Source organism: Ranitomeya imitator, chromosome 1 (assembly GCF_032444005.1).
Source record: "Ranitomeya imitator isolate aRanImi1 chromosome 1, aRanImi1.pri, whole genome shotgun sequence".
Taxonomy (NCBI): Eukaryota; Metazoa; Chordata; class Amphibia; order Anura; family Dendrobatidae; genus Ranitomeya; species Ranitomeya imitator.
Genome location: NC_091282.1, coordinates 595327108 through 595471286, shown reverse-complemented (window position 1 = coordinate 595471286; position 144179 = coordinate 595327108). Strand labels below are relative to the sequence as shown.

Genomic DNA, 144179 nt, shown 5'->3' with positions numbered 1-144179 from the left:
GAATCCGGAGGCTGCCTGCCCTGCAGCCTGCTCTGCCTGCCACTCCATGTGTCGGGCGCCCGTCCTCCTGCAGCTCTATGGGTGTCTGCGTCTGCAGACACTGCTGTGCTCCCACCTGCAGCCGTCGCAGCTGCCTGCTGCCTTCTCACCGCCGCTGACCGGGCCGTGCGCTCCAGCGCCTCGCCGCTGCTACTGTGCTCTCTCCCAGCCAGCACTGATCCCCGGCGCGCTGGCGCAGGCCGGACTTCCGGTGCGGTCTGCATTTCCGGCGAAGCCTGCCTGGCCGCCATGCTCCTTTCCTCTGTGGTGCGACACCGTCCCGCGCCGGCAGGTCGGGAGCCAGGATTCCGGCCGGAGGTGGCGCCGGGCGGATCGGCCGCCGCTGCACTTCGCCTCCGCAGGGTCCTGTGTGGGGCTCCACGGCCTCCTCCTGCCACGCATCGCGATCTCCGGCGACAACCGCTCCGGGGGTCTGGTCCTCCGCGTCCTGCTGCCCCGTGGCTCCGCATTCCCAAGCAAGGAGGCCAGCTGCTCCTGCAGCCATCCGTCCCTCCGCGATCTCGCCATATCCCGCAGCCTGTCCATCATGCCCTCCACAGTATCCATGGTAAGTCTTCTTAAAGTAGGGGGGTTGAAAAGCTTTGTGCAGTGGGTCTCTCCTTGGGATTCTTTTCCCACTGTCTTCTTCCTCGTGACTGCCAATTCACCCGCACTTTTTCCCCCCTTGTCACTGATCCCCAGCTCCCAGCACCTCCCCCCTTTCCCCTATAGCCAATCCCCTCCAGTAGTTTGAAAAACAATATGGAAAAAACCCTCCCATGGCAACGCAGTCATGGGGGGTGTCCATCTAGCTCCGCCCATTCCAGCCCCCCTCTGGGGCCTCTGCCCTTGCCTTATCTCCTGAGTCAGCCCTCCATCTGTTCTCTTCCCCCACCCAGGAAAGAGGGGCGCTACTGTGCGCCGTAGTACACCAACCCATCAAGGCAACACAAACAAGGGTTAACAGAAAACTTCAGGCATACAAAATATGCACTCACATATAACAGAAGAATGCATTGGGGCATGGAGGTAAGGGAATAAACAAAAATAGAGACGGACAAGGAATTACCACACTTACAAACAAAGCAACAGTCACAGATATCTCCTCCAACTCTTTCTCATATGAACTCCTCTCCCTCCATTAGCTACGCAACAAATGATAGCTCTGACAAGGATTAGTAACAGAGCCCAGATTGAAAAGGGGAAGGGAGTGGCTAACTAAGCTCACCTGTGAACACAGGGATTTCCAACATGGTCGACTAACCCCTGTTCTGCCAGAAGAAATAAGCGCCATTAAAATGAAGAAGTGTTTCTTCTCAGTGCCAAAGAAGGAGCAATCATATGCTGCTGTCTTCTGGCTCCACATTGTCATGTCAACCCTGTGACAGTAATAATAATAATAATAATAATAATTTTTATTTATATAGTGCCAACATATTCCGCAGCGCTTTACAAATTATAGAGGGGACTTGTACAGACAATAGACATTACAGCATAACAGAAATACAGTTCAAAACAGATACCAGGAGGAATGAGGGCCCTGCTCGCAAGCTTACAAACTATGAGGAAAAGGGGAGACACGAGAGGTGGATGGTAACAATTGCTTTAGTTATTTGGACCAGCCATAGTGTAAGGCTCGGGTGTTCATGTAAAGCTGCATGAACCAGTTAACTGCCTAAGTATGTAGCAGTACAGACACAGAGGGCTATTAACTGCATAAAGTGAATGAGAACATAATGCGAGGAACCTGATTTTTTTATTTTTATTTTTTAAATAGGCCACACAGGGATCGTTAGGTTAATGCATTGAGGCAGTAGGCCAGTCTGAACAAATGCGTTTTTAGGGTACGCTTAAAGCTGTGGGGATTGGGGATTAATCGTATTAACCTAGGTAGTGCATTCCAAAGAATCGGCGCAGCACGTGTAAAGTCTTGGAGACGGGAGTGGGAGGTTCTGATTATTGAGGATGCTAACCTGAGGTCATTAGCGGAGCGGAGGGCACGGGTAGGGTGGTAGACTGAGACCAGAGAGGAGATGTAGGGTGGTGCTGAGCCATGGAGTGCTTTGTGGATGAGGGTAGTAGTTTTGTACTGGATTCTAGAGTGGATAGGTAGCCAGTGTAATGACTGGCACAAGGTAGAGGCATCGGTGTAATGGTTGGTGAGGAATATGATCCTGGCAGCAGCATTCAGGACAGATTGGAGCGGGGAAAGTTTGGTAAGAGGGAGGCCGATTAGTAGAGAGTTACAATAGTCCAGACGAGAATGAATAAGTGAAACAGTAAGAGTTTTTGCAGAGTCGAAAGTAAGAAAAGGGCGAATTCTAGAAATGTTTTTGAGATGCAGGTAAGAAGAGCGAGCCAGTGATCGGATGTGGGGGGTGAATGAAAGGTCAGAATCAAGGATGACCCCAAGGCAGCGGGCATGTTGCTTTGGAGTAATGGTGGAACCGCACACGGAGATGGCAATGTCAGGCAAAGGTAGGTTAGTAGAGGGAGAGAACACGAGGAGTTCAGTTTTTGACAGGTTTAGTTTCAGATAGAGGGAGGACATGATGTTAGAGACAGCGGTAAGACAATCACTGGTGTTTTCACCAGTTGTGAATTTGTCACGATTCCCCTGACCGCTGTCACCAATGGGTCAGGATTCACACCGTGACCGTCACCCCTACGTCACGGGTTGGGGTGACTTTAGGCCAACAGACGGCTATCACATGTGCAGGGGGCTTATCTTAGTTATCCCTCCACTCCACGATGTGATGAAAAACCACACACAAGGCTATTGACCTCTTAGTTTACAGCAGGGGCTTATTCTAGGTATCCCACTGCTTTTCTATATACCACGAACTGCAGGGATTTATGTATATCCCGCTTACAGTTCCACTTAACACTTGCAGCTCTCTGGCGCCCCCTTACTCTCAGGTCAGATTAGGTACTGCACCCTGGGTAATTAGTCGCCAGAAAGGCTGCCTGCTATGTACTGGCTATTGGGCTTGCTGCAGCGACGCGATAACTGCTCCCACTCAGGCAGGAACAATAATTATCAATGCCGCAGTCGCTTCAGCGTAACCCAAAAGTCAGCACACTCTCGCTGCCACCAGCTTCGATTAAACGGGTCCGAAGCTAACCCAACACAGTAGCGTAATTCTCTTCAAGAGACTTAGGGTACGGTTTAGAGCAGGAGAATGAACTAACATATAATAGTATATCCCATTAAAAAATTAGGCAGTGCTTTATCAAAAATATTTTTATAAAGATGTTACAAATGAGACAATTGCAAATATGTACAAGGGTAATTATAACATAAAGGGAATAAATGAGAAAAGATAACACTCACATGTTCAAAACATTGCAGGCAACCAGGCTAGTGGAGTTTTCCATATGTCCCAGCTCATTAGGACGTGCTGCTGGCTTCAGGAGAAGACAAGAAGTCCAGAAGAAGAAATCAAGCAGAGAGAGAGAGCTGGGAATGTGTGCAGACAGTTATAACTTCAAGGCTGTGACATCACAGAAAGGCTGGCTTATCCAGACCCTCCTCTCGCTACCTTCTGAGTAAACTTTAAACTATTTTCTCTGATTTCTATAACTTCACTAGAAAACATGTCAGAGTCCTAACAAACTCATAATTCATCTCGGATTAACGTGAGCATTCTAATGAGATCAAATATGTCCTATCTGGGATACATATTTACAGAGAAATCCCTACTTCTTTACCAGATGGAGTTAGAAGCCCGAGTTTCAAGGGATGGGTAGATACACCGAGTGTTCTACGTGGGACGTCCGGAACCTCAGGACCTGGACTATAGGCGTGTGCGACGTGAAAAGACTGCACCAGTCTGGCCCCATGAACATCAGATGCTGGTACCCACATCCTCTCCTCAGGACCATACCCACTCCAATGTACCAGATACTAAAGTGACCGACGAACAAGACGAGAATCCAAGATCTTCACAATCTCCCATGTTTCCATAAAAAGTGACAAGAGACAGTGGTAGAGGTGATGGTACTGAAGATGTAACGTATTTTTGAGAAGCCATCGATTAAATACATTATGAATCCTAAAGGTAGGCGGTAAATCCAACCGAAATGCTATGGCATTGACGATGGCCACAATCCTATAAGGACTAATAAACCTGGGACCCAGTTTCCAAGACAGAACCTTCAGTTTAATGTTCCTAGAGGGCAGCCACACCAAGTCACCAACACACAGGTCTGGACCCACCAAACATCTCCAATCAGCCACACTTGTATATATGAAGAAGGGTCTTCCTCAAATTATCCATAACCCCCTGCCATATGGTATTAATGGAAGATGAAAACTGTTCTTCCTCCGGTAATCCAGTAGGGCGATTACCATTAAATGAACTAAACTGAGGATGAAACCGGTGGAGATACGGAGGTCAGTGAGTGCTCTTGTCCGCTGGCCCGGCTGTCTTTAGCAAGACTGCATGGCCCAGGACTTGTACCACTGAACTCCCGCTGTCACAAATCCCACCATGCTGCCACCAATATGTCAGGGATCCCCACTACTCACCAATTTGTCACAAAACGGGGTTGTTTGGTTGCCCCTGGTTCCTTCTGAAGGGGATTTATCTATATCCCATTTCCCAGTTTCAATTTGGAACTTGCAGCTCTCAGGTCAGATCAGGTACTGCACCTAGGGTAATTAGACGCCAAAAAGGCTGCCTGCTATGTACTGGCTATTGGGCACGCTGCAGTGAGGGCGATATAAGGACTCAGGCGGGAACAATAATTATCAACACCGCCGGTCGCTACAGAGATTCCCAATCGCACAGAACAAAGTATGCTGCCACCAGCTCCGATTTCCTAAGGATTAACGGGTCCGGAGCCCAGGGCCATATTTGCCACTAGGCACTTGAGGGCATGTGCCTTGGGCTCCCGGATGCGGGGGGGGGGTGGCACCTGAGCAAGTTGTTGTTTGTTTTTTTTTATTCAAGTCCGGGGTCACCGCCCGCCCACCCGCCGCTCATGACTTTAATGAGCGGTACCACGTGACCGCTCACACAGGAAGAAGCTGCAGCGCCGGGACAGAGATGCAGGGACTTGGTGCGGAGGTGAAAGGTGAGTATAACAGGGGAGGGAGGATGGGGGGAGGACAGAGGGAGGACGGAGGGAGGATGGCGGAGGACGGAGGAGGATGGGGAGGACGGAGGAGGATGGGGGATGGATGGGGGAGCCATGCATACAAGATGGGAGGGGGAGCAGAGCCATACATACAAGATGGGATGGGGGAGCAGAGCCATACATACAAGATGGGAGGGGGGAGCAGAGCCATACATACAAGATGGGATGGGGGGAGCAGAGCCATACATACAAGATGGGAGGAGGGGGGAGCAGAGCCATGCATACAAGATGGGAGGGGGGAGCAGAGCCATACATACAAGATGGGACGGGGGAACAGAGCCATACATACAAGATGGGAGGGGGGAGCAGAGCCATACATACAAGATGGGATGGGGGGGAGCAGAGCCATACATACAAGATTGGAGGGGGGAACAGAGCCATACATACAAGATGGGACAGGGGGGAGCAGAGCCATACATACAAGATGGGAGGGAGGAGCAGAGCCATGCATACAAGATGGGAGGGGGGAACAGAGCCATACATACAAGATGGGTCAAGGGAGCAGAGCCATACATACAAGATGGGAGGGGGAGCAGAGCCATACATACAAGATGGGACAGGGGGAGCAGAGCCATGCATACAAGATGGGAGCGGGGGAGCCATGCATACAAGATGGGACTGGGGAGCAGAGCCATACATACAAGATGGGAGGGGGGAGCCAAACCATGCATACAAGATTGGGGGCATGTATGAAGAAACAATATGTGACAATGAGGTCATGTATGAGGAAACAGTACAGGGGAATGGGGGCATATCTCAGGAAACAGTATGGGGGAATGGGGTGCAGACACAGAGGAGCGAATGGGGGAATGTATGTGATGCGCCCACAGGACCGTGGGGTACTCAGCACCGGGTCCTGCGGTTCACAGGGGGATGTCACAGTGGCGACCCGGTCCTTGGCCCTGGGCATCAACATTAAAGGGAAAGGTCTTTAAAGGGAATAAAGTTTATGTTCGTAACGCCACCTGTGGTATTCGATCAGTGGGGACAGACGCTGCTTTAAGGGGTCCACTGGGGTGATGTTATGGCAGATGGTATACCTTCCCACAGGAGAAGTATATCCCCAGGGCTCCCGGTGTGTAGATGGTAGATGGTGAATGGAGCAGTAAAGAATGAGGACACAGGGTTGCAGTCTCTTTACCTTGTTTACTGTCGACTTCAGGCTGCCACAGTCCAGGGCACCAGATCACAGGGCAGAACGCCGGGACTTCGCTGAGAGAGAGGCTGCAGAACGCCAGGAGGAGAGAGCTTTCCAGCTTCAGATGGCTCAAATAGAGCGGGGTATCAGTCCTCAGCTAACGCCCTCCTGGGACATAAATCCAAGGAGACCACGTCTGGAAAACTTCCCTGTGATGGAGAAGGATACGGACTTAGATACTTTCCTTCGGGGGGGTGAAAAAACCTGCGGGCAATACCATCTACCCCGTGAACAGTGGGCGCAGTATCTAACCCCAGGGTTGAGAGGCAAAGCACTGGAAGTTTTTTTCTGACCTCCCACCAGAGCTAGATGGGAACTATGAGGCCATAAAAGAGCCCCTGATCAGGAAATACAACATAACACCAGAAGTGTATCGGAGAAAGTTCAGGAACCTACAACGTAGATCAACTGACAGCTATGCAGATGTTGTGAGCACCTTGAGGACCACGTTCCACCAATGGATCAGGGGACTTTCTGTTAACAGTTTTGAGGACTTAATGGATCTTATGGTCAAGGATCAATTTCTTCACACGTGCCCCACGGATGTACGACAATTTGTGTGTGATCGGGAGCCACAAACTGCGGATCAGGCTGCAAGGATTGCGGACTGCTATGTGGCTGACAGGATGCCTGAGGTGCGGAAGCCATCGGGATTCAGCTGGAAGGGAGGAAAGCCAAATGGGGACCCTTCTCCCTCTGCCGGCTGATCACCAGTGCTGTCCAAGCCCACCTTCTATGGGGCCCCGGGGAATAAACATTCTCTAGGCTATGCACGCCGATGCTTCTCCTTCAACCAAGTAGGACATGTTAGCGCTGTCTGCCCTGATATGGAGAAATGCCTAACCACAACCACAAAGCCGTCTGTGTCCCCAACATCTGTCCTCTTTGTGGCCGGCTCTAATGCGAGGGCTAATGAGAACTGTCAGTCTGTCACTATGGGAAATAAAGTCACCATTGGTCTCAGGGACACTGGGGCAGAGGTGACCCTGGTGCGTCCAGCCATGATAACCCCTGCTGATATCATTATAGGGAAGATTGGAGGGGTCAGCCCTGCCGTGCCCATGGCCCGTGTGTACCTGGACTGGGGAGCAGGGAAAGGACTGAGAGAAGTGGGAATATCGGAGGCTATTCCCACCAATCTGTTGCTAGGCATGGACCTGGGGAGGATGGTGTCCTACTATGTTCCTCCCCTGCAAGTAAATGATACAGAGGAGGTGGAAGAAAGTGGCCCACCTGAGATCCCGTGCAAGGAGGGAAAATGTCCCAATGCACACAACTGTAAATTTGTTGCAGCTTTAACCCGGAGTCAGGCTACGTCTCAGACTCAGGCCCAGAGATTAGAGGATGAGTCTCAGACAGAACTGCCAGGACAAGAGGCCCATACTGTGGTCCCGGAGCCTCCTTACATGGCAGACCCAACAAGGTCCCTGATAACAGACACTGGAGACTCAGCTTCAGACCAGCGCCTTGCAGTCACACTAGGCCAGGGACTGCAAGCTGACAGTCAGAGCTTCCAGGAGGCCCTGCGGACAGATGTCAGTCTGTAAGAGCTCAGATGTCTTGCAGACCAACCCCCTGCTGCTTCTGGCAAAGAAAGAATATACTGGGACCAGGGCAGACTGTATAAAGAGACACTCCAGATACTACAGAATCCAAGGACTATGAAAGGCGGCTGATCGTCCCTTATCCATTTAAGAAACAATTATTGAGAATTGCCCATGAAATTCCTTTGGCTGGAAACCTTGGAATACAAAAGACTTAAGGTACCTTCACACATAACGATATAGTTAAGGATATCGTTGCAACGTCACGCTTTTTGTGACTAGCAACGATCCTGCTAACGATCTCGTTATTGTGTGACAGCGACCAACGATCAGGCCCCTGCTGGGAGATTGTTGGTCGTGGAGAATGATCAGGACCTTTTTTTTGTTTGCTGATCACCCGCTGTCATCGCTGGATCTAGCGATGTGTTCACTTGCAACCAGGGTAAATATCGGGTTACTAAGCGCAGGGCCGTGCTTAGTAACCCGATATTTACCCTGGTTACCATTGTAAAAGTAAAAAAAAAAAACAGTACATACTCACATTCTGATGTCTGTCACGTCCCCCGGTGTCCACAGGGTTTAAACTGCTTTCGGCAGGAGCGCTGCTATGCATTGTCGTGCCATGCTATGTCAGTGCCGGCAGTAAAGCAGAGCACAGCGGTGACGTCACCGCTGTGCTCTGCTTTATGGCCGGTCAGTGCAGGGAAGCTGTCGGCCGGAGCGCTTGCATTAGCAGCGCTCCTGCCGAAAGCAGTTTTAACCCTGTGGACGCCGGGGGACGTGACAGACATTAGAATGTGAGTATGTACTGTTTTTTTTTTTTTTACTTTTACAATGGTAACCAGAATAAATATCGGGTTACTAAGCGCGGCCCTGCAATTAGTAACCCGATATTTACCCTGGTTACCCGGGTGCTGCAGGGGGACTTCGGCATCGTTGAAGACAGTTTCAACGATGCCGAAGTCTTTCCCCTGATCGTTGGTCGCTGGAGAGAGCTGTCTGTGTGACAGCTCCCCAGTGACCACACAACGACTTACCAACGATCACGGCCAGGTCGTATCGCTCGTCGTGATCGTTGGTAAATTGTTTAGTGTAACGGTACCTTAAAGCTCGACTGACACATAACTTCTATTGGCCCAAGATGGGGACAGATATTGCCAATTACTGTCTATCATGTAAAAAGGAGGACATAGAGTTTGCTAAACATACAAATTTTATTTTAATCAAAAAATTACATTAGTAAAAATGGATATCATAAATCAAGTACATAGTAACATGTGAACCATACCAAGTGTAGTAACTTGACAAGAGGTTCCCACTTTAAACCGGAAGAGTAGGCATTTGTTATATACAGAAAAACACCAAAAAAGGACACATTCAAGAAAAAACACCACATACAGATTATTTTATCTTAGTGCATTAGTGTACCACACAGCCAAACCCTTATTGAAGGCTGGCTGTTTCATTAGGTATTGCACCTGTGCACTTGCTATTTTGTTTGGGTCCGCTGCACCCTGCTTGTGCATTTGTATTGAGGCCTATTTAGACAGGTAAGCATCTTTGCCTGTTTTTTGGTGTTTTTTCTTGAATGTGTCCTTTTTTGGTGTTTTTCATGTTAGAGTAGGACTGGCAATACGTAAGGACCCTTGGCGTGGGTTGCCAGCTTCCATATTATGGCCCTAATATCAACTAATACCTTACATATATTTATATGGTTTTTTTTTTGCACGTATATTTTTTGCAGGGTGCAGCTGGGCCCAAATTGTTCTGTACACTGTGGCCTCTGTTCGCACGGGATGCATTTTAGCACTGGGCAGCCCGCCATATGGCGTCATTAATAGGCTGTAGCCAGACGCTTTGTATTCCTTGTGTGAACACGCCACATACAGATTATTTTATCTTAGTGCATTGGTGTACCACACGGCCAAACCCTTATTGAAGGCTGGCTGTTTCATTAGGTATTGCACCTGTGCACTTGCTATTTTGTTTGGGTCCGCTGCACCCTGCTTGTGCATTTGTATTGAGGCCTATTTAGACAGGTAAGCATCTTTGCCTGTTTTTTGGTGTTTTTTATTTGTTATGTACAGGTAGTTGCACTGCGTGTGGGTGTAACTGATATTACTAAATATCGTCCCTCGGAACACAGTTCCTAAAGTATCAGCCACCCACTGCTCTTATAATTGTGACGTCAAAAAACAAATATAGCCTATTAATATAGCGTAAATCAAGGTTAATAATTACTCATATCAGTTCTTGTGAGAACCTCGGTCACCCCAACGCGCGTTTCGCGTGCTTGTGATAGCCTCGCTTCCTCAGGGGGCCCCCTTGATTTACGCTATATTAATAGGCTATATTTGTTTTTTGACGTCACAATTATAAGAGCAGTGGGTGGCTGATACCCACCCACACGCAGTGCAACTACCTGTATATAACAAATGCCTACTCTTCCGGTTTAAAGTGGGAACCTCTTGTCAAGTTACTACACTTGGGTATGGTTCACATGTTACTATGTACTTGATTTATGATATCCATTTTTACTAATGTAATTTTTTGATTAAAATAAAATTTGTATGTTTAGCAAACTCTATGTCCTCCTTTTTACATAATTGTAATATGAGTAGTTCTAAATTCATGGATATCTCTACCCCACTGGTATCTTTCTAATGATCTACTGTCTATCATGTGTAGTTTGTCAGAGAGTTGGAAAGTCCGTGAACATACAGAAAGCTCCATTGAAACCACTGCCTGTGATCGATGAGCCTTTTCCAGTGAGTGGCTGTGTATATCATAGGGCCACTTGCAATCCCTAGCAGCTCTGGCAAAAAGTATATCCTCACAGTGGTGGACTATGCTAAACGATACCCGGAAGCTGTGGCATTGTCCTCCATCTGAGCATACAACGTGGCGGATGCTTTACTGACTGTGTTCTCTCGTGTGGGTTTCCCCAGGGAAATGCTAACTGATCAGGGAACCGAGTTCATGTCCGATCTGATGGAAAGCCTCTGTGAAAGAATACAAGTACAGCATTTTGTGGCCAGCGCCTATCATCCCCAAACCAACTGACTCTGCCAGCGTTTTAACAGAACATTAAAGCAAATACTCAAAATGCTGGTGGAGACTGAAGGGAGAGACTGGGAGCGGTACCTTCCCTATTTGTTGTTTGCCTACAGAGAGGTACCCCAGGCGTCTAGTGGATTCTCCCTGTTATGACCTGGTGGTCAGGACAACAATGGATCTGGTGGTTAAGAGCACACGGAATGACCTGATAGTTACTGATAATATAGGACGAGCTCTGGGACGTGGGAACTCTGCTGACCACAATCCCTAATCCTATCAACCACACTAGAAATAGCCGTGGATTGCTCCTAACGCTTCCTATGCAACTCGGCACAGCCTAAGGAACTAGCTAGCCCTAAAGATAGAAAAATTAAGCCTACCTTGCCTCAGAGAAATTCCCCAAAGGAAAAGGCAGCCCCCCACATATAATGACTGTGAGTAAAGATGAAAATACAAACACAGAGATGAAATAGATTAAGCAAAGTGAGGCCCGACTTACTGAACAGACTGAGGATAGGAAAGGTAGCTTTGCGGTCAGCACAAAAACCTACAAAAAGACCACGCAGAGGGCGCAAAAAGACCCTCCGCACCGACTCACGGTGCGGAGGGGCTCCCTCTGCGTCCCAGAGCTTCCAGCAAGCAAGACAAAAATCAAAATAGCAAGCTGGACAGAAAAATAGCAAACCAGAGAAAAACAAGCAGGAACTTAGCTTCTGCTGGGAAGACAGGTCACAAGAATGATCCAGGAGTGAACTAGACCAATACTGGAACATTGACAGGTGGCATGGAGCAAAGATCTAAGTGGAGTTAAATAAAGCAGCAGCTAACGAATTAACCTCGTCACCTGTGGAAGGAAACTCAGAAACACCCACAGCCACCAGAGAAAGTCCATGGATAGAACCAGCCGAAGTACCATTCATGACCACAGGAGGAAGCCCGACAACAGAATTCACAACAGTACCCCCCCCTTGAGGAGGGGTCACCGAACCCTCACCAGAACCCCCAGGCCGACCAGGACGAGCCAAATGAAAGGCACGAACCAGATCGGCAGCATGAACATCAGAGGCAAAAACCCAGGAATTATCTTCCTGACCATAACCCTTCCACTTGACCAGGTACTGGAGTTTCCGTCTCGAAATACGAGAATCCAAAATCTTCTCCACCACATACTCCAACTCCCCCTCAACCAACACCGGGGCAGGAGGATCAACGGATGGAACCACAGGCGCCACATATCTCCGCAACAACGACCTATGGAACACATTATGGATGGCAAAAGAAGCAGGAAGGGCCAAACGAAATGACAAAGGATTGATAACCTCAGAAATCTTATACGGACCAATGAAACGAGGCTTAAACTTAGGAGAGGAAACCTTCATAGGAACATAACGAGACGACAACCAAACTAAATCCCCAACACGAAGTCGGGGACCCACACAACGCCGGCAGTTAGCGAAACGTTGAGCCTTCTCCTGGGACAATGTCAAATTGTCCACCACATGAGTCAAAATCTGCTGCAACCTATCCACCACAGTATCTACACCAGGACAGTCCGAAGACTCAACCTGCCCTGAAGAGAAACGCGGATGGAAACCAGAATTGCAGAAAAACGGCAAAACCAAAGTAGCCGAGCTGGCCCGATTATTAAGGGCGGACTCAGCCAACGGCAAAAAGGACACCCAATCATCCTGATCAGCAGAAACAAAGCATCTCAGATATGTTTCCAAAGTCTGATTAGTTAGTTCGGTTTGGCCATTTGTCTGAGGATGGAAAGCCGAGGAAAAAGACAAATCAATGCCCATCCTAGCACAAAAAGATCACCAAAACCTCGAAACAAACTGGGAACCTCTGTCAGAAACGATGTTCTCTGGGATACCATGCAAACGAACCACATGCTGGAAAAACAATGGCACTAAATCAGAGGAGGAAGGCAATTTAGACAAAGGTACCAAATGGACCATCTTAGAAAAGCGATCACAAACCACCCAAATGACCGACATCTTTTGAGAGATGGGGAGCTCCGAAATAAAATCCATAGAAATATGCGTCCAGGGCCTCATCGGCACAGGCAAGGGCAAAAGCAACCCACTGGCACGAGAACAGTAGAGCTTAGCCCGAGCACAAGTCCCACAGGACTGCACAAAAAAACGCACATCCCGTGACAAAGACGGCCACCAAAAGGATCTAGCCACCAAATCTCTGGTACCAAAGATTCCAGGATGCCCAGCCAACACTGAACAATGAATCTCAGAGATAACTCTACTAGTCCATCTATCAGGGACAAACAGTTTCTCTGCTGGGCAACGGTCAGGTCTATCAGCCTGAAATTTTTGCAGCACCCGCCGCAAATCAGGGGAGATGGCAGACAAAATTATCCCCTCTTTGAGAATACCCGCCGGCTCAGGAACACCCGGAGAGTCAGGCACAAAACTCCTTGACAGGGCATCAGCCTTCACATTCTTAGAGCCCGGAAGGTACGAAACCACAAAATCAAAACGGGAGAAAAATAATGACCATCGAGCCTGTCTCGGATTCAACCGTTTGGCAGACTCAAGATAAGTCAAATTCTTGTGATCTGTCAAGACCACCACGCGATGCTTGGCTCCTTCAAGCCAATGACGCCACTCCTCGAATGCCCACTTCATGGCCAACAACTCTCGATTACCAACATCATAATTGCGCTCAGCAGGCGAAAACTTTCTAGAAAAGAAAGCACATGGCTTCATCACCGAGCCATCAGAACTTCTTTGCGACAAAACAGCCCCAGCTCCAATCTCGGAAGCATCAACCTCAACCTGAAACAGGAGCGAAACATCTGGCTGGCACAACACAGGGGCAGAAGAAAAACGACGCTTCAACTCCTGAAAAGCCTCTTACAGCTGCAGAAGACCAATTTACCACATCAGCACCCTTCTTGGTCAAATCAGTCAACGGTTTAGCAACACTAGAAAAATTAGCGATGAAGCGCCGATAAAAATTTGCAAAGCCCAGGAACTTTTGCAGGCTCTTCACAGATGTCGGCTGAGTCCAATCGTAAATGGCTTGGACTTTAACAGGGTCCATCTCGATAGTAGAAGGGGAAAAAATGAACCCCAAAAATGAAACCTTCTGAACTCCAAAGAGACACTTTGACCCCTTCACAAACAAGGAATTCGCACGAAGGACCTGGAACACCATTCTGACCTGCTTCACATGAGACTCCCAATCATCCGAAAAGACCAAAATATCATCCAAATACACAATCAGGAATTTATCCAGGTACTCTCGGAAGATGTCATGCATAAAGGAGTGAAATACTGATGGAGCATTGGAAAGCCCGAATGGCATAACTAGGTACTCAAAATGGCCCTCGGGTGTATTAAATGCTGTTTTCCATTCATCGCCTTGTTTAATACGCACAAGATTATACGCCCCTCGAAGATCTATCTTGGTGAACCAACTAGCCCCTTTAATACGAGCAAACAAATCAGACAGCAACGGCAAAGGATACTGAAATTTGACTGTAATTTTATTGAGGTGGCGGTAATCAATACAAGGTCTCAAAGAACCATCCTTCTTGGCCACAAAAAAGAACCCTGCTCCTAACGGTGATGGCGACGGGCGAATATGGCCTTTCTCCAAGGATTCCTTTATATAACTCCGCATAGCGGCGTATTCTGGCACAGATAAATTGAACAAACTTACTACCAGGAATCAAATTAATTGCACAATCGCAATCCCTATGAGGAGGTAGGGCACTGGCTTTGGGCTCATCAAATACATCCCGATAATCCGACAAAAACTCTGGAACTTCAGAAGGAGTGGAAGACGAAATAGACAAAAATGGAACATCACCATGTACCCCCTGGCAACCCCAGCTGGACACAGACATAGATTTCCAGTCCAATACTGGATTATGAACCTGTAGCCATGGCAACCACAAAACGACCACATCATGCAGATTATGCAACACCAGAAAGCGGATATCCTCCTGATGTGCAGGAGCCATGCACATGATCAATTGGGTCCAGTACTGAGGCTTATTCTTGGCCAAAGGCGTAGCATCAATTCCTCTCAATGGAATAGGATACTGCAAGGGCTCCAAGAAAAAACCACAGCGCCTAGCATACTCCAAGTCCATCAAATTCAGGGCAGCGCCTGAATCCACAAATGCCATAACAGAATAGGATGACAAAGAACAAATCAGAGTAACGGACAATAGAAATTTAGACTGTACCGTACCAATGGTGGCAGACCTAGCGAACCGCTTAGTGCGCTTAGGACAATCGGAGATAGCATGAGTGGAATCACCACAGTAAAAACATAGCCCATTCTGACGTTTGTGTTCTTGCCGTTCAGCTCTGGTCAAAGTCCTATCACATTGCATAGGCTCAGGCCCATGCTCAGATAGTACCGCCAAATTGTGCACCGTTTTACGCTCACGCAAGCGTCGATCGATCTGAATGGCCAAAGACATAGACTCATTCAGACCAGCAGGCATGGGAAATCCCACCATGACATCCTTAAGGGCTTCAGAGAGACCCTTTCTGAAGATTGCTGCCAGGGCACATTCATTCCACTGAGTGAGCACAGACCACTTTCTAAACTTCTGACAATATATCTCCGCTACATCCTGACCCTGACACAGAGCCAGCAAGATTTTCTCTGCCTGATCCACCGAATTAGGTTCGTCATAAAGCAATCCAAGCGCCAGGAAAAACGCATCAACATCACGCAATGCCAGATCTCCTGGCAAAAGGGAAAATGCCCAGTCTTGAGGGTCACCACGTAACAAAGAAATAATGATCTTTACTTGTTGAACAGGGTCACCTGAGGATTGAGGTTTCAAGGCAAGAAACAATTTACAATTATTTTTGAAATTCAAGAACTTAGATCTATCACCAAAAAACAAATCAGGAATTGGAATCCTAGGCTCTGACATCAGATTCTGAACCACAAAATCTTGAATGTTTTGTACACTTATAGTGAGATTATCCATCAAAGAGGACAGACCTTGAATGTCCATGTCTACACCTGTGTTCTGAACCACCCAGATGTAAAGGGGAAAAGAGAGACAAAACACACTGCAAAGAAAAAAAAATGGTCTCAGAACTTCTCTTATCCCTCTATTGAGATGCATTAGTACTTTCGGCGACCTGTACTGTTATGACCTGGTGGTCAGGACAACAATGGATCTGGTGGTTAAGAGCACACGGAATGACCTGATAGTTACTGATAATATAGGACGAGCTCTGGGATGTGGGAACTCTGCTGACCACAATCCCTAATCCTATCAACCACACTAGAAATAGCCGTGGATTGCTCCTAACGCTCCCTATGCAACTCGGCACAGCCTAAGGAACTAGCTAGCCCTAAAGATAGAAAAATTAAGCCTACCTTGCCTCAGAGAAATTCCCCAAAGGAAAAGGCAGCCCCCCACATATAATGACTGTGAGTAAAGATGAAAATACAAACACAGAGATGAAATAGATTAAGCAAAGTGAGGCCCGACTTACTGAACAGACTGAGGATAGGAAAGGTAACTTTACGGTCAGCACAAAAACCTACAAAAAGACCACGCAGAGGGCGCAAAAAGACCCTCCGCACCGACTCACGGTGCGGAGGCGCTCCCTCTGCGTCCCAGAGCTTCCAGCAAGCAAGACAAAAATCAAAATAGCAAGCTGGACAGAAAAATAGCAAACCAGAGAAAAACAAGCAGTCACTTAGCTTCTGCTGGGAAGACAGGTCACAAGAACGATCCAGGAGTGAACTAGACCAATACTGGAACATTGACAGGTGGCATGGAGCAAAGATCTAAGTGGAGTTAAATAGAGCAGCAGCTAACGAATTAACCTCGTCACCTGTGGAAGGAAACTCAGAAACACCCACAGCCACCAGAGAAAGTCCATGGACAGAACCAGCCGAAGTACCATTCATGACCACAGGAGGGAGCCCGACAACAGAATTCACAACATCTCCCCCTTTGAACTGGTTTATGGGAGGAGAGTCAGGGGGCCACTTGATTTGATTAAGAACTGTTGGGAGGACGACCCCAGAACTACTGGAGTCTCAGTGGTCGAATATATACTGCGGCTCAGCGAGAGAATGCAAAAACTGAGCAACCTGGCCCATGGGAACGTGACGCAAGCCCAAATCAACCAGAAGGTCTGGTATAACCGTAATGCCAGACTGAAGGCCTATGAGGAGGGACAGAAGGTTTGGGTGTTGGTCCCTTTGTTACAGAATAAATTGCAGGCTACATGGGAGGGACCATACACTGTACACAAGCGGCTGAATGATGTTAATTATGTAGTGACACTAAGACCAGCATGCAAAGCGACAGAAAGTGTTTAATGTATATACGGTTCTGTGTAGACTACAGGAAATTAAATGTATTGACTACATGTGAGGTCTACCTCATGCCAAGGATAGATGAGCTGTTAGAGCAGATAGCTAAAGCATCGTACCTCACCATCATGGACCTAACTAGGGGATACTGGCAGATACCCCTGACCAGAGAAGCTCAGGAGAGGTCTGCTTTTATAACGCCATTCGGTCTGTTTGAGTTTCTGATGATGCCATTTGGTATGAAAAATGCCCCTGCCACCTTCCAGAGGTTGGTCTATCACTTATTGGAAGGACTAGATGGTGGCCCGATTCTAACGCATCGGGTACTCTAGAATATGTATGTAGTTTATTTATGAAGATTTAAGAATAACGCAATGAATACACAGGATTTTCCAGGCAAAAAATATACATTATCATTAAATTTTATTGCTCATAGAACTTAATACAATTGAATGGAATTATTAAACAGATCATCAAAATATATAATCCATTACATGAATATCTAACTGTATTTAAATAAATCATCGGACAAAAGAAGTATATCGAGACTATAATATATTTGATAACAATATCAACCCAAAATAGACTGTGGAGACCTGGGTGTCGTAACCAGTGCCTTTGGATCGCCCCCAGACACAGGGCCACGAGTTCTCGGTACCGGGCCTCTCTGGTTCGGTTCTGAGGCGGTCACGGTGGCTAGACCCGGTCCGTGACCCTGCTAAGGGGCGTCCAATAAAAGGTGATAGGAGTCCGTCAGGGGTTCGGGACGCCACCTGTGTTGTTCGGTCAGGATGACCGACGCTGCTGTGGGGTCCGCTGGGGTGATGGAATGGCAGCTGGATGGTATACCTTCCCACAGGTGAAATATGTCCCCAGGGCTTCCCAGTAAGGTGGATGGTAATGGTGTAGGGTGCAGTCAATAACGAGGACACAGGGTTGCAGTCTCTTTACCTCTTTACTGAAGACTTCAGGTTCCTCAATCCAGAGCACGTTTAACAGGGCTATCTGAGACCGGCCGGTCAGATGGGCACTTCCAGAGTTTCCTTCGCAGATGGAAATCGTTGCCTACCACTAGCGCCTGTTTGTGTTGTAGTCCTACCCTGCTGAGCATTCGGAATAGTCCTCACAACTGCTGTTCTCGTTCGTCGTTCTCTACAGCTCTCTCTCTCTTTTGTTCCAGATGTTGCTAGTTTCTCGTCCCCCAGTATGTTTTGGCTAGGACGCACCCGTATGACGGGAAGGCCTGGAGGTCTTCCGGGACCCTAGAGACGTCCCTCTCCCACTGTTACCCCCTATGTCTTCTTAGGAAATTTAAAGTAGACAGCCAACCTATAATTAACTGTCCTGCGGAGTTCGAAGTAAGGCCTAGAGTCAGTAAAGGTACCGTCACACTAAGCGACGCTGCAGCAATACCGACAACGATCCGGATCGCTGCAGCGTCGCTGTTTGGTCGCTGGAGAGCTGTCACACAGACTGCTCTCCAGCGACCAACGATGCCGGTAACCAGGGTAAACATCGGGTTACTAAGTGCAGGGCCGCGCTTAGTAACCCGATGCTTACCCTGGTTACCATCATTAAAGTAAAAAAAACAACCACTACATACTTACCTACCGCTGTCTGTCCCCGGCGCTCTGCTTCTCTGCTCTGGCTGTGAGCACAGCGGCCGGAAAGCAGAGCGGTGAGGTCACCGCTCTGCTTTCCGGCTGCCCGGCGCTCACAGCCAGAGCAGAGAAGCAGAGCGCCGGGGACAGACAGCGGTAGGTAAGTATGTAGTGGTTGTTTTTTTTACTTTAATGATGGTAACCAGGGTAAACATTGGGTTACTAAGCGCGGCCCTGCGCTTAGTAACCCGATGTTTACCCTGGTTACCAGCGAAGACATCGCTGAATCGGCGTCACACACGCCGATTCAGCGATGTCAGCGGGAGAGCCAGCAACGAAATAAAGTTCTGGCCTTTCTGCCCCGACCAGCGATATCACAGCAGGGGCCTGATCTCTGCTGCGTGTCACACTGGACGATATCGCTAGCCAGGACGCTGCAACGTCACGGATTGCTAGCGATATCGTCCAGAGTGACGGTACCTTTACTCCCGCGGTGTTCCGGCCACCGGCTACGCGCCTCAGTAGGATGTTGCCTCGGTCTCACGGCATGACTCCTACTGGTACTCCTTTGTGCTTGATCTCATTTACACTGTTCCACAATATCCTTCCCTTCGTGTCTCTTTCTTAGGATACCGCCGCAAGGTAGTGCAGGCGCGGTTCCGTTACGTTCTGTTCTGTTCGCTAGGCACCTGCCAGGTTCCCACGCCTGACAGGGACCCCTGTTGTGAATTCTGTGGCCAAGCTCCCTCCTGTGGTCGTGAGTGGTACTTCGGCTGGTTCTGTCTATGAGCTTCCTTTGGTGGATGAGAGTGGTACTGCGGCTTCTGAGTTTCCTTACTCAGGTGATGAGGTTAAGTCGTTAGGTGCTGCTCTATTTAACTCCACCTAGTGCTTTGATCCTGGCCTCCAGTCAATGTTCTAGTATTGGTCTTGCTTTCTCCTGGATCGTTCCTGTGGCCTGTCTATCCTGCATAAGCTAAGTTTTGCTTGTGTTATTTTTGTTTGCCATTTTTTCTGTCCAGCTTGCTATATTGGTTTTTCTTGCTTGCTGGAAGCTCTGGGACGCAGAGGGAGCACCCCTGTACCGTTAGTCGATGCGGAGGGTCTTTTTGCCCCCTCTGCGTGGTTTTTTGTAGGGTTTTGTGTTGACCGCAAAGCAATCTTTCCTATCTTCGGTCTGTTCAGTAAGTTGGGCCTCACTTTGCTAAATCTATTTCATCTCTGCATTTGTATTTTCATCTCAACTCACAGTCATTATATGTGGGGGGCTGCCTTTTCCTTTGGGGTATTTCTCTGAGGCAAGCTAGGCTTATTTTTCTTTCTTAGGGCTAGCTGGTTTCTCAGGCTGTGCTCGAGGCGCATAGGACTGGGCAGGAGCGCTCCACGGCTACCTCTAGTGTGGTTGGATAGGATTAGGGATTGCGGTCAGCAGAGTTTCCACGTCTCAGAGCTCGTCGTATGTTTTTGGTAATTGTCAGGTCACTTTGTGTGCTCTGAACTTCAAGGTCCATTGTGGTTCTGAATTACCTGTTCATAACAGACCCCCCTGTGTCTTCTCCCTGTAACACCCCCTGCCACGGGATGTTGCCTGAATCCAACCAAGTCAGCTTCTGACTAACTTCCTCCCCGACCCCTAGTTTTACCAGTGTGAGGAGTGGCCCAATAAATAAAGCCTTTTTCTCCCCCTAGTGGCCGGAGTGTGAAGTGTAATGTGTTCTGGTGATACCTTGTCAGGAGAACTCCTTTAGTGCCATCAGACGTACCATCACTCCCCTTAGTGGCAGAGCGTCATACTGCAACCACCAGGTCTCTGGGGCACTGCACCTTCCCCCCTCCCAACACTCCCGTAATGAAACACACACAGTCCTAGGTGGGTTGAACAGGTCGGTCACAGTTTATTAATTAAATAAGCAGAGAAAGGTAATTACGCATCGTAACGGGCGGCTCATGCCGAGCTCCTGTCCGTGATCAACAGGGGAATTGGCCCAAAGAGCGGTTACGACCTTTGTCCTCCTCCGCTTTTTCCGCTGTGACTTAGTAAAGATTACTAAGGTTAGTTATATCAACATACGTATATACATTTATATATATATATATATATATATATATTGCAATAGAATTTACAAATTTACATTATCTCGCAGGTTAGTATCGCTATTAGCCCTTAAAAGGGAGGGAGGGTGGTAGAAAAGCTTCCAGGTGTCCGCCGGGAGGAAAAGAGGAAGTTCCCGGCCGGACACCTGGATTTAACCCCTGTGGGAGTGGCCGTAGGACCTCTCCCCTCTAGTGACCACTGGCCGGCTGGGGGTCTTCTAATTAGTGCATCACTAAGGGGGGAGTGATGCTAGGGGGGAACTGGCACTGACATCCTTTTCATGCTGCTCTCTGTGTGCTCCCCAGTCATTGGCGCACTCCTTATACAGTACCGTGCCTGCCATTTTTGTACACTACATTTCTTGTGAATACCTTTTGACTACCTCTAAGCAACTTTCCTTGTAAAGGGGTAGGAAGAACTTGCACCTTGACGTTGGATCTCATTTTAACTCTTGAAAATGCAACGTAGAGTTGTCCATGACCAAAAATGGGCTCCGGTAAATATATGAAAACACTGTGTAGAGTTTGACCTTGTGACTTGTTTATTGTCATGGCAAAAGCTGGTTTTAATGGAAACTGTCAACGCCGAAGCCTAAATGGAAGACCGGTGTCCGAAGGACATAAATCAATGCATGGAATGAAAACATTGTCTCCTTTTGCTGATCCAGTGATCACTATTGCTTGAATGAAGTGAGAATGGAATCCAGTAACAATAAGGCGAGTTCCATTACATAGACCATCTTTTGTATTTAGATTGCATGGGAAAAGGCCCTCTCAACACTGCTTTGGTCGTTCACATCAATTTCAATGCATTGTCGAAAAACATCATTTACGATGCAGTCAGTGCACAACATGTCTTCTGGTATTTCAATAAAGTCTTCTCCAAGGTTGTATTTGTTGCTAAGTTCACCGTTACCAAGTTTAAGAAGCCAGTTGCTATACTCTGGGTCAGAATATTGCATGTTGTTAATTAGTTGGAGTTTATTAAACTGTTTCCAAAGATCAGCCATTTTTAAGCTGGACTCGATAACATCTCTTCTTGTTCCATTTGGTATGACTGGAAGGCATTGCCTAAAATCTCCGCTAATGACAAAAACTTTACCTTCAAACGGAATTTCATTTTTTTTTCAGCAACATTTGTTGTCATTACTTCATGCAGAAGTCTGTCAATTAAGCTCAAAGCGTATTTGGGTGTCATGGTGCACTCGTCAAGTATCAAAAGATTTGCGTTGTTTAACTGTCTTCCTGCAAATGTGTCTTGTTTTATTCTGGAAATGGAGAGTTCGTTGACTGGACCTGGTATCCCAAAGAGTGAATGGATAGTGCGACCTCCTCGTAAAAGGTTTGCTGTAATACCTGTTGTAGCCAATGGCAATACGACTTTTCCCAACCCTCTAACGCACTGTTCTCCAAGTCCAGACCTCAAGAGCCACCAACAGGTCATGTTTTCAGGATTTCCTTAGTATTGCACAGGTGATAATTGCACCATCTGCACAGGCAATAATTCCATCACCTGTGCAATACTAAGGAAATCCTGAAAACATGACCTGCTGGTGGCTCTTGAGGACTGGACTTGGGGAACACTGCTCTAATGTGATGCATTAAAACTTCATAGAGGTATGTTTTACTGCTCCCTCCTGGACCGTCAATAAAGAAACATCTTGGCCTTGCATCTGCTTGGTTTTCTATAGCGCTCACAATAGTGTCATATGCAATCCATTGTTGTTCATTTATGGAGTTTCTCTTCTCTGTTGCCAACAATAATTTGTAAGCTTCGTCATACTCTGAAACTTGTTGAACTTGAATTGCAGGCTGTGGCAACTTAAAGTCTGAAAACGTTTTTCCATGCAGTAGTAAGACATTGTGGACATCTTGCATGGCATAAGATTTGCAATTTTGACAATTTCCACTTCTGTTGTGAAGACGTACGCAGTAATCCTCGATTACATGTTCTTTGAAATTTGTCCAAAGTTGAACCGGATTTGTAGGGGGTCCAAATACGCAGATGTAGGCAAACAATTCACAAAGTTGCTTAGGCATATGTAGCGTAACTGCGTCTTCTAAAGTAAGTCTCCACACAGTATCATCCAATAGAAGTCCTAAAGCCAAAGCTGCAGCTTTAAATGTATCGTGTAATACTCCATTAACTATTTTCAAATCCTCATAACTTGTAGCTCCTTTGACATGCAGTAGTAACAGCCGAAGGCAATATCTTTCTTGATCCTTGACACTAACAGTATACATGCGTCCAATTATTCTGCTAACTCCTCGTTGTCTTGGATTCCAAGTTTTATTCCAAACATAATGCTCTGGAATCTCTCGGTACAAATACTGCCTTGCGTTTTCATCATGTTGGTTCAGCAAAAACTATTCCATTAATGTTAACGTCATGCTTAACGTTTTTGAGACATCTGTGACTTGAGCATCTTCAAAGAAATAAAGCTGGTGTTGATTTGGTAAATGAATAGCTAAACGTATAATGGCATGGGACTGTGAATGCATTGGAAACTCAAATATCCTCCAAGCAGCTTCTTGAGCACTGACATATCTCGAGTCAACAAAAGTTGATGATTCATCGTGATTGACTGTTTTCTGTTGTATTTCGATGTTAGCTTTGCCATGCCCCTTGTAGATGTACTTGAAAAGATATTTTACACTTTATATTGAAGCACAGATTTCTACGTTGATGTGATAGTAGTAGCGTTTTGATAAGTACGGGTTGTATGGGACTATCCATGAGTTATTTATAATTTTATTGTTGCAAACAATGTTATCAATGTGTTGTCGCCGGTAGGATGGGTAGCCATTCAAGTCTTTAACAGTGTGCTGTTTCAACTCCTTTGGAAACCCTTTTGTACATTTTCCGTTTTCCATGCCTGGAGTTTTTGGATTTGCTAAACTGCATGGGCCATGAACCATATGAGAGACTACAATATTATACAGTTCAGGATACTTTTCTTGGTTAGGAGTTTCAGCCCACACTATATTGTCGATTTCTTCCTCCGTACGAAACTTGGAATCTGCATCTAAAATAATTAGTATATGTGGGTGACCTCGTTTCTGAAACTCTATGACGTGTACCATTACTATGACTGTTCTAAAAAGCTCATTTTTGATGCCTTTCAAAAGGCTGCTGAGTTTCAGTCGAAATACGCGTGGGACTAAGTCCAGCCTGTGTTCAACTTGTTGCTACCTTCAAATGACAACGGGAGAACTACTGTTTTTCTAATTGAAATTCCCTTTTGAATTGATTATAGATTATAGTGCTTTGGCACAAAGCACTATATTGTTATTGTTTTTGCAAATGTTCTTGAAGAACGCAGTAGTCTTCAACTTTAAGTTGTTTTTGGTTCATTCGTATGAAATTTAGATCATTAGCTTCAATTTTAACGTATGCGTCGACTAAGTACTGTTGTGTCAGTTTCCCACTGTTTAAAATAGGATTGAAGTAATTTTGAAAAAACTGAAGAAAACTGTAGTATTGCAGCTGTGTAATTCTTCTTGAAGTTCCTTGCTGGTTTAGGTTTTCATGCCACCCTTGATCACATCTTGGAAAGAATAGCGGATACAGAAGAGTTGGATCGCCCCCCAAGGGCCGTGGATTACTCGGTACCGGGTCCTGCGGTTCACAGGGGGATGTCACGGTGGCAGACCCGGTCCATAGCCCTGGGACGTCTGTATTAAAGGGGAAAGGTCTTTAAAGGGATAAAGTTTATGTTCGTGACGCCACGTGGTATTCGGTCAAGGTGACCGACGCTGCTTTAAGGGGTCTGCTGGGGTGATGTTATGGCAGCTAGATGGTCTACCTTCCCACAGTGAAGATTGTCCCCAGGGCTTCCCAGTATGTAGATGGTGGTATGGTGAGAGGCGCAGAGAAGAGCGAGGACACAAGGTTGGATCAGAGGATCTTGGTGCAATTAACTGGGACGATATCCTGAGACATAAAAATACACAAAGAAAATAGGAGACATTTTTTAACATCCTGGATAGGACCTGTGCACAGCATATAACGTATGGGAATAAACATACTAGAAATAGGAGGAAACCAATATGGCTAAATAGAGCTGTAAGGGGCGCAATAAGTGACAAAAAGAAAGCATTTAGAGAATTAAAGGGAGTAGGTAGTGATGAGGCATTAAATAAATACAGAAAATTAAATAAATTCTGTAAAAAGCAAATCAAGGCAGCAAAGATTGAGACAGAGAGACTCATTGCCAGAGAGAGTAAAAATAATCCCAAAATATTCTTTAACTACGTAAATAGTAAGAAACTAAAAAATGATAGTGTTGGCCCCCTTAAAAATAGTCTGGGTGAAATGGTGGATGAGGATGAGGAAAAAGCCAATATGCTAAATTACTTTTTTATCATCAGCATTTACACAAGAAAATCCCATAGCAGACAAAATGACCAGTGATAGAAATTCCCCATTAAATGTCAACTGCTTAACCCAGCAGGAAGTACGGCAGCGTCTAAAAATCACTAAAATTGACAAATCTACAGGCCCGGATGGGATACACCCCCGAGTACTGCAGGAACTAAGTACAGTCATTGATAGACCATTATTTTTAATCTTTAAAGACTCCATAATAACAGGGTCTGTACCACAGGACTGGCGTATAGCAAATGTGGTGCCAATATTCAAAAAGGGGACAATAACTGAACTCGGTAATTATAGGCCAGTAAGCTTAACCTCTATTGTGGGTAAAATACTGGAGGACATTCTAAGGGATGCTATACTGGAGTATCTGAAGAGGAATAACCTCATGACCCAGTATCAGCATGGGTTTACTAGGGACCGTTCATGTCAGACTAATCTGATCAGCTTCTATGAAGAGGTAAGTTCCCGACTGGACCAAGGGAACCCAGTGGATGTAGTGTATATGGACTTTTCAAAAGCTTTTGATACGGTACCACACAAAAGGCTGATACATAAAATGAGGATAATGGGGATAGGGGAAAATATGTGTAAGTGGGTTAAGAGCTGGCTCAGGGATAGGAAACAAAGGGTGGTTATTAATGAAGCACACTCGGACTGGGTCGCGGTTAGCAGTGGGGTACCACAGGGGTCAGTATTGGGCCCTCTTCTTTTTAACATATTTATTAATGACCTTGTAGGGGGCATTCAGAGCAGAATTTCAATATTTGCAGATGACACTAGTCTGCAGGGTAATCAATACAGAGGAGGACGATTTTATATTACAGGATGATTTATGTAAACTAGAAGCTTGGGCTGATAAATGGCAAATGAGCTTTAATGGGGATTAATGTAAGGTCATGCACTTGGGTAGAAGTAATAAGATGTATAACTATGCACTTAATTCTAAAACTCTGGGCAAAACCGTCAATGAAAAAGACCTGGGTGTATGGGTGGATGACATACTCATGTTCAGTGGCCAGTGTCAGGCAGCTGCTACAAAGGCAAATAAAATAATGGGATGCATTAAAAGAGGCATAGATGCTCATGAGGAGAACATAATTTTACCTCTATACAAGTCACTTGTTCGACCACACTTAGAATACTGTGCACAGTTCTGGTCTCCGGTGTATAATCATAGACCTGAGACAGGGACAAGGGGGCATCCTCTACGTCTGGAGGAAAGAAGGTTTAGGCATAATTACAGATGCGGGTTCTTTACTGTAAGAGCAGTGAGACTATGGAACTCTCTGCCGTATGATGTTCTAATGAGTGATTCATTACTTAAATTTAAGAGGGCATTGGATACCTTTCTTGAAAAGTATAATGTTGCAGGGTATATATACTAGATTCCTTGATAGGGCGTTGATCCAGGGAACTAGTCTGATTGCCGTATGTTGAGTCGGGAAGGAATTATTTTCCCCAAAGTGGAGCTTATTATTTGCCACATGGTTTTTTTTTTTGCCTTCCTCTGGATCAACAAGTTAGGGCATGTTAGGTTAGGCTATGGGTTGAACTAGATGGACTTAAAGTCTTCCTTCAACCTTAATAACTATGTTACTATGTTACTATGTAAGGTTGCAGTCTCTTTACCTTTACTGAAGACTTCAGCATCCACAGTCCAGAGCACCAAATCACAAGGCAGGCAAAGTCTGTTCGGTTTGGAGGCAAGTCCAGAGTTCCCTTGTCCAGGTGGAAATCAGTAGCCTTCCCTTGCGCTGCGGTGGTGTAGTCCCTTACTGCCTATGGCTTCACATAAGGGTCTCACAGATGTGGTGTTTCTTTCTCTCTGTCCCCCATATAGGATGGGACAAAACTCTTATCTCTTAGATAACCTAGCTCTGTAGGTGTCACCGTGCCTCCTGGGTGTAGGTGCGGACAGGTAACCTGCAATTAGCTGTCCTGCCAGTCTCTGGAACAAGGCGTAGAGGTCCTTACTCCCACGGTGTTCTGGCTACCGGGATTTTGCACCTCAGAAGGAAACAGCTTGAGCGGGGCTGGTCCCCTTCTGGTATCCTCTCCTTTGCTTCGACTTCCTTCACGCTCGCTGCAATACAATTCTGCCTTTCAATGTCTCTTTCTGGGATCTGCAGCTCTGAGGGCATGCACAGCTCCTTTTACCCTCTGTCCTCCTCAGACTCTGGTCTGGAACTAACAGAACTCCTGTCTGGAACTGACTCCTATCTGGAACTAACTAACTTTCCCTACAGACTACCAGTTATATATATATATATATATATATATATATATATATAGGGAGTGACCTAATAAATAGGAGCAAATGCTCCCCCTGGTGGCCTGGAGTGTGAAATGTGTTGCATGTTTGTGATACCTGGATGCAGTTATCCTTCTTTGCCTCCAAACGTAGCATCTCTTTCCCCGAGACGAAAGCAATACCACTGCGATGACCAGGACCCTGTGGCGCCACACTCCCCCCCCCTCTCCCCCCCTCCCACAACCCCCCCTCCCCCCCGTTAAATCCAGTATTCCCGGACTGGGAAAAGAAAAACAAAAGTTACAGGTTAGCAAAAGACATACAAATTTTTGAAATGCTATAAAACAAGTTAATACTATATCTAAGCTTCCCTTTATGGGAGGTGAGGACACTTGAACGTTGCATTAACTATATACATTGTACGCATACTTTCATGGATAGAAAACTTTAATAGACCAGTATGATTATTAACTAACTATGAAATGCGATGACCCTTACGGGTATACTATCTCTTAAGTGCAAAGGCTTCATCCAACCCCCGTGGGTTACTTTATGCTCTTTATTTTATCAAAAGTACATCAGCATGTCAGCTACATAAAAAACGACGACTCTATCTAAAGTGAAATCTCAACTTTCATCACTACTAACTATGTTAGCTCTTTAATATATTCTAGCAAAGTGTAACGATTAAACATTCCTATTAAGGGTTCAAACAATATTCAAGTCTTTCTTTTTGAGGTAGTGCAAATGTATCAATCACATTAATATTCAAGTCAATTAAAACTTTAAAACAGCAGGAATGATGCGAGGGACCCATCATTAACCCCTTTACCCCCAAGGGTGGTTTGCACGTTAATGACCAGGCCAATTTTTACAATTTTGACCACTGTCCCTTTATGAGGTTATAACTCTGGAACGCTTCAATGGATCTTGATGATTCTGACAATGTTTTCTCGTGACATATGGTACTTCATGATAGTGGTAAAATTTCTTTGATATTTCCTGCGTTTATTTGTGAAAAAAATGGAAATTTGGTGAAAATTTTGCAATTTTCCAAATTTGAATTTGTATGCCCTTAAATCACAGAGATATGTCACACAAAATACTTAATAAGTAACATTTCCCATAAGTCTACTTTACATCAGCACAATTTTGGTGCCAAATTTTTTTGTTTTGTTAGGGAGTTATAAGGGTTAAAAGTTGACCAGCAATTCATTTTTACAACACCATTTTTTTTAGGGACCACATCACATTTGAAGTCATTTTGAGGGGTCTATATGATAGAAAATAACCAAGTGTGACACTATTCTAAAAACTGCGCCCCTCAAGGTGCTCAAAACCACATTCAAGAAGTTTATTAACCCTTCAGGGATTTCACAGGAATTTTTGGAATGTTTAAAAAAAAATTAACATTTAACTTTTTTTTCACAAAAAATTTACTTCAGCTCCAATTAGATTATTTTACCAAGGGTAACAGGAGAAATGGCAGAGCTCGGAAGGGAAGGAGCGCCGTCTGACATTTCAATGCAAAATTGACTGGAATTGAGATGGGATGCCATGTTGCGTTTGGAAAGCCCCTGTTATGCCTAAACAATGAAACCCCCCCACAAGTGACACCATTTTGGAAACTATACCCCATTAGGAATTTATCTAGATGTGTGGTGAGCACTTTGACGAACCAAATGCTTCACAGAAGTTTATAATGCAGAGCCGTAAAAATAAAAAATCATATTTTTTCACAAAAATGATTTTTAGTTCCCAATTTTTTATTTTCCCAAGGGTAAGAGAAGAAATTGGACCCCAAAAGTTGTTGTACAATTTGTCCTGAGTACGCTGATACCCCATATGTGGGGGTAAACCACTGTTTGGGCGCATAGCAGAGCTCGGAAGGGAAGGAGCACCGTTTGACTTTTCAATGCAAAATTGACTGAAATTGAGATGGGACACCATGTTGCGTTTGGAGAGCCCCTGATGTGCCTAAACAGTGGAAACCCCCAATTCTAACAGAAACCCTAACCCAAACACACCCCTAACCCTAATCCCAACCACACCCCTAACCCCAACACACTCCTAACCCTAATCCCAACCCTAACCACACCCCTAACCCTAATCCCAACAAAACCCAAACCACAATCATAACCCTGACACACCCCTAACCCTAATCCCAACCATAAATGTAATCCAAACCCTTGCCCCAACATTAACCCTAGCCCCAACCCTAACCCTAGCCCTAACCCTAATGGGAAAATGGAAATAAATACATTTTTGAAAAAAAAATTTAATATTTCCCTAACGGGGTGATGAAGGGGGTTTGATGTACTTTTACAGCGGGTTTTCTAGCGGATTTTTATAATTGGCAGCCGTCACACACTAAGGCTGGTTTCACACTTGCGTTTCAAAACGCATGTGTTTAAAAAAAAACGCATGGTGAAAAAAATGCATGTAAACGCGTGCAAACGCTGCGTTTTTTTGACGCATGCGTTTTTGCATGTGGTGAAAAAACCGCAGCGTTTTGACGCGTTTACATGCATTTTTTTCATGCGTTTGCGTTTTTTAAACGCATGCTGAGAAATCTGTGACAGCTGCCAATCATCAAAATAAAGTAAAAAACCCACTATAAACAGAAATAGTTAGGGTTAGGGTTAGGGATCATAACCCTAACCCTAAAGGGATCCTAACCCTACCCCTAACCCTAAGCCTAAAGGGATTAGGGTTAGGGGTAGGGTAAGGATCCCTTTAGAGTTAGGGGTAGGGTTAGGGTTAGGATCCCTTTAGGGTTAGGATCCCTTTAGGGTTAGGGGTAGGGTTAGAGTTAGGGTTAGGGGTAAGGTTAGGGTTAGGGATAGGGTTAGGATCCCTTTAGGGTTAGGGTTAGGATCCCTTTAGGGTTAGGGTTAGGATCCCTTTAGGGTTAAGGTTAGGATCCCTTTATCACCTTTATGGTGGGGGGTGGCATATCAGTGTGTTTTCTGTTTTTTTTAAATAAAAACGCATGCGTTTTTAAAGCAAACAAACGCATGTGCTTAAAAACGCATGCGTTTCCTTTGACTCCAATGTATTTTTTGACACAAAAAAACGCATGAAAACGCATGCGTTTTTATGTGTCAAAAAAACGCCTCTTTAAAATACTACAAGTTGCATTTCTGAAAAAGAACGCATGCAGCAAAAAAATGTTAAATATAGGATAAAAAACGCTTGCTTTTTTTGTGCAAAAAACGCTGCAGACAAAAACGCAAGTGTGAAACCACCCTTAACCCCTTCACGACATGCGCCGTACTAGTACGGCGCATGCCGTGAATCCCCCTTTGATGTGGGCTCCGGCGATGAGCCCACATCAGAGTCTCGACATGTCAGCTGTTTTGTACAGCTGACATGTGCGCGCAATAGCGGCGGGTGAAATCGCTATTCACCCGCCGCTATTAACCTGTTAAATGCCGCTGTCAAACACAGACAGCGGCATTTAACTACCGCATCCGGCCGGGCGGCTGGATATGACGTCATCGCCGACCCCGTCACATGATCGGGGGTCGGCGATGCATCAGGAAGGTAACCATAGAGGTCCTTGAGACCTCTATGGTTACTGATGCAGGCCTGCTGTGAGCGCCCCCCTGTGGTCGGCGCTCACAGCACACCTGCATTTCTGATACATAGCAGCGCTCTGATGATCGCTGCTATGTAGCAGAGCCGATCAGGCTATGCCAGCTTCTAGCCTCCCATGGAGGCTATTGAAGCATGGCACAAGTGAAAAAAAATGTTTTTAAAAATATGAAAAATATATAAAAAATATAAAAGTTTAAATCACCCCCCTTTCGCCCCATCCTAAATAAAACAATAAAAAAAAACCAAACCTACACGTATTTGGTATCGCCGTGTTCAGAATCGCCCGATCTATCAATTAAAAAAAAGCATTAACCTGATCGCTAAACGGCGTAGCGAGAAAAAAATCCGAAAAGCCAGAATTACATTTTTTTGGTCGCCGCGACATTGCATTAAAATGCAATAACGGGTGATCAAAAGAACGTATCTGCGCAAAAATGGTATCATTAAAAACATCAGCTCGGCACGCAAAAAATATGCCCTCACCCGACCCCAGATCACGAAAAATGGAGACGCTACGGGTATCGGAAAATGGCACTTTTTTTTTTTTTTTTTTTTTAGCAAAGTTTGGAATTTTTTTTCACCACTTAGATAAAAAATAACCTAGTCATGTTAGGTGTCTATGAACTCGTAATGACCTAGAGAATCATAATGGCAGGTTAGTTTTAGTATTTAGTGAACCTAGCAAAAAAGCCAAACAAAAACCAAGTGTGGGATTGCACTTTTTTTGCAATTTCACGGCACTTGGAATTTTTTTCCTGTTTTCTAGTAAAAGACATGGTAAAACCAATGGTGTCGTTCAAAAGTACGACTTGTCCCGCAAAAAATAAGCTCTCACATGGCCAAATTGACGGAAAAATAAAAAAGTTATGGCTCAGGGAAGGAGGGAAGTGAAAAACGAAAACGCAAAAATGAAAAAGGGCCGCGACTTGAAGGGGTTAAAGACGCTTTTTATTGCAAAAAATATTTTTTACGTTACCACATTTTGAGAGCTATAATTTTTCCATATTTTGGTCCACAGAGTCATGTGAGGTCTCGTTTTTTGCGGGATGAGTTGACGTTTTAATTGGTAACATTTTCGGGCACGTGACATTTTTTGATCGCATTTTATTCCGATTTTTGTGAGGCAGAATGACAACAAAAACAACTATTCATGAACTTCTTTTGGGGGGGCATTTATACAGTTCTGCGTTTGGTAAAATGGATAAAGCAGTTTTATTCTTCGGGTTAGTATGATTACAGCGATACCTCATTTATATTTTTTTTATGTCTTGGTGCTTTTATACGATAAAAACTATTTTATAGAAAAAAAAAAAATTTTTGCATTGCTTTATACTGAGGACTATAACTTTTTTATTCTTTCGCTGATGATGCTGTATGGCAGCTCGTTTTTTGCGAGACAAGATGATGTTTTCAGTGGTACCATGGTTATTTATATCCGTCTTTTTGATCGCGTGTTATTCCATTTTTTGTTCGGTGGTATGATAATAAAGCGTTTGTTTTTTGCCTCGTTTTTTTTTTTTTTTTTTACGGTGTTCCCTGAAGGGGTTAACTAGTGGGACAGTTTTATAGGTTGGGTCATTACGGACGCGGCGATACTAAATATGTGTACTTTTATTTTATTTTATTTTTTTACACATCTGGATATTTTTCTTTACACTATAACATTGCCCGGGGGGGGGGGGGGATCATGTTATAGTGTAAGATCGCTGATCTGACACTTCGCTGTGCACTGTGTCAGATCAGCGATCTGACGTGCACTCCTGGCGCTCCCCCAGAGAGTGCGGCCGATCGCTATGATGTACTATTCCGTTGGTGGGCATACGGGCCCACCCCACCTCAATGGGATAGTACGTCTCGTCGGGGTCGTCACGACAATACCCTTCATCCACCAGTCATTCCAAATCAGATTAAGAACATGTTGGTACCGGATAAGAATGAGTCAGACACAATGCTGGTTCAAACTCATTGCATGCTCGTGTGTAACGTCACAGCAACAACTGAACTTTATTTCATATACACAACATTATATGGTCCATTGGGGGAAGGTGTGCAGAGGGCAGGGTTAGGCGGGGTTTAAGCAATGTATCTAGTATTCAGTCCCTCTGGTTGGCCTGACGTCATATGATAGATCCTCCTTCCTCCACGTCACTTTAAGTTTCCATTTCTCCAGAAACGATACTTTAGCTTCAGAAACGAAAGTAGATTCTTGGCAAGTACAAAAACTAAGGCAAAGGTGAATACTGGCAGCCATCTTAAACACAGTTAAATTTGCATTTGGCAAGCAAAGGGAAAAACTTATTGTTTCACAGCATAAGAATATATATATGTACAAAAGAGTATAAAGAAAATATATTTTTACCTTGACAATCCCCCCTAAACACTAAGTTTTTCCCTAAAAAGAAAGATCCTTCGAGACTGTCCATGTGATGGGGAAAGGGGAGGTGGATTTCTTCATCCAGACACCTCAGAAGCTCTCCCCTTGTGAGAGGCCTCCAGGCAGCTGAACCCTTCACTAGCTTCACATGGAGTTCTCCTACTGTCCCTAAACTAAATTTCTTAGCATCATCTGAGAATAAAGGGTATTGTCTATCTTCTTGAGGGGGACGTACTTAGGGATCTCCCCTGGATCAGTACTATCGTACTCTGGTGAGTCTACTTCTTGGTTGAGGAAGGTGCCAGTCGAAATTGCCTCAGTGATAACCTTTTTATACAGGGGAATAACACAACAGAGGATTATCGATCCAACTACAAGAAGGGCAATCAGTACTAGACAAGCTTGTTGAAGGAATCCTGTGAGCCCACCCAACCAACCGGAAAAGAAAGATGTGTCTACTCCAGCATTAGATTTTAATTCTGCTGCTAACCAATTTATCTTTTTAAGAGCTATCATGGTCTTTCCATTTACCCCAGAGTTCTGAGGGATATAGGTACAACATTCCTCTCCCACCATCCCACAGACTCCTCCTTTCTCAGCTAAGATCATATCAAGGGCTAGTCGGTTTTGGAGGGTCATTCTAGTGTTAGGGCTCAATTCCTCAACTATACCTTGGAAGGCATCACAGATAAAATTGACAAACCTTTGTTCACTGTAATATATGTAATTGATCCAATCAACATTTTTATTAATCTGCACCTGTGGGATTATAGAAGCAAAGCCAGCATAGATCTGGTTCTGGGCTTTAAATTGGTCAGGCACCCCCCTTGGCACTCCAATGCCATCGACATATACCAATGGATCTTCTTCATAACTCATGTGGAGCTGATCGAGACTTCTCCTCTTTCTGGTATATTCATCAGGTGTCTCTGGATCCCAAGGTAAAATCTTGAACTGCATAGCTAGTTTAACAAGGGTGCACTGACCTGTCCAGGCATTAGGCAACCTAGGATGGAGCTTACCATCTCCACATAACCAATAAATGTCATACATATACTGTGTATGATTAGCTAGCAAATCAGTATCTAGGGAACTGTTCTCTTTGCAGAAACCTGTCTCGAAGACCCCTACTGGTGTACCTGTAGTGTCGTGGGAATTATAGCAGGTATAATTATCAGCTAGTACAGTTATCCCTCCTGGGACCTTTAGTTTAGGTGCTTCATGAATCAGTGGGACATAATCTGAGCAATCAGTGGACTTTAAATCCTTCAACAGATTCATAACACAGGCAGTGGTATTGTCATCAGGAAAAAACAATGCATATGTGTATAGATGTGTATTCGCTGCAGCACAAGCAATACATCCTACAGAGATACTCTGGACTCTTACAATGTATCTTACCCATTCTAACCATAAATTTGTCCTTGGGGCTGTTTGTGTTTCTATGGAGAAAACTTCTTGCCAACTAAGACCTGGAATGGGGATTACTTCGTTAACTATATTTTGCAAACGTTCACCTGGGCCTGTTTTAGCTGTACTGGTAACGGGGGCCTTGGTTGGTCTGAAGCTAATATCCTGGAGCTGTATATGGCCTAAATTCCCATAATATCCACTATTAAACACATTATGAAAATATCGTCCCAGTACAATTGTTATCTCTGGTAACACATATATAATACTGGATAATTCCCTCTACCACCCGCTGAGTCTCGGGGCACTTGACTACATCGCAGAAATCAAATCACCAGATATTTACCGGGGCCGTTAGGTTTACCCAGAGAATAGTGGCTCCGGAATTCTTATTTACAATAGGGGCCGAGGAGGTAGGGGTGAGGATGACCCCTGGCCCTAGGACCAAAAACAACAGCAACATTTTCCTTCGATCATCACTGTAAGCGCTGGTCCGGTCTCTTTTGCAGTGTGAAGCGTGGGTCCAGGTGCTCTTTCCTTCAAGTTTTACTGACATAGCTTTTCACGACCATAAGACCACCAGGCTTCAAATTGTGACCAATATCGGTTTCTGCTGAATCTGGAAGGGAAGAAACTAAAACATGGGTGTTAGCAACATTTCTACTAAACTGAATAACATATTGAACAGCACGGTAAGTTTCTTCTGACAACTACTGAGACTTGAAAATTTGCAACTGAGAACCTAGCACCAAACAATATCTCCTATTGGGACAGGCCATGTTTTGCAATAGGGGTAGTACGAATGTGTAAGAGCCCTGGCCATGGACCCGTAGTCTCCTGCATCATTTTGGTCAATTGTCCCCTCAGTGTGCCGTTCAGCCTCTTAACTTTCCCACTAGATTGAGGATGGTACAGAGCATGGAGGGCTACAGTGGATCCAAACATTGTCAGAACCTCCTGATACACATGAGAAGAAAAGTCCGGGCCTTGGTCACTTTCAGCAACTTCTGGAACACCATATCTGCATATAACTTCCATCACCAGTTTCTTTGCTGTGGTCTTTGCAGTCATGTTGGTAACGGGGAATACTTCTGGCCAACTGGAGAACATATCGACAACCACCAGACAATATTCATACCTTCCAGACTTAGGCAACGTGATGTAGTCCTGTCGTCCACCTGGAGCTTTTGGAAAGGATAGTCGGGCTTAGCAAGGTGCTTCGGGGTTACACGTTGAAGTTGACCGGGTTTGCAGGTCTGACAGATACCTTGATGTGTGGGCCCATGCGCCCACGTGGCAATAGCAGGGTACATCCGCTTAGGGAGACACACAAGTTGGTCCTTTTTCCAGCGACCATTGTCCATACGTGCTCCATCAGCTTCCACTGCTTCATTTCTTCCTTTGGAGACATTCTCTGCATCGTCATTAAGCGGTCTTGCGGGGTCCGACAGAAAACCTCAGTCTGGCATAGATCATCAGGTTCCTGTAGAGTCAGTGTTTCTTGTAACTGTTTACGCTGAGAGCGTGTGGTCACCATAGCTGGTATGGTCAGTTCAACGGGTAGAAGAGCAGCGGCTTTTGCTTGCATATCCGCCAATGCGTTACCACCAGTCTGTGGTCTGTTCCATGGTACCGTGCTCCTTAACTTTGATAATGGCCACCTGAGTAGGTAATTCGATTGAGTCCATGAGGGTTTTAACAGCTTCAGCATTCTTCACTGGAGTCCCGGCGGTAGTAACAAATCTTCGATTGGTCCATAGGGCTCCGAAATCATGAGCAATACCAAATGCATACTGTGAGTCCGTGTATATATTAGCCCGCCTGTCTTTGGCCAGAACACATGCAGTAGACAGAGCCTGACGTTCTGCTTCTTGTGCTGACAGTGAGGGAGGGAGTGCAGCTGCGTGCACTACAGTGTCTTCCATAGTAACAGCGTATCCTGTGTGGAGTCTGCCAAAATCATCAGCATATCTTGAACAGTCTTTCAGGGCTTTGTAGAGAGGTAGCATTATGCGGGATGCGTCCGGTATCCACTGACAACAATAAGTACATAGTCCAAGAAAACGTTGGAGTTCAGTCTCATCCTTTGTAGCTGACGGCTATTTTTCTTTCTTCTGTGAGGTGTCTGGCACCCTGAAGGAGACAGTGACCCAAAAATATCACTTGACCAAGGCAGAACCGAAGTCTCGAGGCCGAAACTCGACAGTTCAGATCTGCCCGATACTTGCGAAAACTAACAGTGGCAACAATGGCTTCCTGCTCTGTCTGTGCACACAACAAAAAACAAAAAAAATTACCCACATACTGAAGCAGCATAACATAAGGATATTCTAACTGCCAGGGTTAGAGACACTATCCCCCCTATTTTTTTTTTATTTTTTTTTCATAACACATCTCATTATACTCATCTACATAGGGGTTATATAACATAAATACCATCTGACCATCATCTTGGCTCACCAACTCTCTAGGTCTGCTCAGGTGCACTTATACATCCATCATATTGTCTTTGTCTGTATAATGGGAAAGGTTTGTTCTCAGGGTCAGCTAATTATTTTAGCATAGCTAGCTAGTCAGAGGGCTTCCAGGGATAATACTCCTGTATCTGTCTTACACCACCTGATGTGGTTGGTTCTCTGGTGGTGGGGGTGACTAGATGACCGGTTGGGGGTGACATGACATGCTGGTCTACAGCTCCTTCCCAAAAGGATTACTGTCAGCCTACTCCCAAAATTAATGTCCCCACTACCCACTATCCTGTGTCAGCTTCTTATATCACTACATGTGATCTTATCTGGACAGGAATCAGTGTAATTCACTTAGGTTGGGTTGCAACACAGCTTATACAAGTATTTCTCCAGTCTGGGTTTGTCTGACCGCAATGTTTACAAATCCATCTGTCTTGTCTTGGTCTGAGAATTAACATGGCAAGGGAGATTTCCAGACACAGGGTTAAAATGGATATTGGAGCGTAAGACTCGATTTGTGTAAGGGAGGGGGCTGGAGCTGGAATCTGTTTCTTGGGCCACTGATAAGGAACCGAGCTGCGTGCCATGTCCTTGAAGCTGAGGCGGGGGGGGGGGAGGGGGACTAGAGGGCGAGTAAAGATCGCTGCAGCTGCTGATACAGAATAGGTTAAGTTCTTCTGAAAACTTTGGCCCCCCTTTCTCTGGCCCGCAACACAAAGAGGAGAAATCAAAAAAACAATTCGCGCAGGGGTTCACCCCTCCCATGACTCACAGAATACTATGCCCTGCTGCAGCCCAGGATCACTGACAGCGGTAACAACACAGGTTTCCCATCAAAAAAACAACACGGAGCCTCGTGTTCGACGTGTTATGAATAAAGAGCCTCGCGCTCGATATCCTGTCCCTAACCCCTGAACACCCGTGATTAACAGTCTACCCTGTCACGATATTCTAACCAGTCGGGAGGCGGTCTCCTAGTGAGAGCCCTCCACAGAAAAACAGGTGGTCCCCTCTCGGGACGTCTTAATTACCTAGTTGGTACAATATCACAGAGGCTGCGTCTCCTGTCCCTTTCTCAAAGCCGCCCCCAATCCACAAACTTCCTCAATCTTTCACTCTATCACTACTACACAATAGTCACGGGTAGGGTGGTTGAATGGAGTACAATGACCGGTGGAGGAGGTGTGGTGTACACGAGGACACGCAGAGTGCGACGTCTCTCAGTTGCTGGTTCGAAGCGTGGCACGGGATCGCGCTCGGTCTCACCACTCGACCGGTCACTCCCCAGACCCAAGGAGACCACAGACTAACCAATAACGGCTGAAACACTAGCAAGTGTGACACATACATAGTATGTGATCTCCACTTACCGTGTTTGGAGGGTGATCAGTCCTCGAGGTCAGCCACTATGGGTGTCGTCCACAGACGTCCAGGCATGGGTCCAGGGGGTCTCGTATCGCCGGCCACGCCCCACGTTGGTTGCGCCAAATTGTCGGGGTCGTTACGACAATACCCTTCATCCACCAGTCATTCCAAATCAGATTAAGAACATGTTGGTACCGGATAAGAATGAGTCAGACACAATGCTGGTTCAAACTCATTGCATGCTCGTGTGTAACGTCACAGCAACAACTGAACTTTATTTCATATACACAACATTATATGGTCCATTGGGGGAAGGTGTGCAGAGGGCAGGGTTAGGCGGGGTTTAAGCAATGTATCTAGTATTCAGTCCCTCTGGTTGGCCTGACGTCATATGATAGATCCTCCTTCCTCCACGTCACTTTAAGTTTCCATTTCTCCAGAAACGATACTTTAGCTTCAGAAACGAAAGTAGATTCTTGGCAAGTACAAAAACTAAGGCAAAGGTGAATACTGGCAGCCATCTTAAACACAGTTAAATTTGCATTTGGCAAGCAAAGGGAAAAACTTATTGTTTCACAGCATAAGAATATATATATGTACAAAAGAGTATAAAGAAAATATATTTTTACCTTGACAGTCTAATGTCAGAAAGGGGTTAACCCCCAACGTTGTCTTTGGGCGGGCTACAAGGCGTGTATCCAAACCCGGAATCCTGCCTCACCCGACGGGTTTTTCTTCAGGTCTCTGGAGAACAAAACAACTTTTAAAGCAATATTAGTCAGAGTCTCTTTAAAAGTTTCCTTTTGTAAAACCAGTAGGAAGCACCTTTAAGAAGATGCAAATTATTTACAAGACAGTTTGTGAGCCTTTCACTGTCCATGACTCCAGTGTCTTTAAAGCAACGGACAACTTGTGCAAACTTAGGATCCCTTTAACATGGGACCCCTTCAAGCAATAACCCTGGCCGGGTTCAATAAACTTGTGAACAGCAACAGTCATATTTGGAACTTGCAGCAATGGACAAACTTTTAACTAGTTACAGTCATTTTCAGATTCTTCTTTTACTTTCTCTTATGCTGGGTGCGGGCCTACAGTGACCTGTTGGCCTGCAGCGTGGCAGTCAGGGGCCGCTGTAAGATCAGTCACTGGAGTGGGGTCAGTAGCAGTCGCTGGAGTGGGTTCGGTCACCGGGGCAGGGTCGTTCCTCATACCTGCTTCAGATGCGGTCCCTCTGATGCCGGTCTGCTCGGCCTCCGCTGGGGTCTGGAATGCTGGTTGCAGGGCCTTGTGCTGCGGCGTTGTCATCTCTGTTTACAGCATCTCGCTTTCCAACAGGGCCTTGCTTTCTGGCTTTGGAGTGCCGGAACTTCTTTCTAGCTCCGAACGAGATGAGGCTGCTGACGGACATCTGGTGAGGCTCCCGATGAAGGTCTTCTTTCACCTGGCCACAGCTTCCAGCTCCGGCGCACAAGCTAACAGGTGCGTTCTTCCTCTTCCTTCCGCAGGAGGTCCGGATTCATCGTCAGTTCTTGCAGGCCCTGGCTGGGAGAGTCCTCGTGCTCCATCCCACGCTCCGGGGTCTGCTCACCTCCCTCCGCCATGTTGCTTATCGGCATCTTCTCCTTCTTCACATCACAGTCTTGGCAGGGGGTGGGCATATTTTTCATGCCGCTCTGCTGGACCCGCCCCCAATGGCACACCCTTCTTCTCCGGCGCTCCTCGTGGCGCTGTAATGGCGGAGGTTTTGGCAGCAATTTTGGCGGTCTTTTTTTGATACACAGTCTCAATAAAGTACGGTTCAGGCACAGTTCTGGCACAGTCTTTAGGCGCACATGACCCATTTCATGGGGTTTAGTAGATCCTGTTCGTGATGCCAAGTTGGATCGCCCCCCAAGGGCCATGGGGTACTCGGTACCGGGTCCTGCGGTTCACAGGGGGATGTCACGGTGATAGACCCGGTCCGTGGCCCTGGGGCATCCGTATTAAAGGGGAAAGGTCTTTAAATGGATAAAGTTTATGTTCGTGACGACACCTGTGGTATTCGGCAGTAGCGTAGCTACTGGGGGAACAGAGGGGGCCCTGTCACATGAAGGGGCCCACTGGGAGCCGGCACTGCCACTTCCGTGATGAGGCACAATACAGCACAGGAGGAGAGCAGTAAAATGCCTGCTCCCCTGCCTGACAGAGATTCTGCACGCTGGCAGCACAATGGCCAGTTGCAAGTCTCCCTCCTGCACTGTTTTGTGCTGATCGACCTCAGGAGCTCCTCCCAGGCTGCAGGTTTCTTCTGTGCACGCTGGGATTGGCTTATGGCAGGCACGCTGGGTCCTAGTGCCTACCTGCATTTCACTCAGATACTTCCTGGTCCTGCTGCAAATGTCATTGGTAAGTGGGGATAAAATGCATTAAATTGATAGGCATGTCAGTCACTGGTAAATGTGAATGGATGGGGGTGTTGTGGGGGCTTAGGTGGGGGAGGGGGACAGGGCACTGGGGGGGTGAATGTGAGAAGATAAGGGTATTGTGAGGTCTGAGGTGGGTGAGGGGCAACAACACTGAGGGGCTGATTATTATACAGTTTTGTTAAGAGACTATACGCACTCCATCACATGTAATAGTTGTTCTCTGGGAAGGGCAGGTAGGGGGCATATTATACTTATCAGCTGGGTAAGCCATGAGCTGCATCACATTTAAAGCATTACTGCAGCATTTTTTGTTATTTCACCGCTGGAGTGGCGCTTTAAGGCACAAGGTGTGGATTTTGTTGCAGATCCGCAGCGTTTGTGCAGCTGCGGATCCACAGCAGTTTCCCATGAGTTTACAGTTCAATGTAAACCTATGGGAATCTGAAAACGCTGTGCACATGCTGAGGAAAAAAGCGTGCGGGAACGCAGCGGTTTACAATCCGCAGCATGTCACTTTTTTGTGCAGAATCGCAGCGATTCTGCACACATAGAAATGCATTGATCCGCTTACTTCCCGCATGGGGCTGTGCCCACCATGTGGGAAGTAAGCGGATAAAGTGCGGATGGTACCCGGGGTGGAGGAGAGGAGACTCTCCTCCAGGCCCTGGGAACCATATTTGTGAAAAAAAAGAATTAAAATAAAAAAATCATGATATACTCACCTCTCAGCGCTGCACGCGGCCGCCCGGTCTCAGGGTTGCTATGCGAGCAGGGCCTGCGGTGACGTCGCGGTCACATTCTCGCACACCATCTTTGGAACCGGACCGCCGCGTGCAGCTCCGAGGAGATCGGGACGTCAGAGGGTGAGTATATAACCATTTTTTTTATTATTTTTAACATTACTATTGATGCTGCATATTGCTGCATATGCAGCATCAATAGTAGGAGTAAACCCGCAGCGGAAACCTAAAGACAAACCGCGATAAATCTGCAGGGATAACCGCAGCTGTTTTGCCCTGCAGATTTATCAAATCCACTGCGGGAGAACCCGAAGGGACCCTTCCTACTTGTGCACAAAGCTAAGGCTATGTGCACACGTTGTGGATCCGCAGCGTATTTCCATCAGGTTTACAGTACCATGTAAACCTATGGAAGACAAAATCCGCAGTGCACATGCTGCGGAAAATACAGTGCGGAAACACTTTGTTGTATTTTTCGCAGCATATCAATTCCGCAGGTGTAGAAACACAGGCGAAATCTGCACAAAATCCGCAGTAAATCCGCTGGGAATCCACAGGTAAAACGCAGGGTGTTTTTACCTGCGGATTTTGCAGAATCCAAACGGAAAAGTCTGCAATGTTACCTGCCACGTGTGCACATACCCTAAGAGGCGCAGTTACAGCTGCTGTGACTGAAACAGTATCAGCGCCGCTCCCTAGGCTGCAGTGAGGAATGAAGTTAATTTCCTCCAGGCATCATGACTCTCAGTGCAGGCGACGCACGGTGTCAGAACACTATTAACTATTATGCTGTGTTTTGTATAGGGGAGCTGTGTATAGAAAAGCTGTGGGATCATAATATTGTCTATAGGGTAGCTGTGGGCTCATCATACTGTGTATAAGGGAACAGTGGGGACATGATACTGTGTAGAGGGGAGTTGTGTGCTCATTAGGCCGGTTTCACACGTCAGTGGCTCCGGTACGTGAAATGACAGTTTCCTCACGTACCGGAGACACTGACTCACGTAGACACATTAAAATCAATGTGTCTCTGCACATGTCAGCGTGTTTTCACGGACCGTGTGTCCGTTTGAAAAACACAGAGACATGTCAGTGTTTGTGGGAACGCACGGATCACACGGACCCATTAAAGTCGATGGGTCCGTGTAAAACACGTACCGCACACGGATTCTGTCCATGTGCAGTCCGTGTGCCGTGCAGGAGACAGCGCTACTGTAAGCGCTGTCCCCCCCGCGTGTGGTGCTGAAGCCGGAATTCATCCCTTCTTCCCAGCAGCGTTTGCTGGAGAGAAGGAATGAATAATCTTTTTTTTTTCTTTCTCCTTAAAAATAAAGTTTGTGCGTCCCCTCCTGCCTCCCATCCCCTGTGCGCCCCACCCCCCCTGTTGCCAGGAAATACTCACCGACACCCAGCTCCAGCGAAGTCTCCTCTCAGCGGCTGCAGCCTGTGCTGTGTGAGCGGTCACGTGGTCCTGCTCATTACAGTGAGGAATATGCGCATATTCCTCACTGTAATGAGCGTGACCACGTGACCGTTCACACAGGGCCTGCTGCCGGCGCTGAGAGGAGACATCGCTGGAGCTGGGTGTCTGTGAGTATTTCCTGGCAACCAGGGGGGGCGCACAGGGGATGGGAGGCAGGAGGGGACGCACAAACTTTATTTTTAAGGGGAAAGAAAAAAAAAGATTATTCATTCCTTCTCTCCAGCGAACGCTGCTGGGAAGAAGGGATGAATACTGGCTTCAGCACCGCACGCAGGGGACAGCGCTTAACTGTAGCACTGTCTCCTGCACGGTCCGTTTGGTCCTCAGTCGGCACACGGCTGCCGCACGTGTGCCACACTGATGTGCTACGTAAGCACACGGACACGGATAATTCCGGTACCGATTTTTCCGGTACCGGAATTATCTGGATGTGTGGGACAGGCCTTATACTGTGTATAGGGGAGCAGTGGGGACATCATACTGTGCATAGGGAAGCTGTGGAATCATCATATTGTGAATAGGGGAGTTGTAGGGGCATTATACTGTGTATAGTCAAGCTGTACATGGAGGCTACTTAGGGGACATTATTAAATGTTAAGTGGGCACTTAAACATTATTGTTATTGGGGCACTCAGAGCACTGAGACCATCAAAATTTCATATGTGGTTGTAAGGCAGTGACCGGTGTCATATGCGAGGGTCGCTATGTATCCCCCAGGATGTGCTTAGAAGCATATTAGATCCGCTGGAGTGCCCTGTGCTCACAGCAGGTTTGCCTGTGAGACACAGGGAAGAATAAAAGTGAGTGTGAACTGGATCAAGTTATTTGACCCAGAAATTATTCAGGAAAACCCGGTATGGGCTTTTATTTTTGAAACGGACTGCAGGAAGGTAGTGGGGCCGGTCCGTTTCCTCCAGCCCAGATCTTATAGTGGCCCATGGCCATAGAATCTGGAGGAAAGAAAAAAAACCCTGCAAGAGAGTTTGGGTGTGTCAGTGTTGGTCTGGGAGTCAGACCTAGCAGGAGGCTTATGAGGAGCTCTTTCCGTGTGGAGCAACACGGGCCAGGCAGAGCCTGAAAAGCCTGACACCCCAGCGTACACGGGGGTGTAATACGCTCACGGCAGCGGATTGTGGACTGTTGTTAATCTTTCCAGCTGCATACCGAAGGACTTGTTTGCTTTCTTTTCCGGTTTGTGAGTATGCTGTGAAATAAACAAGACTTTGTTTGAACTTTATATGGGTCATTGCCTATTCACTGCACAGCAAGGACATCGCTACATCACATTTGCTTGGAGAATGCGGAGCAGTGTGAATTAAGGCATACCCCAACGCCATTTGTACGTCTGTTATTAAGCCTGCTACATTGCAACTCAGGCCTACAGACAAAATGGAGGAGATCCTGAGGCAGCTGGTCCTCACACAGCAACAACAGTAACAAACTAATAATCTGTTGCTGCAGCAAATTACAGCCCTGCGAGAGGCACCTCCAGCACCGACCCCGGAACGTCGCGATGCCCGAGACAAGGTCCGCTCCGCTGTGAGGAAATTGAGTCCGGAAGATGACGTGGAAACTTTCCTCACCGTCTATGAGCGCACGGCAGAACGGGAGAATCTGCCAGCAGTACAGTGGGCTGAAGTTGTGGCTCCGTTCTTGAGGGGTGATGCGCTAAAGGCCTACTTTGACCTCAGTCGGGAGGATGCCCAGGACTATTCCAAGCTAAAAGGTGAGATCGTTGCCCGACTGGGGGTTAATACTTATGTGAGAGCTCAGCGGGTGTTTTCTTGGACTTTTTTGGAAGCCCAGCCTGCCCGGTCTCAGATTTTTGACTTACTGCAGCTTGTGAAACGGTGGCTCCAACCTGAGACTTTATCCACAAGTCAGATAGTGGAGAGGGTGGTGGTCGACTGACTGGTGAGGGCTCTGCCAGCAGCCATACAGCGTTGGGTGGGTCAAGGGGACCCGGGGACCCTAGACCAGGTTGTAGGTCTGATAGAGCGATATAAGGCCACCCAGGACTTTATACGGGACACTGCTCCGCTTCGGCTGTCACGTAAGGCTCCGGAGTCTGAGAAAAGTCCACGACCCTCCTCTGGGACAAAACCGGACCGAGTCCGTGCTGAGGTGTTGTCTCGGAAAGAGAGTGACCTCAGACCGGTGTCCCCTAAACTGGGCCCAAGGTTACCTCGTGCCGCAGTCATTACGTGTTGGCGGTGCCAAGAACCTGGACATGTGGTTGCTAATTGCCCCCTAACAACAGAGCCCATGGACTGCGGGTATACCCGTCGGGTGTCTATGTATGCCCAGCCAGTCTGCATTGCCACTACAGACCCTGCTGGTACCGAACCTCAGCTGTGCAGAGTACTCGTTAATGGGTACCAGACGGATGCTCTCTTGGACTCGGGGAGCTTGGTGACCCTGGTATACGGGTCCCTGGTTGCTGGGGACAGTCATAATGGACGAAAGGTGGGGGTAGTGTGCATACATGGGGACCTCCGAGAGTACCCGACTGCGGAGGTCACGTTCTCCACTCCATGTGGAGAGATAAAACATGTGGTGGGAGTGGTAAAGACTCTTCCGTATGGAACCGTGATGGGTAGAGACTTGCCCTTGTTCTGATCCCTCTGGGAGACCAGAGTTAACCCTCTCAGGGTAAAAAGCATTCCGGGTGCAGAACCCGAAGATCCCGAGTCAGGGACACTTGCCATAGGGGTCGCCACGATAAGGACAGTGTGTAATCCCGATAGGTTTCCCCTAGAGGTGTTGGCAGGAGAAGTGGAAGAGAATCCACCAATTCCTGAGCTGGAGGTGTCACCTGGTAAGTTTGGGACTGCCCAGCTCCAGGATCCCACTCTGACCCGGGCAAGGGAAAGAGTAATCGAGGTGAATGGGGTGGCACAACAACCTGGTGCAGAAAAGGAGTTTCCCTGGATGATGATCAACCAGGAGTTACTGTACAGGGTTGATAAAATCCGGGATGAGGTGGTGGAACAACTGGTAGTGCCCCAACCCTATCGTCGGGCAGTGCTCGACATGGCTCACACTCACATTTTGGGGGGGCACTTGGGGGCCAAAAAGACGTTAGAGCGCATATTACAGAGGTTTTTTTGGCCTGGTATCTACGCTGAGGTTACAAAGTACTGTGACACATGTCCTGAGTGTCAACTAACTTCACCCACCACAAACTACCGGAGTCCATTAGTGCCTCTGCCCATCATAGAAGTACCTTTTGAGCGGATAGCGATGGATCTGGTAGGACCAATAGAAATATCCGCCCGGAGTCACCAGCACATATTAGTAGTCGTAGACTACGCCACCCGTTACCCAGAGGCGATACCGCTCCGGCACACTTCGGCTAAATTAATAGCCCGTAAACTGTTTGCCATGTTTTGTCGCCTTGGTCTACCCAAGGAGATTCTTACGGATCAGGGAACTCCTTTTATGTCTAAAGTGACTAAGGAGCTATGTAAGTTGCTCCAAATTAAACAATTACGTACGTCAGTGTTTGTACCATCCACAAACCGACGGGTTGGTTGAGAGGTTTAATAAAACCCTCAAGGCCATGCTCAAAAAGGTGGTCGCCAAAGGATGGGAGGGATTGGGATATGTTATTGCCATATTTAATGTTCGCCATACGCGAGGTACCGCAGGCGTCCACGGGGTTCTCCCCATTTGAGTTATTGTATGGCAGGCACCCGAGGGGTCTTCTGGATGTAGCCAAAGAGACGTGGGTACAGGAGCCCACTCCACATAAGAGTGTCATCGAGTATGTGGCAAGTATGCAGGATCGGATTGCGGTGGTGCGACCCATAGTAAAGGAGCATCTGTTAGATGCCCAGGCTGCTCAGAGCCGTACATATAATAAAAGGGCCACGGTCAGGACCTTTAAAGAAGGAGACCGGGTGTTGGTACTAGTACCCACCCCAGAGAGTAAACTCATGGCCAAGTGGCAAGGGCCTTATGAGATACGGGGGAAGGTGGGGGATGTGAATTACAAAGTGTACCAACCCGGGAAAAGAAAACCCGAGCAGCTGTACCATGTAAACCTGCTAAAGGCCTGGAAGGACCGAGAATGTTTGGTCACAGAGGCAACTACGATCATACAATCGGAGGTCCCTCTGGCACTGGCCAAGGACACAGCCGGCTGTGAGGTAAAAGTCAATGATGCCCTCACAAAACAGCAGCGGCGGGAGGCTCGAGCTTTGGTACAGCAGAATATGGATGTATTCTCAGAGCTGCCTGGGCGAACCTCGGTGATTCAGCATGACATTGTCACTGAGCCCCAGGTAAAGGTGCGGATGAAACCGTACCGAGTGCCAGAAGCCCGAAGGCAAGCCATCGCGGCCGAGGTAAAGCAAATGCTTCAGTTGGGAGTCATTGAGGAGTCCCGAAGTGAGTGGGCTAGCCCCATTGTTCTAATACCAAAACCAGATGGGTCATTACGCTTCTGTAATGACTTTAGGAAGTTAAATGAAGTGTCAAAATTTGACCTCTATCCCATGCCACGGGTGGACGAGCTAATTGAGAGACTGGGGAAGGCCCAGTACTTCACCACGCTGGATCTTACAAAAGGTTACTGGCAGGTTCCCTTAACAGAGTCAGCGAAAGAAAAGACTGCTTTTATAACCCCAGAGGGTCTCTTTCAATACGTTGTCTTACCTTTTGGCTTACATGGGGCTCTGGCCACATTCCAGAGGCTGATGGACATTGTGTTAGCGGCACATAGAGATTACGCGTCGGCCTATTTGGATGACATAGTCATTTTTAGTACCGACTGGGATACCCATCTGTCCCAGGTACAAGCAGTGCTGGAGTCTCTTAGAGCTGCAGGGTTAACAGCAAACCCAAAGAAATGCGCGATAGGTCTTACGGAAGCCCGGTACTTAGGATACGTGATCAGCCGGGGGGGTTATCAAACCTCAAGTGAACAAAATTGAGGCCATTCAAAACTGGCCTAAGCCTTTAAGTACCAAACAAGTGAGGGCATTCCTTGGCATCATTGGGTATTACCGTCGATTTATACCCAATTTTGCAGGTAAATCGGCTTCCCTAACGGACCTGTTAAAAGGGAAGAAAACGGTGATGGTCAAGTGGAATCCTCAAGCAGAGGAAGCATTCCAGTCTCTGAAGTCGGCGTTGTGTGGACAGCCGGTCCTCATCAGCCCCGACTTCAAGAAAACCTTTATTGTGCAAACTGATGCCTCAGAGGTAGGCTTAGGAGCGGTCACAAGAGGTGAACGGGGATGAGCATCCAGTCACCTATTTAAGCAGGAAACTGACCCCGGCAGAGAGAAATTATAGCGTAGTGGAGAAGGAGTGCTTGGCGATCAAATGGGCCTTGGAGTCCCTATGCTACTATTTGCTCGGGCGTCAGTTTCGGTTGGTAACGGACCATTCACCCCTCGTCTGGATGAGAAATGCAAAAAAGAGGAATGCCCGTGTCACCAGATGGTTCTTGTCCCTACAAAACTTCAGCTTCTCTGTGGAACATCGGGCTGGGAAATCACAGGGAAATGCGGATGCCCTGTCACGGGCACCATGTATGCTGACAAATGTTCAACTCCACAAGTCTGAACAGAGGGGGGGGGGGGGGGTATGTAAGGCAGTGACCGATGTCATATGCGAGGGTCGCTATGTATCCCCCAGGATGTGCTTAGAAGCATATTAGATCCGCTGGAGTAGCATGTGCTCACAGCAGGTTTGCCTGTGAGACACAGGGAAGAATAAAAGTGAGTGTGAACTGGATCAAGTTATTTGACCCAGAAATTATTCAGGAAAACCCGATATGGGCTTTTATTTTTGAAACGGACTGCAGGAAGGTAGTGGGGCCGGTCCGTTTCCTCCAGCCCAGATCTTATAGTGGCCCATGGCCATAGAATCTGGAGGAAAGAAAAAAAACCCTGCAAGAGAGTTTGGGTGTGTCAGTGTTGGTCTGGGAGTCAAACCTAGCAGGAGGCTTATAAGGAGCTCTTTCCGTGTGGAGCAACACGGGCTAGGCAGAGCCTGAAAAGCCTGACACCCCAGCATACACGGGGGAGTAATACGCTCACGGCAGCGGATTGTGGACTGTTGTTAATCTTTCCGGCTGCATACCGAAGGACTTGTTTGCTTTCTTTTCCGGTTTGTGAGTATGCTGTGAAATAAACAAGACTTTGTTTGAACTTTATATGGGTCACTTGAAGACACAAAAGAGAATAGTAAAACCAAAAACACTCAGTTTGAAAAAATGTTGCAGTAATCCGCAAGTGCTAGTAAAAGATGTAAAAAACAGGGTATTTGGTTGATACGTTTTTTGCAAAAAATGTATACTAAGCTGCTCTACCAATCTTCACGGTATACCCTTATCAGAGCAGTCCTAACTAATGTATGCAATCCCTATCTGATGTATTTAAAAACCTGATCATCTGTATATAACCTGTGTGAACAGGGTTCAGAGAGGAAAAATCCATGTGTGCATACAGGGTAGAACAGCTTTTGTGCAGATAGCCCAAGAGGAGTGGTGGAACTCCCCAGTCTTGTAGACACAAGAGAACAATTATGGAAACAGGAACACATGGGCTACTTGCACAGTGAACAAGTCTGTATGATCATGTTCACACACCACCAAGAAACCTGAAGACACAAAAGAGAATAGTAAAACCAAAAACACTCAGTTTGAAAAAATGTTGCAGTAATCCGCAAGTGCTAGTAAAAGATGTAAAAAACAGGGTATTTGGTTGATACGTTTTTTGCAAAAAATGTATACTAAGCTGCTCTACCAATCTTCACGGTATACCCTTATCAGAGCAGTCCTAACTAATGTATGCAATCCCTATCTGATGTATTTAAAAACCTGATCATCTGTATATAACCTGTGTGAACAGGGTTCAGAGAGGAAAAATCCATGTGTGCATACAGGGTAGAACAGCTTTTGTGCAGATAGCCCAAGAGGAGTGGTGGAACTCCCCAGTCTTGTAGACACAAGAGAACAATTATGGAAACAGGAACACATGGGCTACTTGCACAGTGAACAAGTCTGTATGATCATGTTCACACACCACCAAGAAACCTGAAGACACAAAAGAGAATAGTAAAACCAAAAACACTCAGTTTGAAAAAATGTTGCAGTAATCCGCAAGTGCTAGTAAAAGATGTAAAAAAAATTATATGGGTCACTGCCTATTCACTGCACAGCAAGGACATCGCTACATTACAGTGGTATTATTACTTTTTAGGGACAAAATGTGGAGGGCAATAGCACAGGGCATTAGTGTTTTCTAGGGGTGAATTTTATTATCTAGAGAGCACAAAGGAGTCATTATTACTATGTAAGGGGCTCAGTGGTGGCATTATTATGTGGGGCGGCACCATTATTGTACTACACAGCAGGTGCAGTAATAGGGACACATACAGCAGCAGTGGCTCAGTACTGGGGTATCAGGGGCAGTAATAGGGACACATACGGCAGCAGTGGCTCCGTATTGGGGTATCAGGGGCAGTAATAGGGACACATACAGCAGCAGCTGCTCAGTATTGGGATATCAGGGGCAGTAATAGGAACACATAGGGCAGCAGCGGCTCAGTATTGGGGTATAAGGGACAGTAATAGGGACACATACAGCAGCAGCTGATCAGTATTGGGGTATCAGGTGCAGTAATAGGGACACATACGGCAGCAGCGGCTCAGTATTGCGGTATCAGCAGAATGATTAGCTTGTGCAGGTTGGGAATAGATATGGACGGTGCTGGAAATGTGAGACGTATGATGTGTCTTTGTTGTAATCTCTGCAGACAAGTCCTGGCTGGAGAAGTTCTTACGTTGCTCTGGGCCAGATGGAAAAGATGGGAAAAGTGAACAACTCCATAAGAAAGACCATCAGCTGTAAGTCACCATCTAAAACTGTCCAGTGATCTTTTATATAGTCTGCAAGACTGGTATCGACCACTATATTGTCTCTATATAGTAATATCATTGTTCATTTTTATCTATAGATGTTTTTTCAGTCAGAGTGCGGTCATCTGCTGATGTTCCTCTATGCTCACAATTAGGGTGCACCACATAGCTGTAGTCAGGGGTACCTGGTTAGGGGCCCACTCAGATTTTTTGCCCCCCCCCCCAAGCTAAAACCCTAGCTACGCCTCTGGTATTCGGTCAGGGTGACCGACACTGCTTTGAGGGATCCGCTGGGGTGATGTTATGGCAGCTAGATGGTCTACCTTCCCACAGGTGAAGTATGTCCCCAGGGCTTCCCAGTATGTAGATGGTGGTGCTGTATGGTGAGAGGCGCAGAGAAGAGCGAGGACACAAGGTTGCAGTCTCTTTACCTTTACTGAAGACTTCAGCATCCACAGTCCAGAGCACCAGATCACAGGGCAGGCAGAGTCCGGTCGGTTTGGAGGCAAGTCCAGAGTTCCCTTGTCCAGGTGGAAATCAGTAGCCTTCCCTTGCGCTGCGGTGGTATAGTCCCTTACTGCCTATGGGGAAAAAGTGAAAGGAAAATTGTTGGAGGCAAATTGACAGCTGCCAGATGTGAACAAGGGGGACTTAAAGAGTGAGAGCGATGGTGCCAAAGAGTATATACCGTACAGTTGCTAAGGTGGGGGGAACACACACACAAAATGGGCCACACACTACCACGTGCTTGAACACATATACCACCCTCAGCACACATTTCACCACACATACACCAACCTCGCCACATAAAAGTCGAAAGACAAAAGTCGCCGCTCAAAACTCGCCACGCGCAAAACTCGCCACATGCAAAACTAGGCTCACGCAAAACTCGCCACACGTGGAAAACTCACCTCATGGAAAACTCGCCACACGCAAAACTTGCACACGTGGAAAAATTGCCACATGCACAAAAGTTGCAACACATGCAAGAGTTGCCTCACACAAAACTTGCACATACTCAAAACGTACCACACATAAAACTCGCCATGCGCAATACTCGCCATGTACAAAACTAACTGCACACAACTTGCTACACTAACCTATCACATGCAAATTGACACACAAAAGTCGCTACATGCATGTCGCCACATGCAACTCAACACACACAACTTGACACATGAAACTCGCACTAAAACACACACAAGTCTGGTATTATCCTTCAAAAATAAAAATCTGATTAATAAGCAGACAAACTACAAGAGCAACAAATGTACCATATAGGAAATACGGCAGCTGTCAGTCACATGACCTGTCTATTATGTGTATGTGTGAGCTAATATATACTGCCAGGGGGAGGGCTTCCTGTTGGCTGGGGATTTATCAGGCTGCCAATTTAGCTTACAAATACTGAGGTAAAAATACTGACCAAATAACGTGTGAACGCGGTCTAATACAGGAGGAGATGACATACAGATATATACTATATACAGGAGAGATGACACACAGGTATATACTATATACAGGAGGAGATAACACACAGGTATATACTATATACAAAAGGAGATGACACACAGGTATATACTATATACAGGAGGAGATGACATACAGGTATATACTATATACAGGAGGAGATGACACACTGGTATATACTATATACAGGTGAGATGACATACAGGTACATACTATATACAGGGAAGATGACACACAGGTATATACTATATACAGGGGAGATGACACACAGGTATATACTATATACAGGGGAGATGACACACAGGTATCTATATATATATAATTGTCCAAGGTTTTTACCGTCTGTCTGTCTTTCTGTCTGTCTGTCTGTCCTGGAAATCCCGCATCTCTGATTGGTCGAGGCCGCCAGGCCTCGACCAATCAGCAACGGGCACAGCGACGATGATGTCATTAAGGACGTAGACATCTCACGTTTCTGATTCAGCGACGGGCACAGTATCGACGTAGATGTCATAATGGTTGCCATGGCAACGATGATGTCATAAAGGTTGCCTCGACCAATCAGCGACGGGCACAGTCTGCCGCGAATTCTGGAATCATCATTGTCCATATACTAAGGGGACATGCTTATTCTAGAATACCCGATGCGTTAGAATCGGGCCACAATCTAGTATACTATATACAGGAGGAGATGACACACAGGTATATACTATATACAGGAGGAGATGACACACAGGTATATACTATATACGGGGAGATGACACACACATATATACTATATAAAGAGGAGATGACATACAGGTATATACTATATACAGGGGGATATGACACACACATATACTATATTCAAGGGAGATGACACACAGGTATATACTATATACAGGAGGAGATGACACACAGGTATATACTATATACAGGAGGAGATGACACACAGGTATATACTATATACAGGAGGAGATGACACACATGTATATACTATATACAGGGGAGATGAAACATGTATATACTATATACAGGAGGAGATGACACACAGATATATACTATATACAGGAGCAGATGACACACAGGTATATACTATATACAGGAGGAGATGACACACAGGTATATACTATATACAGGAGCAGATGACACACAGGTATATACTATATACAGGAGGAGATGAAGCACGTATATACTATATACAGGAAGAGATGACATACAGGTATATACTATATAAAAGAGATGACACATAGGTATATAGAGGAGATAGTATCCAACGTGTTTCCCCCCTGTGGGAATAGCAGGGGTTCATCAGGGAATGTTGGCCATCGCAATGGAATAGGGTGTTGGATACTATTTGGGATGTCATTTATATGTGGCTCACCGATGACCCAGTGTGACCGTGACTCCTTACATCACAGCACAGATGAGCATATGGCTATCTGAGCATTTGTTTGATATGGCATAAATTAATGAGCATTATCAGCCTCAAATATGCAGATTATGATGAAGTATTAAAAGAAACCCAGCTTAAGGGGAATATATGGTATCTTGGAGGTGGTGTCTGTAGGAGGTTACTATAACTATTATGTATGAAAGTGGTTTCTGATTTTTGTGGGGGTCGATCGGTGGCCCATGGTGGATAGCAAACTCCGCTCCGTATGTTCATCTAAACAGGCATTGATTGCTTGCAATACTCTGTACAAACAGTTATTATGATAACCATTGGTGATTCAGAATGAAAAATGTGTGATATGGAATGCGGATTCATTGTTCTTGCTTCCCCCTAATAACATTACAGAACAAATCAGACAAGTATACAATCTCACACCATATTTGCCTATAAATTGACATGATTATTTTGTGAAAAAAGGGGGGGATATTATTCTCTCCCATTTTTTGGAGCTGAATAGAGCATTAATTATCTGTGGGATCTACCTGCTTTATTATTTCATTTTTTCTAATTTTTTTGTACATTTTTTGTGTTTTTTTTCACTTGGGCTATGGGAGTATTGGGACACATTTTTTAGCTGATCATAGGGCTTTGTAGGGACAGGAGGGCAAGCCGCCGCGGAGTGGGGGCGCCTACCGCTGAAACTTAGGGTGCCAACCTCCACTGTCAGGTAGGGGCTATTATAGTTGATTTGTAGGGCCCAATAGGACACATTAATTGTCTTTATTTCGCTACTAGCTGAAGAGCCCGGCGTTGCCTGGGCATAGTAAATATCTGTGGTTAGTTATAGCACCTCACTTCTCTTATTTTCCCATCACACCTTTCATTTTCCCCCTTGCATCTCTCATTTTCTCCCTTACACCTCTCATTTTCCCCCTCACTCCTCTTATTTTCCCCCTCACTCCTCTCATTCCCCCCTAACACTTGTCATTTCGACCTCACATCTGTCATTTTCCGATCACTCCACTATTTTCCCTCACTCCTCTCATTTTGCACTCACACCTTTTCATTTTCACCTCACACCCCTCATTTTCACCTCACACCTCTCATTTTCCCCTCAGCATATACATGTTTGTCATCTCCCTTATATATAGTATACACCTGTTTGTCATCTCCTGTATATAGTATATACCTGTATGTCATCTCCCCTGTAAATAGTATATACCTGCTGTATGTCATCTCCTCCTGTATATTGTATATACCTATGTGTCATCGCCTTCTATATATAGTATATACCTGTATGTCATCTCTTCTGCATATACTATATAACTGTATGTCATCTCCTCCTATATATAGTATATACCTGTATGTCATCTCCTGTATATATTATATACCTGTATGTCATCTCCCTTGTATATAGTATATACCTGCTGTATGTCATCTCCTCCTCTATATACCTATGTGTCATCTCCTCTTTTATATAGTGTATATACCTGTATGTCATCTCCTCCTGTATATAGTATATACGTGTGTCATCTCCTCCTGTATATAGTATATACCTGTGTGTCATCTGCTCCAGTATATAGTATATACCTGTGTGTCATCTCCTCCTGTATATAGTATGTACCTGTATGTCATCTCCTCCTGTATATAGTATATACCTGTGTGTCATCTCCTCCTGTATATAGTATATACGTGTGTCATCTCCCCTGTATATAGTTTATACGTGTGTGTCATCTCCTCCTGTATATGGTATATACCTGTGTGTCATCTCCTCCTGTATATAGTATATACCTGTATGTCATCTCCTACTGTATATAGTATGTACCTGTATGTCATCTCCTCCTGTATATAGTATATACCTGTGTCATCTCCCCTGTATATAGTATACTAGCTATTGAACCCGTTCTACGCCCGGGTGGCGAGCATTTATATTGGTATATGGTCTCCATCCTGGTATGTGCTGCTCCATCCTGCGTCCCCATCCTGTCATGTGCTGCTCCATCCTGCGTCCCCATTCTGTCATGTGCTGCTCCATCCTGCACCCCCATTCTGTCATGTGCTGCTCCATCCTGCTCCCCTGTTCTGTCATGTGCTGCTCCCATCCTGCGCCCGTTCTGTCATGTGCTGCTGCCATCCTGCGCCCGTTCTGTCATGTGCTGCTGCCATCCTGCGCCCGTTCTGTCATGTGCTGTTCCCATCCTGCGCCTCCATTCTGTCATTTGCTGCTCCCATCCTGTCATGTGCTGCACCCATCCTGCACCCCCGTTCTATCATGTGCTGCTCCCATCTTGCGCCCCCGTTCTGTAATGTGCTGCTCCCATCCTGCACCCCCGTTCTGTCATGTGCTGCTGCCATCCTGCGCCCGTTCTGTCATGTGCTGCTCCCATCCTGCGCCTCCATTCTGTCATTTGCTGCTCCCATCCTGTCATGTGCTGCACCCATCCTGCGCCCCCGTTCTGTCATGTGCTGCTCCCATCTTGCACCCCCGTTCTGTAATGTGCTGCTCCCATCTTGCGCCCCCGTTCTGTAATGTGCTGCTCCCATCTTGCGCCCCCGTTCTGTAATGTGCTGCTGCCATCCTGCGCCCGTTCTGTCATGTGCTGCTCCCATCCTGCGCCCGTTCTGTCATGTGCTGCTGCCATCCTGCGCCCGTTCTGTCATGTGCTGCTGCCATCCTGCGCCCGTTCTGTCATGTGCTGCTCCCATCCTGCGTCCCCATCCTGTCTTGTGCTGCTGCCATCCTGCGCCCCTGTTCTGTCATGTGCTGCTCCCATCCTGCGCCCCTGTTCTGTCATGTGTTGCTCCCATCCTGCTCCCCTGTTCTGTCATGTGCTGCTCCCATCCTGCGCCCGTTCTGTCATGTGCTGCTCCCATCCTGCCCCCGTTCTGTCATGTGCTGCTCCCATCCTGCCCCCATTCTGTCATGTGCTGCTGCCATCCTGCGCCCGTTCTGTCATGTGCTGCTGCCATCCTGCGCCCGTTCTGTCATGTGCTGCTCCCATCCTGCTCCCCTGTTCTGTCATGTGCTGCTCCCATCCTGCGCCCGTTCTGTCATGTGCTGCTGCCATTCTGTGCCCGTTCTGTCATGTGCTGCTGCCATTCTGCGCCCGTTCTGTCATGTGCTGCTGCCATCCTGCGCCCGTTCTGTCATGTGCTGCTGCCATCCTGCGCCCGTTCTGTCATGTGCTGCTGCCATCCTGCGCCCGCTCTGTCATGTATTGCTGCCATCCTGCGCCCGTTCTGTCATGTGCTGCTGCCATCCTGCCCCCGTTCTGTCATGTGCTGCTCCCATCCTGCGCCACCATTGTATTATATGCCCCCCATAAGACGCTCCAGTGTGTATGCTGCTGCCATAAAAAAAAAAAAAATACCATACTCACCTATCGTCCGGCTCCACTGCAGGTGTGTCTTCAAGAAAATGGCGCCGGAAAGCGCGGACTGCGCAGGCGCCGATTCCGGCAGCAGGAATCGGCGCCTGCGCAGTCCGCGCTTTCCGGCGCCATTTTCTTGAAGACACACTCCGGCTCCTCTGCCTGTGACTGGTAAGTCAGAGGGCGGCGCCGGCGCGCGTTAAGCGCGTCATCGCGCCCTCTGAACTGTCACAGCAGAGGAGCCAGGAGACGGAGCCGCACGCAGCGCTGGAAAGGGGAAAGGTGAATATACTTACCCTCCTGGTGGTTCCTGACTCTCCGGTGGAGATCGCGGTATGCGTTCAGTGCTTATGCATACCACGATCTCCTGGGAGCGTCACTCTGTGGGGGCCAGACTGCGCCGGCGCTTGCGCCTGTGCCGGCGCTTGCGCCTGCGCAGTCTATAAAGGCTTTGGACAGAGTGACGCTCCCAGCGTTATATTATAGATATGTGTGTCATCTCCCCCTGTATATAGTATATACCTGTATGTCACCTCCCCTGTATATAGTATATATGTGTGTGTCATCTCCCCTGTTTATAGTATATACCTGTGTCATCTCCTCCTGTATATAGTATATACCTGTGTGTGTCATCTCCTCCTGTATATAGTATATAACTGTGTGTTATCTCCCCTGTATATAGTATATACCTGTGTGTCATCTCCCCTGTATATAGTATATACCTGTGTGTCATCTCCCCTGTATATAGTATGTACCTGTATGTCATCTCCCCTGTACATAGTATATACCAGTGTGTCATCTCCTCCTGTATATAGTATATACCTGTATGTCATCTCCTCCTGTATATAGTATATACCTGTGTGTTATCTCCTCCTGTATATAATATATACCTGTGTGTCATCTCCACTGTATATAGTATATATCTGTATGTCATCTCCTCCTGTATTAGACCGTGTTCACACATTATTTGGTCAGTATTTTTACCTCAGTATTTGTAAGCTAAATTGGCAGCCTGATAAATCCCCAGCCAACAGGAAGCCCTCCCCCCTGGCAGTATATATTAGCTCACACATACACATAATAGACAGGTCATGTGACTGACAGCTGCCGTATTTCATATATAGTATATACCTGTGTGTCATCTCCTCCTGTATATAGTATATACCTGTGTGTCATCTCCTCCTGTATATAGTATATACCTGTGTGTCATCTCCCCTGTATATAGTATATACCTGTGGGTCATCTCCCCTGTATATAGTATATACCTGTGTGTCATCTTCCCTGTATATAGTATGTACCTGTATGTCATCTCACCTGTATATAGTATATACCTGTGTGTCTTCTCCTCCTGTATATAGTATATACCTGTGTGTCTTCTCCTCCTGTATATAGTATATACCTGTGTGTCATCTTCCCTGTATATAGTATGTACCTGTATGTCATCTCCTCCTGTATATAGTATATACCTGTGTCTTCTCCTCCTGTATATAGTATATACCTGTGTGTCATCTCCTCCTGTCTATAGTATATATCTGTATGTCATCTCCTCCTGTATTAGACCGTGTTCACACGTTATTTGGTCAGTATTTTTACCTCAGTATTTGTAAGCTAAATTGGCAGCCTGATAAATCCCCAGCCAACAGGAAGCCCTCCCCCCTGGCAGGCAGTATATATTAGCTCACACATACACATAATAGACAGGTCATGTGACTGACAGCTGCCGTATTTCATATATAGTATATACCTGTGTCATCTCCTCCTGTATATAGTATATACCTGTGTGTCATCTCCCCTGTATATAGTATATACCTGTGTGTCATCTCCCCTGTATATAGCATATACCTGTGTGTCATCTTCCCTGTATATAGTATGTACCTGTATGTCATCTCACCTGTATATAGTATATACCAGTGTGTCATCTCCTCCTGTATATAGTATACACCTGTGTGTCATCTCCTCCTGTATATAGTATATACCTGTGTCATCTCCCCTGTATATAGTATATACATGTGTGTCATCTCCTCTTGTATATAGTATATACCTGTGTGTTATCTCCTCCTGTATATAGTATATACATGTGTGTCATCTCTCCTGTATATAGTATATATCTGTATGTCATCTCCTCCTGTATTAGACCGCATTCACAGGTTATTTGCTCAGTATTTTTACCTCAGTATTTGTAAGCTAAATTGGCAGCCTGATAAATCCCCAGCCAACAGGAAGCCCTCCCCCCTGGCAGTATATATTAGCTCACACATACACATAATAGACAGGTCATCTGACTAACAGCTGCCGTATTTCCTATATGGTACATTTGTTGCTCTTGTAGTTTGTCTGCTTATTAATCAGACACGTGTCCACGCTGCCACCGACGTGCGTTTCGCCTCTTTATCAAGGTGCCTCTGTACTAATGGTACCTTGTATCTACTATATAATTGTCTAAGGGTCACTTCCGTCTTTCTGTCTGTCTGTCAGGTATTCATTGGTCGCTGCCTCTGTCTGTCATGGAAATCGAAGTCGCTGATTGGTCGTGGCAGAGCAGCCACGGCACAGTCCGGTGGCAACATGGCCGCTCCTTACTCCCCACAGTCAGTGCCCGCTCCATACTCCCCTCCAGTCAGCGCTCACACAGGGTTAATGGCAGCGCTAATGGACCGCGTTATGCTGCGGTGTAACGCACTCCATTAACGCTGCTATTATCCCTGTGTGACCAACTTTTTACTATTCATGCTGCCTATGCAGCATCAATAGTAAAACGATCTAATGTTCAAAATAATTTAAAAAATAAAAAATAGTTACCGTATATACTCGAGTATAAGCCGAGATTTTCAGCCCAAATTTTTGGGCTGAAAGTGCCCCTCTCGGCTTATACTCGAGTCAAGGTGGGTGGCAGGGTCGGCGGGTGAGGGGGAGAGGGCGCTGAGGCATACTTACCTGCTTCCAGCGATCCTGGCGCTCCCCCTGCCGTCCCACGGTCTTCGGTGCTGCAGTTCTTCCCCTCTTCAGCGGTCACGTGGGACCGCTCATTAGAAAAATGAATAGGCGGCTCCACCTCCCATAGGGGTGGAGCCGCCTATTTCTTTCTCTAATCAGCAGTGCCTGTGATCACTGATAGAGGAAGAAGCTGCGGCACCGAAGACCAGCTGTGACAGGCAGAGTGAGCGTCAGGATCGCTGGGACTAGGTAAGTATGTAATATTCACCTGTCCGCGTTCCAGCCGCCGGGCGCCGCTCCATCTTCCCGGCGCCTCCATCTTCCCGGCGTCTGCGCTCTGACTGTTCAGGTCAGAGGGCGCGATGACGCATATAGTGTGCGCGGCGCCCTCTGCCTGATCAGTCAGAGCGGGGAGACGCCGGGACCGGACGCTGGGAGCTGCAAGCAAGACAGGTGAGTATGTGTTTTTTTTTTTTTTATTGCAGCAGCAGCGGCGGCACAGATTTATGTGGAGCATCTATGGGACAAAATGAACGGTGCAGAGCACTGTATGGGGCACAGCTATGGGACAAAATGAACGGTGCAGAGCACTATATGGGGCACAGCTATGGGGAAATATGAACGGTGCAGAGCACTATACGGGGCACAGCTATGGGACAAAATGAACGGTGCAGAGCACTATATGGGGCACAGCTATGGGACAAAATGAACGGTGCAGAGCACTATATGGGGCACAGCTATGGGGAAATATGAACGGTGCAGAGCACTATATTGGGCACAGCTATGGGACAAAATGAATGGTGCAGAGCACTATATGGGGCACAGCTATGGGGAAATATGAACGGTGCAGAGCACTATATGGGGCACAACTATGGGGAAATAATGATCTATTTTTATTTTTGAAATTCACCGGTAAATGCTGCATTTCCACCCTAGGCTTATACTCGAGTCAATAAGTTTTCCCAGTTTTTTGTGGCAAAATTAGGGGGGTCGGCTTATACTCGGGTCGGCTTATACTCGAGTATATACGGTATATACGCACCGTCCGTCGGCCCCTCGGATCCAGAACACGCCTTTCCCGCTCCTCGCGACTCTCCGGTGACCGCTCCATGCATTGCGATCTCGCGAGATGATGATGTAGCGGTCTCGTAAGACCACTACGTCATCATCTCGCGAGACCGCAATGCACTCTTTAGACCAGAGCGCGCAAGAGGAGCGTCGGTAACCGCTTCGAATCGGGGGCCAATGGAAGGTGAGTATATACCTATTTTTTATTTTAATTATTTTTTTTAACAGGGATATGATGCCCACATTGCTATATACTATGTTGGCTGTGCAATATACTACATGGGCTGTGCAATATACTACGTGGAGTGGGCAATATACTACGTGGGCTGTGCAATATACTACGTGGGCTGTGCAATATACTACGTGGGCTGGACAATATACTACGTGGGCTGTGCAATATACTACGTGGGCTGTGCAATATACTACATGGGCTGTGCAATATACTACGTGGGCTGGGCAATACACTACGTGGACTGTGCTATACACTACGTGGGCTGTGCTATACACTACGTGGGCTGTGCTATACACTACGTGGGCTGTGTTATACACTACGTGGGCTGTGTTATATACTGCGTGCGTGGGCTGTTATATACTACGTGGCTGTGTTATATGCTATGTGGGCTGATATACACTCCGTGGGCTGTGCTATATACTACGTGGCTGTGCTATATACTCCGTGGGCTGTTATATACTACATAGCTGTGCTATATACTCCGTGGGCTGTGCTATATACTACGTGGCTGTGCTATATACTACGTGGCTGTGCAATATACTACGTGGCTGTGCAATATACTACGTGGCTGTGCTATATACTACGTGGCTGTGCTATATGCTACGTGGCTGGCCGTGAACAATCAGCGACAGACGCAGTCTGGCAGCGAATTGGCACGGGATTTGAACCACGCTTTGCTAATTGGTCGCAGCCGGCCGAATCCTGTGTATTCAATGTATTCTAAAATCTTCATAAATAAACTACATACATATTCTAGAATACCCGATGCATTAGAATCGGGTTGCCATCTAGTGGTTTATATTTATGTAGGCAAAGTGGAGGGAGCATGGAGACTGACCAACTAAAGTGCATAACAAGATAATTCAACCATGTAAACTCGTAGGGAATGCACCTGGAAATAGTGAAAGGTAAATGCAAAAAAATGGAGTCCATGAAGAGATTGGACCAACAACTATGACCTAGCACAGAGTGGCTCGTGGACACAGGCACAATAGTGGCCAGCAGAGAAGGGTCCCCATATGGGGAGAATAGCATACATTGCAGGAAATGCCAAACAATGAGAACAAGCCAGAAAGGCTTTGAAAAATGAAGTACTTACAACAATGGTGTCAGTCTGAATGCTCACCATTGCCACAACACACGATTCATCAGGATTTCATCAGGAGGCGTCTCCTGATGAAGTTCTGACAAAACGTGCATAGGGCGATGGAGAATATTAGGAGAATATTACAAAAATAGAAATCGTCTAATTTGGACCGACACATCTTCCACTACAGCTAACCCAGAAGATGGAGACCAACCATGATAGTTCACATTTCCTCCAATTTGTGTTATCAGCAGCAGCCACAGCAGATACAGAAGCCACGCTAAAGATATGAAAGAGTGCAGTTACGTAAGATAAAAAAATGAGATAGAGATGGATTCTTCTCTGCGCCGCTCATAAAATTAGAAGTCCAATTGAGTAATCCAATGAAAAGTGGCTTTATTTCAACTCATTTCGGAGCACCACGGCTCCTTCATCAGGATACCACATGAAGTATACTTAAGTCACTTTGGCCACACAGTGCTCCATACTGTATAATGGCCACACAGTGCTCCATACTGTATAATGGCCACACAGTGCTCCATACTATATAATGGCTACACTGTGTTCCATACTGTATAATGGCTACACATAGTGCTCCATACTGTATAATGGCCACACATTATGCTCCATACTGTTTAATGACCACACATGATGCTCCATACTGTATAATGGCCTACATGATGCCCTATACTGTATAGTGGCCTCACATAGTGCTCCATACTGTATAATGGCCACACAGTACTCCATACTGTATGATGGCCACACAGTGCTCCGTACTCTATAATGGCCACACATGATGCTTCATACTGTATAATGGCCACAGATAGTGCTCCATACAGTATAATGGCCACACATGATGCTCAATACTGTATAATGGCCACACATTATGCTCCATACTATATAATGCCCACACATGATGCTCAATACTGTATAATGACCACACAGTGCCCCATACTGTATAATGGCCACACATAGTGCTCCATACTGCTAAATGCCCTGACATGATGCTGCATACAGTATAATGGCCCCACATGATGCTCCGTACAGTATACTGGCCCGACATGATGCTGCATACAGTATAATGGCCCCACATAATGCTGCGTACTCTATAATGGCCCCATATGATGCATACAGTATAATGACCTCACATGATGCTACATACAGTATAATGGCTCCACATGATGCTGGGTACAGTGTAATGGCTTCACATGATGCTGGGTACAGTATTATGGCCCAACATGATGCTGGGTACAGTATAATGGCCCCACATGATTCTCCATACTGTATAATGGCCCCACATGATGCTGGGTACAGTGCAATGGCCACACATGGTTACACCACCCCCATCATTGCCCTCACACCCCCATTATTGCCTTCTCCACCACTACACAAGCACACCTACACACACACACACCTTTCAACACGCTCCCTCGCAGCAGCCGGCAGCTTCCACTCCCACGGCGCTGAATGATGTAATCCAGTCACGCCGCTGACTACTCACATCTCTGCAGCTCCGGTACGCCACTGATAAAGACCTGTCCGTGTCTCCTGTGCCAGTCAGTGTCAGAGCGAGGAGCAATATCTGCTCCGATCTGACACAGCTAGTGTCCGCTCCTTACACCTCGTACACACGCGGCTCCGCTTCGTTCACGTCGTACACACACGACTTGGCTCCGTACTGTTGTGAATTCTGTGGCAGAGTTCACTCCTGTGGTCACAAGTGGTACTTCGGCTGATTCTCTCTGGGAGCTTCCGTTTGTGGAGGAAAGTGGTACTGCAGCTTCTGAGTTTCCTCCCTCAGGTGATCTGGTGAGCTCGTTAGCTGCTTCTCTACTTAACTCCACCTAATGCTTTAATCCATGCTTCCTGTCAATGTTCCAGTGTTGGACTTGTGTATCTCTGGATCATTCCTGTGGCCTGCTGCTCTGCATAGCTAAGTGCTTCTTTGCTATTTGTTGCTATTTTTTCTGTCCAGCTTGTCTATTTGTTTTGCTGGAAGCTCTGGGACGCAAGGGGTGTACCTCCGTGCCGTTAGTTCGGTACGGAGGGTCTTTTTGCCCCCTTTGCGTGGTTTTCTTTAGGGTTTTGTGTAGACCGCAAAGTTATCTTTCCTATCCTTGTTCTGTCTAGAATATCGGGCCTCACTTTGCTGAATCTATTTCATCCCTACGTTTGTCTCTTCATCTTACTCACAGTCATTATATGTGGGGGGCTGCCTTTTCCTTTGGGGTATTTCTCTGAGGCAAGGTAGGCTTATTTTTCTATCTTCAGGCTAGTTAGTTTCTCAGGCTGTGCCGAGTTGCATAGGGAGCGTTAGGCGCAATCCACAGCTGCCTCTAGTTGTGTTTGGAGAGGATCAGGAATTGCGGTCTACAGAGTTCCCACGTCTCAGAGCTCGTTCGATTATTTTGGGTTATTGTCAGATCACTGTATGTGTTCTGATCGCTATGTACATTGTGTTACTGAATTGCCTATCACAACACCGTACATCTTGCACACATGGCTCTGCTCCGTACACCTTGTACACATGAGGCTCCACTCCGTACACCTTGTACACACGTCACTACGGTCCGTACACCTCGTACACAAGCGGCTTCACTCCGTACACCTCGTACACACACACACACAAATGACTCCGCTCCATACACCTCATACACACGTGGCTCCGCTCCGTATACCTTGTACACACGTGGCTCTGCTCCGTACACTTCGTACACACGCGGCTCCGCTCCATACACCTCGTGCACACATGGCTCCGCTCCGTACAACTCATACACACACGGCTCTGCTACATCCACACTGTAAACCCCTCCTGACCCCACACATAAACTTACCCTCATCCAGCACATGACAACCAGCAGAGTCCTGCATGCATACACGGAGGCCCCGATCGTGTGACCCCTGACTCCTCCCCTCCTGTGACCTCATCACAGGTCCTGTGCACACAGACCAGCCATATATGTGGTGTGCTGCTCTGCGGGTGGAAGAATGAGGCTGAGGCTCACAGTGCAGTGCGGGAAAAGTAAGGTCCTGTCCGTGACCGCGGGGCAGACTGTCAAAATCGGGACTGCCCAGCAGGATCCGGGACAGTTGGGAGGTATGACTTATCCATTTTGGCAGACCAAAATTTGAAAGGGTCCAAAGCCTCCCTGATGATATTGATATTCAGTTCTAGATACTCCTGCACCATCCTCTCCATTCGTTCACCATGTGTAAAACTCTGTTGTGCTGGTGCACGAGCTGGTCTAAAAAGTGTTAGAGGACTCACAGAAATTGCTTCTTCAACTTACACCGCCGCTTCTGCTAATGTTTTGGTGCTGATGAATTGATGTGCTGGAGATTGGAAATCTAGAGCTGCGATGCAAACGTTGTTCCTCATGCTGTCTTGGGGAAAAGCTCTCTTAAGGTTGTGTAAAAGCGAGTTTCGATACTCTAGCATTCACTAGTCTCTTTCCAGGGCGGGAAGCATCTGGCAAAATTTGGTTTTATAATCTGGATCTAACAGAGTGGCAACCCAGCAGTCAGCATTATTCCTAATTATTGATGAGCGAGCACTAAAATGCTCGGGTGCTCGTTGCTCGGGCCGAACAGATTGGAATACTCGGGTACTCGTCCAGAACAACGAGCCCAATGTAAGTCTATGGGAGACCCGAGTATTTTTACCGCAATCCCCCCGGGGGTCCTTTTAAGGTCTAAAAACGTCTAAAAATGATGGAAGCACTGTTCAAATGACACAGGGACCTCATGGGGATCGCCCCTGGAAGCATTCCTGACTCCTAGTTCACAGCTTTAAAGAAGTTGTCCACTACTATAAAGTTTTGTTTTTTTCATAAATCTTGCTATTATGTGCCACTGAAAACATCTACTGTGTTTATTTTAGCAATATTATCTGTTATCATGCTGTAGCAGCACATCTTCAGTGCTGGATTCAGCTCTCATGGGGTTAATCGACAACTTCTTTTCTCCTGAGTTATTGTGCTCTAATACTATAAGTTCCATGATGCTTTGCACTGCCACTAAGCCTGAACCTAGCACACCCACTCCAAAAACACATCCAAACCCCTCCCTCCTCTCCCTCCTCTCTCTTCAAAAAGATTTGTGGTGTCATTTCTGTCCAACTCCTCTTTTACATTTGTCCAACCCACACTCCATTACACACAGATAGATAGATAGATATTAGATAGATAGATATTAGATAGATAGATATTAGATAGATAGATAGATGTGGGATAGATATGGGATAGATAGATATGGGATAGATATGGGATAGATAGATAGATAGATAGATAGATAGATAGATAGATAGATAGATAGATAGATAGATAGATAGATAGTTACTAGATTGTGGCCCGATTCTAACGCATCAGGTATTCTAGAATATGCATGTCCCTATAATATATGGACAATGATGATTCCAGAATTCGCGGCAGACTGTGTCCGTCGCTGATTGATCGAGGCAACCTTTATGACATCATCGTCGCCATGGCAACCATTATGACATCATCATCGCTGTGCCCGTTGCTGATTGGTCGAGGCCTGGCGGCCTCGACCAATCAGAGACGCGGGATTTCTACGTCGATGCTGTGCCGGTCTCTGATTGGTCGAGGCCTGGCGGCCTCGACCAGTCAGAGAGCCGGGATTTCCAGGACAGACAGACAGACAGACAGACGGAAAAACCCTTAGGCAATTATATATATAGACTAGATTGTGGCCCGATTCTAACGCATCGGGTATTCTAGAATATGCATGTCCCCGTAGTATATGGACAATGATGATTCCAGAATTTGCGGCAGACTGTGCCCGTCGCTGATTGGTCGAGGCAACCTTTATGACATCATCGTCGCCATGGCAACCATTATGACATCTACGTCGATACTGTGCCCGTAGCTGCATCAGAAACGCGGGATTTCTATGTCCTTTATGACATCATCGTCGCTGTGCCCGTCGCTGATTGGTCGAGACATGGCGGCCTCGACCAATCAGAGATGCGGGATTTCCAGGACAGACAGACGGAAAAACCCTTAGTATATGGACAATGATGATTCCAGAATTCGCCGGCGACTGTGCCCGTCGCTGATTGATCGAGGCAACCTTTATGACATCATCGTCGCCATGGCAACCATTATGACATCTACGGCGATACTGTGCCCGTCGCTGATTGGTCGAGGCGAATTCGCGGCAGACTGTGCCCGTCGCTGATTGGTCGAGGCAACCTTTATGACATCATCATCGCCATGGCAACCCTTATGACATCATCGTCGCTGTGCCTGGCGGCCTCGACCAATCAGAGACGCGGGATTTCTACGTCGATGCTGTGCCCGTCGCCATGGCGGCCTCGACCAGAGAGGCGGGATTTCCAGGACAGACAGACAGACAGACGGAAAAACCCTTAGGCAATTATATATATAGATAGGATAGATAGATAGATATTAGATAGATAGATATTAGATAGATAGATATTAGATAGATAGATATTAGATAGATATTAGATAGATATTAGATAGATATTAGATAGATAGATATTAGATAGATAGATATTAGATAGATAGATATTAGATAGATAGATAGATAGATAGATAGATATTAGATAGATAGATAGATATTAGATAGATATTAGATAGATATTAGATGGATAGATATTAGATAGATATTAGATAGATAGATATTAGATAGATAGATAGATATAGGATAGATAGATAGCTAGATAGATATTAGATAGATAGATATTAGATAGATAGATATGGGATAGATAGATAGATATTAGATAGATAGATAAATAGATAGATAGATATGGGATAGATGGATCGATAGATAGATAGATAGATAGATAGATAGATATGGGATAGATATGGGATAGATATGAGATAGATAGATAGATATGGGATAGATAGATAGATAGATAGATAGATAGATAGATAGATAGATAGATAGATAGATAGATAGATAGATAGATATGGGATAGATAGATAAATAGATATTAGATAGATAGATAGATATTAGATAGATAGATAGATATGGGATAGATAGATAGATAGATAATAGATAAGTAGATCCTCTAAAAGGAATTTGATATTCCCTGGACCTCTATATGCCCCCCCTCCCCCACCCCCGTATTTTTACCATATGCTTTGGCAATGCTAACATGTACTTAGTCCTGCCAATAAAGCTCATTTGAATTTGAATTTGAATTTGATATGGGATAGATAGATAGATATTAGATAGATAAATAGATAAATAGATATGGGATAGATGGATCGATAGATAGATAGATATGGGATAGATAGATAGATAGATAGATAGATAGATAGATAGATAGATAGATAGATAGATAGATATGGGATAGATAGATAGATAGATATGGGATAGATAGATGATCCCCCATTCCCAGGAGTAAGCTGCATTTGACATGGGCTCCTGAAATTTAAGCAATATATACCTTGTAATGGGCAACCTGTAAGACGAAACTTGGAAAATACGTGCTCCATGGAAGGCAAAAGCGAGCAGGACTAAAATACACCCAAGAAAGAAAAATATAAACCAGGATGAAAGAGGAATTTCGATGATAAGGAAGATCTACCCCCTGCACAGGATTCAAGCAGCAGAGCATATGAAAGCTGGAAGACCCCAGAGCTAAACACCAAGAGGTAAGGCCATCTCTCTGCATCTCAAACCCTTTAGCATTGAACTCTATAGAATCAAAACCTATAGAATCTCCCCAGAAAACAAGCACAATATAAAATAAGCAACATGGAAAGAAATAATATTTTGGATAATGAAAATCCCAGCACTATAGCTAAGCCCCCTATAGAGGTCAGTGCCTCAGCCCCAGCAGATGGCAGGGTCTCAGGTGTCAAGGAGATAACATATCCCAGAGATCACAGGAGCATGGGAGAAAAAAAGGCCATAAAACATTCCATCATCAAAGAGGAACCAGAAACTCTCTTTGCAGACTTTACTAAGAAAGAGAATAGAAAGACAAATTATCTCTTCTATAGTGAGCAGCCTGAGGCATGGCACACAGCCTTGTGCAAATACTATAAAAACATTCTAAAAAATGGCATCAACAGGGGCCGACAAATCAGAGTAAAAGACCCACAAAACGAGGATATCTCACTCACCATCAATCTTTACCACTCTGGCATAATAGTCATACAGGGCAATGAGGACAACCTCAAGGCATTTGAGGAAATCTTCCCTCATATCAAACTCAAGGCTCAAAAATATAAAATAGTAAAGCCAGCACGTAGAAAGAGTGATGGGCCCACACGTACAAAAAAGACCACCAGGGACCCCCCTGCAGCCCAAAGCCCTAATAATGCACTCCCCTCATTGGACACCCTCAGAGAATGCCTGTCCCAGCTGGAGAGGGACTTCACACTGCTTAAGGAACAGATCCAAAGACAGACAAATGACCCAACAGATGCAGAGATAACCAGACTGAAGTGTGCACTGGACTCAGCGGTGCAGGAAATCAAACATGAACTATATGAACTACGGCAAGAAAATGCTAAATTAAAAGGAGAAATAGAAAACCTAAAGAGCCAGACACCACCCCTAACACAGGAGGGGGACCCAGGGAAGGAGACAGGTGAGGACACAATGAGAGCTAACAGCCAAACCACCACTAACTTAAATAACTGCCTATATATTGAGGGCAAAAGAGAAAATAACCAAGAACCACAGGATGGGCCAGACCCAAGCACCAAGCAAACCCCAAGTCTAGAACAAAAGCAGACCACAACAACAGGACAGAGCAACAAGAAGAACGTAAACAGAATCTCCCATAGGAGCAGCCAACCAACATGTCCTGATATAGTCCTGATTATAGACTCCAACGGAAAATACCTCAATACAAGGCGACTCTTCCCAGGAAAAAAGGTCTCCAAAATCCGCTGCTCAACTATAGAACAAGCAAAGGCCGTAATTGACAATCCATATTTCACCAACCCAAACCACATCGTCATACATACAATACAATTGTGTCAGCTGGCAGAGACCACACAACAGAAGTTCCCCAGCAGCAAGATCATCTTGTCATCTCTGCTGCCAAGAAAAGATTCCTTCCAATACATCACCCAAGACGTCAACAGAGAACTAATAGCCAAGATCAATACGATGCTAGACATCACCCTGGCACAACATCCCATCATAAACCTCCACCACCTGTATGATGACAAACATCTTAACAACCAAGGAGTCAGCCTTCTTGCCAAAGAACTTAAAGACATTGTACTCAACAGAGTCCCTGGACCAAGAACCCATACAAACCGAAAACCTATAGGAAGAGCACCAACTAACAGACCTAAAATGGAATATGCTCAACGAACTGAAAACTGCAACCTGTATGGAAAACCAGTCTATGAGAGACACAAACCATGGAAGACACCACCCTCCCCACACAGAGTGAAACAGAGCAGTGAGCTGGCAGAAATAAAGACCATGATCAGCTCCATATGCAAGAAACTCACGCGACTGGACCAATTGCCTACAACAAGTTCACCAGTCAGCAACCCAAGATGTCCTATGCAGGACAGCCCATTACAAGGTATACAGCTACACAATGTCAACTCTAATCATTAGTAGCTGGAACATCCAGGGCCTGAACACCTCAGCCTTTGGATACAAGACAAATGACCCAGACTTTAACCAAAGACTGAAAGACATTGATATACAGATCCTCCTTGAAACATGGACTAAGGCCAATAATGAATCCTATGTCCCCATCGGATACAGGGAATTCTCTGTCTCCGCCCTGAAAAACAAAAACATCAAACAGGGCCAGAGCTCAGGAGGAATATTAGTATGGTACAAAGAAGAGCTCCATGAACATATCAGAGCAGTGAAGAGAGGAGACAGCCATATCTGGATAAGAATAAGCCGCTCCATCCTCACATCCGTGGCCGACATCTACCTCTGTGCAGTGTACGTAGCTCCTCCAGAGTCTCCATACTTCAACCCAGACAGCTTTGAGACCCTAAAGACTGAAGCTGCCCATTTCCAGACTCTTGGGAACGTTCTCATCTACGGAGACCTCAACGCAAGAACGGGAAGAGAAAGAGACTACCTGACCACTGATGGAAACATCTATATACTTGGAACAGATACCGACTGTGACAACCCAGTGCACACCGACAGGAACAGCTATGATTGCACAGTTAATAAAAGTGGCAGAACGCTGTTGAACCTATGCCGAAGCCTTGGACTTCGTATCCTCAATGGCCGCACCAAGGGAGACTCACTGGGAAGACATACCCTAAACTCCCATGTGGGCAGCAGTGTGATAGATTATGCCATCACAGATATGGACCCTACAAATATTGGCGCCCTTATAGTCACCCCACAAACACATCTGTCAGACCATAACCAACTGCTCCTATACATCAAATCCACAAAGAAATCACCCTCACAAACCCCGCAAAAGACCGGCCTCTTTAGCCTGCCACCATCCTTCAAATGGTCCAAGATGTCGGCCCCAAAATACAAAGATGCCATCAACAGACCAGAGATCAAGGAGAAGCTCCAATGTTTCCATAATAACGTGTATGAACTCAACCCAGAAGGAGTACACCTAGCGGTAAGAGACCTTAACGACATTCTATATGCCATGGCAGAAATGTCTGACCTGAAAAGAAGCATCAACAAGAGACCGAGTAAACAAAATCCCAACAACTGGTTTGACAAAGAATGCAAGACCATACGGAAGGCCCTAAGAATGGCCTCAAATAAAAAACACAGAGACCCCAATAACCCCACTCTGAGAGAAGCCTACCACACCGTACAACGAAATTACAAAGCCATCCTCAGAAAGAAAAAGCAAAACGACATCTCTACCAAACTCCTCCAACTCCAAGATGCCCTTGAAGACAACAAATTTTGGGAACTGTGGAATCACCTTGGATCCAACCAGAAAAGCAACAGCCTCCACATCCAGAGCTGCAACATCTGGCTCCAGTACTTCAAGGACCTCTACAATGACATCCCAAGTGAAGACCTGAACCTGGCACAAAAAGAGCTTGTGAAAAAACTGAAAGATATGGAGGAAAAGTTCAAAGATTTCCAAAATCCTCTGGATACACCAATCACACTGACAGAAATAACAGAAAGGATCACACAGATAAAAGGTAAAAAAGCCAGTGGTCCAGATGGGATCCTCCCAGAAATGCTGAAATACAGCCCTCCAGACATCCAGGCTGCGATAACAAAACTATTTAATATTGTACTGCAGGCCGGCTGCTTCCCCAAAAACTGGAACCAAGGCCTCATAACCCCTATACACAAAAATGGGGACAAGTACGACCCAGCAAACTACCGAGGGATATGTGTCAGCAGCAACCTGGGTAAACTCTTCAACTGCATCCTGAACATTGGATCCTCACCTTCCTCACCGAGCACAACGTCCTCAGCAAGAGCCAAGCAGGGTTCATGCCAAACCACCGCACCACTGACCACATCTACACTCTGCACAGCCTCATCAAGAGCCACGTCCACAATACAAATGAACGGGAAGATATACGCTTGTTTTGTGGACTTCAAGAAGGCCTTCGACTCAGTGTGGCACCCAGGACTATTCCTAAAATTGCTGGGGAGCGGAATAGGAGGCAAAACATATGATGTCATCCGAAGCTCCTACACAGAGAACAGTTGCAGTGTGAAGGTCAACGGAAGGAGGACAGCCTATTTCCAACAAAGTCGAGGAGTGAGACAGGGCTGCAGCCTCAGTCCAACGCTCTTTAACATCTACATCAATGAGCTGGCAGTGGCCCTAGAGTCCTCCTCAGCACCAGGACTCACCCTCCATGACACCCAGGTGAAATTTCTGCTGTATGCAGATGACCTCGTGCTGTTATCACCAACTGAGAAAGGCCTCCAAGATCATCTGGAAATCCTAGAGACCTTCAGCAGCACATGGGCACTGCCAATCAACGAGAAAAAAACTAATATCATGGTGTTCCAGAAAAGAAAGCAGAAACCCACTGGCAATCCTACCTTTATGATAGACAACCGTCCACTTACTGAAACCAACAGGTACACCTACCTGGGCCTAGAACTCAGCCAGTCAGGGAGCTTCAAGCAAGCCATAGAGTCACTAAAAGACAAGGCATCCAAAGCCTTCTATGCCATCAGAAGGCGTCTGTACCACCTCAAGGCACCAGTAACCGTATGGCTAAAAATTTTTGACTCCATCATTGCCCCAATTCTTCTATACGGTAGTGAGGTCTGGGGCCCAGTCTCATACCCAAACTGGTCAAAGTGGGACGCTGGGCCGACAGAAATATTCCACCTAGAGTTCTGCAAGCATCTTCTCCAAGTCCATCGGAGCACATCAAATAGCGCCTGCCGAGCAGAGCTGGGCAGATTCCCACTACACATCGCAATAAAGAAGAAGGCGCTGTCATTCAAGGCTCATCTACAAAGTAGCAGTCCCAGCTCCTACCATCACAAAGCCTTCCTACACCAGGAAGCCTCAGGAAGCCTCCCAAGAAAAAGTACCCAAAGCCAGTCTGACCAAGCCATCAACCTCCATGGCCTGACAAAAGGTGAAATCCAGAAAATGGTACACAAAGTCAAAGAGGAATATCTCAGCATCTGGAGGAACGACATAAACAAATCCCAGAAACTGACAATATACCGGAATCTACAGAGGGAGTACAAACTGGCCCCATATCTAGAGAAACTAGAAAACCCCAAAGATCGACAGATCCTGAGCCGGTACAGACTGAGCGCCCACAGCCTACTCATCGAATCCGGGCGGCACCGACAGAACTACAAGCCTCGAGAGAACAGACTCTGCCAGCAGTGCCCCCAGGAGGCCGTGGAGGATGAGGCCCACTTCCTGCTGAGGTGCCCCAAATACTCCGCAATGAGGGACACTCACTTCAAGAGGCTGTCTGATCTCCTCCCAGACTTCACCTCCAAGGAGGAGGAAGAGAAACTGCCGATAATACTGGGGGAAGAGGAAAGTGCAGTGGCCGTAGCAGCGGAATATGTCAGTGCCTGCCACAGACTAAGAGGAGCCTGATATGTCATGGACTCCCGTACCCCAACACTGGACATATCCCTATCCCCCGACTAAAGAGCCCGATATGTCATGGACTCCTATACCCCACCCTGGAAACATCCCCTATCCTCTAAAAGGAATTTGATATTCCCTGGACCTCTATATGCCCCCCCTCCCCCACCCCCGTATTTTTACCATATGCTTTGGCAATGCTAATATGTACTTAGTCCTGCCAATAAAGCTCATTTGAATTTGAATTTGAATTTGATAGATAGATAGATATGGGATAGATAGATAGATAGATAGATAGATAGATAGATAGATAGATAGATAGATAGATATGGGATAGATGGATCGGTAGATAGATAGATAGATAGATAGATAGATAGATAGATAGATAGATAGATAGATAGATAGATATGGGATAGATAGATAGATATGGGATAGATAGATAGATATGGGATAGATAGATAAATAGATGTGGGATAGATAGATATGGGATAGATAGATAGATAGATAGATAGATAGATAGATAGATAGATAGATAGATAGATAGATAGATAGATAGATATGGGATAGATAGATAGATAGATATGGGATAGATGGATCGGTAGATAGATAGATATGGGATAGATAGATAGATATGGGATAGATAGATAGATATGGGATAGATAGATAGATAGATATGGGATAGATAGATAAATAGATGTGGGATAGATAGATATGGGATAGATAGATAGATAGATAGATAGATAGATAGATAGATAGATAGATAGATAGATAGATATGGGATAGATAGATAGATAGATATGGGATAGATGGATCGGTAGATAGATAGATAGATATGGGATAGATAGATAGATAGATAGATGTGGGATAGATAGATAGATATGGGCTAGATAGATAGATAGATAGATAGATAGATAGATATGGGATAGATAGATAGATAAATAGATGTGGGATAGATAGATAGATAGATAGATAGATAGATAGATAGATAGATAGATAGATAGATAGATAGATATGGGATATATAGATAGATAGATAGATATGATATAAAACATTAAGCTTAAGATTAATAGGGGTGCCCAAACTTTTTCATATAACTGTATCACTGTGTGGGCTGTGCTGTGTATACTACTACGCGGGCTGTGCTGTATATACTACTATGCGGGCTGTGCTGTATATACTACTAAGCGGGCTGTGCTGTATATACTACGACCCGGGCTGTGCTGTATACTACTACGCGGGCTGTGCTGTATACTACTACGCGGGCTGTGCTATATTATGCAGGCTGTGCTATATACTATGCAAGTTGTGCTATATTATATGCGGGCTTTGATATATACTATGGGAGGTATATTATATTCTATGGGGGAGGCCATGTTATATACTATGTGGCTGTGTTATATACTATTGCGGGGGTATATTCTATTCTATGGGGGAGGCTATCTTATATACTATGGGGGGTATATTATATTCTATGGGGGAGGCTGTCTTATATACTATGGGGGGCTGCATTATATTCTATGGGGGCTACATTATATATTATGGGGAGGTGGGCTGCATTATATTCTATGCGGGGCTGTATTAGATTTTATGAGGGATGATTGCATCATACTCTTTGATGGGGCTGCATTATATTCTATGGGGAGGTGAGCTGCATTCTATTCTATTCGGGGCTACATTGTATTCTATGGGGGGCTGTATTATATTTATATTCTATATTTATATTCTATGAGGGGTGATTGCATCATACTCTATGGGGGGCTGCATTATATTATTTGGGGGGTTACATTATACTCTGGGGTGGCTGCATTATACTCAGCAAATTCAGATGTAAGGCTACTTTCACACTTGCGTCGGTACGGGGCCGTCGCAAACCTTTGGCCAGACGTACCGACGGACATTATGCTAAATTTAGCACAACATGGGCAGCGGATGCAGTTTTACAACGCATCCGCTGCCCATTGTGATGAGCGTGGAGGAGGGGGCGGAGTTCCAGCCACGCATGCGCGGTCGGAAATGGCAGACACGTCGCACAAAAAAAGTTACATTGAACTTTTTTTGTGCGTCGCGTCCGCCAAAACACGACGGATCCGTTGCTAATACAAGTCTATGGGTACAAAACACACCCTGCGAGCACATTTGCAGGATCCGTTTTTTTTTGCCGGATCTTTTTTTTTCTGCCGGATCTTTTTTTTCCCGCCGTATCCGTTTTTTTCCACCTGATCATTTTTTTCCGCCAGATCCGTTTTTTTCTCATAGAGTTGTATTAGCGCCGGAGTGCGTCAGATGGCCACACGTTTCATCCGTGTTTTGCTAGATCAGTCGCTGTGCATTTTTTCGACGTACCAAAAAACCGTTCCTCTGTATGTGTTTTCCGTCCAGCGGAAACAGCTTTTTTGACGGATCCTGCAAAAACAGATTAAACGTGTGGCCACCAGGCGCAATCCGGTGCTAATACAAACATCCGGTGGAAAAAAATGGATCCGGCGGAAAAAAACCGATCCGGTTGAAAAAAACGGATCTGCCGGAAAAAAACGATCAGGTGCAAATAAACGGATCCTCCAAATGTGTTTGCAGGATGCGTTTTACCCATAGACTTGTATTAGCGACGGATCGTGACGGATGGCCAGACATCACCTCCGTCGTGCTACAGATCCGTCGTTTTTTGGCGGATCGTCGGCACAAAAAATGCTCAATTGAAAATTTTTTGGGTCGTCTCGCCCGCCATTTTCTACCGCGCTTGCACGGCAGAAACTCCGCCCCCTCCTCCCCACACTTCAGAATGGGCAGCGGATGCGTTGAAAAACTGCATCCGCTGCCCACGTCGTGCACAAATTTCACAACGTGCGTCGGTACGTCGGCTCGAGGCATAGCGATGGACCCGTACCGACGCAAGAGTGAAAGAGGCCTTAATGAGCGTTGAATTTAAAAAGAAAAAAAAAAGCGGAAAAAAACGGCGTGGGCTCCCGCGCAATATTCTGCACCAGAGGGGAAAAGCCGACGGCTGAGGCCAATATCTGTAGCTTGCTATGAATACCAGCCCGCAGCTGTCTGCGTAGCCTTTACTGGCTATTAAAATAGGGGGACCCCTCCCAAAAAAATGACGTGGGGTCCCCCTATATTTTATAGCCAGAAAGGCTACGCAGACAGCTGCAGGCTGATATTCATAGCCTAGAGAGGGGCCATGGATTTTGCCCCCCCGGCTACAAATACCAGTCCCGAGTAGCGGTGGGATATGGGGTAATAAGGGGTTAATGTCACCTTGCTATTGTAAGATGACATTAAGCCGGGTTAATAACGGAGAGGCGTCAATAAGACGCCTATCCGTTATTAATCCAATAGTAAGAAAGGGTTAATAAAACACACACACATTTGGAAAAAAGTATTTTAATATTCTTCATTTAACCATACTTACCATACTTCAGCGCCTGCAAAAAAAAGTAAAATAATAAACCGTATACTACCTTTCCGCCATAGTCCAATTAATAACGAGTGTCCCACGACGATCTCCCCTATAGAACAGTGACATCGGGTGATGTCACTGCTCTATAGGACCCTCAGTGACACACTGACAGGAGACAATGGCTCCTGCAGTGCATCACTGAGGTTACTCTAGTTCACTGGTCTCACTTTATGGCAATTGCTGCATGGGAAAATGTCTCACCCAGCAATGCCAATAGTGAGACTAGGGACTATTTTCTCACAGGGGCGTAGGAATACCTTGTGAGGAATACATGATGGAAGGATACCTTCCATCATTGTGTTCCTGGAGCCCCTGGAGAGTGGTCGCATCAGCTGATGCTCCTGCTCTCCACGGGAGATCATTGTGGGACACTCGTTTTAATTGGATTTATGCGGACAGGGAGTATATTGTTTGTTTCATATCTTAATATATTTTACAGGTGACAATGGCTTCGGGGAACAAAGTGACAAGTGATGGTGAGTATGTACTCTATGTTATATGTACTGTATGTCTGTAGTATGTATGTACTGTATGTCGCATGTCGTTGCATGGTGCATGTCGTTGCATGGTGCATGTCGTCGCATGGTGCATGTTGCTTGTCGTCGCATGGTGCATGTCGTCGCATGGTGCATGTCGCATGTCGCATGGTGCATGTCGTCGCATGGTGCATGTCGCATGGCACATGTCGTTGCATGGCGCATGTCATCGCATGGTGCATGTCGTCGCATGGTGCATGTCGGTGCATGTAGCATGTTGTCGCATGGTGCATGTCGTCGCAAGGTGTATGTCGTCGCGTGGTGCATGTCGTCGCACGGTGCATGTCGTCGCACGGTGCATGTCGTCGCATGGTGCATGTAGCATTTCGTTGCATGGTGCATGTCGCCGCATGGTGCATGTCGCATGTCATCGCATGGTGCATGTAGCATGGTGCATGTCGCATGTTGTCGCATGGTGCATGTCGCATGTCGTCGCATGGTGCATTTCGCATGGTGAATGTCGCATGTCGTCGCATGGTGCATGCCGCATGCCGTCACATGGTGCATGCAGCATGTCGCATGTCGTCGCATGGTGCATGTTGTCGCATGTCATCACATGGTGCATTTCGCACGGTGAATGTCGCATGTCGCCGCATGGTGCATGTTGCATGCCGTCACATGGTGCATGCAGCATGCCGTCGCATGTAGCATGTTGTCGCATGGTGCATGTCGGCGCATGGTGCATGTCGGCAAATGGTGCATGTCGTCGCATGGTGCATGTTGTCGCATGGTGCATGTCGTCGCACGGTGCATGTCATCGCACGGTGCATGCCGCCGCATGGTGCATGTCGCATGCCGCCGCATGGTGCATGTAGCATGGTGCATGTCGTCGCATGGTGCATGTCGCATGTTGTCGCATGGTGCATTTTGCATGGTGAATGTCACATGTCGTCGCATGGTGCATGTCGCATGTCGTCACACGGTGCATGCAGCATGTCGCATGTCATCGCATGGTGCATGTCGTCGCATGTCGCATGTTGTCACATGGTGCATGTAGCATGGTGCATGTCGCATGTCGTCGCATGGTGCATGTCGCATGTCGCCGCATGATGCATTTTGCATGGTGAATGTCGCATGTCGCCGCATGGTGCATGTCGCATGCCGTCACATGGTGCATGCAGCATGTCGCATGTCGTTGCATGTAGCATGTTGTCGCATGGTGCATGTCGCATGTCTGCCCATGGTGCATGCCGCATGTTGTCGCATGGTGCATGTCGGCGCATGGGGCATGTAGCATGTCGCATGTCGTCGCATGGTGCATTTCACATGGTGAATGTTGCATGTCGTCGCATGGTGCATGTCGCATGACGTCACATGGTGCATGTAGCATGTCACATGTCATCACATGGTGCAGTTCGCATGGTGAATGTCGCATGTCGTCGCATGGTGCATGTCGCATGCCGTCACATGGTGCATGCAGCATGTCGCATGTCGCATGTCATCGCATGGTGCATGTCGCATGGTGCATGTCGCATGGTGCATGTCGCATGTCATCGCATGGTGCATGTCGCATGCTGTCAGATGGTGCATGTAGCATGGTGCATGTCACATGTCGTTGCATGGTGCATGTCGCATATCGTCACATGGTGCATGTCGTCGCATGGTGCATGTCATCGCATGGTGCATCTGTTGCATGATGTCACATGGTGTGTGTTGTATGTATGTATGTATGTATGTACTATGTATGTTTTTTTGTTTTTTTTTACATTCAACACATTAGCCGGATGATGGGACTACTACTGTCCCATCATTGGCTAATGTGTCACTCACTGTCAGTGTAGCAGGCAGAGCCCGATGGAACTTGTAGTCCCATCGGACGATGCCTGCACACACACACACACACACAGCGCTGGCACACACACACACAGCGCTGGCATGCACATACATGCCGGCAGGCAGACACCGGCGCCGGCGGGCAGACACCGGCGCCGGCGGGCAGACACTGGCGACAGCAGCACAGCCCCGCCCGCCCGCAGATCCCAGCAGCACTTAGTAAACACATAGCGCCGCTCGCCCCTAGCACAGCCCTGCAGCCCCCAGCACCGCCCACAGCCCAGTCACTCTTGCTGAGTGACTGCTGACTGTGGGGGCTGGTCACGCCTGCTGCTACAATAAACCTCATTTCAAGGCAGAAACATTACTGTATCCAACAGTTATTAGATATATGAAACTGAAATAGCTGTTGCAAAAAAAAAAACATTTTTTATAAAACATTAAGCTTAAGATTAATAGGGGTGCCCAAACTTTTTCATATAACTGTATCACTGTGTGGGCTGTGCTGTGTATACTACTACGCGGGCTGTGCTGTATATACTACTATGCGGGCTGTGCTGTATATACTACTAAGCGGGCTGTGCTGTATATACTACGACCCGGGCTGTGCTGTATACTACTACGCGGGCTGTGCTGTATACTACTACGCGGGCTGTGCTATATTATGCAGGCTGTGCTATATACTATGCAAGTTGTGCTATATTATATGCGGGCTTTGATATATACTATGGGAGGTATATTATATTCTATGGGGGAGGCCATGTTATATACTATGTGGCTGTGTTATATACTATTGCGGGGGTATATTCTATTCTATGGGGGAGGCTATCTTATATACTATGGGGGGTATATTATATTCTATGGGGGAGGCTGTCTTATATACTATGGGGGGCTGCATTATATTCTATGGGGGCTACATTATATATTATGGGGAGGTGGGCTGCATTATATTCTATGCGGGGCTGTATTAGATTTTATGAGGGATGATTGCATCATACTCTTTGATGGGGCTGCATTATATTCTATGGGGAGGTGAGCTGCATTCTATTCTATTCGGGGCTACATTGTATTCTATGGGGGGCTGTATTATATTTATATTCTATATTTATATTCTATGAGGGGTGATTGCATCATACTCTATGGGGGGCTCCATTATATTATTTGGGGGGTTACATTATACTCTGGGGTGGCTGCATTATACTCAGCAAATTCAGATGTAAGGCTACTTTCACACTTGCGTCGGTACAGGGCCGTCACAAACCTTTGGCCAGACGTACCGACGGACATTATGCTAAATTTAGCACAACGTGGGCAGCGGATGCAGTTTTACAACGCATCCGCTGCCCATTGTGATGAGCGTGGAGGAGGGGGCGGAGTTCCAGCCACGCATGCGCGGTCGGAAATGGCAGACACGTCGCACAAAAAAAGTTACATTGAACTTTTTTTGTGCGTCGCGTCCGCCAAAACACGACGGATCCGTTGCTAATACAAGTCTATGGGTACAAAACGCACCCTGCGAGCACATTTGCAGGATCCGGTTTTTTTCGCCGGATCTTTTTTTTTCTGCCGGATCTTTTTTTTCCCGCCGTATCCGTTTTTTTCCACCTGATCATTTTTTTCCGCCAGATCCGTTTTTTTCTCATAGAGTTGTATTAGCGCCGGAGTGCGTCAGATGGCCACACGTTTCATCCGTGTTTTGCTAGATCAGTCGCTGTGCATTTTTTCGACGTACCAAAAAACCGTTCCTCTGTATGTGTTTTCCGTCCAGCGGAAACAGCTTTTTTGACGGATCCTGCAAAAACAGATTAAACGTGTGGCCACCAGGCGCAATCCAGTGCTAATACAAACATCCGGTGGAAAAAAATGGATCTGCCGGAAAAAAACGATCAGGTGCAAATAAACGGATCCTCCAAATGTGTTTGCAGGATGCGTTTTACCCATAGACTTGTATTAGCGACGGATCGTGACGGATGGCCAGACATCACCTCCGTCGTGCTACAGATCCGTCGTTTTTTGGCGGATCGTCGGCACAAAAAATGCTCAATTGAAAATTTTTTGGGTCGTCTCGCCCGCCATTTTCTACCGCGCTTGCACGGCAGAAACTCCGCCCCCTCCTCCCCACACTTCAGAATGGGCAGCGGATGCGTTGAAAAACTGCATCCGCTGCCCACGTCGTGCACAAATTTCACAACGTGCGTCGGTACGTCGGCTCGAGGCATAGCGATGGACCCGTACCGACGCAAGAGTGAAAGAGGCCTTAATGAGCGTTGAATTTAAAAAGAAAAAAAAAAGCGGAAAAAAACGGCGTGGGCTCCCGCGCAATATTCTGCACCAGAGGGGGAAAGCCGACGGCTGAGGCCAATATCTGTAGCTTGCTATGAATACCAGCCCGCAGCTGTCTGCGTAGCCTTTACTGGCTATTAAAATAGGGGGACCCCTCCCAAAAAAATGACGTGGGGTCCCCCTATATTTTATAGCCAGAAAGGCTACGCAGACAGCTGCAGGCTGATATTCATAGCCTAGAGAGGGGCCATGGATTTTGCCCCCCCGGCTACAAATACCAGTCCCGAGTAGCGGTGGGATATGGGGTAATAAGGGGTTAATGTCACCTTGCTATTGTAAGATGACATTAAGCCGGGTTAATAACGGAGAGGCGTCAATAAGACGCCTATCCGTTATTAATCCAATAGTAAGAAAGGGTTAATAAAACACACACACATTTGGAAAAAAGTATTTTAATATTCTTCATTTAACCATACTTACCATACTTCAGCGCCTGCAAAAAAAAGTAAAATAATAAACCGTATACTACCTTTCCGCCATAGTCCAATTAATAACGAGTGTCCCACGACGATCTCCCCTATAGAACAGTGACATCGGGTGATGTCACTGCTCTATAGGACCCTCAGTGACACACTGACAGGAGACAATGGCTCCTGCAGTGCATCACTGAGGTTACTCTAGTTCACTGGTCTCACTTTATGGCAATTGCTGCATGGGAAAATGTCTCACCCAGCAATGCCAATAGTGAGACTAGGGACTATTTTCTCACAGGGGCGTAGGAATACCTTGTGAGGAATACATGATGGAAGGATACCTTCCATCATTGTGTTCCTGGAGCCCCTGGAGAGTGGTCGCATCAGCTGATGCTCCTGCTCTCCACGGGAGATCATTGTGGGACACTCGTTTTAATTGGATTTATGCGGACAGGGAGTATATTGTTTGTTTCATATCTTAATATATTTTACAGGTGACAATGGCTTCGGGGAACAAAGTGACAAGTGATGGTGAGTATGTACTCTATGTTATATGTACTGTATGTCTGTAGTATGTATGTACTGTATGTCGCATGTCGTTGCATGGTGCATGTCGTTGCATGGTGCATGTCGTCGCATGGTGCATGTTGCTTGTCGTCGCATGGTGCATGTCGTCGCATGGTGCATGTCGCATGTCGCATGGTGCATGTCGTCGCATGGTGCATGTCGCATGGCACATGTCGTTGCATGGCGCATGTCATCGCATGGTGCATGTCGTCGCATGGTGCATGTCGGTGCATGTAGCATGTTGTCGCATGGTGCATGTCGTCGCAAGGTGTATGTCGTCGCGTGGTGCATGTCGTCGCACGGTGCATGTCGTCGCACGGTGCATGTCGTCGCATGGTGCATGTAGCATTTCGTTGCATGGTGCATGTCGCCGCATGGTGCATGTCGCATGTCATCGCATGGTGCATGTAGCATGGTGCATGTCGCATGTTGTCGCATGGTGCATGTCGCATGTCGTCGCATGGTGCATTTCGCATGGTGAATGTCGCATGTCGTCGCATGGTGCATGTCGCATGCCGTCACATGGTGCATGCAGCATGTCGCATGTCGTTGCATGGTGCATGTTGTCGCATGTCATCACATGGTGCATTTCGCACGGTGAATGTCGCATGTCGCCGCATGGTGCATGTCGCATGCCGTCACATGGTGCATGCAGCATGCCGTCGCATGTAGCATGTTGTCGCATGGTGCATGTCGGCGCATGGTGCATGTCGGCAAATGGTGCATGTCGTCGCATGGTGCATGTTGTCGCATGGTGCATGTCGTCGCACGGTGCATGTCATCGCACGGTGCATGCCGCCGCATGGTGCATGTCGCATGCCGCCGCATGGTGCATGTAGCATGGTGCATGTCGTCGCATGGTGCATGTCACATGTTGTCGCATGGTGCATTTTGCATGGTGAATGTCACATGTCGTCGCATGGTGCATGTCGCATGTCGTCACATGGTGCATGCAGCATGTCGCATGTCATCGCATGGTGCATGTCGTCGCATGTCGCATGTTGTCACATGGTGCATGTAGCATGGTGCATGTCGCATGTCGTCGCATGGTGCATGTCGCATGTCGCCGCATGATGCATTTTGCATGGTGAATGTCGCATGTCGCCGCATGGTGCATGTCGCATGCCGTCACATGGTGCATGCAGCATGTCGCATGTCGTTGCATGTAGCATGTTGTCGCATGGTGCATGTCGCATGTCTGCCCATGGTGCATGCCGCATGTTGTCGCATGGTGCATGTCGTCGCATGGTGCATTTCACATGGTGAATGTTGCATGTCGTCGCATGGTGCATGTCGCATGACGTCACATGGTGCATGTAGCATGTCACATGTCATCACATGGTGCAGTTCGCATGGTGAATGTCGCATGTCGTCGCATGGTGCATGTCGCATGCCGTCACATGGTGCATGCAGCATGTCGCATGTCGCATGTCATCGCATGGTGCATGTCGCATGGTGCATGTCGCATGGTGCATGTCGCATGTCATCGCATGGTGCATGTCGCATGCTGTCAGATGGTGCATGTAGCATGGTGCATGTCACATGTCGTTGCATGGTGCATGTCGCATATCGTCACATGGTGCATGTCGTCGCATGGTGCATGTCATCGCATGGTGCATCTGTTGCATGATGTCACATGGTGTGTGTTGTATGTATGTATGTATGTATGTACTATGTATGTTTTTTTGTTTTTTTTTACATTCAACACATTAGCCGGATGATGGGACTACTACTGTCCCATCATTGGCTAATGTGTCACTCACTGTCAGTGTAGCAGGCAGAGCCCGATGGAACTTGTAGTCCCATCGGACGATGCCTGCACACACACACACACACACAGCGCTGGCACACACACACACAGCGCTGGCATGCACATACATGCCGGCAGGCAGACACCGGCGCCGGCGGGCAGACACCGGCGCCGGCGGGCAGACACTGGCGACAGCAGCACAGCCCCGCCCGCCCGCAGATCCCAGCAGCACTTAGTAAACACATAGCGCCGCTCGCCCCTAGCACAGCCCTGCAGCCCCCAGCACCGCCCACAGCCCAGTCACTCTTGCTGAGTGACTGCTGACTGTGGGGGCTGGTCACGCCTGCTGCTGACGTCACGTCAATTTCTAGAGTCTGGAAATTGACGTGATGTCGGCGGAAATGAGCGGCGGCTGCAGCCTGGGGGTCACGTGACCCGGACTCAGCAGCCAGAATAGCGCCGCTCACAGGCAAAAACGGCAACGGAAGGTAATTGCACAATTCATTAGGGGCCCCCGGGGGGGTACATTGGGGGGTTAATTGAAAGTAGTGGACAACCCCTTTAATCAATTTTTCCGAGATTCATGCCATTTATCCCGGTGCCACAAAAAACACATTAAAGTGAAACCAAAATGAGTCTTGCTGGGAAATATGTCAAGGTACATCCTTTGCAGGTTAATGACTTGCCTGTAAGGCCAAATATTTAACCCCAGACTGAAAGTTTTCTCCCCCACTTAGGCTTAGTTCAGACGCAGCGTTTTTAAAGCGTTTTTCAACTTTAACATTGCTTTCAACCACTACAAATGCATTCACTGGGAAATGTCATTGCAACATTTAACAACCCTAGCTGGCCATGTGGTGTGTGACACATAAGCAGACCCATCTTGTTTCATTTATGAAGGAGGGACTCTTAAAGTCACAGAGGCTATTTTTACTGGTGCATCAGGTTGCATTAATCTTCTTAAAGGGCCATTATGAAACAGTGGGTCTCCTAAGCTGCTGTTACCTATGCAGAGAGTGGATGGGCTGCCAAGAATTACAACGCACCACAATACCCCTGTCATAAGGTGTCCAGGGGGCACTCCTGAAAAAGTGTTGCATTGAATTCAAGGCCTGCCCTGCTACCATTTCATATGCACCCCAATAAGCCTTTGAACCCACATACTGGATGGGTCCATGAAAATCTACTTCACAATATGCATTATGTACTCCTGTACTTTGTTTTACACATTGGCAGTAAGGCCTGCCCTGCTGCATAGTCTTTCATATGCACCCCATTACACCTTTGAACCCACATACTGGATGGGCCCATGAAAATCCACTCGTATTTTTTAATGGTATGATGGTTCCCTCTTTGCATAATTATTTACAGGAGATTTTGGTAATTTTATTTGCCATGTTTTTAACACTAAGGTTCAGATATGGCTTTAAAAAAGGCTAATGCTTGCAATACAATGCAATTTTATTGCAAACTACAAAATTCAAGGAATAGTATGATTGAATAGTGTGAGTGCGTACACTTTTATGTATGTACTTAACATACAAAGGTTAAAAAGTACATATAAGGATTAAATAAATATAGTGATTACGTATATATGAAGATTAACTACATACAGTATACTTACAGTAGATCATCACCAAGAGGCTTTTAAACATCATCCGTCTGGAATATCAGAGAAGTAACACCAAGACAGAGAACCCCTGGGAGATTACCTACATTGCATAGGCATCCCCAATTATGCAGGTATCAGCACACTGTACATGTACAGGTACCCCAGTTGTGGCATCTGTCCTAGTCATGTTTCTCTGGTCTTATATAGTGATTTACACTATGTAGTAACTGTAGTTTCACCCAGACCTTCAAGTGGCCACTTTTCAAGGTTGGATGAAACTGAGATATCATGGAATCATCAGACGAGGGGCCATAAACCCCTAGAAAATAAAAGCCACAAGGATTTAGATCAAACCACCACCGGCATAGTTTCTGTACACCATAATGGTTTACAATGAAATATAGAGGCTTAGAACTGTTTGTGAAGTGAATAAACAAACATTTATCAAGATTGTGTCACTATGAGCATTGACTGTCACATCTGTAAATGTTTTACAAGAAATGCAGCTATGTGATTGTCTGAATGCATTGGGTATACAGTATTTAAATCTTGGTTACAAATCGCCATTTGTAAATTCGCCATTTGTACATTTGAGGCAGTCAAAGTTATGTATCTCAAGGAGAGAAACTAATATAGTGGACAAAGCTATATTTTTAATGAACTACTGAGTCAAACTAACAGCTTTGCTTTATCAAATTTATATGAAGTGTATTGTGTCCAATGTGAGAAACCAGGCAACACAAAAAGAAGCTTTTTAAGGGAGCTTTTTAACCCCTTCACAACATGCGCTGTACTAGTACTGCGCATGTCGTGTCTCCCCCTTTGATGTGGGCTTCGGCGGTGAGCCCGCATCAAAGTCGCAACATGTCAGCTGTTTTGTACAGCTGACATGTGCGCGCAATAGTGGCGGGTGAAATCGTGATTCACCCGCCGCTATTAACCAGTTAAATGCCGCTGTCAAACGCTGACGTCGCTTCCTGCCGTGTGGCCGGAAATGATCGCATCGCCGACCCCGTCACATGATCGGTGGTCGGCGATGCATCAGGATGGTAACCATAGAGGTCCTTGAGACCTCTATGGTTACTGATGCCGGCCTGCTGTGCGCGGCCCCCTGTGGTCGGCGCTCATAGCAAGCCTGTATTCCTGCTGCATAGCAGCGATCTTATGATCGTGGCTACGTAGCAGAGCCGATCAGGCTATGCCAGCTTCTAGCCTCCCATGGAGGATATTGAAGCATGGCAAACGTAAAAAAAAATGTTTTAAAAAATATGAAAAAAATAAAAAAAATATAAAAGTTTAAATCACCCCCCTTTTTCCCCATCCAAAATAAAACAATAAAAAAAAACCTACACATATTTGGTATCGCCGGGTTCAGAATCGCCCGATCTATCAATAAAAAAAGCATTAACCTGATCGCTAAATGGCATAGCAAGAAAAATACTCGAAACAACAGAATTACTTTTTTTGTTCGCCGCGACACTGCATTAAAATGTAATAACGGGCGATCAAAAGAACGTATCTGCACCAAATTGGTATCATTAAAAATGCCAGCTCAGCACACAAAAAATAAGCCCTCACCTGACCCCAAATCACGAAAAAAGGAGACGCTACGGGTAACGGAAAATTGCGCAATTTTTTTTTTTTTTTTTAGTAAAGTTTGGATTTTTTTTTACCATTTAGATAAAACGTAACCTAGTCATGTTTGGTGTCTATGAACTCGAAATGACCTGGAGAATCAAAATGACAGGTCAGTTTTAGCATTTAGTGAACCTAGCAAAAAAGCCAAACAAAAAACAAGTGTGGGATTGCACTTTTTTTTGCAATTTCACCGCACTATAATTTCCAGGTTCCAAGTGAACCTGGAAATTATAGGCCAGTAAGTCTAACCTCTATTGTTGGTAAAATATTTGAAGGGTTTCTGAGGGATGTTATTCTGGATTATCTCAATAAGAATAAGGCCGGGGTCACACTAGACCGTATTACGGACGAGTGCAGTGCGCTAAAAAATCGCATAGCACTCGTCCCAATGTTAATCTATGGGTCAGCTCCCATCATCCGATATTTTCTCGGCCGTATTCCGGATCCGAGTGAAATCGCAGCATGCTGCGATTGTCAGCGTATCTCGGCCAAGAATCGCCAATGCAAGTCTATGGGTGCGAGAAAAAATCGGATTACATACGGACCATGCGTGTGCATTGCGAGAAATACGGAAGACTTCTCCAGGTGACAGGAAATTGAATCATCCATTATCAGGAAGCTTTGGCATGCTAATTTCTGGCCCACGCTGGATTGCAAACCAGGAAGCACGCCTCCACGAAGTGTTCTGTTGTAGCAGCATGGCCAGGCATATTAATGTGGAGATGCTCATTGCTCTGGTCCATGATAGGCCCGAATTATGGGACCAACGCGACGCACATTATGCGGACCGTGCACGTAAAGACGCAGCATGGAGGTCAATATGTCGCCACATGTTCCCCGATTTTGATGAGCGACTTCAAGAGGTTCAGCAAGAAATATGTAAGTACCATTCTTCACCAAAAAATGTTGTTTATTATTAGTTTTTTCCTGACAAAAAAATAAGCCTCAAACCATCATGTGTTTTGTTTATGATGGGAGTAAATCATCCATGCTCTTGGTTGAAGATGCAAAAACATTACCAAGAGACACAAATATGGATTAAATTTATTTTAGCTATAGTCCGTTAATATAGGGCCAAAGGAATTTTATGTCCCCCTAGCCTCCTGGGCCCATGTGTTATTGCAAACCCTGTAACTGTTTGTGTGTGATATTTATATCGAATATTTTGTATATTTGCAGTCAATGATGTCAATAGACGCTGGCGGAGTTGCCGGGACCAATACCGGCGTGAACGACAACTTTCTGGGCGGAGTGGTGATGCAGCCCCCAAAAAAAGGAAATACCTTTATTATGATCGGCTAAATTTTCTTGCCCCGGTGATGGAGCTACAAACGTAAGTGCATGCATGTCTACAAATATTTACACATCTTATTATGTGAATATGTATGTATTTTTTAATATAAATAATCTTTTGTGAAATACAGAACAGAGTCAAATCTGTCTGAAAGAGAGACTGGATCTGACTCAGAGTTGCTGATTGACCCTGTTGCTGAAGATGCAGAAATGGCTGGACCATCTGGGCAAGCAACAGGCAGCAACCACCCACCACCACCACAACCAGCAGCAGCGTCTTCCGCTCCACAGGAGGCAAATCCTGAGGTTGATGAAGGAGCCCAGAGCAGCAGTCCAACATTGGCTCTGGATACATCACCACAGCCTACTACCAGACCAAACCGTGGTCGTTGCAGAAGGGTGGCTTTGAACATTGGCACCAGGAGGCAAGTTGATACCGAGGTGTTGGACTATCTGTCCCGAGCTGCCAATGACGATGGGGAGGAAGCTTACTTCCGCAGTCTTGCCCGCTATTTACGGCCCATTCCACGCTCGCTCAGGCTGCGGACCAGAGGTTGCATCCAAATTTTGCTAGATGCGGCAACACCCCCAAACAACCCCACTAATATTTCTAATTATCTTGAACGGTGGCAAATGTCATCTACGAACCTTCTGGCGGTGCAAGACCTTCCACAGGACCAATCACAAACTGTGTCAGCACCACCCCAGCAACCTATAGCTCCCCAACAACAGCCTGCACAAAGCACACAACAAGCCCAAAACAGGGGTATTTTTGATTTTGCAGCACATCCCCAATTTGACCAGTTGAACAGACACATGTTTGGAGGCTGGTCCCAGCATGTGTCTGCTCGACATGGCCATATTGGGGGTTCTGACCAAATGGGTCAATCCAGTACCCAGGACTTGATGCCCTTCTACCCTCCACATCAAGTGTTAGCTCATACACATGATCGCAACTTGCAGCAACACCCTCAATTTATATCTGCACTAACACAGGTAGACAGAGTGGTTGGTCAACCACCCAGGCCAAGTTCCGCACATGCTGGACACCCGCCATCACCATCACCACCCCCAACCTACCATAACCTGTAATGTTTTTGATGTTATATTATGGCTGTCATTTGGGCTTTTTGTTGTCCTAAGTTTTTTGGGACCTTGGCATGTAAAGCTGTGTTGTTTATTTTGCTCAAATTACATATGAGAATGGAAATATGTTTTTTGAATACATATATATGCGCTGAGCAGTAAAAATTTGTTCTGAAAACAGAGTCTTATGTATTGGTTCAGCTACATACATGATTTGTCAACTTTACACACTTACATCTTTTCATCATCAGATACATATTACACCAATTTCTGAAGCAAATTATGTGTTTTATTAACTTAGAATCTAAATCAAAATTAAGGCAAAACAGCATTGTCTTGCCAAACCGTAGATCCCTCTGGTGACACAAAAAAATTGGTTAAAACATCACGAACTTTTAGGCCAGAGGGCTGACGACGTGAAGGACGAACACGTGTAGTGGTCAAGACAGTATTTGCATAATCAATGTCATCTGCAGCAGATGATGGGCAATCATGGTCTCTTGTAAAGTTGTGAAGAACAACACATGCTTTAATCACGCCATTTACATTGCCTTCACTCAGTTGGATTGCAGACTGAAGGACCCGCCATTTTGCACTGAGAATGCCGAATGAACACTCGACCAGACGGCGGGCACGGGAAAGACGCAAATTAAAGATTCTGCGCCGGTAGTCCAGGCCTCTCCGTGGATAGGGTCTCATGACGTTCCTTGATAATTGAAAGGCCTCATCTGCTACCATCATGTAAGGGACCGCATCCAAATTAGCCCCTGGTATGTGACTTGGGGGTGGGAGATCCAATTCATTGTTGCGCAGCCGCCGACCCATAATGGAAGAACTGAAGACTCTAGAGTCTCCAGTTCTCCCATAGGCCCCAATATCTACAATTATAAACCTGTAGTTGCTGTCGACTAGGGCCAACAGCACTACAGAGAAAAACTGTTTATAATTATAGAATTGGGTCCCTGAACCTGGCGGCTTACGCACACGGATGTGCTTTCCGTCAAGAGCCCCAATACAGTGCGGAAACTGGCATGTGTCCTGAAATCCTTGAGCAATACGTAACCAGTCTGCAATTTTGGGTTCAGGCATCACCTCTTGATGGAGTCTTCTCCAGATTTCCGTGCATGTATCGCGCACAATCCCAGAAATTGTAGATTTGCCCAATAAAAACTCTAAATGCAGGGCCGCATATGATAGGCCAGTGACAAGGAAGCTAAAAGACAAAAGAATATTGTTTTCAAATCTAAAATTAACACAATACAGGGTTATATGGGGCAATAAAACCCTAAAAAAAAAAAAAAAAAACATTAAGGACATGCTATGGCTTTGATCTTTGCAAAAATTTAATGTAAGAAAAGAAGGACAAATGATGTTGAAGTTACTTAACCATTTAAGTATCTAATTTGAATAAGGGGGATCGACCAAAAAATGTGTAACAGATTGGGTCAATTAGTATTAAGGCATACCGCAAGGTAAGGATAAGGCGCTCCTCAGCTGAAATAGATTTGCGCATCCTGGTGTCCTTCTTCGTGATCCCTGGACGCAAAATCTCCAACAAAATGTCAAAGGTTTGAATCCTCATCCGACAATAGTTGAAGAACTTGTCCGGATTAGTCCTCAGAGCAGCATACAGACGGCTGAAATGGCCTTTAGTGATACGTTGCTTGATAAGTGGATGTACCCACATCCGTCTCCGCCTCCTCGGATCTACAATAACTGGGTATGGCTGGCCAAAACGTTGGGAAAGTACCCAGTTGAAAAGCACACGCTCTGTGGTGTTGAAAGTCAGTCGATCAGACATGTTGCTCATCAATCCGAAGTGCACCAACACAAGCAGGGACTCTACTGCATAGATTGGTGGGTGGCACCTGCGTTTAGGGCCATTAAATAATGTTCTTGGTGATGATTTAAATTTTTTCAGGTGGAAAAACCGTTATGTCCATTTTGCAAGCCTGCGAGAAAATCTCGCCATACGGATGCCATACGGATGTCACACGGATGTCAAACGGATCATTTGATGCGGGAAAATCGCATCCTCGCACTGCACACGGATCACTGTTTTGTTAAAATTTGTGCGATTCTCGTCCGTCAAAAACGGACCGTTTTTTTATACGTTGTGTGTGTCCCCGGCCTAACTGTTTAACTCCATATCAGCATGGGTTTATGAGAAATCGCTCCTGTCAAACCAATCTAATCAGTTTTTATGAAGAGGTAAGGTATAGGCTGGACCACGGTGAGTCATTGGACGTGGTATATCTCGATTTTTCCAAAGCATTTGATACCGTGCCGCACAAGAGGTTGGTACACAAAATGAGAATGCTTGGTCTTGGGGAAAATGTGTGTAAATGGGTTAGTAACTGGCTTAGTGATAGAAAGCAGAGGGTGGTTATAAATGGTATAGTCTCTAACTGGGTCGCTGTGACCAGTGGGGTACCGCAGGGGTCGGTATTGGGACCTGTTCTCTTCGACATATTCATTAATGATCTGGTAGAAGGTTTACACAGTAAAATATCGATATTTGCAGATGATACAAAACTATGTAAAGCAGTTAATACAAGAGAAGATAGTACTCTGCTACAGATGTATCTGGATAAGTTGGAAACTTGGGCTGAAAGGTGGCAGATGAGGTTTAACAATGATAAATGTAAGGTTATACACATGGGAAGAAGGAACCAATATCACCATTACACACTGAACGGGAAACCACTGGGTAAATCTGACAGGGAGAAGGACTTGGGGATCCTAGTTAATGATAAACTTACCTGGAGCAGCCAGTGCCAGGCAGCAGCTGCCAAGGCAAACAGGATCATGGGGTGCATTAAAAGAGGTCTGGATACACATGATGAGAGCATTATACTGCCTCTGTACAAATCCCTAGTTAGACCGCACATGGAGTACTGTGTCCAGTTTTGGTCACCGGTGCTCAGGAAGGATATAATGGAACTAGAGAGAGTACATAGGAGGGCAACAAAATTAATAAAGGGGATGGGAGAACTACAATACCCAGATAGACAGGAACACATGGGCTACTTGCACAGTGAACAAGTCTGTATGATCATGTTCACACACCACCAAGAAACCTGAAGACACAAAAGAGAATAGTAAAACCAAAAACACTCAGTTTGAAAAAATGTTGCAGTAATCCGCAAGTGCTAGTAAAAGATGTAAAAAACAGGGTATTTGGTTGATACGTTTTTTGCAAAAAATGTATACTAAGCTGCTCTACCAATCTTCACGTTTTTTTGCAAAAAACGTATCAACCAAATACCCTGTTTTTTACATCTTTTACTAGCACTTGCGGATTACTGCAACATTTTTTCAAACTGAGTGTTTTTGGTTTTACTATTCTCTTTTGTGTCTTCAAATACCCAGATAGATTAGCGAAATTAGGATTATTTAGTCTAGAAAAAAGACGACTGAGGGGCGATCTAATAACCATGTATAAGTATATAAGGGGACAATACAAATATCTCGCTGAGGATCTGTTTATACTAAGGAAGGTGACGGGCACAAGGGGGCATTCCTTGCGTTTGGAGGAGAGAAGGTTTTTCCACCAACATAGAAGAGGATTCTTTACTGTTAGGGCAGTGAGAATCTGGAATTGCTTGCCTGAGGAGGTGGTGATGGCGAACTCAGTTGAGGGGTTTAAGAGAGGCCTGGATGTCTTCCTGGAGCAGAACAATATTGTATCATACAATTATTAGGTTCTGTAGAAGGACGTAGATCTGGGGATTTATTATGATGGAATATAGGCTGAACTGGATGGACAAATGTCTTTTTTCGGCCTCACTAACTATGTTACTATGTTACTTGGAATTTTTTTCCCGTTTCTAGTACACGACATGCTAAAACCAATGATGTCGTTGAAAAGTGCAACTTGTCCCACAAAAAACAAGCCCTCACATGGCCATATTGACGGAAAAGTAAAAAAGTTATAGCTCTGGGAAGGAAGAGAGCAAAAAACAAGAATGCAAAAACAGAAAAGGGCAATGTCGTGAAGGGGTTAAGGTACACAAATGTTATCAAGGTTTTGCCAGCAAGGATGTGGTTTCACCAATGTGGGGTACCTTTTTTAAAAATATCCTAGTGCCATCGCAGATCCCTTGCCCAAAATTCACTGGTCTATAACAGTAACAAGCATATTCACCCTTGTGATCTAGTAGCAGTTAAACAAGAGACATTGCAGGAAACAGAGTTAAGAAGTAAGACCAATGTAGTGGTGTGGGTCACTGAGACTTGTAATGCAGTGCATGAGCTGTCAAACAATTCCCCAAAGGGAATACCATTTTTAAAAATAGACTAGTGCCATCGCTGGTCCCTTGCCCAAACTACACTGGCCTATAACAGTGCAACGCACGTTCACCCTGGTGATCTAGTGGCAGTTAAACAAGAGACATTGCAGGAGACAGAGTTAAGAATTAGTCCCTATGTAGTGGTGTATGTCTCTGAAACTTATAATGCAAAGCATGAGCTGCCAGACAATTCCCCAATGGGGGTAGCTTTTTTAAAAATAGACTAGTGCCATCACAGCCCCCTTGCCCAAAATGCACTGCACAGAGCACATCCACCCTGGTGATCTAGTTGTAGGTGAAGGAAACACTGCAGGAGACAAAGTAAAGAAGTAGGCCCAATGTAATGTAATGGGCAATTCTCAAATGTGGGTTCCTTTCTTTACAAAATAAAATAGTGCTATCACAGCCCTCTTGCCCAAAATGCACCGTACAGAGAACATTCACCCTGGTGATCTAGTGGCTGTTAAAGGACACATTGCAGGAGACAGAGTTAAGAAGTAGGCCCAATGTAGTGGTGTGTGTCTCTGAAACTTATAATGCAGTGCATGAGCTGCCAAACAATTCCCCAATGGGGGTACCTTTTTTAAAAATAGACTAGTGCCATCACAGCCCCTTGCCCAATATTCACCTGCCAATAACAGTACTGAGCACGTTCACCCTGGTCATCTAGTGGCAGTTAAAGGACACATTGCAGGAGACAGACTTAAGAACTAGGCCCAATGTAATGTAATGCCCAATTCCCCAATATGGGGTCCTGTTTTTACTAAATAAAATAGTGCCTTCACAGCCCCCGTGCCCAAAATTCACCAGCCTATAACAGTACAGAGCACGTTCACCCTTGTCACCCAGTGGTTCTGGATGATGATGAGGATAACAACAACCAGAGTAAATGTGGAAGCGTATACCCATGTGTGGTTGTGAAGAGGTGCATGAGAATACACCTACCCATAAGAGAGAATGTATTTGAGGTTATGATTCGCTGTTTTAATTTGGTGGTGTACAGAAGTCTTTCCCAATCCAGCCCTTGTTCATTTTTATAAGAGTCAGCCTGTCATCATTTTCACTTGACAGGCGGATGCGCTTATCTGTTATAATTCCACCAGCGGCACTAAAAACCCGCTCTGACAGAATGCTAGCAGCAGGGTACGCCAGGACCTCCAAGGCGTAGAGAGCCAGTTCATGCCACGTGTCCAGCTTGGATACCCAATAATTAAAAGGCACAGAGGAATCACAGAGAACATTTGTACGATCTCCAAGGTACTCCCCCACCATCTTCACAAACATTGCCCTTCTTATGACAGCACCCCTTGCCTCTGTGCCTGTTATGATCCGGTGACCTAGGAGCTGCATGAGAACTTTCACTGGAGAAAGTGGCCACTGTACTGACCGCAATCCTGAACTTAACACCGCAACTAGAAGTAGCCGTGGAGTGTACCTAACACACCTAGACACCTGGTCACAGCCGGAGAACTAAATACCCCTAAAGATGGAAATAGGAATACTATCTTGCCTCAGAGAAAATCCCCAAAGGATAGACAGCCCCCCACAAATATTGGCGGTGAGTCGGAGAGGAAAAAACATACACAGGCAGAAAAACAGGATTAGCACAGGAGGCCACTCTAGCTAGATAGGACAGGATAGGACAGAGTTCTGTGCGGTCAGTATAAAAACCCTTCAAAACATCCACAGCAGAATACACAAAAACTTCCTACATCTTTACTAAAAGATGTAGGAGCGTAAATCTGCAACTCCAGTGAATCCTACAATCAGAGCAGGAATAAAACTGAAACAAGCACACTGGCAGTGTGCCACAGAAACAAAAACCAAACACTTATCTTTGCTGAAATAGGCAGCGAGCAGGAGAAGCCAGAAAGTGATCCAATACTTCACAAGGAACATTGACTACTGGCAAGGGCTAAAGGATCCTGCCCACTTAAATATCCCAGTCAGAATTGTAATCATCCGATACACCTGGCCAGGTCTGTGACTCAGAGGCAACTGCATTCCCACCTACAACCACTGGAGGGAACCCAAGAGCAGAATTCACAACATTACCCCCCCCCATGAGGAGGGGTCACCGAACCCTCACCAGGGCCCCCAGGACGATCAGGACGAGCCAGATGAAAGGCACGGACCATATCAGCAGCATGGACATCAGAGGCAAAAACCCAAGAATTATCCTCCTGGCCATAACCCTTCCATTTGACCAGGTACTGGAGCTTCCGCCTCGAAAAACGGGAATCCAAAATCTTCTCAACAACATATTCCAACTCCCCATCAACCAACACAGGGGACGGAGGATCAACAGAGGGAACAACGGGCTCCACATATTTCCGCAACAAAGATCTATGGAAGACATTATGGATAGCAAAAGAGGCCAGATGTTATGATCTGGTGGCCTTGGAGCAGCATGAGACGTACTCTGGAGAAGGTGGTCCCTGTACTGACCGCAAACCCTGAACCTAGCAGCGCAACTAAAAGTAGCCGTGGGGGGCACCTAACACTCCCTAGACCCCTCGGCACAGCCTAAGATCTAACTAACCCTAAAGACAGAAACAGGAAACCTATCTTGCCTCAGAGAAAATCCCCACAGGATAGATAGGCGCCCCACAAATGTTGACTGTGAGAGGAGAGGGAAAAAACATACGCAGATATGAAATCAGATTTTAGCATAGGAGGCCATACTAGCTAAAAAGAAAGAATAGAACAGAGTACTATGCGGTCAGTATAAAAACACTAGAAAATATCCATCGCAGAAAATACGGATCACCACATTTGACTAAAGACATGGGGGGTACATCTGCATCTCCAGAGAAATAGCTAGGCTGCAAAAAATCCTTCACAGACCAAGCTGGACAAGACAGAAACATGAAAATGCACAGAACTATAAGGTCCACTGCAGGTGGACAGCAAAAACAAAGCCAGGACTTATCTTTGTAGAAAAATGCAGCAAACTGGAGAGACCAGCAGGGAAGTGAATCCTTCAAGAACAATGGACAACTGGCACTGACTAAAGGATCCTGCAAAGCTATATACCCCAGTCAGTCCTGCAATTAGTAGATACACATGTCCACTCCTGCAATCCAGGCACAACTGCATTACCCTCTACAACCACCGGAGGGAGCCCAAAAGCTGAATTCACAACACCGGAAGCGCCAGTTGAAAAGACACCAGATTAATAATCTCAGAAATCCTATAAGGACCAATAAACCGAGGCTTAAACTTAGGAGAAGAAACCTTCATAGGAACATGACGGGAAGACAAACAGACCAGATCCCCAACCCGAAGCCGGGAACCAACACACCGACGACGATTAGCAAAACGTTGAGCCTCCTCTTGAGACAACACCAACTTGTCCACCACATGAGCCCAAATCTGCTGCAACCTGTCCACCACAGAATCCACACCAGGACAGTCAGAAGGCTCAACCTGCCCAGAAGAAAAACGAGGATGAAAACCAAAATTACAAAAGAAAGGCGAAACCAAGGTAGCAGAACTAGCCCGATTATTAAGGGCAAACTCAGCCAATGGCAAGAAGGCCACCCAATCATCCTGATCAGCAGACACAAAGCATCTCAAATAAGTCTCCAAGGTCTGATTAGTTCGCTCGGTCTGGCCATTTGTCTGAGGATGAAACGCAGAAGAAAAAAGACATATCAATGCCCAGCCTAGCACAAAAGGCCCGCTAAAACCTAGAAACAAATACCATGCAAACGAACCACATGCTGAAAGAACAACGGAACCAAATCTGAAGAGGAAGGCAATTTAGGTAAGGGCACCATATGAACCATCTTAGAGAACCGGTCACAAACAACCAAGATAACAGACATCTTCTGGAAAACCGGAAGATCAGAAATAAAATCCATCGAAATATGCGTCTAGGGCCTCTCAGGGACTGGCAGTGGCAAAAGCAACCCGCTAGCACGGGAACAACAAGGCTTGGCCCGCGCACAAGTCCCACAGGACTGCACAAAAGAACGCACATCACGTGACAATGAAGGCCACCAAAAGGACCTACCAACCAAATCTCTGGTACCAAAAATGCCAGGATGACCGGCCAACACGGAACAGTGAACCTCAGAAATCACTCTACTAGTCCATCTGTCAGGAACAAACAATTTCCCCACAGGACAGCGGTCAGGTTTGTCAGCCTGAAATTCCTGAAGAACCCGTCATAAATCAGGGGAAATGGCAGAAAGGACCACCCCCTCTTTCAGAATACCGACCGGCTCTAAGACCTCAGGAGAATCAGGCAAAAAACTCCTAGAGAGGGCATCAGCCTTAATATTCTTAGAACCCGGAAGGTACGAGACCACGAAATTAAAACGGGAAAAAAACAATGACCATCGAGCCTGTCTAGGATTCAGCCGTTTAGCAGACTCGAGGTAAATCAAATTCTTATGATCGGTCAAGACCACAATACGGTGCTTAGCTCCCTCAAGCCAATGTCGCCACTCCTCAAACGCCCACTTCATAGCCAACAACTCTCGATTGCCGACATCATAATTGCATTCAACAGGCGAAAACTTACGGGAAAAGAAGGCACACAGTTTCATTAAGGAACCAACAGGATCCCTCTGAAACAAAACGGCCCCTGCCCCAATCTCAGAAGCGTCAACCTCAACCTGAAACGGAAGAGAAACATCCGGTTGGCGCAACACTGGAGCAGAAGTAAATCGACGTTTAAGCTCCTGAAAGGCAGAGACAGCCGCAGAGGACCAATTCGCCACATCAGCGCCTTTCTTCGTCAAATCGGTCAAGGGTTTAACCACGCTGGAAAAATTAGCAATGAAACGGCGATAAAAATTTGCAAAACCCAAAAATTTCTGAAGGCTCTTCACAGATGTGGGCTGAATCCAATCATGAATGACCTGAACCTTAACCGGATCCATCTCTATAGACGAAGGAGAAAAAAATGAAGCCCAAGAAAGAGACTTTCTGCACCCCAAAGAGATACTTAGACCCTTTCACAAACAGGGCATTGTCACAAAGGATCTGAAATACCATCCTGACCTGTTGCACATGAGACTCCCGATCATCGGAAAAAATCAAAATATCGTCCAAATATACAATCAAGAATTTATCAAGATAAGTCCGGAAGATATCATGCATGAAGGACTGAAAAACAGATGGAGCATTAGAGAGTCCGAATGGCATCACAAGGTATTCAAAATGGCCTTCGGGAGTATTAAACGCAGTTTTCCATTCATCACCCTGCTTAATACGAACAAGATTATATGCCCCCCGAAGGTCAATCTTCGTAAACCAACTAGCTCCCTTAATCCTAGCAAACAAATCGGAAAGCAAAGGTAAGGGGTATTGAAACTTGACCGTGATTTTATTCAAGAGGCGATAATCTATACAGGGTCTCAAGGAACCATCTTTTTTAGCAACAAAAAAGAACCCCGCTCCCAACGGTGAAGAAGATGGCCGAATATGCCCTTTCTCCAAAGACTCCTTAATATAGCTCTGCATGGCGGTATGTTCAGGCACAGATAGATTAAAAAGTCGACCCTTAGGAAACTTACAGCCTGGAATCAAGTCAATAGCACAATCGCAGTCCCTGTGCGGTGGAAGGAAACTGGACTTGGGCTCATCGAATACATCCTGAAAATCAGACAAAAACTCTGGAATTTCAGAAGGTGAAGAAGAGGAGATTGACATCAAAGGAACATCATTATGAACCCCCTGACAACCTCAGCTAGTCACAGACATGGACTTCCAGTCCAACACAGGATTATGTACCTGCAAACATGGAAAACCCAGCACGATAGCATCATGCAAGTTATGCAACACCAGGAATGGACAATCTTCCTGATGGGCCTGCGACATGCGCATGGTCACCTGTGTCCAAAACTGGGGCTTATTTTTAGCCAAGGGTGTAGCATCAATGCCTCTTAAAGGAATAGGGTTCTGCAAAGGCTGCAAGGGAAAACCACAATGCTTGGCAAACTCAAAATCCATTAAATTCAAGGCGGCTCCTGAATCCACAAACGCCATGACAGAAAATGATGACAATGAGCAGATCAAGGACACAGAGAACAGAAATTTAGGTTGTACAGTACTGATGGTAATTGAACTGACGATCCTCTTTGTCCGCTTAGAGCAGACAGAAATGACATGAGAAGCGTCGCCACAATAATAACACAACCTATTTTAACGTCTGAAACCTTGTCGTTCCGTTCTAGACAGAATTCTATCACATTGCACAGGCTCAGAAATTTGCTCTGAGGATAACGCCACAGTGCGCACAGTTCTGCGCTCCCGCAGGCGTCGGTCAATCTGAATGGCCAGAGACATAGAATCACTCAGACCGGAAGGCATAACATCTTTTTTTTTTTTATATTAAATAGGTTTTTATTAAAGTCGAATATGAACAATACAATTTATGCATTTTTCCATTATTTTACATTTTCCAAATCCCCAACAATCCCAACAAAACCCAAACCTCCCCCTCCCCTGACAGCTCATACCCATTTATACTTTTGTTACCAGTGTTGATGGTTCTTTGAGCTATTTGACTCACTTATGTCCGCTTGTTCCTTTAGCACTCTCTTCCTTTCAGAGGCCCTCATCCTCCCATTTCCCATAACTACTCATCCTAGCTCGAGCCACGGAGACCACATTTTGTCAAACGTTTCTATTTTCCCATGTCTTTTGTAGACCCCCTTTTCCAAATTGAGACCATGTTTAACATATTTCAGAAATTCACCCCTTGTAGGCGGTTCCTCCTTGATCCAGTTCCTTGCTATTACCTTCCTTGCCATATATAATAGCCTAGCTATTGCTATCTTCCAGGTGTTATCCACTCTAATTTCCTCTACATGTCCCAGTATACACACTATCGGATCTCTCGGCACTCTGCATTTATACGCCCCTTCCACACGGCTCATTACCACCAACCAGAAAGCAACCATAACATCTTTAACGGATTCAGAAAGCCCCCTTTTGAAAATTGCCGCCAAAGCATCATTATTCCATTTAGTCAACACAGACCATTTTCTGAATTTCTGACAATACAATTCTGCCGCCTCTTGACCCTGAGACAGGGCCAACAAGGTTTTCTCAGCTTGATCCACAGAATTAGGTTCATCATATAATAGTCCTAAAGCCTGAAAAAAGGAGTCAATATTAAGCAAAGCCGGATTCCCAGATTCCAGGGAAAACGCCCAATCCTGCGGGTCGCCACGCAGCAGGGAGATCACGATTTTTACCTGCTGAATGGAATCACCAGAGGATCGAGGTCTCAGGTCAAAAAACAGTTTACAGTTGTTTTTAAAACTCAAAAATTCAGACCTGTCACCAGAAAACAAATCATGAATAGGAATCTTCGGTTCTAAAGCAGGAGTTTGAACAATATAATCAGAAATACCTTGCACCCTAGCAGCAAGCTGGTCTACACGAGAAACTAATTCCTGAACATTCATGCTTGCACCAGGCTCCTCAGGCACCCAGAGATAAAGAGGGAGGAGAAGACAAAACAGACTGGAGAAAAAAAATGGCTCAAGAGCTTCCTTCCCTTCTTCTGAGATGCACTTAACTCATTGTTGGCCAGTAGTACTGTTATGATCCGGTGACCTAGGAGCTGCATGAGAACTTTCACTGGAGAAAGTGGCCACTGTACTGACCGCAATCCTGAACTTAACACCGCAACTAGAAGTAGCCGTGGAGTGTACATAACACACCTAGACACCTCGTCACAGCCGGAGAACTAAATACCCCTAAAGATGGAAATAGGAATACTATCTTGCCTCAGAGAAAATCCCCAAAGGATAGACAGCCCCCCACAAATATTGGCGGTGAGTCGGAGAGGAAAAAACATACACAGGCAGAAAAACAGGATTAGCACAGGAGGCCACTCTAGCTAGATAGGACAGGATAGGACAGAGTTCTGTGCAGTCAGCATAAAAACCCTTCGAAACATCCACAGCAGAATATACAAAAACTTCCTACATCTTTACTAAAAGATGTAGGAGCGTAAATCTGCAACTCCAGTGAATCCTACAATCAGATCAGGAATAAAACTGAAACAAGCACACTGGCAGTGTGCCACAGAAACAAAAACCAAACACTTATCTTTGCTGAAATAGGCAGCGAACAGGAGAAGCCAGAAAGTGATCCAACACTTCACAAGGAACATTGACTACTGGCAAGGGCTAAAGGATCCTGCCCACTTAAATATCCCAGTCAGAATTGTAATCATCCGATACACCTGGCCAGGTCTGTGACTCAGAGACAACTGCATTCCCACCTACAACCACTGGAGGGAACCCAAGAGCAGAATTCAAAACAGTGCCATTACGATGGGAGGGTCTGAGAAAAGTGTCCCAGAACTTTGCCATTGTTCCCCTGCCTGAGCTGGATTGCACTTCAGTCTCTCTCGCTTGGACTCCTTGGTTAAACAACAAACTCTGACGTCTGCTGCCAGTGTTCTCACATGGGAATTTTCTAAGTCATTCCACTACAGTGGCCCTCTGGTACTGCAACATTTTAGTACGCCTCGCTGCCTCTTTATAATGCGAGGGTCACATGAAACGCAGCGCAACACAAAGTCAGCTAAGCATGCCAGACTGCTAACAGGCAAGACTCACCAACAGGACAACTGACAATGCTGTCCTCCTCCTCCTCATTCTCATCCTCCTCCTCCATGTCCTCAGGCCATCCCTGCTGAACAGACGGTATGACAGCTGTGTTTGTAGTACCGTCTATAGCACATGAAAGTAGCTCCTGTTCTTCCTCCTCCTCCTCATTGACTACCAATCCACAATGAGAAGACATGAGGCTGGGCTGAATGTAATCCCCCTGTATGGTTTCTTGCTCCATGTCCTCGTGCTCTGCCTGCAATGCATCCTCTTTATTTGTGAGCAGAGAGGTTTTCAGTATGCTGAGAAGTGGGATGGTGACGCTAATTATGGCATCATCGCTGCTCACCATTTTGGGGCAGTCCTCAAACTTTTGGAGAATGGTACATATGTCGGACATTCATGTCCACTCCTGAGGTCTATGTGTGGAGTCTGTACTGAATATCGACGGCCTTGTTGATGTTGATAGTCAACAACTGCCCTCTTCTGCTCACAAAGCCTTTCCAACATGAGCAGCATAGAGTTCCAGCACTTGGGACATCACACCCCACCCGGTGAGCTGAAAGCTGCAAACGCTGCTAAAGCATGGTGTAAGGATTCGGAGAAGAATCTGAGAGTGGACCTTCTGGGTCGTGACTCTAGAGCCCCCGAGGTCGAGCGGACCAGATGGAACCACCCCCTATACAGGGAGCGTTAGGTGCAGGACCTTGGGGGAATGGAGACACAACAGCTAGAGCCAAAGGGACGACCCAAAAGAGAGAGAGAGACAACAGAGCTATAGGACTGGCTAGGAACGACAGGAACACTGGACTTAGCTGGATACGGCAGGAATACGGGACTAAGCAGGTTACGGCAGGAACACAGGACTTGGCAGGACACGGCAGGAACACAGGACTTGGCAAGACACGGCAGGAACACAGGACTTTAGCAGGATACGGCAGGAACACGGGACTAGGCAGGATGTGGCAGGAACACAGGACTTGGCAAGACACGGCAGGAACACTGGACTGGCAGGACACGATAGAAACATAGGGCTTAGCTGGTTACGGCAGGAACACAGGACTAGGAGGGACACGGCAGGAACGCAGAGCAGAGACGACTTGAACAAAGGACCAACTAAGCAGAGACACAGAGAGAACAAAGTAGGGAATAATACTGAGACTAGGATGCCTAGGGCATAGGAACGCTGAAAAAAGACAGAGATCCTACAAAGCAAAGGCGTCTTACCTGGGAAGACGCCGGGAAGAAATACCCGATGGGCGCCGCCATGTTGGGGCGGGGCCATTGGGTCCCGACCTCCCAGAAGACTCAGCGACGCAGGAGACGCAACCGCGCATGCGCAAAGAAACCAGACGCCGCGAACCCAGCAAAGGAAGAAGCAGAGCGGCGAGGGACAGGATCGTGAGTGCGCCGAGGGATAGGAGAAGGCAGGTGCGGACGTAACAGTACCCCCCTCCTTAGTCCCCCTCTTTTTAAGGCTAGAGAGGAATCTTTTCATGATAAGAGGAGCATTGATGTTCTCTCGGGACTCCCAGGACCTCTCCTCAGGACCAAATCCCTCCCAATCAATCAAAAAATAGGTTTTGCCCTTAACTACCTTTTTGGCAAGAATATCCTTAACATTAAAGATTCCATCAGAAGTACAGAGAAGAGGAGAGTGAGAGGTAGCGGAGTGAAAACGATTGAACACCGCGGGCTTGAGAAAGCATTGGGAATACGTAAGGAGGCAGGAAGCTTCAATTTGTAGGAAACATCATTAATGCGACTTAAGGTAGGAAAAGGACCAATATAGCGAGGACCCAGTTTGTAAGAGGGAATTTTAAGCTTGATATAGCGAGAGGAGAGCCAAAGTCTATTGCCGGGAAAATATGGAGGAGCATCCACCGCTTCTTATCAGCAAACCTTTTCATACTAAGGCTAGCTATCTCAAGAGCCTCTTTGGTCTCATTCCAAATCTTAGAGAACTCCCGGGACAAGAAATCTGCTGCTGGTACCCCCGAGGTGAGAGAAACAGGAAGAGGAATGCTCGGATGTTGACCATAAACCACAAAGAAGGGAGATTTGGAGGAAGCTTCTCTGGGAAGATTGTTATACGAGAACTCAGCCCAAGGGAGAAGAGAGACCCAGTCATTTTGGTGTGCATTGGAAAAATGTCACAGGTATGTAGTCAAAACCTGATTAACTCGCTCCACTTGACCGTTGGATTGAGAGTGATAAGCAGAAGAGAAGTCCAGGTTAATCTTCAATAGACTGCAGAGAGCTCTCCAAAAACGTGAGGTAAACTGAACTCCACGGTCGGAGACAATATGTTGTGGGAAACCATGAAGACGGAAAACTTGGTGTAAAGATTTTTGCCAACTCTGGAGCGGAAGGCAGACCAGGCAACGCAGTGAAGTGAGCCATCTTAGAGAACCGATCCACAATAACTAGAATGACAGAGCAATCCGAGGAACAAGGTAGATCGGTGATGAAGTCCATGGCAATATGGCTCCAAGGGACGGAAGGCACAGGCAGAGGATGCAGGAGACCGGAAGGAAGCTGCCTGGGAACTTTATTTTTGGCACAAGAAGAACAAGAAGCTATGAATTCGGTGACGTCTTGTCAGAGAGATGGCCACCAGTAGTGCCGAGAGATAAGGGAAAGTGTCTTCTTGACTCCTACATGTCCTGCAATCTTGGAGGAGTGACCCCAACGTAAAACTCTCTCCTTGTCTTGATTAGACACAAGAGTCTTGCCAGGAGGAGCTGAAACCACTCTTAGAGGAGCAAGAGTGACGATTCTTGCTGGATCAATGATGTGAGCCGGAGAGTCCTCTATGTCCAAAGGCTGAAAGGATCTTGAGAGGGCGTCCGCTTTGACGTTCTTATTTCCGGGTCGGAAAAGAAGTTCGAAGTCAAATCGTTCAAAGAATAAAGACCATCTGGCTTGTCGTGGATTAAGTCTTTGAGCAGACTGAACATAAGCCAAATTCTTGTGGTCTGTGTAAATGGTGAACGGATGAACAGCCCCCTCAAGGAGATAGCACCACTCCTCTAAGGCTAACTTGATAGCCAATAGTTCCTTATCTCCAATGGAGTAGTTCCGTTCTGGAGCAGAAAAGGCTTTGGAGAAAAAACCACAGGTAACCAAATGTCCAGAAGAGGATCTTTGCAAAAGTACTGCTCCGGCTCCGACAGAGGACGCGTCGACTTCAAGGACAAACGGTCTATTTGCATCAGGATGGTGAAGCACAGGGGCTGCTGCGAATTTCTGCTTAAGAGACAGAAAGGCCTCTTCAGCCTCAGAGGTCCAAAGACTGGAGTTGACTCCCTTGCGAACAAGGGCTGAGATTGGCTTGGTAATCGAAGAGAAATGAGGAATAAATTGTCTATAGTAGTTGGCAAAGCCAAGAAAACGTTGGATTGCTTTTATTCCAAGAGGACGAGGCCAGTCAAGGACAGAAGAAACCTTCTCAGGATCCATCTCCAGACCTGACCTCGAGATAATGTATCCAAGGAAGGGCAGAGAGGATTGCTCGAAGACGAATTTCTCAATCTTTGTGAACAGATGATTCTCCCTTAGCCATTGCAGAACACGGCGGACATCTCGTCTATGAGTGGAAAGATCCGGAGAGAAGATGAGAATGTCGTCAAGATAAACCACGACACTGGAGTAGAGAAGATCTCGAAATACATCGTTCACAAATTCCTGGAAAACTGCCGGAGCATTTCAGAGGCCAAACGGCATAACCAAATACTCATAGTGACTGTCACGAGAATTGAAGGTGGTCTTCCACTAATCTCCTGCACGAATTCGAACCAGATTGTACGCGCCATGCAGATCCAATTTGGTAAAAATTTGCGCTCCTCTGAGACGATCGAAGAGTTCCGGAATGAGTGGCAGAGGATATTTGTTCTTCACCGTGATGCTGTTTAGGCCTCGATAATCAATGCAGGGACGAAGTGAGCCATCTTTCTTCTTCACGAAAAATAAGCCTGCTCCGGCAGGAGAAGAAGACTTGCGAATGAATACCTTGGCAAGATTTTCTTGAATATATTCAGACATAGCTTGCGTCTCAACAGGAGAGAGAGGGTAGATTCTACCCCTAGGCGGGATAGTCCCAGGCACGAGATCTATGGGACAATCATAGGGTCGGTGAGGAGGTAAACCCTCAGCCTCCTTCTTGTCGAAGACATCAGAGAAAGAACTGTAGACATAAGGTAAAGCAGAGAAAGAAGAAGAAGAAGAAGAAGAGGAGACACCCACAGGACGCACCGGCAGCAGACAACGTTCCGAATAATGTTCTCCCCAGCGCAAGATATTGCCATTGCGCCAATCTAAAATGGGCTCGTGACTCGGTAACCAAGGGAGACCTAAAAGCACAGGATGAGACAGACCCGCCAGAACGTAAAATGCAATTTTCTCCCTATGCAGAGCCCCAACTTGAAGTTCCACCTCAAGTGTTACTTGCGTAATGGTCTCCTGTAAAGGTTTACCATCCACGGAAGCAAGAATTAAAGGACTCTCTAAGGTTTTGGCTGGAACAGAAAATTTAAAAACCTCTTCCAGTCTGATAAAATTTCCTGCTGCGCCCGAGTCCACATAGGCATCCAAAGAAATGCCCTTGCCAAAAATGTGCAATATGACAGACAAAGTGAGGGGTTGAGAGGTATCACACACACCTAGGGAGGCCTCTCTTACCTGACCTAGGCGGAGACGTTTTCCGGACGTTCAGGGCAGGACCGCAATAGATGAGAGGCACTCCCGCAGTAGAAACATAAACCTTGAGTACGCCTCTCCTTACGTCAATGTTCAGACATTTTGAGACGGTCCACTTGCATCGGCTCAGGTGTGGACGCCAGCGAGGAAGTTCCAGGCTGTGGACTGAGTGGCTTACGGGTGGCAGGGGAAGGCCGAAGAGATCTCCGCTCCCGAGCGCGTTCCTGGAAATGAAGATCAATACGGGTAGCTAAGGAAATTAAATCCTCCAAAACCGTAGGAGTGTCCCGACCAGCTAACTCATCCTTCATGCGCCCGGAGAGGCCTCGCCAGAAAGCACCCACTAACGCCTCATTATTAGTGTTGAGCATTCCGATACCGCAAGTATCGGGTATCGGCCGATACTTGCGGTATCGGAATTCCGATACCGAGATCCGATATTTTTGTGATATCGGGTATCGGTATCGGAAGTGTAAAATAAAGAATTAAAATAAAAAATATTGTTATATTCACCTCTCCGGCGGCCCCTGGACATCAGCGGGAGGATCCGGCGTCCGGCACGGCTTCTTTCTTCAAAATGCGCGCCTTCAGGACCTGTGGAATGACGTCCCGGCTTCTGATTGGTCGCGTGCCGCCCATGTGACCGCCACGCGACCAATCAGAAGCCGCGACGTCATTCCTCAGCTAAAGTCCTAGAATGAGCGCCTTCTAGGACCTGAGGAATGACGTCGCGGCTTCTGATTGGTCGCGTGGCGGTCACATGGGCGGCACGCGACCAATCAGAAGCCGGGACGTCATTCCACAGGTCCTGAAGGCGCGCATTTTGAAGAAAGAAGCCGTGCCGGACGCCGGATCCTCCCGCTGATGTCCAGGGGCCGCCGGAGAGGTGAATATAACAATATTTTTTATTTTAATTCTTTATTTTACACTTTAATATGGATCCCAGGGCCTGAAGGAGAGTTTCCTCTCCTTCAGACCCTGGGATCCATGAGGATACATTCCGATACTTGATGTCCCATTGACTTGTATTGGTATCGGATATCGGTATCGGCGATATCCGATATTTTTCGGGTATCGGCCGATACTATCCGATACCGATACTTTCAAGTATCGGACGGTATCGCTCAACACTACTCATTATTAAAGCCTAAATCAGAGGAGAGGGTATGAAACTGAATAGCGTATTGGCCCACAGATAAAGATCCCTGATGGAGAGAAAAAAGAGCCTCAGTCGTAGAGGCCAGACAACCAGGTTCATCAAAAACAAGACGAAAAGTCTCCAAAAATTCGGACAACCGGGAGACTAGGGGATCGTCTTGCTCCCAGAGAGGATTTACCCATGCCAAGGCGTCACCCTGCAGATGGGAAATCAAAAAAGCTATCTTGGCCCGATCAGTGGGATAATGCTGGGGCTGAAGCTCAAAGTGAAGACGACAATGATTTAAAAAGCCCCGGCATAATTTTGGATCACCGTTGTACCGAGGTGGTTTAGCCAAGCGAGGAGGAGGGTGGGGAGCAGAAGCAGAGGTAGAAGCGGCTGTTTGTATAGAAAGCAGCCGATCGTCTATCGAGAACATATAACTAAGGATATGAGCCTGGGTATCACTCTGCTGAGCCAACTCTTGCTGTAAGCCAGCTAGTAGGGCAGCGCTGCCAGGATCTGAGGGCTGGAGCACAGAAAGACGAGAATCCATTGCCTTCATGAAGGACATAATACGGGACTGATTCTCCCACAAAAAGACTAGCTCCTTTTGCGCAGCAGAGGCTCCAGCGGGGTCCATGGCCTTTGCTTACTGTAAGGATTCGGAGAAGAATCCGAGAGTGGACCCTCTGGGTCATGACTCTAGAGCCCCCGAGGTCGAGCGGACCAGATGCAACCACCCCCTATACAGGGAGCGTTAGGAGCAGGACCTTGGGGGAATGGAGACACAACAGCTAGAGCCAAATGGACGACCCAAAAGAGAGAGAGACAACAGAGCTATAGGACTGGCTAGGAACGACAGGAACACTGGACTTAGCTGGATATGGCAGGAACACGGGACTAAGCAGGATACGGCAGGAACACAGGACTTGGCAGGACACGGCAGGAACACAGGACTTGGCAGGAACACAGAACTTTAGCAGGACACGGCAGGAACACGGGACTAGGCAGGATGTGGCAGGAACACAGGACTTGGCAAGACACAGCAGGAACACTGGACTGGCAGGACACGATAGAAACACAGGACTTAGCTGGTTACGGCAGGAACACAGGACTAGGCGGGATATGGCAGGAACGCAGAGCAGAGACGACTTGAACAAAGGACCAACTAAGCGGAGACACAGAGAGAACAACGTAGGGAATAATACTGAGACTAGGGAGCCTAGGGCATAGGAATGCTGAAAAAAGACAGAGATCCTACAAAGCAAAGGCGTCTTACCTGGGAAGATGCCGGGAAGAAATACCCGATGGGCGCCGCCATGTTGGGGCGGAGCCATCGGGTCACGACCTCCCAGAAGGCTCAGCGATGCAGGAGACGCGACCGCGCATGCGCAAAGAAACCAGACGCCGCGACCCAGCAAATGAAGAAGCAGAGCGGCGAGGGACAGGATCGTGAGTGCGCCGAGGGATAGGAGAAGGCAGGTAAGTATGTGCGGACATAACACATGGAAAGGGCGGCTGAAGCTGTAGCTGACTTTCTAATATGGGCAGATAGATGGCGTACTTTCATTTGAAGATCCAGCAGCTCCGGTTAGCTTTTCAGAAAACGTTGAACCACGAGGTTAAGTACATGGGCCAAGCAAAGTACGTGTGTGAGCTCACCTTGCCTCAGAGCTGCCACCAGGTTACGGCCATTGTCACACACAACCATGCCTGGCTGTAGGTTCAGCGGTCTCATCCAAACATCTGACTGCTCTATCAGTGCTGTCCACAACTCTTCTGCATTGTACGGTTTGTCACCTATGAAGATTAGCTTCAGCACAGCCTGTTGCCGCTTGGCTGAAGCAGTGCTGCAGTGCTTCCAGCTTCTGACTGATGTGTTGATTTCAGGGATGGAGGATGAAGAGGAGGAGGAGGAGGTGCAGGAGCTGTATACTGTGGGGGCCTTTTTATATTTTTTTAAGCTAAATAGTGCTGTATATAATTAGAGAATCAGACAGCAAAAAAAAGGTCCACCGGCCTACAATGACCAAACAGTACGCAGATATATGAGGGCTTTCATGTAAATACCACACTGGCAAATATGTGGCCTTTTTATAATTTTTTATGCTAAATAGTGCTGTATATAATTTGAGAAACAGGCAGCAAAAAAAGTGGTCCACCGGTCTACCATGACCATACTTGGAGCACGCAGCTATATGAGGGCTGTCACGGAAATACCGCACTGGCAAATACGAGTGGCCTGTTTAAATGCCAAATAGTGCTATATATAATTAGAGTAACAGACAGCAAAAACAGTGGCAAAATGGCCCAAAATGCCAAAACTTTGAGCACGCAGATACAGTTATATGAAAAAGTTTGGGCACCCCTATTAATCTTAAGCTTAATGTTTTATAAAAATTGTTTTTTTTTTGCAACAGCTATTTCAGTTTCATATATCTAATAACTGTTGGATACAGTAATGTTTCTGCCTTGAAATGAGGTTTATTGTACTAACAGAAAATGTGCAATCTGCATTCAAACAAAATTTGGCAGGTGCATAAGTATGGGCACCCTTATCATTTTCTTGTTTTAAATACTCCTATCTACTTTTTACTGACTTACTGAAGCACTTTTTTTTGTTTTTTAACCTCATTGAGCTTTGAACTTCATAGCCAGGTGCAATCATGAGAAAAGCTACTTAAAGTGGCCACTTGCAAGTTGTTCTCCTGTTTGAATCTCCTCTGAAGAGTGGCATCATGGGCTCCTCAAAACAACTGTCTAATGATCTGAAAACATAGATTATTCAACATAGTTGTTCAGGGGAAGGATACAAAAAGCTGTCTCAGAGATTTAACCTGTCAATTTCCACTGTGAGGAACATAGTAAGGAAATGGAAGAACACAGGTACAGTTCTTGTTAAGGCCAGAAGTGGCAGGCCAAGAAAAACATCAGAAAGGCAGAGAAGAAGAATGGTGAGATCAGTCAAGGACAATCCTCAGACCACCTCCAGAGAGCTGCAGCATCAACTTGCTGCAGATGGTGTCACTGTGCATCAGTCAACTATACAACGCACTTTGCACAAGGAGAAGCTGTATGGGAGAGTGATGCGAAAGAAGCCGTTTCTGCAGGCACGCCACAAACAGAGTCGGCTGAGGTATGCAAAAGCACATTTGGAGAAGCCAATTTCTTTTTGGAAGGTCCTGTGGACTGATGAAACCAAGATTGAGTTGTTTGGTCAAAAACGCATGGCGGCCAAAAAACACAGAATTCCAAGAAAAACACTTGCTACCCACAGTAAAATTTGGTGGAGGTTCCATCATGCTTTGGGGCTGTGTGGCCAATGCCAGCATCGGGAATCTTGTTAAAGTTGAGGGACGCATGGATTCCTCTCAGTATCAGCAGATTCTTGACAATAATGTTCATGAATCAGTGACAAAGTTGAAGTTACGCAGGGGATGGATCTTTCAGCAAGACAATGATCCAAAACACCGCTCCAAATCTTCTCCGGCATTCATGCAGAGGAACAATTACACTGTTCTGGAATGGCCATCCCAGTCCCCAGACCTGAATATCATTGAACATCTGTGGGATCATTTGAAGAGGTCTGTCCATGCTCGGCGACCATCAAACTTAACTGAACTGGAATTGTTTTGAAAAGATGAATGGTCAAAATACCTTCATCCAGGATCCAGGAACTCATTAAAAGCTACAGGAAGCGACTAGAGGCTGTTGTTTTTGCAAAAGGAGGATCTACTAAATATTAATGTCACTTTTCTGGTGGGGTGCCCATACTTATGCACCTGTCAAATTTTGTTTGACTGCAGATTGCACATTTTCTGTTAGTGTGAAGGAACAAATTATGAAAGATTCTCCATTTTGTGCTTTGACTCCATTTTGTTGTTGGTTAAAGATAAATTCTGTTATTTACTTAGGTAGAAGGTTACAGCTATGAAATAACTCTCCTGTTTCTCACGAAGATAACATTTTGTTATTCAGCTAGTCTATGGTTCATAATTGGTATAAAGACCTTGAGTATTCTAACTCGAGTGAGCCAGATAAGAGACTCGTGGGTGTATCGCTATACAAGACTGAGACATCTGTTAATATGTTTTTTATGCCAAAAAGACACGACCATATCTGTAGTTTCCATTTTTCCTGTATCCTCATGGGTTTAGTTTTTCCTACATTCTTATAGGTTAAGAATTGTGAGCGTATTCTTATGCTGATTGGTTGAAGTATAATTTCTATGACTATGAAAACTCATACACAATAAACGGGGGCCCAGAGATCTGCTCGATCCCCCACACAGAGGCACGAGTCTCCGTCTGGTCATTTTCAGTTGCCGGCAACGCCCTTTAGATTAATTTGGAAATCAGTGAGTCAACCGTGAAGGATCACTTTAGATCCTCCCTCAACAGCTTGGCGCCCGAAACGTGGGGCCCCAAACAGGAACGCCTCTGCCCCCCGGAGGACAACAAGACAAAGGACCCTCGGAGCGGACACAGGCACTGGAAAATTGGGACTGATCATCCCCCACAACAACCACGGTAAGTTGGCAGTTATACTGTCCAGACTGACCGTTTGGTGTGGTTTTCCTGTGTTTGTTGCTGCAAAGAGGATCTGAGGTTTGTCCCCGATGGTGGGTGATTTTTGGGTGGAATCATATAGAGGTGTAGTTCCGTTGGGAGCCCAGTGCTCGAACCGTACCTCATAAGGGACGGAAACCCCGGATTGACCAGTGATGTAATTCTCTTTATAGTCAAAATATCCTGAATTCCTGATCATTGTTAGAATCAGGCGCGGTGAGGTGATCGAAGATTGGGTAGGATACGTAACTCAGGAATATATAGAAGTATACAGTATATATATCCAGAGGTATTCGGAGGGAAGTCTAAGATGCCCTCCTCCTTTCACTGAGTACTGCGTTTTTGGGTTGTCCCAGCGGGGGACAGGTAAACCTAGTGGAATAGACTATATACGGCCGCTCTGGTACTATGCACGACAAAGTAAGGATATTTAGCTCTAAAGGAGAAACATGTTTCCATGGAAGTAAGAGAAGACTTTGAATTTGTGTGTTGAATCTGATATTGTTAGCCCAAAAATGAGGAAAATATTCTCAATCATTGTTTTTTCTAAGGTGTTCTGGCATATGAATTGTGTGATGAAGGTTTTGTAGAAATTAAGTCTGAGAACTGATGTATTCTGTTTCTGTGTATAGATTTCCAAAATATCCGATGGGTGGGGTCAAACAGCTGCGCTATTGCTTTCTTTTGTGTTGAGGAATGCTGTGATGTTCTTATCTGTTCTGTGTTTCTGGTATGGAGGGGGCACAATGTTGCGTCCTCTCTGAATTTTCTATCCTTGTGTAATATGTACTGGAAGATCTGTGCTTTATACTAATGAACCACCTGCGCTCATGAACCAAGTGGAATGCAGAGGCTTAGACGGAACCACTGGCGTACAGTTAAGTACAGTAAGTATAAGAGGCCAAAGAGTGAATAGTATACTGGAAGTCTCCTATTACGGTGACATGAAGATATGTCCACTATGGACCGACAGCAATGGAGTGCCTGCAATGAGTGTAACATCCACTTACTGGTATAGAAGGTCCGAGTGGCTGTGGAGAGCAGTGGGGGTCCCAGACTAACGTCGGCTGATGTGCTGGGCTGCAATATGAGATGGCCGTAGAGTCCTGGGACCGGCTGTTTCCAGAACAGGCGCTGAACGCTGGGGCGTCTGGATAGGTAAGAGCCGCCGACTCCTGGCGTGCCCCGGCTGGAAGCAACGCCGGAGCGATAGCGGTGTGTGGAGGGGGCGTGGCTAGGATCGTGACGTCACGGATAGGGCGGGCTTGGCAACAGGGGGAATCAATCCAACGCGTTTCGAAGGAGGTACTCCTTCTTCGTCAGGGCTGGAGTTCCCTGAAACATCCGTCCTAATATAGCCTCCGCCCCCCCTATAGTTCAGACCTGCCCCTATGGGTGCCGGACAGTACCATCTACTTGCTGAGATAAGGCCTCATAATAATGGAACGTTCTAAAGTGAATGTGTGAATGGGGACATATGTAAATCTAAAATACAGGAACACTAAAAGGTGATGAGTATCCTGGTGGTAATACTTAAGTGGTGTGTGTATGTAACCATAAACGCACTAAAGAAAAGAGGGGGGGAAAGGGGGGGGGGAAATAAAATAAAAATAAAAAATAAAATTTTTTATAATAAATGAAAAATAATGAATAAAAATAAAAATAAATAAAAGAGGAAAAAAAGGGGGATTAGAGCATGGGAGGAAAGGTTACAAATGTGCAAAAGTTAAAACCACTGTTTAATAGTCCTTTATTAAAATTACGCTATATGTTTAAAAGGCCAGATAGGTATATATTAATTCTAAACCAGGAAAAGACCTATAGTTAAATGGGTCTATATTAATGTATAAAATATAGGAACTAAAATAGGAATTAAAATAAACTCAATAAAGATGATCCATCGGGGTCACTAAGATATTAGCTAAAAGACGTGTACCACAGTACCTATAAACAAAATAAAGCAAAATCCATAATGTAATATATAATACATAAGATAACGACTAGTACGCTAATGTAGTGCATAAAGGGTTAAAAGGATAATCATACTGTTAGAATGCATATAGCTCAATCTCATGGTTGAGCCCTTTAGGGGCCAGACTGTCCAGGGTAAAAATCCACTTGGATTCCACCCTGGACATCAATTTTAGGAAATCACCTCCCCTGGGATTTTGTTGAACTACTTGTATGCCGCAAAACGAAACATTCGTGCAGGATCGGTTATGTTGTTCTAGAAAATGGCGCGATAGGGGGTGTCCTTTAAAGCCTTTCTGAATGTTGTCCAGATGTTCTTTAATCCTAACTTTCAAAGGCCTCTTAGTTCGGCCTATATATATTTTCTTGCAAGGGCAAATAAGAATGTAAATGACCCCAACTGTTGCACAAGAGATCGATTCCTTTATGGAAAAACTTTTGATGCCACTGGAATCTTTAAATGTTGTTTGGGTACATTTTTTACGGGATGTACGTATACAGCAAGAGCACTGTCCACATGATGTAAATCCCACAGGGCGGTGGTTTGCTACTGATGTGGATATACCCTTTCTTAAGATCGATTTTGTTGTGGGTGCTACAAGGAGGCCCAGATTTGGTGCCCTCGTATAGACAAATCTGGGATTCTTAGATAGGAGATCCCCAATAATCTTGTCCCCTTGTAAAATGGGCCAATGTTTCCTCACTATATTCGTAAATTTCTTATATCCTGAATGAAACTGAGTTATTATCGATAATTTATTAATCTGTTGATGTATATCTTCGGGAGGGTTATTATTGCCCATTTTGTGGATCAAATTTTCCCTGGGTATTTGGGTCACTGCCCGTCTAGCTTCATTCAAGATTTGTGGGTCATATCCTTTGGCTTCGAAACATTTGGTGACGTGTGACGTTTCATCAATATAGTCCTTGAGATCAGTGCAATTCCTTCTAATACGGGTATATTGGACCCTAGGAATGTTGGTGAGCCAGATTGGGAGGTGACAGCTTTGAATGTGTATGTAACTGTTTGAATCTACCTCCTTGTGGAAACATTTAGTTTTTAATGTATTGTTTTCCACGTAGATTGTAAGATCTAGAAAATTGATTTGAGAATGGCTTACCGTAGGTGTAAACTCCAGACCAAAGGAATTATTGTTTAGATTGGAGATGAACACATCTAGATCAGCAGTCGTACCCTCCCAGATAAACAAAATGTCGTCGATGAATCGACGCCACAGTATAAGACCCGTATGTAGTGAACCTTCTTTAAAGATGTATTGTTGCTCCCAGTTGCCTACATAGAGGTTTGCATAACTTGGCGCAAACCGCGTGCCCATTGCGGTGCCCCACGTTTGCAAATAGTGTTGGTTCTCATACTGGAAGTGGTTATGTTTGAGTATGAACTCTATACTCTCCAAAATGAATTGGATTTGAGATTCTTTGTATGCGCCCAGGGCATGAAGGAATAGCTGTGCTGATTTACAACCCAGTTCATGATTAATGACGGTGTATAGTGACTTAATGTCGAGGGTACCTAAAATGAAGTGGTTTTGCCAAACGATAGATTCTAAAATTTGTATGGTATGGGTGGTGTCCTTAAGGTAGGCTGGAATCAATGGCATACATTTTTGAAGATGTAAATCCACATATTTCGAAAGGTTGGCCGTGAGGCAGTTTATGCCTGATATAATGGGGCGGCCTGGTGGATTTGCACTATCCTTGTGGATTTTGGGTATATGATAAAAAATGGCTAATGTGGGAGTTTTGTTATTAACAAAATAAAATTCCTTTTTATTAAGGATACCTAAAGATTTGCCTTTCAGGGCTAAACAATTAAGCTTGTGTGTGTATTTGATAGTCGGGTCAGACGACAATTTTTTATATGTTATGGTATCACTAAGAAGTCTAAGTGCTTCGTTGTGATATGCAGCACGATCTAGCACAACAATGCCTCCCCCTTTATCCGCAGGGCGGATGACAATGTTGTGATTGGCTTGTAGATCCACAATTGTTCTCTTTTCATTAGTACTAAGGTTATGTGGCGTGTATTTGGAATGATTTATGTTAAGTTTTTTAATATCTGCAGTAACCAAGGTCTCAAAGGACCGGAAGGAGTTTGAATATTCATTGATAGGGTTAAACCTAGACTGAGGGGCCAAATCGGTGTGGATAAATTCCGTAGTGGTGGTAGAATAGGACCTGGTTGTATTATATGCATTAGTACCCTTTTTTAAAAAATATTTTTTTAAAGCCAAATTACGCATACATTTTTTAATGCTAATAAATAGATTAAATGGGTTGGCTTGAGTTGTAGGTGCAAATTTGAGGCCTTTTTGCAATAGGTTCTCCTCGCTTGTAGTGAGCTGATATGAACTCAGATTGAAGATTTTTTGAGTGTAGGCTTGGGGTTTATTCTTTACGTTTTTCTTTTGGGCGAGTTTCCCACCCCTCTTACCTCTTTTGGTTTTGAACTGTGAGGATGGAAAAAATCCCGTTTAATTGTTGAATGTACAATGGGTTTTAAATTCTTTCTCTTGACTATAGGATTTTTGTTAGTAAGCCTATTTGGAATCCTCCTCAAATAGGTGTTGGGATTTGTGCCTCCCACTTGTTTATTTTTCATATTTGTTTGATTAGGAAGTTTACTATTCATTTTACTCACTACAGTTGAATATGATATGTGATTCTGTTTGCTTGTGGTGGGGATGGGATCTTCCCATTCTGTGGTAGTTTCCACATCCTCCCCCATATTCGAGAGCTGGGAAAAATGATTAGAAGTGGGGATTTGAATATGATCCACAGTACTAGGTGCTCCTGATGGGGGGGTGAGGACTTGATTAATATAGACATCAGGAGAGTCAATGTTCGTTAAAGGTTCTGTTTGTATCGCCCCACCATTAGTTCTAGTTCGAATAGACACAGGAGTGTACTGGGTCGAGTTGGTATTCGTGTAAGTAGAAAAAACTAAAGATATGTCCTCCAGATGGTGGGTTGGGGAAAGATTGTATTCGTCTACTGTGACCAGTTCATTACTGGGGCTGGATAAAGGTTCGTTCAGACAATTATTAGGCACAATGTTTTCAAACGGTAGGTTGTCCCTAGCAAATTTTTTCATTTTTTTATTAATAATATCCTTTTCTTTTTCTTTAATTCTATACATAATCCTAGGGATAAGATCATGTGGTTCTTCAATATGGTTATACATTTTCAATTGGTCAAATAGCTCAGTAATAGACTGGTTGATTTTAGCCAGATTAACGCCGCGTTTTTCTATTATAAAGTGAAGGGCTTTATTAGAAAACATTTTGAATAGGGCATCCCATTCTTTTGGGATTTTTGGTTCTCCAAAATCACCTGCCAGGGTTTTCTGAATAACCAACCCCTTTGGGACAATATCTGCTTCTGCATATTTCTCCAATGAAGCAATCTCCCAGAGGTTACGCATTTCGTTTACTAGATGTTTTTCCAATGATCTCAGTAGAGATTTGACCTGATCTAGTTCATTAATAGACAATTTGTGTTGGGAGAATTGGGTCTGGATGAATCTGCGTCGGACATCTCTATCAGTTTTGAGTGCATCTAGTGCCATGGTGTAGCTGCCTAAGTGTGAATGCACAGAGAAAAGAAATACAAAGTAATAAACACTGGCGCTGTACACTACGGACGATGGAGGAAATAGGGGAATAGGCTCTTGCTGTATACGTACATCCCGTAAAAAATGTACCCAAACAACATTTAAAGATTCCAGTGGCATCAAAAGTTTTTCCATAAAGGAATCGATCTCTTGTGCAACAGTTGGGGTCATTTACATTCTTATTTGCCCTTGCAAGAAAATATATGTAGGCCGAACTAAGAGGCCTTTGAAAGTTAGGATTAAAGAACATCTGGACAACATTCAGAAAGGCTTTAAAGGACACCCCCTATCACGCCATTTTCTAGAACAACATAACCGATCCTGCACGAATGTTTCGTTTTGCGGCATACAAGTAGTTCAACAAAATCCCAGGGGAGGTGATTTCCTAAAATTGATGTCCAGGGTGGAATCCAAGTGGATTTTTACCCTGGACAGTCTGGCCCCTAAAGGGCTCAACCATGAGATTGAGCTATATGCATTCTAACAGTATGATTATCCTTTTAACCCTTTATGCACTACATTAGCGTACTAGTCGTTATCTTATGTATTATATATTACATTATGGATTTTGCTTTATTTTGTTTATAGGTACTGTGGTACACGTCTTTTAGCTAATATCTTAGTGACCCCGATGGATCATCTTTATTGAGTTTATTTTAATTCCTATTTTAGTTCCTATATTTTATACATTAATATAGACCCATTTAACTATAGGTCTTTTCCTGGTTTAGAATTAATATATACCTATCTGGCCTTTTAAACATATAGCGTAATTTTAATAAAAGACTATTAAACAGTGGTTTTAACTTTTGCACATTTGTAACCTTTCCTCCCATCCTCTAATCCCCCTTTTTTTCCTCTTTTATTTATTTTTATTTTTATTTTTATTCATTATTTTTCATTTATTATAAAAAAATTTATTTTTTATTTTTATTTTATTTTTTTCCTCCCCCCCCCTTCCCCCCCCTCTTTTCTTTAGTGCGTTTATGGTTACATAAACACACCACTTAGGTATTACCACCAGGATACTCATCACCTTTTAGTGTTCCTGTATTTTAGATTTACATATGTCCCCATTCACACATTCACTTTAGAACGTTCCATTATTATGAGGCCTTATCTCAGCATGTAGATGGTACTGTCCGGCACCCATAGGGGCAGGTCTGAACTAAAGGGGGGGCGGAGGCTATATTAGGACGGATCTTTCAGGGAACTCCAGCCCTGACGAAGAAGGAGTACCTCCTTCGAAACGCGTTGGATTGGTTCCCCCTGTTGCCAAGCCCGCCCTATCCGTGACGTCACGATCCTAGCCACGCCCCCTCCACACACCGCTATCGCTCCGGCGTTGCTTCCGGCCGGGGCACGCCAGGAGTCGGCGGCTCTTACCTATCCAGACGCCCCAGCGTTCAGCGCCTGTTCTGGAAACAGCCGGTCCCAGGACTCTACGGCCATCTCATATTGCAGCCCAGCACATCAGCCGACGTTAGTCTGGGACCCCCACTGCTCTCCACAGCCACTCGGACCTTCTATACCAGTAAGTGGATGTTACACTCATTGCAGGCACTCCATTGCTGTCGGTCCATAGTGGACATATCTTCATGTCACCGTAATAGGAGACTTCCAGTATACTATTCACTCTTTGGCCTCTTATACTTACTGTACTTAACTGTACGCCAGTGGTTCCGTCTAAGCCTCTGCATTCCACTTGGTTCATGAGCGCAGGTGGTTCATTAGTATATAGTTTTTTCTTTCAGACAGGGTATAGCACAGACCCTGCCACCCCACCAGCAGCTCTGTCCTCTTCTCTCTTCCCCCCCCTCGTTTTTTTCCCCTCATCTTCCTTTATTAGCCTATTCCCCTATTTCCTCCATCGTCCGTAGTGTACAGCGCCAGTGTTTATTACTTTAAAGATCTGTGCTTTATTTAAAGCAATAGTACAATATTGTATTGAAGTAGAAAGAAATATTGTAAGTTTAAAGTAAAAAATGGCGCCTAGTTTTAGAAGGAAACTTGTAAGAGATTGTTTGGTTATCAGTGTAATTGAAAGATTGGTAAAAGATTCACCTGCTTCAAGTTGAGTGGTTGATATATAGCAAATTAAGGATTAACAGAGAAAGTGAATTCTGATTTGTTTTTGTTACGTTGAAAAAGGAAAGTTGTCTATTACTATGACAAAAACTGGATGTTTGTGGTGCAAGAAGGAACTGAGAAAGTGATTGAGGGTAATGTGTTAGAAAGACAAACAATTAAAAATAATAATCTGAAACAGGGGGGCTCCCTGCTAGATGATAAGGTCCCTCCCCAGGAAATCAAGCCTCTTCTCCCGACTGTAAGCTCTGTGCCCCTTAACCCCAAAGCTCCAATATATCCTGGGTTGCCAAAACTCAGTGCGCCCCCACCCTATGATCCTGCCGGGTGGATTTGTGATGTATGCAGAGTTACTAATTCTCAGTGGAGACAGGTCTGTTACAATTGTGAAGCAAGAAGACCCGGAGTTGTAGCCCCCACCTTTCCCTTGCTAAACGCTGACGGCACTTATTATCAGCCACCGCCAGCACCAGTCCCTGCTATGCTTAGTATTGCTAGTGGTTATGAGTATCCACCCCCTCCTACTTTAGTTATCCGATTCAGAAACATCCCCCATGGCCTTATATAGACAAATAGCAGCGAATCGAGAGATTTATTCCACTCCCCGGAAAGATCTGTTACACTTACTCCATGTGAAGGCTGGAGAGGGGTATTTTCCAATTATTGAGGGTGGCATAATGTATAATGTGAACGGGGGAACCTATGAGAGTGATGTTGATTTCTGTAATGCTTTAAAGGTTTGGGCACAAGATAGACTAGTGGACCACGCTACCTCCCTCACAGATATCACACAGGACAAGGGGGAGACTGCCGAGAAGTTCTATGGGCGTCTTATGGTAGTGTTTAAAGATTTGGGGTTTTCACTGTATAATAAAGCCTATTCACACCTTTTTGTGGCAGCTTTGATGTCCGGCCTTAAATCTGAATTGAAGGAGGCAATAATGTCAGTTAGACCTGACATCGAGAATTCCACTCCGGACGATGCACTAAAAGTAATTAAAAGTTTTCAAAAGAATTTAGCACGTTCTGCATCAACAGTAAAATCAAGGGATAAAACTGTAGCTGCAGTAGCTGCAGGGATTTCTGCTCCAATCTCAGCCCCGAATCCCCCTCCCAACGCAGCAGCAGCAAGGACACAGCTCCATTCCTTATCGGTGGCCCACCAGACTCCAGCTCCTGACCTTCTCCCACCTTACACAAATCCAGTCCCATACTCCAATATCCATTTTAACCCTATGTCTGGGAATCTCCCTCCCAAGCCTCGCCATGTCAATTCTCAGATCGAGAGCTTGTTTTAATTAGAGTAGATGGCAGACCCAATAAATATACTCTCACAAAACCCATCCCTGTGGGATCTTTCCCTGAAGTTACTGCTCAGTTTGTAATCTCTCCCTCATGTCCAGTAAATTTACTGGGGGCAGATTTATTATCACAGTTCCGCTCCAGAATATAATTCCAAGATGCTGGTCAAATGGTATTTACGTTATATAACCCCTATGCAGATGAACATAATGAGATGTATAACTTACACGCCCTTCCCACGGTTATGATGGCCCTGGTAGGCCCAGATCCACCCCCAATAATGCCTGTAAAACCAGTAAAAGTGTTTCTCAAACCTGGTGCCCCTTTTCCCAAAGTCCATCAGTACCCTTTGAAACATGATCAGGAGCGGGGCCTCAAGGGGCAAATACAAACGTTACTCGATAATGGTGCCCTGGTACCCTGTGTTTCTCCATGTAACACGCCCTTGTTTCCCGTTAAGAAAAAGACCCCACCCAGCCAACCCCCTGTGTACCGGCTGGTACAAGATCTACGGGCAGTTAATGCAGCCACGGTTCTAGAAACTCCAGTGGTGCCTAATCCACATACTCTTGTCCCAGATACCTCAGGATGCTGCTTGGTTCACAGTCATCGACCTCGCCAATGCCTTCTTCAGCATTCCATTACTCCCTGATTGCTAGTTTCTGTTTGCATTGGACAGTTATGCCACAAGGGGCACAAAACAGTCCCAATCAGTTTGCAAAAAATATGGGCCAATGTCTTTTACCCTGGCAGTTAAATCACCCCCCTATGTCACGCTGCTTCAGTATGTGAATTATCTTTTCTTGTGTGTATGGACAGAGCAGGAAGCCATTGTTGCCACTGTTCGTTTCCTCAAGTATCTTGCAGATCTGAACTGTCGGGTTTCGGCCTCGAAACTTCAGTTCTGCCTTGGTCAAGTGATATTTTTGGGTCACTGTCTCCTTCAGGGTGCCAGACACCTCACAGAAGAAAGAAAAATAGCCATCAGCTCCGGATAAGCTGTTACTACGGAAGACACTGTATTGCCCGGAGCTGCACTCCCTCCCTCACTGTCAGCACAAGTAGAACTTCAGGCTCTGTCTACTGCATGTGTTTTGGCCAAAGACAGGCGGGCTAATATATACACGGACTCACAGTATGCATTTGGTATTGCTCATGATTTCGGAGCCCTATGGGCCAATCGAGGATTTGTTACTACCGCCGGGACTCAGTGGAGAATGCTGAAGCTGCTAAAACCCTCATGGACTCAATCAAATTACCTACTCAGGTGGCTATTATCAAAGTTAAGGAGCACGGTACTATGGAACAGTCCACAGACTGGTGGTAATGCCTTTGCGGATATGCAAGCAAAAGCAGCTGCTCTTCTGCCTGTTGAACAGACCATACCAGCTATGGTGACCACACGCTCTCAGCGTAAACAGTTACAAGAAACACTGACTCTACAGGAACCTGATGATCTATGCCAGACTGAGGTCTTCTGTCGGAACCCGCGAGACAGCTTAATGACGATGCAGAGAATGTCTCCAAAGGAAGAAGTGAAGCACTGGAAAGCTGATGGAGCACGTATGGACATGGTCTCTGGAAAAAGGACCAACTTGTGTGTCTCCCTAAGCGGATGTACCCTGCTATTGCCACGTGGGCGCATGGGCCCACACATCGAGGTATCTGTCAGACCTGCAATCCCGGTCAACTTCAACGTGCAACCCCGAAGCACCTTGCTAAGCCCGACTATCCATTCCAAAGGCTCCAGGTGGACCACCTCACGTTGCCTAAGTCTGGAAGGTATGAATATTGTCTGATGGTTGTCGATATGTTCTCCAGTTGGCCAGAAGTATTCCCCGTTACCAACGTGACTGCAAAGATTACAGCAAAGAAACTGGTGATGGAAGTTATATGCAGATATGGTGTTCCAGAAGTTGTTGAAAGTGACAAGGCCCGGACTTTTCTTCTCATGTGTATCTGGAGGTTCTGACAATGCTTAGATCCACTGTAGCCCTCCATACTCTGTACCATCCACAATCCATTGGGAAAGTTAAGAGGCTGAATGGCACACTGAAGGGACAATTGACCAAATTGATGCAGGAGACTACGGCTCCATGACTAGGGCTCTTACATATTCGTACTGCCCCTATTGCAAAACATGGCCTGTCCCCATATGAGATATTGTTTGGTGCTAGGTTCTCAGTTGCAAATTTTCAGTCTCAGTAGTTGTCAGAAGAAACTGTCCGTGCTGTTCAATATGTTATTCAGCTTAGTAAAAATGTTGCTGACACCCATGTTTTAGTTTCTTCTTCCCTTCCAGATTCAGCAGAAACCAACACTTGTCACAATTTGAAGCCTGGTGTTTTTATGGTCGTGAAAAGCTATGTCAGAAAACACGGATTAGAACCCTTGTATGATGGTCCCTACTGTTGTGAATTCTGTGGCCAAGCTCCCTCCTGTGGTCGTGAGTGGTACTTCGGCTGGTTCTGTCTATGAGCTTCCTTTGGTGGATGGGAGTGGTACTGCGGCTTCTGAGTTTCCTTCCTCAGGTGATGAGGTTAAGTCGTTAGGTGCTGCTCTATTTAACTCCACCTAGTGCTTTGATCCTGGCCTCCAGTCAATGTTCTAGTATTGGTCTTGCTTTCTCCTGGATCGTTCCTGTGGCCTGTCTTTCCTGCATAAGCTAAGTTTTCTTGTGTTATTTTTGTTTGCTATTTTTTCTGTCCAGCTTGCTATATTGGTTTTTCTTGCTTGCTGGAAGCTCTGGGACGCAGAGGGAGCACCTCCGTACCGTTAGTCGGTGCGTAGGGTCTTTTTGCCCCCTCTGCGTGGTTGTTTGTAGGGTTTTGTGTTGACCGCAAAGCAATCTTTCTTATCTTCGGTCTGTTCAGTAAGTTGGGCCTCACTTTGCTAAATCTATTTCATCTCTGCGTTTGTATTTTCATCTCTACTCACAGTCATTATATGTGGGTGGCTTCCTTTTCCTTTGGGGTATTTCTCTGAGGCAAGGTAGGCTTATTTTTCTTTCTTAGGGCTAGCTAGTTTCTCAGGCTGTGCTCGAGGCGCATAGGACTGGTCAGGAGTGCTCCACGGCTACCTTTAGTGTGGTTGGATAGGATTAGGGATTGCGGTCAGCAGAGTTCCCACGTCTCAGTGCTCGTCCTATGTTTTTGGTAATTGTCAGGTCACTTTGTGTGCTCTGAACTTCAAGGTCCATTGTGGTTCTGAATTACCTGTTCATAACAGTACTGGAGGCCCAAAGTACTAATGCTTCTCAATAGAGGGAAAAGAGAAGTTCTGAGACCATTTTTTTTTCTTTGCACTGTGTTCTGTCTTTCTTTTCCCCTTTACATCAGGGTGGTTCAGAACACAGGTGTGGACATGGACATTCAGGGTCTGTTCTCTTTGATGGATAATCTCGCTATAAATGTACAGAATATTCAAGATTTAGTGGTTCAGAATCCTATGTTAGAACCTAAAATTCCTATTCCTGAGTTATTTTCTGGAGATAGAGCTAAGTTTTTGAATTTTAAAAATAATTGTAAACTATTTCTGGCTTTGAAACCCCGCTCCTCTGGTGACCCAGTTCAACAAGTTAAGATCATTATTTCTTTATTACGTGGCGACCCTCAAGACTGGGCATTTTCCCTTGCGCCAGGAGATCCTGCATTATGTAATATTGATGCGTTTTTTCTGGCACTCGGATTGCTGTACGATGAACCTAATTCAGTGGATCAGGCAGAGAAAATTTTGCTGGCTCTGTGTCAGGGTCAGGATGAGATAGAGATTTATTGTCAGAAGTTTAGAAAGTGGTCCGTGCTCACTCAATGGAATGAATGTGCGCTGGCAGCTATTTTCAGAAAGGGTCTCTCTGAAGCCCTTAAGGATGTCATGGTGGGATTTCCTATGCCTGCTGGTCTGAATGAGTCTATGTCTTTGGCCATTCAGATCGGTCGACGCTTGCATGAGCGTAAATCTGTGCACCATTTGGCGGTAGTATCTGAGCATAAACCTGAGCCTATGCAGTGCGATAGGACTTTGACCAGAGCTGAAAGGCAAGAACACAGACGTCAGAATGGGCTGTGTTTTTACTGTGGTGATTCCACTCATGCTATCTCCGATTGTCCTAAGCGCACTAAGCGGTTCGCTAGGTCTGCCACCATTGGTACGGTACAGTCAAAATTTCTTTTGTCCGTTACTTTGATCTGCTCTTTGTCTTCCTATTCTGTCATGGCATTTGTGGATTACGGCGCTGCCCTGAATTTGATGGACTTGGAGTTTGCTAGGCGCTGTGGGATTGTCTTGGAGCCCTTGCAGTGTCCTATTCCATTGAGAGGAATTGATGCTACGCCTTTGGCCAAGAATAAGCCTCAGTATTGGACCCAGCTGACCATGTGCATGGCTCCTGCGCACCAGGAGGATATTCGCTTTCTGGTGTTGCATAATCTGCATGATGTGGTCGTGTTGGGGTTGCCATGGCTACAAGTCCATAACCCAGTATTAGATTGGAAATCTATGTCTGTGTCCAGCTGGGTTTGTCAGGGGGTACATGGTGATGTTCCATTTCTGTCTATCTCATCATCCACCCCTTCTGAGGTCCCAGAGTTCTTGTCTGATTACCGGGATGTATTCGATGAGCCCAAGTCCAATGCCCTACCTCCGCATAGGGATTGTGATTGTGCTATCGATTTGATTCCTGGTAGTAAGTTTCCTAAGGGTCGACTGTTTAATTTATCTGTACCTGAGCACGCCGCTATGCGGAGTTACGTGAAGGAGTCTTTGGAGAAGGGTCATATTCGCCCGTCATCGTCGCCATTGGGAGCAGCATTCTTTTTTGTGGCCAAGAAGGATGGTTCGCTGAGACCTTGTATTGATTACCGCCTTCTAAATAAAATTACGGTCAAATTTCAGTACCCCTTGCCACTGCTGTCTGATTTGTTTGCTCGGATTAAGGGGGCTAGTTGGTTCACCAAGATAGATCTTCGTGGTGCATATAATCTTGTGCGTATTAAACAGGGCGATGAATGGAAAACAGCATTTAATACGCACGAAGGCCATTTTGAGTACCTGGTTATGCCATTCGGGCTTTCTAATGCTCCATCAGTGTTTCAGTCCTTTATGCATGACATCTTCCGAGAGTACCTGGATAAATTCCTGATTGTATACTTGGATGATATTTTGGTCTTCTCGGATGATTGGGAGTCTCATGTGAAGCAGGTCAGAATGGTGTTCCAGGTCCTGCGTGCTAATTCTTTGCTTGTGAAGGGGTCAAAGTGTCTCTTTCGTGTTCAGAAGGTTTCATTTTTGGGGTTCATTTTTTCTCCTTCTACTATCGAGATGGACCCTGTTAAAGTCCAGGCCATTTATGATAGGACTAAGCCAACATCTCTGAAGAGTCTGCAGAAGTTCCTGGGCTTTGTTAATTTTTATCGTCGCTTCATCAATAATTTTTCTAGTATTGCTAAACCGTTGACTGATTTAACCAAGAAGGGTGCTGATGTGGTCAATTGGTCTTCTGCTGCTGTGGAAGCTTTTCAGGAGTTGAAGCGTCGTTTTTCTTCTGCCCCTGTGTTGTGCCAGCCAGATGTTTCGCTTCCGTTCCAGGTCGAGGTTGATGCTTCTGAAATTGGAGCAGGGGCTGTTTTGTCGCAGAGAAGTTCTGATTGCTCGGTGATGAAACCATGCGCCTTCTTTTCCAGGAAATTTTCGCCTGCTGAGCGAAATTATGATGTTGGCAATCGAGAGTTGCTAGCCATGAAGTGGGCATTCGAGGAGTGGCGTCATTGGCTTGAAGGAGCTAAGCATCGCGTGGTGGTCTTGACTGATCACAAGAACTTGACTTATCTCGAGTCTGCCAAACGGTTGAATCCTAGACAGGCTCTTTGGTCGCTGTTTTTCTCCCGTTTTGACTTTGTGGTTTCGTACCTTCCGGGCTCTAAAAATGTGAAGGCGGATGCCCTGTCTAGGAGTTTTGTGCCCGATTCTCTGGGTTTGCCTGAGCCGGCGGGTATTCTCAAAGAGGGGGTAATTTTGTCTGCCATCTCCCCTGATTTGCGGCGGGTGCTGCAAAAATTTCAGGCTAATAGACCTGACCGTTGCCCAGCGGAGAAACCGTTTGTCCCTGATAGGTGGACGAATAAAGTTATCTCTGAGGTTCATTGTTCGGTGTTGGCTGGTCATCCTGGAATCTTTGGTACCAGAGATTTGGTGGCTAGATCCTTTTGGTGGCCGTCTCTGTCGCGGGATGTGCGTTATTTTGTGCAGTCCTGTGGGATTTGTGCTCGGGCTAAGCCCTGCTGTTCTCGTGCCAGTGGGTTGCTTTTGCCCTTGCCGGTCCCCAAGAGGCCTTGGACACATATCTCTATGGATTTTATTTCGGATCTCCCCGTCTCTCATAGAATGTCAGTCATTTGGGTGGTTTGTGATCGCTTCTCTAAGATGGTCCATTTGGTGCCCTTGTCTAAATTGCCTTCCTCCTCTGATTTGGTGCCATTGTTTTTCCAGCATGTGGTTCGTTTACATGGCATTCCAGAGAACATCGTTTCTGACAGAGGTTCCCAGTTTGTTTCGAGGTTTTGGCGAGCCTTTTGTGCTAGGATGGGCATTGATTTGTCTTTTTCCTCGGCTTTCCATCCTCAGACAAATGGCCAGACTGAACGAACCAATCAGACCTTGGAAACATATCTGAGATGTTTTGTTTCTGCTGATCAGGATGATTGGGTGTCCTTTTTGCCTTTGGCTGAGTTCGCCCTTAATAATCGGGCCAGCTCGGCTACTTTGGTTTCGCCGTTTTTCTGCAATTCTGGGTTTCACCCTCGTTTCTCTTCAGGGCAGGTTGAGTCTTCGGACTGTCCTGGTGTGGATACTGTGGTGGATAGGTTGCAGCAGATTTGGACTCATGTAGTGGACAATTTGACTTTGTCCCAGGAGAAGGCTCAATGTTTCGCTAACCGCAGGCGCTGTGTGGGTCCCCGACTTCGTGTTGGGGATTTGGTTTGGTTGTCATCTCGTTATATTCCTATGAAGGTTTCCTCTCCTAAGTTTAAGCCTCGTTTCATTGGTCCATATAGGATTTCTGAGGTTCTTAATCCTGTGTCTTTTCGTTTGACTCTTCCAGCTTCTTTTTCCATCCATAACGTGTTCCATAGGTCATTGTAGCAGAGATACGTGGCACCTGTGGTTCCATCTGTTGATCCTCCTGCTCCGCTTTTGGTTGAAGGGGAGTTGGAGTATATAGTGGAGAAGATTTTGGATTCTCGTGTTTCGAGACGGAAACTCCAGTATCTGGTTAAGTGGAAAGGTTATGGTCAGGAAGATAATTCCTGGGTCTTTGCCTCTGATGTCCATGCTGCCGATCTGGTTCGTGCCTTTCATGTGGCTCATCCTGGTCGGCCTGGGGGCTCTGGTGAGGGTTCGGTGACACCTCATCAAGGGGGGGGTACTGTTGTGAATTCTGTGGCCAAGCTCCCTCCTGTGGTCGTGAGTGGTACTTCGGCTGGTTCTGTCTATGAGCTTCCTTTGGTGGATGGGAGTGGTACTGCGGCTTCTGAGTTTCCTTCCTCAGGTGATGAGGTTAAGTCGTTAGGTGCTGCTCTATTTAACTCCACCTAGTGCTTTGATCCTGGCCTCCAGTCAATGTTCTAGTATTGGTCTTGCTTTCTCCTGGATCGTTCCTGTGGCCTGTCTTTCCTGCATAAGCTAAGTTTTCTTGTGTTATTTTTGTTTGCTATTTTTTCTGTCCAGCTTGCTATATTGGTTTTTCTTGCTTGCTGGAAGCTCTGGGACGCAGAGGGAGCACCTCCGTACCGTTAGTCGGTGCGGAGGGTCTTTTTGCCCCCTCTGCGTGGTTGTTTGTAGGGTTTTGTGTTGACCGCAAAGCAATCTTTCCTATCTTCGGTCTGTTCAGTAAGTTGGGCCTCACTTTGCTAAATCTATTTCATCTCTGCGTTTGTATTTTCATCTCTACTCACAGTCATTATATGTGGGGGGCTTCCTTTTCCTTTGGGGTATTTCTCTGAGGCAAGGTAGGCTTGTTTTTCTTTCTTAGGGCTAGCTAGTTTCTCAGGCTGTGCTCGAGGCGCATAGGACTGGTCAGGAGCGCTCCACGGCTACCTTTAGTGTGGTTGGATAGGATTAGGGATTGCGGTCAGCAGAGTTCCCACGTCTCAGAGCTCGTCCTATGTTTTTGGTAATTGTCAGGTCACTTTGTGTACTCTGAACTTCAAGGTCCATTGTGGTTCTGAATTACCTGTTCATAACACCCTACCAAGTCCTCCTCATTACTCCTATGTCAGTAAAGCTGGAAGGAAGGCCGACATGGATCCACACATCGCACTGCAAGCTGGTCAAACAGACTAGTAGCAAATAAGGGGACATGATGTTTTGGTTTTTCGTATTTCCATATAATAATGTTGATAACCGAATGGGACAGCCTAAATTCTCCAACATCCTTGAATAATAAGTTTGTACAATATCATAAAAGATTAATAGTACAGATGGGTATAGCCAATAAAATTGTCAGTTCTATTTTCATTTACCCTATGATTACACAAATGTGGGATAAATTGCTTAGGGCCACAGATTATCCAGATGATCAAATTTGGGATATATTGAATATACTATACTTAATACTACTGTCGCTGTCCAAAACCAACTTATCATAGTCACTAATCAATATACTGTAGTACTGGACTACTTAACAGCAGCACAGGGTGGTATGTGTCAGATTATTGGACCCGCATGCTGTTATTATACAGATCCCAATAGTACTCTAAAGTTAAAGTTAGAAGATATTCAAAAAGTCAGAGATCAATATGATAAAGACAATGACTGTAATAAGGACAGTTGGTGGGCAGACACCTTCTCCTTTCTTAATCCAGCCAATTGGTTTGAGGGACTTGCGGCTGGATAGCTGGAATCTTGCAAAGTTTGTTACACATCGCTGCCTTTATCCTTGTCATGTATGTATCCTTGTAGATTGTGAGCCTTCGCGGGCAGGGTCCTCATTCCTCCTGTACCAGTTATGACTTGTATTGTTCAAGATTATTGTACTTGTTTTTATTATGTATACCCCTCCTCACATGTAAAGCGCCATGGAATAAATGGCGCTATAACAATAAATAATAATAATAATGTATGTAATACTAAAACTTGTTCTTTGGTGTATTTCTGTATGTATTAGGAAATTCTGCACTAAGACAACTAAGGATGAAACCAAAAGCGTTGCCACCCCTGCTCTCTACACCGATTTCACAAAGTTACCAGATGAAGATGTTGAAGCCAAGCGCATAGCTATCTTCAAAAGATCCCCACCACCGTCATCAACAATTGTTATTCGTAAATTCTAGCATACAGGGGGGACGGGTACGCCGCAACAGCCATGGCTGGTAACATGGCACCAGTCATGTGAAGACCAGTACCCCTCAAGCTTATAGCTTGGGATAGTACCTCTGATGCTGGACATTAATTAACAAAATTTATCTAGGGGGGAATGTGCGGGAACAAATTATGAAAGATTCTCCATTTTGTGCTTTGACTCGATTTTGTTGTTGGTTAAAGATAAATTCTGTTATTTACTTAGGTAGAAGGTTACAGCTGCTATGAAATAACTCTGTCCTGTTTCTCACGAAGATAACATTTTGTTATTCAGCTAGTCTATGGTTCATAATTGGTATAAAGACCTTGAGTATTCTAACTCGAGTGAGCCAGATAAGAGACTCATGGGTGTATCGCTATACAAGACTGAGGCATCTGTTAATATGTTTTTTATGCCAAAAAGACACGACCATATCTGTAGTTTCCATTTTTCCTGTATCCTCATGGGTTAAGTTTTTCCTGCATTCTTATAGGTTAAGAATTGTGAGCGTATTCTTATGCTGATTGGTTGAAGTATAATTTCTATGACTATGAAAACTCATACACAATAAACGGGGGCCCAGAGATCTGCTCGATCCCCCACACAGAGGCACGAGTCTCCGTCTGGTCATTTTCAGTTGCCGGCAACGCCCTTTAGATTAATTTGGAAATCACTGAGTCAACCAAGAAGGATCACTTTAGATCCTCCCTCAACATTAGTACAACAAACCTCATTTCAAGGCAGAAACATTACTGTGTCCAACAGTTATTAGATACAGTGGGGCAAAAAAGTATTTAGTCAGTCAGCAATAGTGCAAGTTCCACCACTTAAAAAGATGAGAGGCGTCTGTAATTTACATCATAGGTAGACCTCAACTATGGGAGACAAACTGAGAAAAAAAAATCCAGAAAATCACATTGTCTGTTTTTTTAACATTTTATTTGCATATTATGGTGGAAAATAAGTATTTGGTCAGAAACAAAATTTCATCTCAATACTTTGTAATATATCCTTTGTTGGTAATGACAGAGGTCAAACGTTTTCTGTAAGTCTTCACAAGGTTGCCACACACTGTTGTTGGTATGTTGGCCCATTCCTCCATGCAGATCTCCTCTAGAGCAGTGATGTTTTTGGCTTTTCGCTTGGCAACACGGACTTTCAACTCCCTCCAAAGGTTTTCTATAGGGTTGAGATCTGGAGACTGGCTAGGCCACTCCAGGACCTTGAAATGCTTCTTACGAAGCCACTCCTTCGTTGCCCTGGCGGTGTGCTTTGGATCATTGTCATGTTGAAAGACCCAGCCACGTTTCATCCTCAATGCCCTTGCTGATGGAAGGAGGTTTGCACTCAAAATCTCACGATACATGGCCCCATTCATTCTTTCATGTACCCGGATCAGTCGTCCTGGCCCCTTTGCAGAGAAACAGCCCCAAAGCATGATGTTTCCACCACCATGCTTTACAGTAGGTATGGTGTTTGATGGATGCAACTCAGTATTCTTTTTCCTCCAAACACGACAAGTTGTGTTTCTACCAAACAGTTCCAGTTTGGTTTCATCAGACCATAGGACATTCTCCCAAAACTCCTCTGGATCATCCAAATGCTCTCTAGCAACCTTCAGACAGGCCCGGACATGTACTGGCTTAAGCAGTGGAACACGTCTGGCACTGCAGGATCTGAGTCCATGGTGGAGTAGTGTGTTACTTATGGTAGGCCTTGTTACATTGGTCCCAGCTCTCTGCAGTTCATTCACTAGGTCCCCCCGCGTGGTTCTGGGATTTTTGCTCACCGTTCTTGTGATCATTCTGACCCCACGGGGTGGGATTTTGCGTGGAACCCCAGATCGAGGGAGATTATCAGTGGTCTTGTATGTCTTCCATTTTCTAATTATTGCTCCCACTGTTGATTTCTTAACTCCATGCTGGTTGGCTATTGCAGATTCAGTCTTCCCAGCCTGGTGCAGGGCTACAATTTTGTTTCTGGTGTCCTTTGACAGCTCTTTGGTCTTCACCATAGTGGAGTTTGGAGTCAGACTGTTTGAGGGTGTGCACAGGTGTCTTTTTATACTGATAACAAGTTTAAACAGGTGCCATTACTACAGGTAATGAGTGGAGGAAAGAGGAGACTCTTAAAGAAGAAGTTACAGGTCTGTGAGAGCCAGAAATCTTGATTGTTTGTTTCTGACCAAATACTTATTTTCCACCATAATATGCAAAAAAAATGTTAAAAAAACAGACAATGTGATTTTCTGGATTTTTTTTCTCAGTTTGTCTCCCATAGTTGAGGTCTACCTATGATGTAAATTACAGACGCCTCTCATCTTTTTAAGTTGTGGAACTTGCACTATTGCTGACTGACTAAATACTTTTTTGCCCCACTGTATATGAAACTGAAATAGCTGTTGCAAAAAAAAAACAATTTTTATAAAACATTAAGCTTAAGATTAATAGGGGTGCCCAAACTTTTTCATATAACTGTATATGAGTTTTTTTTGGTGAATTTAACCCCTTCCCGACCCATGACGCCACGTAGGCGTCATGAAAGTCGGTGCCAATCCGACCCATGACGCCTATGTGGCGTCATGGAAAGATCGCGTCCCTGCAGATCGGGTGAAAGCGTTAACTCCCATTTCACCCGATCTGCAGGGACAGGGGGACTGGTAGTTTAGCCCAGGGGGGGTGGCTTCACACCCCCGTGGCTACGATCGCTCTGATTGGCTGTTGAAAGTGAAACTGCCAATCAGAGCGATTTGTAATATTTCACCCATTATAACGGGTGAAATATTACAATCCAGCCATGGCCGATGCTGCAATATCATCGGCCATGGCTGGAAATACTAATGTGCCCCCACCCCACCTCACCGATCGCCCCCCCAGCCCTCCGATCTGCCCGGTACACTGCCCCGCTCCCCTCCGTCCTGTGCTCCGCTCCCCCCCGTGCTCTTGTCTGCTCACCCCCGTGCTCCAATCACCCTCCCGTGCTCCAATCACCCCCCCTGCACTCCGTTCCACCCCCCCGTGCTCCGTTCCACCCCCCTGTGCTCCGTTCCACCCCATCATACTTACCGATCCTGCCGGGGTCCGTCCGTCTTCTCCCTGGGCGCCACCATCTTCCAAAATGGCGGGCGCATGCGCAGTGCGCCCGCCGAATCTGCCGGCCGGCAGATTCGTTCAAAGTGCATTTTGATCACTGAGATATAATCTATCCCAGTGATCAAAATAAAAAAATAATAAATGACCCCCTCCCCTTTGTCACCTCCATAGGTAGGGACAATAAAAAAATAAAGATTTTTTTTTCCACTAATGTTAGAATAGGGTTAGGGTTAGGGTTAGGGGTAGGGTTAGGGGTAGGGTTAGGGTTAGGGCTAGGGTTAGGGTTTCGGTATGTGCACACGTATTCTGGTCCTCTGCGGATTTTTCCGCTGCGGATTTGATAAATGCACAGTGATAAACCGCTGCGGATTTATCGCGGATTTACCGCGTTTTTTCTGCGCCTTTCACTGCGGTTTTACAACTGCGATTTTCTATTGGAGCAGTTGTAAAACCGCTGCGGAATCCGCAGAAAGAAGTGACATGCTGCGGAATGTAAACCGCTGCGTTTCCGTGCAGTTTTTCCGCAGCATGTGTACAGCGATTTTTGTTTCCCATAGGTTTACATTGAACTGTAAACTCATGGGAAACTGCTGCGGATCCGCAGCGTTTTCCGCAGCGTGTGCACATACCTTTAGAATTAGGCTATGTGCACACGGTGCAGATTTGGCTGCGGATCCGCAGCGGATTGGCCGCTGCGGATTCGCAGCAGTGTTCCATCAGGTTTACAGTACCAAGTAAACCTATGGAAAACCAAATCCGCTGTGCCCATGGTGCGGAAAATACCGCGCGGAAACGCTGCGTTGTATTTTCCGCAGCATGTCAATTCTTTGTGCGGATTCTGCAGCGTTTTACACCTGTTCCTCAATAGGGATCCGCAGGTGAAATCCGCACAAAAAACACTGGAAATCCGCGGGAAATCCGCAGGTAAAACGCACTGCCTTTTACCCACGGATTTTTCAAAAATGATGCTGAAAAATCTCACACGACTCTCACAAATCTCAAACATCTCGCACATAGCCTTAGGGTTAGGGTTGGAATTAGGGTTGTAGTTAGGGTTGTGATTAGGGTTATGGCTACAGTTGGGATTAGAGTTAGGGGTGTGTTGGGGTTAGTGTTGGAGGTAGAATTGAGGGGTTTCCACTGTTTAGGCACATCAGGGGTCTCCAAACGCAACATGGCGCCACCATTGATTCCAGCCAATCTTGTATTCAAAAAGTCAAATGGTGCTCCCTCATTTCCGAGCCCCGACGTGTGCCCAAACAGCGGTTTACCCCCACATATGGAGTACCAGCATACTCAGGATAAACTGCGCAACAATTACTGGGGTCCAATTTCTCCTGTTACCCTTGGGAAAATAAAAAAATGCTTGCTAAAACATCATTTTTGAGGAAAGAAAAATTATTTTTTATTTTCACAGCTCTGCGTTGTAAACGTCTGTGAAGCACTTGGGGGTTCAAAGTGCTCACCACATATCTAGATAAGTTCCTTGGGGGGTCTAGTTTCTAAAATGGGGTCACTTGAGGGGGGTTTCTACTGTTTAGGCACACCAGGGGTTCTGCAAACGCAACGTGACGCCCGCAGACCATTCCATCAAAGTCTGCATTTCAAAAGTCACTACTTCACTTCTGAGCCCCGACGTGTGCGCAAACAGTGGTTTACCCCCACATATGGGGTATCAGCGTACTCAGGAGAAACTGGACAATAACTTTTGGGGTCCAATTTCTCCTGTAACCCTTGGGAAAATAAAAAATTCTGGGCTAAATAATTATTTTTGAGGAAAGAAAACGTATTTATTATTTTCACGGCTCTGCATTATAAACTTCTGTGAAGCACTTGAGGGTTCAAAGTGCACACCACACATCTAGATAAGTTCCTTTTGGGGTCTAGTTTCCAAAATGGGGTCACTTGTGGGGGGTTTCTACTGTTTAGCCACATCAGGGGCTCTGCAAACGCAACGTGACGCCCGCAGAGCATTCCATCAAAGTCTGCATTTCAAAACGTCACTACTTCACTTCCGAGCCCCGGCGTGTGCCCAAACAGTGGTTTACCCCCACATATGGGGTATCAGTGTACTCAGGAGAAACTGGACAACAACTTTTGGGGTGAAATTTCTCCTGTTACCCTTGGGAAAATAAAAAATTGCAGGCTAAAAGATCATTTTAGAGAAAATAATTTTTATTTTTTATTTTCATGGCTCTGCGTTATAAACTTCTGTGAAGCACTTGGGGGTTCAAAGTCCTCACCACACATCTAGATAAGTTCCTTTCAGGGTCTTGTTTCCAAAATGGGGTCATTTGTGGGGGGTTTCTACTGTTTAGCCCCATCAGGGGCTCTGCAAACGCAATGTGACGCCCACAGAGCATTCCATCAAAGTCTGCATTTCAAAACATCACTACTTCACTTCCGAGCCCCGGCATGTGCCCAAACAGTGGTTTACCCCCACATATGGGGTATCAGCGTACTCAGGAGAAACTGGACAACAACTTTTGGGGTCAAATTTGTCCTGTTACCCTTGGGAAAATAAAAAATTGCAGGCTAAAAGATCATTTTTGAGAAAATAATTTTTTTTTTTTCATTGCTCTGCGTTATAAACTTCTGTGAAGCACTTGGGGGTTCAAAGTCCTCACCACACATCTAGATTAGTTCCTTTGGGGGTCTCGTTTCCAAAATGGGGTCATTTGTGGGGGATCTCCAATGTTTAGGCATACAGGGGCTCTCCAAACGTGACATGGTGATTGGAGCTAATTTTCCATTTAAAAAGCCAAATGGCGTGCCTTCCCTTCCGAGCCCTGCCGTGCGCCCAAACAGTGGTTTACCCCCACATATGGGGTATCAGCGTACTCAGGACAAACTGGACAAGAACATTTGGGGTCCAATTTCTCCTATTACCCTTGGCAAAATAGGAAATTCCAGGCTAAAAAATCATTTTTGAGGAAAGAAAAATTATTTTTTATTTTCATGGCTCTGCGTTATAAACTTCTGTGAAGCACCTGGGGGATTAAAGTGCTCAATATGTATCTAGATAAGTTCCTTGGGGGGTCTAGTTTCCAAAATGGGGTCACTTGTGGGGGAGCTCCAATGTTTAGGCATACAGGGGCACTCCAAACGTGACATGGTGTCCGCTATTGATTGGAGCTAATTTTCCATTCAAAAAGTCAAATGGCGCGCCTTCCCTTCCGAGCCCTGCCGTGTGCCCAAACAGTGGTTTACCCCCACATATGAGGTATCGGCGTACTCGGGAGAAATTTCCCAACAAATTTTATGATCCATTTTATCCTATTGCCCATGTGAAAATAAAAAAATTGAGGCGAAAATAATTTTTTTGTGAAAAAAAAGTACTTTTTCATTTTTACAGATCAATTCGTGAAGCACCTGAGGGTTTAAAGTGCTCACTAGGCATCTAGATAAGTTCCTTGGGGGTCTAGTTTCCAAAATGGGGTCACTTGTGGGGTAGCTCCAATGTTTAGGCACACAGGGGCTCTACAAACGCGACATGGTGTCCGCTAACGATGGAGATAATTTTTCATTCAAAAAGTCAAATGGCGCTCCTTCCCTTCCAAGCCTTACCATGTGCCCAAACAGTAATTTCCCCCACATGTGAGGTATTGGTGTACTCAGGAGAAATTGCCCAACAAATTTTAGGATCCATTTTATCCTGTTGCCCATGTGAAAATGAAAAAAATTGAGGCTAAAAGAATTTTTTTGTGAAAAAAAAAGTACTTTTTCATTTTTACGGATCAATTTGTGAAGCAGCTGGGGGTTCAAAGTGCTCACTATGCATCTAAATAAGTTCCTTGGGGCGTCTAGTTTCCAAAATGGGGTCACTTGTGGGGGAGCTCCAATTTTTAGGCACACGGGGGCTCTCCAAACGTGACATGGTGTCTGCTAAAGAGTGGAGCCAATTTTTCATTCAAAAAGTCAAATGGCGCTCCTTCCCTTCCAAGCCCTGCCGTGCGCCCAAACAGTGGTTTACCCCAACATATGAGGTATCAGTGTACTCAGGACAAATTGGACAACAACTTTCGTGGTTCAGTTTCTCCTTTTACCATTGGGAAAATAAAAAAATTGTTGCTAAAAGATAATTTTTGTGACTAAAAAGTTAAATGTTCATTTTTTCCTTCCATGTTGCTTCTGCTGCTGTGAAGTACCTGAAGGGTTAATAAACTTCTTGAATGTGGTTTTGAGTACCTTGAGGGGTGCATTTTTTAGAATGGTGTCACTTTTGGGTATTTTCAGCCATATAGACCCCTCAAACTGACTTCAAATGTGAGGTGGTCCCTAAAAAAAATGGTTTTGTAAATTTCGTTGTAAAAATGAGAAATCGCTGGTCAAATTTTAACCCTTATAACTTCCTAGCAAAAAAAAATTTTGTTTCCAAAATTGTGCTGATGTAAAGTAGACGTGTGGGAAATGTTATTTATTAACTATTTTGTGTCACATAACTCTCTGGTTTAACAGAATAAAAATTCAAAATCTGAAAATTGCAAAATTTTCAAAATTTTCGCCAAATTTCCGTTTTTATCACAAATAAACGCAGAATTTATTGACCTAAATTTACCACTAACATGCAGCCCAATATGTCACGAAAAAACAATCTCAGAACCGCTAGGATCCGTTGAAGCGTTCCTGAGTTATTACCTCATAAAGGGACACTGGTCAGAATTGCAAAAAACGGCAAGGTCTTTAAGGTCAAAATAGGCTGGGTCATGAAGGGGTTAAAACATCAAAAAAACAAAAATAAAATAAAGTGGCACAAGGCAAGTACACACAACTATGCTACGTATGCCAGATGCCTGACAAACTATGATTTTTAAACAGGCCTCAGTCTGACAGAACACACTGTATTTTTTTTTTTTTTTTGGGGGGGGTGAATTTTGGGGAAAAAATGCAACTAGGTATATATTAAAGAAGCTGCAGCAGCAGCAGACAGTTATGGGGCTTTGGGAGCAATGCAGTGGGAGCAATGGACACACATACAATGCCTGCAGGCCTTGCACTGATGTGGATATGCTGTTCCCTGCCTTCCTAGCGCTGCAATATCGGGACCCACGAATTAGCCCTAAAAACGACTGGTGGTTTCTCAGGAGATGTGGATTTAAGAGTTGCAGACCTACACTAACTATAAAAATCACGATTCTGACCCTATCTCGGCAGTTGCTCTCCCTACTCTCACTGAATCCGGAGCAGAATGTGGCGAGCAAGGCGGCGCCAGGTCTCTTATACTCGGGATGATTCTGTGCGACCAAGCCAATCACTGCATGACCACAACAAAGATGGCTGGGGCATTTCATGACCTGGCAGACAATCCCTGCAGTGTGATTGGGTCTCTAAAGTCCACCAAAAATGCTGGGTGGAGACTCCAGTTACCGCCAAATAATCCCGGAAATGCTCGGTGCTCACCAAGTACACCAAGCATAGTGATACTCGCGCGAGTAACGATTAGTGGCGAGCACGGTCGCTCATCACTAGTCCCATACTGTATGACAGTAAGAACAGAATAATTTGTTTGTTGCCTATGGATCAGGCCTCTACAGCTTAATTTCAACCCAACCAAATGATAAAGTGTCATACAGCGGGTTTTGCAACTGAAAAATTATTTTGTTTAATGCCTTTGGTCCTGAGACATGGTCATATCACCTTCACAAAATGACAAGGTGAGATACAGCAAGTTGTTTCACATTTAGCTAGTGAAAGACTATAAATTAAAATGCAATAATCATACATGGAGCACAACAGAAGCAACATACTTGTAGGACATGTTCCCTGTTGGCTTTGTCTGGGGACCTCAGTAATGGGCAAAAAAAAATGCTGGAAAGTTAAATTAAAGGGAACCTGTCACCTCAAATTGGTGGGATATGTAAATGCCTTTTTTCCAGTTCGATGGGCGGCGTTTCGTCTTCATTTCTCCACCCATCTATCCCTGTTGTCTGCAATATGTTCGAGAAATAGAGTAATTTGTCTTCCATAGTTTGCGCGTGCGCAATGCAATCTTCGCTCGCACACCTGCAGTATGCTTTGCCCAACTGCGGGCAAAGCCGAAAATCATTACTGCGCATGCGCCGGTGTACTATGTCCCAGAACACAGCTAAATACTTCTGATTCGCCCGCAAGGGCTGTGGGTTACCCAGTACCGGGTCTGGGGTTCACAGGGGGATCTCACGGTGGCGACCCGGTCCGTGGCCCTGGTCACCAATGTATAAGGGGAATTGAATAAAGTTTATGTTCGTGACGCCACCTGCGGTATTCGGTCAGTGGGGACCAACGCTGCTTTAAGGGGTCCTTAGGGGTGATGTTATGGCAGCTAGATGGCATAACTTCCCACAGGTGAAGTATATCCCCAGGGCTCCCGGTGTGCAGATGGAAGATGGCGAATGGCGCAGTAAAGAACGAGGACACAGGTTTGCAGTCTCCTTACCTGATTTACTGAAGACTTCAGCAGCCACAGTCCAGGGCACCAGATCACAGGGCAGGCAGGGTCCAGCCGGCTTGGAAGAAAATCCAGAGTTCCCCTTTACCAGGTGGAGTTAAAAGCCTTCCTCTAGCGTGGTGGTGTTGTAGTCCCTTACTGCCTTTGGCTTCAGATAAGGTCCTCACAGTTCTTCTCTCTGTCCCCCTTATAGGATAGGACAATACCTGCATGACAGGTAACTCGAGCTTTCTACAGGAACTCTAGCATACCCCAGGCTCTATATGTCACTGTGTCTCAGGTGTGTGTGGAGGACAGGTAACTTGCAGTTCAGCTGTCCCGCCGGTCACTGATGTAAGTCTTAGAGTCCCTTACAACCTCGGTGGTCCAGCTACCGGTTATCTGCGTTTCAGAGAGAGGCAGCCTGCTCGTAGCTGGACTCCGATATATCCTCTCCTGTGCTTCGCTCTCCTTCACAATCACTGAACGATGTTCTGTCCTTCTCTATGATCTCCTTTTCCTGGGGCTGTCGTACTTCAGACTACAGGCCCCTTCAGACCTTCTGACACCCTGTGCCAGTCTGCTTTCTTCTCTTTCAGTCACTTTCCTGAACAAAACTGAACTCTTTCCCTCCAGATCAGAATGTTTTTATAGGAGAGTTCACCCTAAACAAGACTTAGAGCTCCCCCTTCTAGTCTGTAGTGTGAACATGTTTTATGCATTGTGCTTACCTGATAAAAGATCTCCTTCATCGCTTTCAGGCATAACATCACTCTCTCCATGAGGAAAGTAATGCTACTGTGACGACCAGGACCCTGGGGCACCACACTCCCCCCTGTTAAATCCAGTACTCCCGGACTGGGAAAAAAAGAACAACAATTACAGGTTAAATAATGCAACCATTTTGAAAAACATTTGAACAATTATAAACTTTGGCTTTCTTTTAATGGAGGTACTGTTGGCTTTGAACATTGCAACAAGTTTATAAAAGTACATCTGGTTTTATACCAGGGTGTCTCTGTTTATAAATGAAACTACCAATGCGAGGGACCCATCATAAACCCCAATGTAGGACTTGCACGGGCTACAAGGCGAATGCAGACCCATTGCTCGCCACGCCAGATGGTTTTGCTTCGGGTCTGTGAAGAAACAAGCAAACAAGGCCCTATCCACGATGCCATTGTACGTAGAACCAGGGTGCACCTTGAGGGTGCCAACTATGTACAAAGACAGTTTTTGGATAATTCACTGTCCATTACCCTATTGTCAATTTTTAACCTGTAACAATTATAAGCAAGTAATTCAAACAATTAACAGCAATTATTAACATTTTTAGTCCCTGTAACAAGCTGGAATTTGGCCCTTGGTGCTATGAGTAGACCTACGCAGTACAGGGATTGCTAGTGACCTAACGGGGTTCACTGTCCTTGCTACTACTGGTGTAGTGCTCTCTCTTATGGCTACACCTCTGGTGAGTTTACGTAGCACAGGTATACTGGACCTTCTGGACTACTTCTACTCACTGTAGGCATGGCAGATTCACCGATTTTCTGGTTGCACTGCTGGTGTGACGTTTTCTGCTTGAGCCCACTGTTGTAGAGTCTCTTCTGTTTCAGGATGGTTTTGAGTCACTTCTGCTTCTGACATCTCTAACTGTGGAAAAGCCAAGACAGGTATCACTATGGCCTAATGTATTTGAGT

General features: G+C 45.7%; 1 protein-coding gene and 1 long non-coding RNA gene across 2 annotated transcripts; both read left to right on the top strand.

The window, feature by feature from the left end:
• Positions 1-49462: 49462 nt before the first annotated feature.
• Positions 49463-133497, top strand: LOC138657955 (uncharacterized). Its single transcript, XR_011317274.1, has 3 exons — positions 49463-49600; positions 51247-51337; positions 132807-133497. It is a non-coding gene; the product is annotated as an uncharacterized lncRNA (long non-coding RNA).
• On the top strand, positions 90000-91508 carry LOC138657954 (uncharacterized). Its single transcript, XM_069745542.1, has 2 exons — positions 90000-90321; positions 90413-91508. The coding sequence occupies exons 1-2, from the start codon at positions 90308-90310 to the stop codon at positions 91371-91373; spliced, it is 975 nt and encodes a 324-aa protein (XP_069601643.1). The 5' UTR covers positions 90000-90307; the 3' UTR covers positions 91374-91508.
• Positions 133498-144179: the final 10682 nt, after the last annotated feature.